General features: G+C 44.8%; 2 protein-coding genes across 2 annotated transcripts; both read left to right on the top strand.

Moving 5' to 3' along the window:
- The first annotated feature begins 35,735 nt into the window (after positions 1-35,735).
- oprl1 (opiate receptor-like 1) lies at positions 35,736-109,985 on the top strand. The gene is made up of 6 exons (XM_028410577.1): positions 35,736-36,013; positions 41,714-41,947; positions 90,179-90,266; positions 91,457-91,639; positions 92,599-92,689; positions 107,380-109,985. Exons 2-6 carry the CDS (start codon positions 41,748-41,750, stop codon positions 107,925-107,927), a joined length of 1,110 nt encoding a protein of 369 aa, XP_028266378.1. The 5' UTR covers positions 35,736-36,013; positions 41,714-41,747; the 3' UTR covers positions 107,928-109,985.
- A 13,295-nt stretch (positions 109,986-123,280) lies between these two features.
- Positions 123,281-133,840, top strand: LOC114438176 (Ig-like V-type domain-containing protein FAM187A). The gene is made up of 7 exons (XM_028409363.1): positions 123,281-123,447; positions 123,559-123,610; positions 131,451-131,597; positions 132,244-132,521; positions 132,738-133,088; positions 133,183-133,421; positions 133,617-133,840. The coding sequence occupies exons 2-7, from the start codon at positions 123,593-123,595 to the stop codon at positions 133,838-133,840; spliced, it is 1,257 nt and encodes a 418-aa protein (XP_028265164.1). The 5' UTR covers positions 123,281-123,447; positions 123,559-123,592.
- Positions 133,841-144,179: the final 10,339 nt, after the last annotated feature.

The raw sequence follows: 144,179 nt of genomic DNA, 5'->3' as shown, positions 1-144,179 counted from the left end.
CATGCTGTGTCTGCATGTCAAAAAGGTGTGATGGAAGCAGCCTGCTGTTGTTTTTTCCTCTCCTCTCTGTCCTCACACAAGGCCTCCTCCTCCTCCTGCTCCATGCTTGTCCTTTCCTCCACCCTTTCTCTCCTCCCGTCCTCCCCCTCCGCTGACCTGTGATGAATGTAAAAAATGCACTTTGAGTGCAGGTCGTGTCCCGTTCAAGGTTGTCAGATTGGATTTCTTTTCAGTCCGAACTGGACTTTCTCACATCTTCTCCCTCACTGTGTGCTTCATCTTTTCTCTGTGCATATGGCTGCAGCTAATACAATAAGACCAGAAAGAAAAGCAGCATGTTGTTAAGGTTTTCTCATTGTCATGAACGGGGACAGTGTCTGGGTCACGTACAAAAGCCGTATGTAAACAACCGTCGAACTACGACAACTTTGCCCCAAGTTTATTTTCCACAGGGCTACAAAGGAATAAACTGCTGTTTGAACTGAAAAAACGGGACACGGGACAGAAAAAAACACACAACGCATGCACACACACGGCCCTACCACGGCCTGAACGGACTCTGTATATTACGAGGCGCCACCTAGGGGTTTGGAGGACAACAAACAAGCCGGGTTAAACTGGATTGAGCGCCAGATTTGAAAATAGATCTGATTTTATCCAGTTTAAAGGCGATCTGGATTCAATGCTATTCTATCTGGATTGACTTTCTCCAGTGTGAACGGGGCCTAAGGCTGCTGGTTGGTTTTCCCTCTTAGTGGGGAACTCATCAATCACACATGGACCACTGAACCACCAGAAAGAGGTGGAGGTCTGTAAACACCAGTTTTCTGCTCTATAGATTTATGATCAATATTTCTTTCAGCAGTAAGTTCATTCACTGTATTGCTTTTTTTTTTTAGAAAACACAATTCCTAAGAGGGAAACTATGGATGTCTGTAAAACATGCAGTGGGCAGTGATTGATTAGTTTGCTCAGTTATTGGGTAAATTGATCAATTATGTTTCAAAATCCATTTTCCCCCCTTTCCAATCATTTTTGTCTTGACAGAGATGAATGTTTTTGTTAATAAATCAAAAAATGAAACAACAAAGATTAAAGATGGAGAGAGCCCGGCCAGCCCCCATCCCTCCTCTGCTCCGTCTTATCGCTCACTCACCCTGATCTTTGTCTTCCCACTTGAGACGGTGCCGGTTAGCAGTAAATTGAGTCTCCACACACACACACCGAAGGTTCCTGCTACACACTTGTAGAAACAGACAAGTCAAACAAAGCGTCTCTGAAGTGCTGCACTTTCTCCTCCGTGTTGTCTGACCCTCAGACCTCTCAGAGGAGCCACCAAACCCGCCACAGATTTGTTTATGTCGGAGGTTCTTCAGACTCCTTCAAACTCTCTCCTAAAAAAAGTGACCGTTATTATGCTCCCACGTCAGACACTAAGTGGGTCACTTTGCCTTTGGTGGCAGCTCCAGCGATAAACACACCGTCTTTGGCACCCGTCTCCAGGCAACACGCTGCTGCTAAGTGCATCGATCACAGGAAGCGGGACACATATTAGCAACCTAAGTCCTGCAACACACAATAATCTATGTAGAAACAAAACGAGAAGTCGTATTTATGTATTTTACAACACTGGTTAGATTTGAAGCCTGCAGAGATGACCTCCAGAGATCTGCCCTGAACATTTGCTAAGCTACTTAATGGTTTAATTGATGAACTGATGATGATGAAGCATCATCCTAGCTGTGTAACTTCATTAAGTATGTATCATCTTTTATTCTTTGTCAGCATTTACTCAAAAACATGATAATGAGCCTCCTTAAAATAAAGGGAGCGACGACCGACCACACAAAGACGTTTGTGTTTCTACTTGTCAAGTTATGCCTGGTTTTTTTTCTCAGCTTCTGCCCAAACTTGAAAAACTGCTCAGCTGACACTTAAGGACGCAAGGGACAACTCAAAATTCTCTTCTTTTCCTTTATTTAGAAGTCAGTTTGAAGGAATAATAGGTTGATAACCTTTAAAAATAAAGCAAAAAACCAACATTAAATATTTTTAAACCAACACAACACAACTAAAAAGCATAGCAATGTAGCTCTAATTGAACAAATAAACAATCTTCATTATTAAACATTCAAACTTAAATTTTCTATATGCATTGATCTGTTTATTAAGTCCAGTCTTTAACAGTTGTGTCTTCAGTGTCTTGCCTTAAGCTGAGAGAGTTGTTGAGGTGAGGGTCTGCTGACAGGTTTGTGTGTCTTCCTTTGTTCTCAAACATTTCCTTGTGAGTAGCAGGCCAGAAAAAAATTACTACAGGAAGTGGGGTTCGGGAAGTCCAGCAGTCAATACATTCCCCCAATAGGTTTAAATGTTATTATATTATAATTATCATTACACAGGTGTTAATAACACACAGACATATGTTCTAAGTAATGATGAAATGTTTCCTGTTGTCTCTAACTTCAGTGGACCATGGAAAATGCTGCTGCTGTTATTTAAACAGGACTTGGTGCTCGTCTTCAGAAATTCACAACAACTTCATACAGATTCCTCCTAATTAAATCTGTCAACTTCTTTCACCTCCAGTTGTGTGTAGGTGTGAGCTGAGCGTGTGCAGCAGCGATCAGGGGAATCACGTGTAGGTGTGAGCTGAGGCGGCACGTGTGTGTGTGTGTGTGTTGCTGCGATAAGCAGGAAATCAGGATGAAGATGTGTGGGTGTGATGGAGCTGAGGAAGCAGGTTCGTCAGGTTAATGCTGCCCATGTGAGCGTGCAGCTATCTGAGGGTTAATTGTGCTTCTCAGACTCCCTGCTGGGAACTTTTTCATCTGGCATTCCAAAGGAGAACTTCAGACATCTCAAAGCAGTACCTCGAATGGCCACTTGGCGTCTGGCTCCAAATGTGAGTCCCAGCAGACCTCCATACAAAGTGCCTGCTGCACGTAGCTGCATGTAGCTGCATGGCTGCAGGGCTAAAAATAAAGGATGAAGGATTTCAAGCCTAACTAATGAAGTCATTACTGAAGCACTGCGGTTTCCATGGAGAAAATAAAGGGCGCTGCAGCCCATACGCTGTAGATGTATAATGAAAATATTTATACTGTATAAGGAATGATGAATTTTTAATTGCACTCGTGATTTGAGCATGGATGAAAACAATGTGAGGCTGCTGGGAGAGAAATACAGCAGGGTAACTCATGTGCATGAATGCATGATGACGAGGCGTCTATGATACTGCACACACACACACACACACACACACACACACACTGTGAGTTAGTTCTGCTGAACTAGTAAAGACATAAAGAAATATTTTTTGATATTAAAATACTAAAAAGATATTTCTCAAACTGTGGAATCTAATTAAGCTGCTAAGGCGTGCTGATTTATCTGTGCCGTGAAGGAGAACAAATGCAACATGTGCTGCACATACTGATGTGAACCTGCATCAAATATTGATACACGACAGGAAAGCGGTCATGTCTGTGCCTCCTCTCTGTTGTGTCACACACACACCTTAATGCTGCTTAACGGGCTTTAAATGTTCACCTGTTGACAGTCAGACTCCCTGTCTGACCGCTCGTGGCTTCTCTGACTGGACTTCTGTTTCCAGGCAACGCTGAGCAGCGGTCGGTCATCTTCTCCACGTGTCTGTTAATGTTTCGCACATTTTCTAGCCTGTGAGTCTGCGGCTGTCGCTGCTCCATCACTTCCAGTGAACTGAGGCTTTCAATAAGGAGTAGAGGTTCTTTCAAAATAAAGTTTTACGGTTGTAAACATCACATTTTAGTCCAAGGTGTCATGACCCTGCTTCCTGGTTTATTTTGCCCTGTTTTGGTTATTTCTTGTTTTATTTTGAAAGTCTCGTTTTCCTGTGTGTCCTTGTTTGCTTAACTTCCTGTTGTGTTTCCCGCCCTGAGTGTGTTCACCTGTGTCCTGTTAACCTTGTGTATGTCTATGTTGTGTCCTCTGTGTCTGTAGGTTTGTCTGCGTGTGCTTCGACTTGAGACCAGGAAACTTTCAAATGACACAAAACCATGGAAACGAGGCACCACCTGGGCTGACGACACCTTCTTTTCTTTTCTGCTGTCTCTGATGGAACACCTGCACCGACCAGTGAGAGTCGCCCGCACCAAATGTTGGCTGTTGTATTGGAACAACACAAATGTGATCACAGGGCTCTTTATGAGCGCAGGTGTGTGGTCTCACAGTCTGAGCTAGAGGATTATCATGTTAGAAACTGGTCAAGCTGTCCTCATGCCTGTGGTCCTCCATGATTTGAAAGTCTGTTTAGATGATAAATGGTGCAGCGCGGCCTTAATGACGCTCTAAATTCAGCCGGTGTGCTGTGTGCGCTGCTGCAGAGAAATAAAAGGCTTCAGGTGGAGCAGCTAAAGAGCCGGATGAGTGTGGCTGAAAGTAAAGTAAATACACACATTAATCAGGCCGTGAGGAGAGCATGTGATTACCTGCCCTGCGATCATAAATCAACGCTCTGTTGCTGCACGTTTATTTTGAAGCCTCTCTGCCGGCCAAGGACCAATGAGCGGCTCAGGAATTAGAAGCTGCGTGTTTCCACCATCAGTCAAGGCGCTGCAGGAACATCCTGTTCCTGGTGTTGATATTAGCAGAATAAACAAGCAGCTCTCTGCATAAGAGCATAAAAATGACATTATAATTAAGGAGAATGACTCCAGCTGTTTGACTGCTGGCCTCTGTCATATATGGAGATGAAGTGTCTGATATAAATCCAAATAAAGAAGAGCTACCACACACTGTGACCTGGTCACTCAGCTGCAGCTGCCAACATTACGACCCGTCAGTGCTGTTATACACCAGAACCACCACCACCACCTCCACCACCTCCACCCCATCAGGCACATCCAGGAGATGTGGCTCATAGAACAGCATTTACCTATCATCACAGAGCCGTGTATTCTCTGCCTCCTTCCTCTTCCACACACAGGAGTTCATTCAGCTGCAGGCGATGCTGAATAAAATATGTATGAATATTTCCAACTGGTGCAAAATCATCTCAACCAAAAGGAAAAACAACAACACTCCATCACTTACTTAATAACTCCCTTTGTTTCATCACATCAGGCACGCAACCCCATCATGGTGGAAGCTGTTGCTGCCTCACATCCTCACAGAAATTTTAAAGTCACATGACAATGGCGGCGGTCTGCAGAGCCAGCTCCAGTTGATTTTTAACCAGAAAGATCAGCACGAGTTAAGCAAGAAAAAAGAAAAAGACGCAACACAAGGACAAAACAGGAAATGACAAAACAGACATGAGTGGATGTTACTTCAGCAGAACTGTGGAGCCTTTCAGTTAAACCACAGGGATGTGCGACGGTAACATTTGTCCACAATGTCTTGTAAAATGTGGATTTGTGATGCCTTCTGTGACCCTCCTCCTCCTCTGAGCTGCTCGTCAGCCCTCTGTATGCTCCAGGCTAGCTGTGCAGCCGTCCTCACCAGGAAAACATACTGATGTTAAAAACAGTCTTAAAAACAGAACATGTATGTCTACATTTTGTGAACCTGTTTTTTTAGAACCTAACCTAAACCAGTACATCCTAATGTGTACCCCGCGCAGGTTTACCATGCTACCTTCCACCCTACCTGCTAACACAAACATTTGTGGCTATATCGGTCCTATAATTGGGTGATGCCAGGCAATACAACTATGTAATTTAGCATATGTTAGCATAAACGTAGGCATGTGTCATGTCTATGGAGTTTTTGGACCCGTGTGAGTGATGCAGTCTATAAACAGAACCGGCTACAATGATCAGTGTAATATAAATGTTCCAGCAGGGTGCAGCTGGTCAGAAGGCTGAAGAGCTCTCACAGGAGTGTATTCTTCTCCTCCTCTTCCTCCTCTTACTCGTGCATGTGTATGTGCCAGTTAGAATGTGAGTCAGTCGATCTTTTTAGGAAACTCTATGCCCTTGGTGTTCATCTGTCTGGAAATATTTCACGCTGCAATAGCCCGCAACAGTTATTCACAGATGGGTCGTTCCCTTGCTGTCTCCACACACACACACACACACACACACACTGAGAGGCTGAATGACACACTGACACTGACGCAGACTGACACAGCTATAGCTGGCGAGGATGAGGACAGCAGAGCATGCTACATGCTGCAGGCCTTTCTGCTGAGCTCCAGTCCCTGGACGCCACTGTTGCACAGATTTTTATAGTTATTGCAGCTGGAAATTGAACATTCAATTGGCTGAAATGTGAAGCTGGTGCTGAGGGTGGTGTTGGTGGAGAAAAGGTCATTATAATTAAAAAAAATTATCTTGCTTCTCAAGCAAGTCTAAATGTGACATGAACATAATTAAACTTCTGTGTAAAGTTGAAATAAAAAAGGATCATCTAGAGGTTTCAATGTTTTGACTGACAGACAATGAATGTACAGATCATCAACAGGTTGCATGTTGTAGTGCAAAATGAGGAGCTACACCAGACAAAACAACAAAAGTAAATCACGATCAAAAAAAGACAGGAAGTAAAAGATCAATGACAAATAAGGAAAGAGAACTATCAAAATAAAAGGAAGTACAAGTAAAAACAAACTGAGGACTAAAGCAGCTCATGTCTCTACAGAGGGTCCAGCTGCTTGATAACGATTAGTAGCTTTAATTTACACCATCCGCCATTTTGATTGAACACATCCACCAAGCAACAACATCTGACCGAAGACATACGGACAACATGGATGAACCCTGAGGGTTTCTATTTCCGTGAGTCCTCTGCAGGCAGGCACCATGTCTTTAACACCCCCCAGGCAGCCATTTTTTATGTGTTAAACAGCAGCTTTGTCCCCAAGGGAGCATCAACGCACTCAGCAGCATCACAGCTGTTGTTGGTTTACTTTATGTTGTGTTTCCTGCCATTTTGGTGGTTGTTTGGTTTTGATAACAGTTCATCACAGTCAGAACTCTGGTTCTGGTGGTGGCTGTGGTGCGTTCCCTGCCACCATGTGTGACATGGTGGAGTTATACCCGTCAAACTGTGTCCCACATGGGCTGAACGTGAGGATCAGTGAGAAAGGACATCTGAAATGTCTTTATAAAGCACATGTCCTGCACATTTTACAGTGTGCAGCTCGGCGTGTGTGTGTGTCTCCTCCTCCTCCTTCTTTTTCAGGTTATTTTCCACTTTAGCAGAGGAGAGGCTAATTAACGTATTTATGTTTGTGCTCAGGAAAATAAAGCACTTAGTTCAGCTTTAGAGAGCGATGCTACAGTTTCAATGACAGTCATAGTAACTGATGCCTCTCGTCCAGTGTTCAGCCAGCGGGGCCTCATTGATCCCTGTGACAGAGAATCCTGCTCCATCATGGCTACAAGCAGAGAGCACGCAAACATGCACGTGTGCAGAATAACAGGAGTTATAATGTGTCAGACGTGGTGCATTCAGGGGTCATCGGGAAGCTTAAAGTCTAAGTCCTCCAGTCCACCTTTGGTGTTCTGAGGGATTTGAGCTTATTCACTGGAAACGCTGTCACATATAATAGAGTCTGAGTTGTTTCCATCGCCGCCTCTCCTTACACTTTTCCACCGCTGCACACTTTGTCTTGACAGGTCTCTCATTGCTTGCTTCATACTTCTTTCTCTCCCTTTGTCTCCTTTGAGGAGCAGCAGTGCCCAGACGATTTGGTTTAGTTAATAGAGGTCTGGAGGTGTAGAGGGACTTGTTAGACTAGCTTGTTAGTGAGGAGAAGTGGATGATTTCTCTGTTTACAGAGCAGTGCCGACACATTCGGATAGCTCGTTAGGTAGGCAGGGAGCGTTTCCAGCACCGCCTGGGAGGAAGTGACAGACTCTGTGCACAATAACAGCTAGAAAACCATAACACAATACATGTAACTATTTCCTCTCAGGGCTCCCTGGATTATCCTGGAGGTCACTATAACATGTTTACAGTGGATTAGATTAGATTAGATTAACCCTAACATGAGACACATAAAGAAACTGTGCTCTACTGTTCCTGTTTTGGTTCCTGGTTATTGTGGTATGTTTGTGGTTTGTTGGTTATTTCCTGCTTTATTTTGAAAGGCTGTGTTCCCCTGTGCACTCCTGTGAGTTTTGCTTCTTCTTGTTCAGCTCCTCAGTGATCGCCTGCTCTGCCCTGATTACGCTCTCTGTTGTATATTAGGATTTATATCCTGTTTGCTGCTTGTGTTACTTCCCTCCGGTGTGGGAGGGTCTCCTTTTGTTCAGGTTGGCGGGGCGTGGCTTTGGGTCGGCAGGAGGCTGGCACACCTGCACCTTGTTTCCTGCAGGCAGGCCTTTCAAGCCAGAGCATGACTGAGCTTCGACGCTGGATTGTCTCCTTTAGTGGTTACTCTCTCGCCACTGTCCCTTTGTGTATTTAACTCCTATGTTCCCCTTGGTTCTTGTCGATCCATACTGTGTCACTGAGTCCTGTCCCGTGTCCCTTCCTGTGTGACTCTGTAGCTTCCCCTGACTTCCTGGGTCGTGTCCCTCATGCTTGGTTGGTTTCCATTCTGTTCTTTTGTTTGTCATTGAACCCTTTTTATGTTCTGTTTGGACCTTTTGGACTTATTAAAGCTCACCTTTTGTTGAACCTTTACTTTTGGAGTTGGATCCTTCTTGAACAGCCACATAACAGAACCATAGAATCAGACTGAAGGCTGCTTTCAGGCTGATTGAAATGCTCGGCCTGTGTCTCCGGGGCATTTTACATAAAATAGATTGAATATGTGATGTATGGTTCGATTATGCTGGAGTGCAGATTGTGCTGGCCGACTGCATATTCTTTTCTGAGAAGTGAAAACGAGGAGTAACTGAGTGAAGCAGAGAGCTCTCCTTCCACCTGTAGCCTTGATGGAAATCAGTTGTTGAACAAATGCAGGCTGGAGATACTGTGTGTACAGACACATTTACATTTCCCAATCTAATTCACACAGCGCGCCTCATTTCTACACTGTGTGTATATAGGCTGTATGCAGCAGCCTGAGGGAAGGAGCTGACATTTAGAGACTCATCACATTTGAAATAAAAGGTAAATATATTAGAAACAATCTTCGATATTCTCCAAGGCATACATTGTTATAAACAAAAACATTTAATTTGACCTCATATACAAAAAAAGTCACAAAATTTCATTAAAATGGATGTCTGTCATTAAAATAAACAATACCTTGACAAATAATCTAAATTATTATTTTGAGTAGAAACAAAATGGTTTTAAAGAATGAATTGTCAATTCTTCCACATGTACAGGATGATGAAATTTAAGGGCCTGTATATGTACTGAAATATATAAACGTTATGTTGGAAGAAGGGTTCTATATGTGGACAGTGTCTGAAATAAGAATCACAAATTTAAACAAAAAAATTATTGATAAAAAGAGTAAATATTGTATAATATCTACAATGCAAATTTAAAGGGGGAAAACCTGTATTTTCTCTGACAAAGAAACTGTAAATATATAATTAGAAAATAGCTTTAAATAAACATTTTTTGTTAAGTTAAGTTCAAATTTAAAATTTAAATTTATCCAGAAACATAAATATATAAATTTACTTGGATATGTTGTGACGTTGAAAAATAAACAACCCATAAAATCCAGTCCAGATTTAAAAAGAAAGAAAGAAAAAATGAAACAAGCACACAGACAATAAAAAAGAAAAGAAATCAGGGTTTAATGTGTAGTACACTGTGTGAAATAAGATCGTTCAGTAAAAGCATGTTCTACACAATCAAATCATCACACACTGCTACACTCATCCAGTAAATGTGTTGAATACAGGAATAAAGACTGTGCGTGTACAGACAGTCTTTTACTGTAAATGTCTGAGTTTTGTGCAGGGTGAAGGCTGAAGTGCATTTAGCCTCCACTACAGGCTCTCAGCCATTCAGTGTTTCATGAAGAAGATCAATGTGTTTTTGGTGTATTCTGAGAACAGCAGGGACACTGAGATAACATACTATTACAGAGCAGAGACGCAGCTGTTTAGACTCTCACAGATTTCTGAGTCACAAAGGGGAGGTCAGACTCAAGGCTGCAGCCATCCACACTTCTCTGTAAGCACAGAAAGTGACTGCATAGCCTGGTTCTGTTCCGGTAACAGAAGACTCTGTCTGAGCGGCTGGTTGCAGAGAAATCGTTCCTACAGACCTGCAGAGGCACCTGAGACTACACGTTCAATACGCCGCTCCAAAAAATAAAGGGAACACTTAAAGAACACACTGTCACTCCAAGTCACTCAATGCTCCAAGTCAGTCACACTTCTGTGAAATCAGCCTGTCCAGTTAGGATCAACACTGATTGGGAATCAGTTTCAGCTGCTGTTGTGCAAATGGTACAGACAACAGGTCTCCTATAAAGGAGAGGATCTGCAGGTGCTGACCACAGACCATTTCTCTGCTCTCATCCTTTCTGCCTGATGTTTGATCACTTTTGCATTTTGTCAGGTCTCTCACCCCTAGAGGTAGCATGAGGCGGTGTCTACAACCCACAGAAGCTGCTCAGGTAGTCCAGCTCATCCAGGATGGCGCATCAATGAGAGCTGTGGCAAGAAGGTTTGCTGTGTCTGTCAGCACAGTGTCCAGAGCATGGAGACGATACCAGGAGACAGGCCAGTACACCAGGAGACGTGGAGTGGGCTGTAGAAGGACCACTACCTCCTCCTTTGTGCAAAGAGGAACAGGAGGAGCACTGCCAGAGCCCTGCAACATGACCTGCAGCAGGCCACTAATATGCATATTCCTGCTCAAACTGTCAGAAACAGACTCCATGATGTGGTATGGAATGGTAGTATGAGGGTCCGACGTCCACAAGTGGGGCTTGTTCTTATAGCACAACACCATGCAGGGTTATTGGCATTTGCCAGAGAACACCAAGATTGGCAGATTCACCATTGGCGCCCTGTGCTCCTCATGGATGAGAGCAGGTTCACACTGAGCACATGTGACTGACGTCACACCAGGATGAGATCCTCAGACCACTGTGAGACCACATACTGGTGAGGGGGGCCCTGGGTTCCTTCTGATTCATGAAAATGGTAGGCCTCATATGGCTGAAGTGTGTTAGCAGATCAAGCACACCTGGGACATCATGTCTCGGTCCATCCACCTACGCCACGTTGCGCCACAGACTTTCCAGGAGCTGACTGATGCTTTAATCCAGGTCTGGGAGGAGATCCCTCAGGAGAACATCCACCGCCTCATCAGAAGCATGCAGGGAGGTCATATAGGCACGTGGAGGCCACACACACTACTGAGCCTCATTCTGACTTGTCTTGAGGAACTTCCACTCAAGTTGGATCAGCCTCTAATGTGATTTTCCACTTTCATTTTGAGTATGGCTCCTTTGTGTTGCCATTTTTTGCTGGGTCTGACTGGATTTTGTGGCCACCTGCACACTGAAGACCTTTACCACTGGTCCTGGCTCCCATGGGTAGGTCTGTTTTTCCATATTGTGTTTGTCTGGATCTGTTAGAACTGTTAAGCCCATAAATGTTCCATCACCTAAAGGTTTCTAAAAAGTCTATGTTAGACACTCTGTCACCATGTTGACAGCCTAAAATCCTGATTAATCCAGATACAGGCAAAGAGGTGAAGCTTCAATGGAGCGAAGTGGAGCAGGAAGCTTGCAATCTGAGACATGTCTTAATATACACAGTTTCTATACCAGGCTATTAATATGTATTGATGATGTATTGATATTTACATTAGGGTCTATGGGTATTGACTCACCCCCCTCATGTAGCCTCTTGTAGTTCTTGACATTTGGTCACTGAGCAGATGACAAACTGTGTTTAGTCCCCTAGGTGCTTGATAAGAATTTAGATTAAACATTTAAACTCTCATTTGAGGTTATCATGTTCCTGACATCCTTATTTCTTATTTACCCTCATCAGTGTCTGTTTACAGCTTTCTCATTATTGCTGTCACTTTCACTCTGCGTCCCCTCCTCCGCTGCTCTCGCTTTGAAAAGCAGATAAACCTTCGAAAGCTCAGGAGAACTGTGTGATCGTATTTGTCTGCCCTCTTCTCCATATCTAGCTTATTAGTCCTGATGTAAAACAACTCATGTCGCTGCTAAGTGAGTTTGGCACAGAGATGCAGTTTCCTTTCACTGTAATGAGGAATGTAAAAGGCCAGTCTAACCTGAACCGCTGCAGGCCTTCAATTTACACTGCAGTGTTCTGAGTGCTCTTAAGAGGTCTGCGCAAACAAAGACTTTTGTCTCAGATAAGCAAGCAAATTGAAACAGCTTCAGAGTTCTCCTCAGCAACGTCTTCATAAACATGAATAAATAATGACCCTGTCCATTCGAGAATGTTTTTGGAAGGGTGAAATAAATCCACACGTATCTTTACTCATAGCAACTTCAAGCATCTTCACAGTGTTGACCTTGAAGAAAAATAGGAGGCAAATAAGTGGTAAATGTATCATAGCTGCAGATCATCCAGGGCATGGAAGCATGAGATGATGTCAAAGGATCAGACTTTGTGCTTTTTATCCACAAGGCCTCTTCAGTCTGGACTGAGTGGTGAGAAGGAGGCAGGACGTTTTATAGAGGAAGGTCATCAGTGAACAAGCGAGGCCGTTTGCAGCACCACTCAGTGACTTACAGCAAAGTTCTGACATCATTTCCCTGTCAGGAAGCCTCCCTGGCTCGTTTACAAATGGAACCAACTAAGAACTAACTAAGCTACTTGGGTAGCTAACTAAATATGCACTTGACTAGCAAGTAAGTTAATTGGTTTGTCTAACTTAACTACTTAGTCAGGTAGTTACTGTATTTGGTTAGGTTTAGTTTACTTGTTTGGCAGCTACAATACCTTCCCGGTTAGCTAATAAAGCTTGTTGGTTAGGTTCAGACATTAATAGCGCTTGGTTGAGTTTAACCATTTAAACTACCTGGTTAGCTGAGGCTGAGGAAACTTCTTGGTTAGGTGTCAAAAATGACAAGATCTTAGACTTTCACACTGGAGAAAGTCAAATCCAGCTAGAGTAGGATTGAATCCAGCCTTCAAGCTGAATATGTTCAGACCTATTTACAAATCTCACACACGTGTCCACACTCAATCCAGGGTAACCCGGCTTGTTTGTTGTCCTCCAAACAGCTAGGTGGCGTAATATACAAAGTCCGCTCAGGCCGCGGTAGGACCGTGTGTGCATGCGTCATTCGGTTTTTGTCCCGTGTCATTCATTCTTTCATTTTTTTCGGTTCAAAAATCAGTTTATTCCTTTGTAGCCCTGTAGAAAATAAACTCAGGGCGAAGCTGTTGTAGTTCGACGGTTGTTTACATACATCTTACGTGAGCAAACCAGACACTGTCCCTGTGAACCAGAAGTATCACGTTGCTAGCAGGTTTCGCTTTGTGTTCAGACCTGAGCCACATTAGAGCCAATCCGGCTAGATCCACATCCGAGAGGTGACCCTGGAAATATCGACTTCATCAGTGTCTTCCTGCTGAGGGTCTGTCTCAACTGTCTCATGTAACACCCACTTGGATGAATTCTCAGAAGGGCCCGGCGCTCCTTCCCCTCTGCTGGGATACAAAGCTAATCACCCTGTTAGCATTTCCTCGGAGGCACATCCAACCTTTGATACTTACAGCAGGACACACTTTTAATTAAAATGCAAACACACGCCCACACAAAACACACTGAAAGGGGGTCACCTTTAATTGCATGTGAGCTTTTAATTAAAGATTGATGCACACAAACACACAAACACCAGCATGCATTCATACGTTTATCAATTTGCCTTCAGTAGGTGGGATATGAGACACAAGATGTTCATTCACATTTTGCCAAATGAAACGTTTCTTCACCTGATTGCGTTTTTTTTTTTATGACCAGTCTTTTGTATGGCTGCATTCAGACACACACATTTGTGTGTCTTCTCTCTTCCTCCTCTCACTCCCCCTTTCCTCACTCTCTTCCCTCCTGCTGGTTGTCTTCCTCTCCACCCCCTCATTCTAAAAAATGGTGATTATTATTGACCTTATAGACAGGGAGTGATGTGTGTGTCTGTGTGTGCATGTGTGTGTCCACCGCCTCCTTAAATGAAATGTGTGTGTTGCGTGTTTGTGTGCAGGGGCTCGTTGTGTTGACAGGTTTGTGTACTTAATTGCAGCGGGAGTCGTGCTGCTTCCCCTGGAAACTATCAACACAACATTTAGAGCTTTTGTTTGTGAGTTTCACACTGAGCTCCTCCACACATGAACCAAACCAACCCCCAAATAGTTAGAACTGATGAAGCTGATGGAGAAGCAGCAAAACATCTTCAGGTCCAGGTGCCTTGCGTCAACCTTTTGAACACATCAACACAACAACAACAACAACAAGCCTCCGCTCTGCTGCTTCCATGCTTCCACGCTACAGTTTATGTTGATGTGTGATATAGGAATTCCATTACTTCCTAACCATTAAGGTCATATACCTGCCGACAGACTGACAGCACGGAGTCACATCTGATGTGTCGGTGTTACAATTTATAGTGTGTGCGTATGTTTTCAGAGGCAGTTAAATCTTCAGGGTCTTCAGGGTTATTCATGTATGAAGCACCCTTTATTAATGCAGCAGTATATCATGATAAACATGCATGCTATAGAATGTTTGTAGTTATTGTAAAATAACACCAGCAGGGCTCCTCCTACACATGCTGGAGTTCAGTGGTGTATCGCAGCATGTATTTATTTATGGAGGATGATGGGGAGTGAATTTTGAATGTTTCTTCATGAATATAAACATTTCTTCACTCACCTTCATGTTCCTGCAAACCTTGGCCCTCGATCAGAGGCCTGGGAGCTTGAGGGTTCTTCGCAGTATTTCAGCTGTTCCTAGGACTGCAGTCTTCTGGACAAAGATCATCATCCCTGCTGTATCCAGCTTGGAGGTCACAGCACTGAGAGATCGGATGACCACCATGTTGCTCTCTGCACAGCCTGGGTGGTGTCGAGGATCCTAGATTGGTGCTTAGGGATGGTTCCTGTGCTGCTATGATTAGTCTCTGTGTCGTAGCCTTGTCCTACCACTGGCAGGATCTTTTTGACAGCAGCCACTTCCTTTTTTACTGCTGGTGGAACCTACTGTGCAGGAGTTTTCCTTCCATGATGGAACCTGCTCTTCTTCTTCTACTCTCTGCTTCCCTCTTGAGTTTCTGTTGCTTCAGCAATCTTTTTGCGTACTGCTGGATTTGGTGATTTTGGTGAAACCCTTCATGCAGTGTGGGTGCTTCCTTGTCTTGATGTCGGTGGCCTCTTATCTCTTCCTAAGGCAAGCTTTCTGTGGCAGCAGGGTATCTGATGACCTTATTCTTTCCATTCAGCTGAGTTTTCAGAACTCAGTCTGTAGGTATGGTCAACACAGCTTGGACAAAGGAAGTAACGTCCCTCCCTCCAGGATTTCCAGGGCCTCTTCTGAGATTTTTGTGGCTTGAAATGCCTGATTTAATGTCAGCTTTTTCAAAATATTGCGATGAAAGTCGCAATGTTTTTAGATGGTTGTTGTGGGGACAAGATTTTACCTTCTTATTTATGATTCATAATAAGATTTTACATATCTATGCCTGTGCTCTTGATTGTGCATCACGTCGTGGCCAAACGACTCGTGGGAATTGGTCAAATGTGCATAAAAGTTGTGGTGATCGGTTAAGATTGCAGGGCCGTGCAGAATTCATGAGCAATGGTTGAATTTGCATTGTGATCACGACATCAGGAAATCCTGGAGGGTCTGATTATGGCATCCTGTGGATCATTCTGATCACTTCCTTTGAATTTTCACAGAAAAAGTCCTTTCAAGTGTAAAACTGACTTGGACACTCAGGGATGATAAAAATTGATTAATAAGCATTTATTCAAATTTGAAAGCTTTTAAAGTGACACATCAGGTTATCGTCACACATCAAAGGCAGCTATTGAACCTTTGATTTTCTGTCATCTTCCACCCCCACTCGTCTTCATAAAGCCTTCAACGCTGCTCGAGTGGAGCCACTGGATCAGCATCAAACTCTTGGCTAATTTCCAGAGTTACCTCTCAGTGCACTGGCAGAAAATGAAAACGCTTTCTGAGATTCATTCTCTCTGACAGAAGTCAAGGTTCTACCTTTATTCATCACTCACCAAGTGACATGCTCAGTATGCTGAAAGCAATGTGGTGATGTGCATTTCTTCCAAGTTTTCAAAGTAAGATGTGAAGGTTGTCATATTCAGGCTGCTTTAGTGTGGACTTTATTGTTGTGTAGTTACATAGAGTGCTGTCATTTCTAATATACTAAATAAATTGATTTAAAAACACAACAGAAAAATGCACAGCATGCAACCACTGGGCCTTCTGAGTGATACAGTTGTAAAAACTTAGCATGAGGCTTCACACAAGGAGCTTTTTGTTTCCCGGTCTGATGCTAAAACTTGTCCCCGTGCTTCATGGTGCTTGTCCCTGACTCGTGGGTGGTTCAGCTTTTTATGTGTTAATTTACCATGAAAAATATGAGAAAAATCATCTGATGAGTTGTACGCTGCTACTTGCTAGCTGTCAAAGTTCTGCTTGTGTTGCCTCTTGATCTGGTTGACTTGTGGTAAACAGTTAAGGGTCTTTCCTTGCCAAACAGTCTGGTCAACTTGTCACCATGGAAACCAGGAAAGTAGAAAAACCTTCAAGCAGATAGGAGAGTTTTTTGTGACTAAGGAGACGAAAGAATGTTTTAACCACATTCTAGGTCTAAGATATGAGGTCTCTGAGAAAGTGTTGTAAACTGCAGACCTCATGACCGCAAGAGGTCTGGCTCCAAAAGTGAGTCAATCCCCACACGCCTCCATGCTTACAGCCTGGTTAGCCTTCTCATTTCCTTTTATTTCAGCCATGCACAGACTAGCCTTAAAGTAATCCCTCTCTATGCCAGAAGGGGGAGACAATGGATCCACAGCTGTGATTCTTCATACACTAGCCTTGTATTATTTTGAATGGTCGTGTGATGGCTGAACAGAAAGCTAGTCCTTATGGTAGTAGAATCATCTCAGGTGTCACAACATCCTGAATACAGAGTGAGTGTCATGTTTCCGGTTTTAGCTGGTTTCATCTGCATTTGAAAAGCTCTGTTTTTTAGCCGTGGGTTCTTTGCTCAGATGTTCCTTCGGGTTCCTGTTTGATTTTGAAAGTCCTGTTTCCCTGTGTGTCTGCCTGTTTGACTTCCTTTTTGTTTTCCCTCCATGTTTGATCACCTGCCCCGCCCTGATGGTTTTCAGCTGTGTCCTGTCTGTCTCAGCTCATCCTGTCAAAGTCTTGTGTTTGCCCCCTGTGTTCAGTCCTCCGCGGTTTCTTCTAAGGTCTCTGTTTGGTTATAAGCTGCACACTTGGTTCTTTGTTTTTGATTGTTTCATTTTCTTTTTTGATGAAGGGGTTTTTTAATTAAAGCTCACCTTTCACTCAGTTCAAGGGTCTCTGTTCAGGTACAAAAAGAACTCCCCCACAACATAGAGACAGACCAGAACCTCACATCTGCCTCTACATATAATCAGCATTATATATTGGCCATCAGCTGGCCTGACATTTGATGACCCTCTTCATTCATTTAAATTTTAATCTGTGAAGTGCATTAGCCTGAAGTGTTGACAGCACGACACACTCTGCGGTCCTCACGGCGTCCTCACAGCGTCCTCACTGTTGGACCGGAGGAGCCGTTTAATAGAGAGAGAGAGCCGGATAACGTCATCAGGGTGTGCTAGATGGATTATTGCAATATTTTTCAAAGGCAGGTCCCAGATATCAAGACCACTTACTACAAGATTAAAATGGGTTATTCAGGTAATGAAGCATGGACTCCTCAGCACTCTCTGGACCCAAAATGTACCAAGGCTGGCAGAGGGTCAAATCCCACCATTCCTACCAGGCTGTTCAGACTCTGCTGCTGCTCCTCTGGTGAGACAAAGGAGAATAAGTGAGACAGCCGTTTAAAGAGTGTTTAAGAAGCTCGTTCTGGGCCTTTGTTAGGGCAAACAAACAAGATTAAAGTAGGGTGGCTGCAGTCTGAAGGTTAGAGAAACAAGCTTTTAGCCTGGGAGGCTGTCAGCTTAAATCACCGGCTGCGACTGAATGCTGATCATTGCAGTGAAGGTTGGACACCTCAAGGTTCTGCCAACTTCTTTTAACACATTATTCATGTTGTTGTGGCTTCAACAGAATCTGTTTTACAAGTGCAAAACACTTGTAAAACAAAGCACTTTTGCACTAATAGTTCCTACTTGAAATGTATTTATCCTTCACTTAATCACTGGGCTCATCGTGCAGCACTGCAGCGGCCGCGCTCTGACAGAACTGAGCTGTGAGTCTGCTACTATCCTCTGATTCCAGTGTGTGTAAAGGACATTAAAAGGTTGGCCACTCATGTGTGAATGATAATGAGGCCTGCTGAACACACACAGATAGCGAGTCCTCTACTAAACTGCAGGTAGAGTGTGAAACAGATGAGTAAACACTCAAATTCAAAAGTCATGTGCAATTAATGTAACAGTAAAGCTGGGTCACAAAGACAGCACTAGAAATGAAAGATGAATCATCTCCAGTGTCATTCATTTTAAAGTGTGTGTGTATATTAGAACACAAACCATCCATCTACTTTCCTTCCTACATAAATCAGACAGAACTCGTCTACATGAGGAGGCGCATCTTCTTTCCTTCGTTTCTGCTGGAGGTGACCGACTTATTGATTTGTGTGCTGCTACACTTTCACTACAATTTATTGTATGTACACCCTAAACTGCTCCTCAGATGGCTGTGTGAGGGTCGAGAGGTGACAATGAGGATGTCATGGTCACTTACTGGAGGTCCAAGATGCCAACCTCTAAGCGCTACATGATATAAGAGAGTGTAGATTTCTCAGATTTATATAGAAGTACCTTAAATTGTTTTGCTGGGGAACTGCCAGAAGTGCTGCCTGCACTTTAATTAATAAGCTATTTAGTGCATTTAACATAATTCATATTCACTATGCACTTGCTTAAATACGAAGTATGAGTTTCAATGTGAGTGAAGAGGAACATTACTTAAATGTAAAGAAAAACAGCAGCTGTGATATGATTGCAGTCAGTGTCTCAGGGGTAAACAGGGGTCAGATTTTTGTTTTGATCTGAGAGGATAGAGGCTGAGTACACCCTGGACCGGGCTACATATAGGCCCCGTTCACACTGAAGAAAGCCAAATCCAGCTAGAGTAGGATTGAATCAGATAGCCTTTAAGCTGGATACATTCAGACCTATTTTCAAATCTGGCTATCACACACGCATGCCCGTGCTCAATTCAGCTTAACCCGGCTTGTTTGTTGTCCTCCAAACAGCTAGGTAGCGCCTCATAATATACAGAGTCCGATCAACCCGAGGTATGGCCGCGTGTGCACATGGGTCATGCGTTTTATATTTTTTTTTTTGTCCCGTGTCGCTCGTTGTTTCTTTTTTTTTTTGGTTCAAAAAGAAGTTTATTCCTTTGTAGCCCTGTGGGAAAATAAATTCGGGGGAAAGCTGTCGTAGTTTGATGGTTGTTTACATACAGATTTTGTACTGGACACTGTCCCTAGCCGCATTTGCGTTCAGACCTGAGCCAGATGTAAACCAATCCAGCTAGATCCACCTCCAAGAGGAGGATTGAAATTAATCTGGATTAATTATCAGGATTCATGTTGTTCAACTATGGCCTGAATCCCGCTCTAGCCGGATTGATTTTCCCAGTGTGAATGGGGTCATAGAGACAGACAACCACTCACATTCACACATTCACACCTACGACACCTAAGTCTCCAATCAACCTAACAAGCACACCTTTGATAAGTGGAAGCCTGGGAAAACCCTGCAGGGAGAACGTGCTCACAGAAAAGCCTCGGCCAGCTCTGAACCAGGAACCATGTTGCTGTGAGGCAACAGTGCAATTCTTCTGCACAATGTATTACTCTGAGTCACTATAAGGGGATATGAGTCATTACAGTATTGCCTCCACGCATTGTACAAAGGTGAGGGCAATATATCTCACTTAAACCAGCTAACAAGCATCACTTCTGTCTCCGCCTGCAGATGTTTTGACCTCAGTTTTGAATCGCCTGTACATACAGTGTCTGAGCACCACCTCAATAAAAGTTAGACCCTCAGCACCTACTGAGGGTGTAATTTCCCTTTTCCACTGTCACGTCTCTCTCTGTGCATCTAATCGTCTCCACCTTAAGATGCACTGCTGTCTAAATGTTTCCAGTGGTGCCATTCTCTGGAGGATTTGTGTGAAATTGGGAGCACAGAAAAGAACAGAGTATTTAAATGAGACAATCCTCCATCCTCTGCCTGCAACCCTCACAGAAGCACGGCCAGCGGTGTCTACTCTCAGCAGTGTTATGGATATTTGAGCAGGGTTTTAATAACTCTGCTTGTCAGAATCAATTCAGATCTCATCAGGCTGAATGAAAGGTGACGGGGAGACGGAGGGAAGCAAGACCATGTTTACAGCTGTCTGGGAGCTGTCCAAAACAATCCAGCCAACTGTCCCAGCTCAGGTTTCGCCTCATTATGTCTTCTCCTCGCTCAGAGGTTTCTCTCTCTGTATGAACGCTCATGCTGCTCATTGACATTTCTGTTTTTGCCTAATTGTTTCTGGCCCAGTTTCATGTTCTGCGATGTGCCAGAGCCGGTGGACGGATCAGAGTATTTGTGTCTTGATGCTAAAAAGAAGACAGGAGGAAAACAAACATCCTGGACGTGCAGCAAATATGAACTAATTATCACCTGATTTGGACAACAGCGGAATCACTTACTGAATTAGTTACCATGGTGGATTTCAACCATTAGGGGGTCACACCTGGTGGTGTTGATGGTGGTGGTGTCCTTCTGGTGCCATTGTGAGAGTTCTCACAGCAGATCAGAGGCTAATGGGTGTCCAGGTAAAAAGGGGGAGACCCTGTCCCAGGTGTGTGCAGTGAGGAGGGGGCTGTACAGGGATGTATTGATAAAGTTGAGCCTGAAGGCAAAGATCTCAGCCTATGAGCCTGTCTACATCCCTTCACTCACTTACAGACATGAAAGGACAGAAATGCAACTCCTCTCTCTTTATGTTTTAAGATTTCCTGCTCAGTGAGAGCCAGTCGAGGTGGTTTCTGCCTCCTGGGTGCCTCCTTCTTTTAGAGGCTCCCCAGGCACAGCTGGGCAGAAACCTCAAAGCTGGCCCAGAACATGCTGGAGAGATGATATCTCAGCTGAGGGTCCCTGAGACACACGGAGTCTCCCATCATCCCATCATTTGTGTTATATTCCTTGGTTTTCTGTCGTCTTGGACCGTCTGGTTTGTTTTGCTTCAGTTTCTTGGTTCAATGTCCTGTTTTATTTTGAAAATCTAGCCTCCTTGTGTGTCTCTGTGTGTTACTTCCTTGTTTTGTATTTTTTTTTCTGTCTTTTTGTCACTTACACAAATCTCCATGCTCCTTGTGTGTGACGTGTTAGCGTTGATGCTAACAGGGTATTTTGTTCTTTTGCACAAACCGTTTCTCTGTTTGTTGCGTTCGACACATTCCAGACTACAAACTCTAATCTCCAGATTATTTCTGAGATAGTTTCGCTCTTGTTCGCTTCCTGGAGCTTCTAATAAACTTTTGTCTTGTTTCTCTAACTTGCTGGCAGTGAATCCCACTGCACAGCAGCTCCAAGGCTTTTGTCAGTCAGCAGACAGAAATGACAAGAATGCACTGCCGAGCAATATAAAGCCAGTAATCAGCCAGAGTAATCAATTGTTTTCCCCTCGAGTGTGCCACATAATTGCATTCTGATTGTGTACCTGGAGAAGTCCATTCACAGCCTGGCCTGGTCTGACAGCACTCGGCATCCTGACGACTCAACGAGGAGTTCCAAAGACCACATTGTAGGTCTTATTATATGAGACTTGTGGACAGACGGACGCCCGGCCACAGCATCGTTCACCTGAGATGTTCCCAGCAGCAACCTTCTGTCCTCTTTCTTTGTTGTTTTCCATCAGCAGACCCTCACCTGGCCTCAGCAGCATGGCCTCATCTCCAGACATATGTATTCTTTTATACATTGCTTTTCATTTCTCTGACACTCCAGGGAGCCACAAAGCACAAACCCCCCTTTCACCTCTTTCCCTTTCCTTTCACAATAATCCCATTTGAGTTGCAATAGCAATAAAAAAAACTCTTTCTATTGTCCTCTCTGTTTCCTTCAGTAGAACACTTCTGCTTTACGCTGCAGTGATAAAATGCTCTCTCTCTCTTTCTTTGACAGACGCCGTCTCCTTCCATCTTTCACTCTCATGTTTTCTAGCTGAAATTGTTTCTTTTATTCTTTGTGTTTTTACCCATAAAGCAGGACGACGGTCCTTTATCAGGCTTCCTCTTTATTATTCTCTGTTCCTGTCAACAATACAGAAAGGTGCAGCTAGCTGTTATTTTTAACAATATAGCCACAAAAAGACCTTCTTTCTAATTTTCTGAACCTTTTATTGTTCCCATCAACTGAAGTCATAACAGTAATTTTTTCCGTCTTCTGAGTGTAATACCCACAAAATGCTCCTCTGTTTCTCCTTTGACAACAATAACACACTGTATCCCTCCAACATTTATCTCCCCTCTCGGAGCCATCATCATTCCTCCTGCAGCGTTTCAGGCCGTGCAGGCGCAGCAGGTCCAGAGACTGTGCACTGAGTTCTCACTGTTTGTATAATTCAGTTTGGGAGCAGCGTTTGTTTCCAGCTCGTGTGTCCAGGTGCTGCATCCTTCTAACAAAACAGGTCCTGAAGGGAAACACACGTCACCTGAGTGCTGGCCTGATGCACCAGATGTACACAGTGGTTGTGAAATCTGTCAATTTTCCCCCTCGGCGTGTGTCTGTGTGTGTGGAATAAACAGAACAAACACCATAGAAGACCACTGTAAAATACAAACATCCATGCTACACCTGGTAGCCTAGCTAGGTCTGTTGTTAAGGGGCAGTCATAACGTATGTTAGAGCCAATTAGATTGGCCAGATCAGCTAACGACACTATGTGACAGGAAGGAAACCTTATTAACGCTGCAGTCTGCCAGCTCTTGATCGTTTGCATTTTTCATTGATTAATTCTGACATTTTTTGGACAAACCAGCAGAAATGTTCATTCATTGAATCATTGTTGCAGCTTTAGAGCATCTAATGAGGATTTTAGATGATAAAACTATAAAGAAATGATGTTTACTGACCTTGAAGGCCGTTCGACACCTGAACTCACCACACTTCATCAGACTTCACTTTCATCCCTTCAGTTCCGTCTGCTGTGCATCGTGGCCACGGCGACTCCTTATTAGAAAAACATAGAGCATATCAAATGTTTAATCACTTTACCAGGGCAGCCATGAAGCCAGCTGCAACCATGTCACCTTCTGTAAGAGTGTGTGTGTGTGTGTGTGGTGATATGGTCATTTGTCTGAATGCTGAGGCCTCCTGAACAGATTTAACATCAGAAACAGGCTGCCTCTCCAGGCTGCTTCTGACAATTAGCACGTCTTCACTCCACTCTGCTCCGCACTTCCTGTCTCCACCTCCTCATTTCGTCTATTTCAGTCAGTTCTCCTGGGGCGTGTTTACTACCCGCAGATATTCTAATCTTTACTCCATTTCTCAACCTGTCAGCCACCACCAGCAAACAAGGCCATGATTCAAAAAGACAGAGGGATTGTTTCACGCTTTTCCCACCAGGAGCTGCCAGGTGTTTCCAGAAGCTTCACGCTGTAACAGATGGTGGAGGAAAAGACCAGCGGTTAGAGAGCCATTTAGCACAGATGGTGCCGCCTGTGCATGTTATGGTTAATAAATCAAGTGTCATTAAACATATAGCTTCATATAAATATATATGAAGCTATCTGCTCCCTTTAGAGTGTCCAGCGGCATCAGGCATGGCTTTTTTAATCTATATGTTGATGGATTGTCTCAGCGGCCGCTCACAGCACGGGTTGTATGATTGGTGGCATGCTGGGGAATCACCTTATGTATGCAGACGACCTTGTGTTATGTTGTTTTAATACATAGAACCAAACAGGACACATGGCTTCATTTCCCTGTGTTCAAACTGACTAATAATAGTCTTGTGGCCTGTATAAAGAATAAATATACTTTCTAAAAACTTTATGGCATGTAGTAAAATTAACCCTGTAATCCATCTAAAGTGGGTAATTTGGACAATCACATTGTGATGAGAGGGCATGATGAGACTTCATCTGGGCTGTCCTGGGCTGTCCCACCCCCTGCAGGACGCCCTGTCAGCACTGGAGAGCAGCTTCAGTGAGAGGTGGCTCCACCCTGAAGCAGAGATCCTGAAGGTTTTCCTTCCTGCTGCTGTCAGACTGTACAATCAACACTCCTTATCTTCATTTCCAAGAGTTTAAATCGCGGCAACTGGACTCAAGGATTGTTTTTTGAAGTGGGACAATTGAGGGGGACAATTCTTGAGTCCAGTTGCCGTGATTTAATCTCTTGGAAATGACTATGACCTGGATGAATGAAAGCATCCACAGATATATCCTTATCCTAATCTTTCTTAATCCTAACCTTTATTACCATGAGCTTAAAGTTTGCATCATAACTTCTCCTCAGTTGCTGGTTCACTGACGTTTGAACTGCTAGTTTAGAGGGGTGGGGCGCTTCAGTCTGGAGGGGCGCGCTCCTGTCTGGCACCACCTACAGTTGCATGTTGTAAAGTCTACACACTTAAACATAAGACGAGCACATTTGTTGATGACTGAGGTGTAGCTGAAGACAGTGATATCCAAGAGAAACAGCAGATGTTGGTGAAGCTGCCTTAAGAGTGTTCAGCTGTGTGCTGTTCATCACCCCCCCCCCCCACTCCCTCTCTCCTTGGTTAATGCTGTTGTTTTGTCTCCCTCACTCATGAATAATTCACACACTGAACCGAACATAAGTCACTGCAGTGCAATATGTTAAAGTCCAGACTGCAGTGCTTTCTTATTCAGCAGCCCAGGGGACTAATAAATCCTTTCCTGTCATCCATGTCAGCTCTCATTGAGCTGATGAGTGCATTCCAGTAAGATCGGCTCATTGCATCGAACAGTTTGCAGACCTGGTTATTTCTCGTCAGGCCTTCTCTGCCACCTGTGCGCAGCGTGGGTCTGGAGTTTGTCACTCTGAGGAGTTCAAGAGGATGATCACAGTTCATGTGTTCCACAGCTGAATGTGTTTCTTTTTGTTTTGACTGGTGGTTTTTGAAGCAAGAGCAGAACGAGTGCAGAGGTTCTGATCCGTGTTTGTGTGTGAAATTGAACTTTGTGCCCTCCAGGAGTGCTAACAAATTAAAAAGATTCACCCTCTTCCTTGTGTGGTTCCATCCAGGACAAATTCAAAGCAATGTGTTATTTTTTGTGTAAAGGAGGGAAATGTTGGGTCAAAGGTTTACCAAAAATCTTGCCTTCATGTTCTGAAGATGGAGAGCGTCCACAGCACTGCTTACTGAAAACTATCCTCCATCAACACTTTCACCACGTTTCACTACATTCTGAGCAGTCTATGAAGCCAAAGTGGAAGTACCAAACACTGCAGTTCCTCAAGTGGCCACTAGAGGGCCAGCTCCAAGTGTGAGTCAACCCCCATAGACTTCCGAATTTACAGCAAATTCATGTTCATTCACAACATGTAGCGTGGCTTTTTTTTGGGTCTCTGTATGATTTCTGCGCTCCACCTCAGCTCCACTGTTTTGTCCATATTCAGATTAGGTTGGTTGCTAAAGACCCCCCAAAATAGATGTTGTCAGTAAGCCCCCCCTGTCGGATAATAAATCTAAAACCTGATTGACATTTATTACTCCTGCTCGGGCTGCTGCTGATGAAACACCCACAGCAATCAATGAGAGCCAGTGACTGCACGACACAGCACCACCCGACCAAACGGAACATAAAGAGAAAACCAGCTCAGATTATGGCAACAACATGACAGATTACAGCGACCATCGGCCTCATATCTGTTTATCTTGTGAAGCCACATGAGTTTCTGTGTCTGTGGACTCAGAAATCGTTACTACAAATGTCAGCTGTGTGGTCTGTCATGGTCCTGGCTTTTCTTATTGATTTAATCCTTGTTTCTTGGTATTTTCATGTTTGTGATTGTATTCCTTGTTGCTCCTGATCTTTGTATTGTTTGTGTGTTCTGGATTTGTTCATGCCCCCTGTGTTGTCCTGTATTCTGGTGTCTGTGTGATGTTTCCTTGGGTCCTGTTCTGTTCCTGTGTGTTTTACTTCCCTGCCTTTGGTGATTGCCTGCCCCGCCCTGACTGTGTTCACCTGTGTCTTGTTATCTTGTCTGTTTAAGTCCCGTGCTCCTCTTCGTCTCTGCTGGATGCTCTTGTTGGCTTTGGTGTCCTCTGGAGTTTGTAATTTCCTTGTTTGATCATTTCTGAGTTTGGATTGTCTTGGTTTAGTTTTGAGTTTTTTGGGTTTTTTTCAATAATCTCACTTTCTGCTGGACCCTCTGCCTGAGATTATTCAGATTATTGTAGTGCTAAAAGTTGATCAGAAGTGTCTTTATGTCTGGCTGCATTATAGAGGACTTTTAAAGTTGGGTTTAAAAGTCCTCTATTGTGTAGCCAGCCTCAGCTGGGAGGACTCGGGCATCCAAAGATGGGCCTGACACTGTTGTTTTCCTCCTTTCCTCCTCAGTCCTTCCCTCTCTCCTTCTCTAGCCTCCTCCCATAGCTCTGCCCTCCCTCATGTCTAGTGTAGTCTTGTGTTCCTGTCTTAGTCTCTAGTCCTGGATGTCTGTGTTTCCCCCCTGACCTCTCATGTGTTCCTTGTGTGTTTTGTAGTCCTGTGCTCCCTGTTTCTTCCTGTTAGTGTCTCTTCCTAGTTCTCCTGCCTCTCCGATTGCCTGCTCCTCCCTGATTGTGTCCACCTGTGTCTCGTCCTCCTTCCCTATTTAAGTCCTGTGTTCTCCTTTGTCGGATCTTTGTCGCCGTTTCCCCTGTGATGTCTTCTCGCCTTGCCTGTCCTCCTCAGCCTTGTTCACCTCTGCAGTCCTGAGCCCTCCTTGTCCTCGTGTCGTCTCGTCCTCCCTTGGGTTACCCTCTCCCTCTTGTTTTGCCTGCCTTGTGATTTAGTTTTTGCCTTAGTCCTCAGCACTGTTTGCAGTAGCTCGCCTTTTGTTCTCCCTCTCTTTGGATGATTTAAGTTTCCCTGTGGAATAAAGCTCTTGTTTTGAACTGTTGTCTGCGCCTGGGTCCTAAACTCACCTTCACCTCACACAACAGACACACTCACCTTCAAATCTAAGCCTAAAACCACGAGGGGTTAATCCATGCCCATCCTGCAGCCCTCTGTGTGGTTTATGTTTGGATCTGTCAGGAGATTAGAGAAGTCTTATTCTGTTTCATTCATCGTCCCAGTGAGCCTGACTGTTGAAAAAGCATCGTTTAGTTGGTTCCATTTCACACTCTTCCACCTCTCTGCTTCCATTTCTCCGTCTGACTTGCAGGATCCACCTTTTATAATCGGTGGGCGGGAAACAACAAATAACTTTTTCTGCGTGGCTCATTATCGAAATCAATGAAGCTCTACTAGAGCGTTTTAGGGTTAGGCCTTGTTTTAATGCACTAATGTGATTTCCAAGCTTAACTGTAAAGTGACTGTTTAAAGTAGTAAAGTGCTGAGCAAGGTCCAAGGCACTCACACACAGCACACAGTTAATAACACACAAGGCTGAAACAACCCATCACAATCAACCCTGTGCTGAAAGCAGGATCTTCCCTTCTACACATGATGGCATGTGGTGTCGGCCATCTTCTTTTTTTTTTTTTTAAATCACATCGAACCATTCAGGACTTTTTCCTCAGAGGAGGAGGATCCATGACCTTTATCAGTGTGACCAGCAGGAGTCAGAACAGCCTGTCTGTGCTCAGTGTCACCATGTCTAGTCCAGAGGCTCACAGACCGACCCCCCTCCTCTGAGCGTCCCTGTAGCTGTAGCAGCCTCAGCCAGAGTAATGGAGTGGAAACAGAAGCTAACCATGACGCATTTAACCCACAATGTTCTGCCTCAAAATGTGATTATTTTGAGAAAAAATTCTAAATATCTGCAGTAAAACAAATTACCAGGAGGCTGCAGCCCACAGCTTGTGGCCAAAAGTAAGTGGACACTGTATTTTACACCCTGCTGGTCTGTTTCTTTATTGTAAAGGTAAACTTTAATTTTGCATTCTGCAGCATCTGCACCTGATGACTGTTTGCTCTGATAGTTATGAACAAACCACTGGAACATTTCCTGTTTCCAGACGGACATCTGTTCATCGACTAACTGCTGCAGCTTTAGAGCAGATAATGAGGATTTAGATGATAACCTTCTGTGTCAGCACAAAAAAAACAACAGACTTAAAATTGATCTTCACTCGGCGCCTGACCTCCGTCACCCTACATCTGACTTTATGAATACTTTATGGGATGGACGGGAACTCAGAGAAACAGCGAGGCAAGCAAACAGACGTGTAGTAGCTGTGTGTCCACATACTGTTGTCCATGGATAGACGTTCTCATTACAGAGACCTGTTGTCAGCATCACAGAGCCTGTTGAGTGCAGCGGGGTGACAGCTGGAGTGATGAGGTGGTTTCCCTCCGAGCTGCCCGCCGGCTCGCTCACACTAACAGCTCCTCAGCTGGTGTAATGAGGCAGAAGCAGGTAGGAGTCAGGCGGCCTTTTCCTGCTGTTTGACCCATCAGGCCATGGACTCTGCTAGACCGCACGGGTGTGTGTGTCAAAAAAGGGCAAACATTCAGATTCAAAATCCCAAATGATGGAGTTACAGCCACAGAGACTCTGGTGTGGATGGTGCAGTACTATGGTCACATGCAGTTTCAGGAAGTGAAAGTACACTTTATTGTACAACCTGTTAATTAGCTCCGATAAAAACACCTAACCTAAAACTTTATGGAGGCTTTTACAGCACAATAATACAGTGTGTATCACTGATGACTAGAATACAGCACACTGATGCTTAGTCTGATTTCAGTGGATCACACACAGAAGAGCCCGGCCTGGTGGTAAAACAGACGCTGCAGCTTTCTACAGCAGACATGCAGACTGATGCAGAGCATCCAGGTCCTCCTTTTTTTTTTTTTAATTGACGTTGTTCACCTCACTTGAAATTCTCTGCAGGAGTCACTTGATGCTGCATCGACTCAGGTACAGGAATCCCTGATCCAATTTACCCATGCAGTGATGCAGCGTCCTGAGCCTGCAGAGCCGCTGATGAGACGCCTATAATTGGACCAAAGCATGTGAGTCAGAGCTTCAGGATGCTCTGCACAGGGACTGTGCAAGTTTACACATGGATATACTACCCATAATCCATCTGAGGGGAATAAAGTTCACAACATGAGTGATGGTAAGCATGTAAAATCCTATAAAGTGTAAGGATTTAAAAAATCCTACACTGGTGTGTGGTGCTGTCTTAAGCAATTTTCTTTCTGGGATTACTAAAGTTTAAACAAAAGAAAATTAGTAATAAATTCAATCCAATGAGTGATTTTTTTAAAAAAAAGAAGATCATATCGAGCCTTCATGTGTTTGCACAGAGAAACACAAACAGCCGCCCTCTGTGGAACCTGTTGCTGCATCTTGTGAAGTGACTTTTGTTTACATGGAAGTGCATGTTTTCAAAGAGAGAGAGAGACATCCATCACCCACAGCAGCAGGTCCGCTCTGCCTCGCTGATGTTGCCGTCTGATTTTCCTGTCTTGCTGTTAAACCATCTGTCGGGCACAGGTTAGTTCATCTACCCCCCCCCCCCCCCCACACACACACACACACACACACTCTGCACCATCCTCCTCTGTGTAAACACATTAAACACCCTGCACGTCCATCCTTCCCTCTCCCTCCCACTGAACGTTAGTGCCCCCTACATCCAGTATGAGGAAACACCAGCAGCCTCCTCCTCTCCTGCTGCTGCTTCTACTCATGTGTGAAATGACAGCAGCTTCAGAGCTTTTCAAAAACTCTTCCACATCTACTGAATGTCAGTGACGATCAGGTGTTAAAGCAGAGAATATTTCACATTTCAATTGTGCGTGCTCATTTAAGTCTCTTTTAGACAATTGGTCCTGGAATAGGCTGATATGGACTGTTGAATAAGAACCTAAGCTGGAGATGGTAATAACTGAGTGCTCGCTCAGGTTGTGAGTCAGTCGGGTGTGAAAATGTCTGAAATGTCTGGTTCTATAAAAACTTGTCAGGGACACACAGACGGGCACTAAAGAGTCATTCAGGTGTTTTAACAGACAGACAAGTGTTACTGAAGAAAAACACTGACCTCACATAGGATTCATCAAAAGACTCAATATCAAATAACATTGATAAAAAAATAAAGTAAAAGATTCACACTGATCAACGAAAGAAAGAGAATTTTGAAGTCAAGCTTTGCAAAAAAGCAGTGTCTGTGTTTCAGGTGTGACATCAGCAGGGTGTAGCTCTGTTCGTGCTTCTCTTTGTTTCACATTAACACACATGATGTATTCCTGACAAAGAGTCAGCATCATCCACAGGTTTCTGAAGAAGGTTTGGTCCCTGCTGGAGGTTTATATCAACATCACAGTCTGCTCAACTCCTGTTACCGGCAAAGGGGTGGAGCGTGGGTGGAGCTGAGGAGTCTCTTAAAGTATATCTAGGGCTGTGAACATGATGACACCTCAGCTGAGATAAGCTGCAGCCCCCTGTGGACAAAGCGGGCAGAGAAAAAGGATGGACGGTTGGCTTTGAGTCGTAACGTTCACCCCTGAAACATGTTTACAAAAATCCATTCTGGTCTCAAATGATAGTTTCCCTTCTAGTGTCAACTGTACAGGAGAGAAATTTTTTTACAACTCACTTGTTTTAATTGTATGCGGACTTAAAATTACGCATAATTATGGGCATTGCCACTTGAGTGCCAGGCAGTTGACGTATCACAGCGTGAGTTTCCTGCTTCCACGATCACGTCCTGGAACCTCCCACCGAGCCTCAAAACGGCTCTTCAGAAACAAACGGGTGATGTCAGGGAAGCTCTGTCCATAGTTTTTACTCTCAATGGAGTCGACTGACTTTTAGAGCTGCCCCCTAATGGCTGTGTGGGGAACTGCATGGTCTTCATTTCTTCAGGGATGAATTTAAATTAAAATGATGTTTTTAACAAGAACCACAGTTTAACTGTACTTTGAATAATTAACAACAAATGAGCCGTAATTAAAATAACTGCAGGTAAATATGTGCAGATGGAAAACTCTCAGTGAACAGAGAGATGTGTTTAATGGACCGAATCTACAGACAAGTAATTGCAGTTTGAATCAGCCACTGGTCAGATTTACTCTGGGGAGCGATCGCAGCCTCTTCTTCCAGTGCTGACATCATGTGTGTGGAGAATAATAATCCATTACTCATATTCAGTTTGGCAATACAGAAGATCCTGTGGGATGTGATTTGAGCTGCAGGTCAGCTGAGGTGCTGCAACAACCTGAGTGTGTTTAATGAGTCCTCTGTGATCCTCCAGCCTCAGCGTGGAGCCTTTAGACAGCACCTATAAATGAGACGACAGAGACCAGGAACATTTCCCAGCGGCTCCTCTGCTGCTTTATCTGGGCAAGATTTGTAGCTGCTTACTTCAGAACCACTCTGTTTCCACCTGAGACTGTCCTATACCTAAAAAAACTAACGTGGTCACTGATAATGGCTCTGAAATCCGCAGCTATAGCCTCTGTGAGGGTTCCATGACTCCACACAGCACCTGGTGATGAGCCTGTTTGTCCTGAAGGGCTGTTAATGCTCATTAGATCCTGCTGGGTATAGAAAGCATACAGTATGCCTCCACTGCATTCTTGCAGTTTAAACAACACAAAGACTGAGACAGTTCAAACATGTCCGCATTTCAGTTCAACTAGGAGTGAATGTGAATGAGTTTATTAGAATCAATAACAGAATTTATATGCGCTTGGCGTTTAGACCCTGACATGCTGTCATCAACAGGAGAGCAGAGGAGGTGAGGCCGATGAAAAACAGATTCATCTCAGGGGTCTAGAATGCAGAGATGAGGGGTTGGACTGGCAGAAGTCTGGGGTGGAGAAGGGTTACGAGCATGATCTGAAATGACAGCTGAGAGTAAAGGTTTTAAATTTGCCGCTGAGACATGAACGGCTGCGTGAGCAGGGAGGCAGTGACTGATTGTGTAAGGGGGGGCTCTCTATTAATCACCTGACTAGAGTGGGAGGAGGAGGAGGAGAGAGAGAGAGACTGAGATAGTGGGCCAGGAGAAGAGAAGGGAAGATGGAGGGATGTGGAAAGAAAAGCCAGTGTTCGCTTGTAATGACAGATGAGATCTTCCTGATTGAACATGTTGATGAAGATTCTCAGTCATCCAGGTCATCATACGTAGAGAAGATTGAAGCAAGGCGTCTGGACTTTCTCTGAGCTCCATTGATGATGTTTACATGTGTATGTGGGTGATCTGCTTTTTATGGGATGAGACCCTAATATTAGACACTGTTTAAATATAACTGTGCCAAATAGCAGGCTGGCCTTGAAGGGCTGGTGTCCCACACGGCCAGTGAACATCACACACTGTGTTAACATGCACACCAACAGGGCTGGCTGCACACAACAGGATCTTATCCCCAGCTTCGACTCCTCCAAAACATCATTGCAGGTGCTGCAGAGGCTTAAATGTTAGCTAGCAAAGCTAATGTTGTCACATTGGATTGCACTGAGAGAGTAAAATAAGTGAATATTGTGGAGTACTCTGAGCCAAGGCATTCTGCAGAGCCAGTGTCTGAACCTTGGTGTGCACACCTATGTTCAATGAGGAGTCCGAGAACCTGACAAGTGTTGATCAGTTCTCCAAAAGGTAAAATACACCTTCATCTATTGGAAATGGCTGGAGTAGCAGCTGAAGGCAGATGTTAGTTTTGTGGCCCAAGCATGTAAAATCCCCTGATGTATACTCCCTTGAAGTCCATGCAGGACTTCAGGCTGGTGGTGTTTCATCAGATGAAATGAAGCAGATCAAACAGGGGAACTGGTTCATGAGTTCACAGTCAAAGTGTCTGTGTGAGCCAAAAGTGTTCTGCTGCCAGAAAGAGACCCCAGCAGAGAGACCTGAGGACTCCAGGGATTACTGCTTGACTGGGCATCACACTGACACAGTTACAGCCCTAAAAGGACTAATGTAAGACAGACACACACACACACTCATTACCAACAATTTGGCTGATCAGATTAGCTCATGTCCCAAAAACAACATATGACCTCCTTGAGCGAGGGCTCCGCTAGAAATCACTGTGACAGTCTGTAAACCTCTGCTGACGTCAGCCTGGCTTCTTTTTCACATTTGGTTATTTTTCTTTTGTAAAAGTCATACAACCTTTTAAATGGGGTTTTACAGAGAGCTGTAATCTGTCTTAGGGCTGAGTAGGTGAGAGGGTCTAATGCTCAGGCCTTCCTCCTCAGTGGAGCGTTAGATAAGAAAGTCGGGCTTGTACAGCAGCAGCAGCAGCATAGAGAGACAGGTCAGCGATTGGCTGATGGAGAACAGGTGATGCAGAAAATCCATGGGAAACTACACAAAGAGAGGAAGAAAGCTGATTTTTAAAACAAAACAGGAAGCGATCCGTCTGAGCTTCACATGCCCAGCTTGTCACGTCACTGTAAAGAGACACAAATAAACACAGTACACGGTGAATACACCATCCAGTTTAAAATAGTTGCTGCTTTGTGCTTGGACATTTTCTCCACTAAGAAACCAAAATCGTCTACTGATGCACCTCATCTTGACAGACAGGTTGTTCATCCAATCACCTGCTGAGTGTTCTTTTGACAGCACCAAACATCAAGCTCATGTGGTGACTGAGCGCGTCGTGTCTTCTTTTAACAGATCAGTAACTGACAAAAGTTGTCAATGTCGATCATAAAGGCCAATCTTTAGTATGATAAGTGATGTGAATGTATTTTGTTTTGAGCACGTTAGTTGAAGGTAGAAAACTTCAAACGACTGACTCAACCAGTGTTACTGTGGTACCATCACCGGGACCAGTGGCAGTGGCGACAGCGGCCTTAAAGGTAGGGTAGGAGATTTTGAAAACTCAGTGAGAGTCAGCCAGATTTCCAAAGTAAACACACGCCCCTTTCTCTCGGAGCTCACCCCGAAGCCACACCTCCAATCACATGGACGCCATCACCTGAAGACGAGCTGCGGTCTGTGACTTCGGCCATCATGCACGTACCTCTCTGGTGCACAGAGCAGGAAGAGAGTGACAACCAGCCAATACTCCTACAGGGTCCACCCGGAAGATTGGCTGTTTTTAGTGTTTTATAGCTTCAGATGATTCATATTCTTCGTTTTAATGAGAAACTGCCGAACTAATCGGTTGCTATCGGAACTTAACAAAAAATGTGCATCAGAGTGAAATCTCCTACCCGACCTTTAATCGTGAGGAGTGTTCAACACAGATGCAACTTGGACAACGGCCTGAGCGCCTCGTTTCTTGATTGCTGCAGCACTCTCTGTGTTTTTAACAGATTTCTCTTTGTTACTGTGGTACCATCACCGGGACCGGTAACAGACACACAAGTCTGACCGTGAGTCCTGATGGTTGAGTCAGACTTGAGCCAGCTCAGGATGGCTGCCGGTAGGCAAGGGGCAGGGTACACATCCTGGACAGCTTGGGAGTCCATCACTCTACCTGACCCTGACAGACACACAGCCAGTCCACTGGCACCTATGGCTTGTTCGGAGTCCTCCGTTACCCTGACGTGCACTGATGCCATGCAGGCACTGGGAGAATGTGCAGACCCTTCTTGCACCACCGCCATGCTGCCCGTCAGCCATCGATGTTTTGATACATTTCTGTGTGACAACATGTCAGATCGGATATGAGAACATGAATGAGAACGGACACGTTGGATTCCATGTGGCTTTTTTTGCCCATACTCATGCTCTGAGCGCTCATACATCGACCTGCAGAAGAAGTGCAGTCCGACACATGACATGTTCTGTTACTGCTGACATGGGTGACATGGGTGAAAGTCTGGACGTGCACTGAGAAGACAGAGGACTTCACACCGGTGTGAGTCGGATGCCGGACACTTGTAGCTGAATCAAAACAGACAAATCTGATCGAACCAAAGCGGCATGCTTGTAATGTGAAAGCTGATTTATCATCCACCATCAGGACCATGACATCACTGGGTTTGGCCACGGTGCAGGGGGGAGGCGGGTGTAACCATGCCTCCCTAATGGGGGAGGTAATGGGATTACAGACACAGGTTGCTTTATACCCTGTGTTTAACTGCGGGTCTCTCCTTTATCATCAGTGAGGCGCTGCTGTCCTCACAGGTGATCCGCAGTAAAGAAAGACTTTTAGGATGCGCACGCACGCACAGGCGATTCAAATGCGCATACAAGATGGGTTACGAGCATAGAGATGGAGAAGAAGGGGGGGCGGGGGTGGGAAGCAAACCCACATCGATCTGTCAGGGAGAGAGAGAGAGAGGGGGGGGAGAGAGAGAGAGAGAGAGAGAGAGAGAGAGAGAGAGGAGACGGCGCAGCGCCTGGCTGCATCTTCATCCCAGCAGACCCCTCCTCTCCCTCTCTCTCTCTCTCTCTCTCTCTCTCTCTCTCTCTCTCTCTCCCTCCCTCTCTCTCTCCCCCTCTCTCTCCCTCTCTCTCTCCCCCTCTCTCTCTCTCGCTCTCTCCCCCTCTCTCTGCCGGCTGATGCTGCCTGCTGGAGGTGAAGCGGGTTTTTTTCCTCTCTCCGTTCGTCATCCCGGGAAAAAATCTCTGGACGGACAGACGGAGGTGTTTGTGTCTGGCTGCTGCTTACTTGGCGATGACAACCGGAGCAAACTCCAAATCTAAAGAAAAACACAAACCGAGTGAGAGAGCGGACACAATCCAAGACAGCGCGCCGTAACACAGCAACTTCCAGCGGCTGCGTGCTCGGGCCGGTCTGCGGGGGAGCCTTCTGGACCCGTTGCCTCTGGTAAGGCGGGACATTACGCAGCGTGCTGCAACAAAACAAAAGCAACATTTCCCTGTTTGTATCTGCACGCACACGCACACACGCACGCACACACACACACACACACACACACACGCGGGTCCCGGACCACCGCGGTGCGCACGCTGCGTGAGGGAACGCGCCTCTGCCTGCAGTTTGTCACAGTGTTTATGTTGAGCTGCCAAAACACACACACACGGCTGAGGGGTGGCGCGCGGCGCGTGCGTGGCGCACTTTAATGTAAAGTGTGGGGCCGTTTAGCGCGTGTTCGGTGCCTGCAGGTGGAAGTTTGAGTGTGTGTGTGTGTGTGTGCACCTGCTCACTGTCAGGTTGATGGTGTGTTTCCTTTGACTTGTTGGTTCTTCTTTTGCAGCCTTCTGCCTCAGTCCTGGCGCAGTTTTTAGCACCTTTAAACCAAAGTGTTTGCACAGTTAGATCAATATTTGCTCATAGAAACTTAAGTCAACTTTCTGCCTTCAGCTTCCAGCCGAGTGTGTCAAACAGACATTTAAACTGTGCACTTTGTAAACAAAGAATGGACATTGTTCAGCTCCTCCATGTGTCCGATGACTGCAGTCGTGCACAATGATCTCTCAGTGCTCATTAAAGATGAAAGCATAGCCTACTCGCTGTGTGACTTTTTCCGGTGATAAGGACTAATCCTGCAACACACAAAGTAACTTAACAAATGTGGAGACAGAGATCTAATGACAGCTCAGTCAGCTGACGGCTGGCTGGGTTTAAGCAACATGTGGTCCTCCTGAAAGCCTGCTGCTGGGAGGTTTAAGAACACAGGGCAGCTGGACCTGGCTCAGTTCTGAAGTTTATTGTCATGAGTCACGAAACAGACCTGTTGCTGCGTGCAGCTAGAAAAGCAGAGCTGCTACTGAGGCGTCAGCGAACACATCACGACTAACTTAAACAGTAGAAGTCACAACACACACGTCACACTATGGAGCTGTGTGTGTGTGTCTAAAACCTTTAAAGGTCGGGTAGGAGATTTCACTCTGATGCACTTTGTGTTAAATCAGTGTAACTTCTCTTTACAGTCCGATATCAACCGATTAGTTCGGTTAGTTTCTCATTAAAACGAAGAATATGAATCATCTGAAGCTATAAAACATAAAAACATCATCAATCCTCCGGGTGGACCCTGTAGGAGTATTGGCTGGTTGTCACTCTCTTCCTGCTCTGTGCACAGAGAGGTACGTGCATGATGGCCGAAGTCACAGACTGATTGGGAGGCGTGGTTTCAGGGTGAGCTCCGAGAGAAAGGGGCGTGTGTTTACTTCAAAATCTGGCTGACTCTCACTGAGTTTTCAAAGTCTCCTACCCTACCTTTAACAGAGCGTTTAAAGGGCCAGGTTGTTATTCTCAGCTTTAAAGGAGAGATGGTATACCTTGTAAAATAAACATGTTAACCAGCGAGTTGCAGGCTATGCCACAGCGACATGTAAACAAGCTAATATTAGCCATATGTTAGAACCAGGGCTCTAGAGTATTCGAGTTTGTTTGAAGTGAGACTGGGTGGGGGTGTCGTGCTGTCGATGTCCCTAAAATCACACATAGATCAAAGAAAAGCACTGCAGGGGTCAGTGCGTCTTCACTTTACACTAAATTCTGCTATATTAAATAAACTGTTGTAGCTATTCTGAACAATAAAAGCAATGAAGAAAAACACATAAAGCTCCACGTGGACCCCTTGAACAGTGGTGGTTGGTGGTCGTCCTGTCCCTCTCCTGTCGGTTCTCCTCCCCCTCCAGCTTCTCTACAACCTGCATTCAGAGCAGAGGCTACCTCTGCTGAAGCTCAGTCCTCCCCGGCAGCAAGAGATTCTATTTTCTGATTGGCCAATAGGTCGCCAATGCCAGACAGCTGTGGGAGCGCAGTAGCCTGCCTTCGACTCGTTTAGAGGACGGTCTATAGGAACTTCTGTGTGGTGTGTGAGCTTGTTGAAATGCTAACCAGCATGATGAGACTCTAGTCTGTGCTCCTGTGATATTCACTGTGTGGAAGAGACTCTATGAGCTTATAGCAGCCGCCAGGTTAGTGTCTTTTCATAAGACTGAAAACATTTGGACAACCACGAACAAGCTAAGGGGTTGAAAATAAGCAGAGAGCGAGTCCTCCTCCACAGTTTACCTGAGCTGTATGAACGTATTAATAACTGTTTGTATTACCCTCCGATGAGCCTGCAGGTATCAGCACAAAGGACCTGTGTGTGTCTTTATTTAGCAATATTTAAACACCTGTTTGCCTACTTTTAACAATCATTACCTCCATCTCTGAGGATTTCCCTATTCAATTAGTCTCAATACTGATCTATTCACACCATCACAGTGGTTGTAGGCTGGCTTGAAAAACCACAGACACACATGCCAACAGCTCCGTTGGAGTCCGGTGTTAGTCTTAGCTCATGTAGCTACATGTATAGTGTATGTATAGTCTACAGTACCTGCAGACTAATAACAGCTAATCAGCCGGGATAGTGGAGGTCAGGAGGTAAAAGGGATGATGGATGCATGATCATGCTGGTGCCAGATGGTCTGAGAATTCAGGGAATTGCAGCCACAGCGGTCTCAGGAGTTTACGTGAGGAGGCGCTGAAGTCAAAAACATCCAGTGAGCATGTAAAACTGTGAGGGTGACCCCACTTTATATTAGTGTGGAGATAGAAGAGGAGCGGCCTGGTAACTCTGACAACTATCCAGCACGGTAGCCAACCAGCAACATCAGGAGTGTGACAATCTGCACCAACTTTACAGCAGAAATAAATAGTTTTACATCCTGGTACTAAACCTGTCGTTTGATACGGTCTTCTGGTGTATAGACATTTATATAACTCAGTTGACAATTTTGCAGAAAGTAGGGGTGTGACATGTCACAGTCAAGATTGTTTTTCAGAAGACTAGGTCACACCATGGACACTGGCTACAGTCTACTGGCATCATACAGTCAGACCTTTGGTAGCAACCAACAGCAAAAACTAAGGTTGTGTAACACTGTGATGCGCCTATGATCATGACAACAATATTTGTGTTTGTTGTTGTGCACGTTGGTTGCGTACCATTTTTTACTTGGCTGATAAAAAAAGCAGCTTAGTTAGACACCTTTAGCTAAGCTAAGTGTGCTAACCACCCCCCTCCAGCATCCAGGCTTCTTGTGTTGCCATGGTTTCACCTGGATATATGGCAGATTGTTTTATGAGGTGTTTGGCATGCTGCCTTCACCGTGTTGTTGATGTGAGTGTACGTGATGTCGGTATCCAAGCTGAGATGGCCAATCAGAAGCCTGAAAAAGCAGCCTGGTGACTGCATTTTGCATTTGTCTATTGTGTGTGTGTGTATGATGTGACCTCCATATCGCATCATTACTAACGTCCTGTTACCAAACTGTTGTGGTCACATCCACCACTGAATCTCATGCAAACAAATGAGATGACGCCGCCGCACGTCACAGACCCACTCTCCCCTCAGTGCGTCTGTCATAATGAATGAGGCCTAAATATGTCGCACTCTCCTCCAGATGCTGCTCCTCCAGGAAACACCCCAACAGTACAGACTCAGACGAGCAGCCGTGGTGACGCTGCTCGTCCCCAGTTTGACTCTTGTTGCGAGACACCCCCCCCTCATCTGCCCAGCAGATGACAGAGACAACACATATGAATCAGAGGAGACGAATCCACTCATTAAAGTAACATCAGTGGCCGGACAGAGTGAGGAAACGCCACCATGACTCAGAGTTACTGCTGCTCGGCGTGATGTGGAGTCGTGCTCTGATACACTCTTTTATACTTTTCAGGAAATGTAATTAAAATGTACACACAGGATCGTGGCACAGCTGCCACTTTGTCCTGTGGCGTGACGTCACAGCCGTCTCATTAGTGCTCCTCTGTCTGCTCACACATGAAGTGGGACACCGCCGCCCACCCAGAGTGGCACCGCAGCCTTACATGGACACACACTTAAGGCTCTAACTTTAACATCTAATGCATCAAAGCTCAGGCAGCCAAACACACACACACACACACACACTGCAGCAGCAGCAGAGATGGAACCTGGAAAACAAAACACACTGTGTCACAAGGAAGAGTTTGTTTGTCAGGAGGGGAGAGAGAGCTGTCAACAGAGACGCTGGGAAAGTTGAGGAAGGAAGAGAGAGAGAGGGATATTAAAGCGTGGAAGGCATGTATATTATGCCTGGCAGTAACCCCGGGGAAATTTAGCAACACAGCAGCAGCAGCAGTTACTTTGCTGTTTTGATTTGATGAATATTCATGATTACGCAGAGAGAAAGAGAGGAGGAGGAGGAGGAGGGGGGCGTCGGCATCGTGGAATCATTCGGCGTATTTCCTGCTGCAGTTTGCACATATGGATGCTGCAGAGGAGGGAAGAGTTTAGCGCGATCTGAGCACAGAACCTCTTACATGGAGCATCCAAAGACGTCTGTTAGCATGTTCCTCTGTAGCTTCTAGCATCCTTCTCCAGCTCTCAGTGACCTGTGGGTGCACCGACCCAGGTCTTATGGAGCAATGCCTTCAGTTACTGCTCCACAAGAGACGGCCTCAGGTGACTCCCTTAAGGGAGAAGCTGCTGGGTCTTTCAGTGCTATGTGATTGGCATGATTAGCATGAACTGCAACTACATTCAGATGGACTACAGGTTGTTTTTATGGTACGCCATGAATGGGGTTTTTATCTACCACACATTCTCAGACTTGTGGCCTGGAATGAAGAAGGGAAACCTCTGGTTTATAGGACTAGCTTCTCCTGCTAGCCTGTCTCTGAGACAGTGTCTGCCACTGGTCGGTGTATAAAGGACAAAAATCAAAGATGGATCAATGCTAAACAGCTGGGAGGAACCGTGGTTTCTATAGCGATATGTTCTTCATACTTTTGTATTTATTTCTGGTGCTGCTCTGGGTCTGTTTTGTCTTTGTCTGGCTTCCTGTTTTATTTTGAAATGTGTCTGTTTTGCTTCCTGTTGTTTTGCCTCCTTGTTGAGGCCCCGCCCTGATTGCTCTCACCTGTGTCTTGTTACCCCTTCCTTGTGTATTTAATGCTCGTCCTCCTGCTGTGTCTCTGTCAGTGTGTTGCTGTGTGTCTGTCGTCTGCATCCATCGTTCCTGGTTGGTTCTGTTTTGCTCTTCTTTTTGGCTTTATAGTGAAAACATTGTTAAGTCTACTACACTGCCTTTGTGTTCCTCCACCCAGAACTCAATATTATCAATATAAATATAAACAGGTTTCTTCTAAAAGGACGTTTTTTAACACAAATCGTCATTTTTGTTGTGAAATAGTCACAAACATACACAGGTCGGCCATTTTCTTTCTGCCACATTTAAAAGTGTGAAATCCACTTCAGGAGGAAGGAGGGGTGGTGGTGGAGGTTTGTGCCCCCCCCCCCCCCCCTCCATGGCCTCGCCTGGTGGAGCAGGCGCCTGATGAAACGAGGCAAAAGTCCTTGTTGCAGCAGCTTGGGTCTGATTCTCTAGCAGTAACCCTCTTTCGATCCCAGGTCTGTCTCTGTCCTCTGTCCTCTGTCAATTGAAGTCCAAGAATGCACAAAAACCCTTCTTTAAAAATGAATCAATCAAATAATAAAAATTTGTAAATACTAATAAACAGGCTGCCTTTCTCCTTCCTGTGTTTTATGACATTAACTCGCTGTCCTCTGTGTTCCAGGTGTGTGTGTGTGTGTGAAGGGGTCCGGTCAGAGATGGATTACCCGGAGGACTACCTGCTGGCCGAGCTGCAGTACTACAATGACTCCTTTTTCCCGAACAACATCAGCAGCGGCTACAACGTGACGGACGCCTTGCTGCCCACCGGGGTGAAGGTCACCATCGTCGTCGTCTACATGATCGTCTGCGTTATTGGCCTGGTGGGCAACTTCCTGGTCATGTATGTCATCATAAGGTAAGAGGAACATGAGGGTTTATAAGGGGAATACAGCAGAAATCCAAAGAATACACAAACATGTCTTCCTATCGGAGGACTGTCATCAGATATGTCGACATATACTTAGAGCTCTCTCAGGGTCGATGTGCAACACTGACACATCTGAAGTTTATCACACTGTTGTTTATCAACCACAGTTCTTACTGTTTGAGGTAGAAGATTAAATTCATGTTTTCACATGCAGTATATGGCCAAAAGTATGTGGACAGCAAGCCATAATTCTGGTTCTCTGTCCAGCCCGTTAAGCATTTGTAAAGTCCAATGAAGGTCAGGCGTCAGGTGGCTGAAACAACGAATCAATAAGTGGAAGTTTGGAGCTGTTAGTCTGAAGACGAGAACAGTTTGTGGACATTTTACCACTGGTTTGATTACAGGTATTACAACAGACCAGCTAAAGAGCTGCACATGGTGTCCGCTTACTTCATATTGTGTATTAGTAAGTTTAAAAACTGTGCTTTAGAACACTAAAAGCTCACACAGAATCAGAACGGTCATTTCTGTTTCACAGTGTTTATGTGGAGTAGCTACCTCAAAAAGTCTTGTTCAGAAACACCTTCCAGTGGCCACATGCTGTGATAGTGTGTCTGTGGTGTGTCATTATAAAAGGGACAACAATCAACCTGACAGTGGGCGACATGCTGATATTATTATTATGCATTAAGGTTGGAGGTCCCTCTGAGTGTCTCTTATTAAAACACACCCTCCTGTTGTCAGGGGGTCGGTGAGTGTGACATTAAACAGGAAGAATGAATGCAGTTTGGTTGTGTGTGTCTGTTTGTCTTTGTGTCTGTCTCTGTGTGTGTCTGTGTGTGCTGCAGTGAGAACACATTCAGCAGCATCTTGAATGTTTTTCATTTATAAACAACAAGAAATATCCCAGCAGTGATGGGTTCAGGTGTTAAATCCGACTGGGTCAGAAATGACAACAGCTGCTTCCTGCGAGGGGAACCCGGCTCCTTCGGACAGTTTTCCAGAATAAGAACATACTCAACGTGATATTTCAGAGCACACGGATCACTCTCAGTGTGTGTGTGTGTGTGTGTAGACATTTCTGCAGAATGCCTTGCAGGCAGTGTCTGGTCACATACGGGTCGTGCGAGTGTGTGTGTGTGTATTTGATTGAAACAAGCGTAGGTGGACTCGTGGATGTTGTGTCAGTTAGTGTATGTGCCCGCTGGGCCGCTGCTGTTTGCTCATGTATGTGATGTAGTACTCAGACGCTGCGTGCCCTGACGTGTGTGTGGTTGTTGTTGTTGCAGTACTTCTGCTCTGCAGTATACATCCCAGTCTCGGTTTGCGTGGGTCTGATGTCATATCATGTGACACGTGATTGACAGCTCTGCCTCTGCTTTTTGCTTCATAGTTTTATAACCTGGGAGACATAAACAGCATATTGAAAATGTCAAAATTTCCCTAATCTGTCCACCAACATCATCTTCTGACTGAACTTTAGCAACAAAACAAAACAGAATTAGGCTTCAGTGCAGTGTGGCTGATCATTGCTGCTCCATCTTTGGTCTCCTGAACTTAATAAAACTTCCCTCCCAAGTGTCCACTTGAGGGTGGATCCAGCAGTGAGTCAGTCCGCATTGACCTCCATGTTAAAATGTGCAACTAAATAAACACATTTACGGCCACTGTGAGGGCTGAAGATGGTGTAGAGGTCAGGAGTGAACCATCTCACTTAAAGCCCAGATCAGCCTGATCTACTCAGTGTGCTGAGGCACTCAGCAGTGGCTGAAACACATCAGATTCCACCAAGAAGACTGAGCCGGCAGGAGGCCTGACACAAGAATGCTGCAGGGAATCTGGTGGATTTTCAAAATGAAACACCATGAATGGACTAGAACCATTATTGGAGAGAGAGGAAGGCCACTGGTGAAGCAAGGTGGACGAGGAAAGGTTCATCTCTGAGGTAGAAAGCAGAAAACACGGACAGGCAGAGAGGCCCCTCTGTGTTCCTGTGATGTCATGATTCCCATGTAATCATGTCCAAAATGATCCAAACTCCTGGGAGAAAATTCATCATGGCAAAGGAAAGGAAAGTTATTGGAACATGTTGTGAGACCAGGCCTGCAGTGGAGCTCACCCACTTTCGCCTGTATGGACTTTGAGCGGGGCCAAGATGGCGACAGCCGGGTCCTCCCACACAGAGCGTCAGGAGGTTCCATCTTTATTTACAGTCTGAGGTCAGATGATGCAGAAAGCAATACTGCAGCAGATATTAGCAGATACCATTTTTAGATAATTATCATCCTTGTTCTCATCTACAAGGAGTTCTGCAGTTAGCAACATGAGTCACACACTCATACTGGGAGTTAGTCCTCTGTCTCCATGCCTTTGGCATCCGCACCCACGCACAGTCGACCAGAAAACATCCACACATGCCTACAGACACACACACACTCACACACTCAGCGGTGTCGGTGCTCAGCTGGCTAAAGATGGCCGCCCCCGACAACCTGCCCTTATTAAGAATGCCAGAAGGCGGCGGCCTGTGTTTCTCATCGCCCTCAGGTTTGGATTGGATCGCACAAGATGGCCGACCCTGTCACTTGACATGACCTGAAGAAGAAGAACAGTGCAGGCCTCTGACCTCATTAACTGCCCGTGGCGCTTTATGTGGCTCTACTGCAAAAAAAAAAAAAAAAACACGTTTACTGAGGCTGAAAAAATGAGATTAGGCCACCTTTAAAAAAAAAAAGTTATTTTTATCCCCATTTAACAATTTGAACATTTTTGAATAGTTTCATCATTTTATCAATACATTGTTATTGATTTTGTTGACATCAATGATCTTTAAACACAGTGTGTGTGTGTGTGTGTGTGTGTGTGTGTGTGTGTGTGTGTGTGTAAACACCATAACAACCATCACCATTTTTTATTGTGCATCACTTGCTCTCTGATGAGTGCCTCAAAACACAACTTTAATTGGTGTAAAGAATGTTGCACTCAGAGCTGCATGTCAGGTACACTGCTTATTCACACAACATCAGCCGTGTGGCGCTGACACGTGGCAGTTTTCATATAAAGCCGGTTCATTAATTCCATCGGTGAAAGTGTTTTTGTTGTATCCTTTGTTTGCAGTTTGTCAAACATGGTGCACAAATAAGCAAGTAGATCAAGTAGCAGCTAGCAGCTAGAGCTGATATAAACACAGCAGCCACCCAGCAGGTGAGCTAACTGTTAGCATCCAGCGCAGGATCAGCCTCATCTGACTGGTTGTTGTTGGAGGATTTCTATATTTGAACAGTATCAATGCTCACTCTTCTTCTTCCTTTCCAATTGGAATGAAGGCTACAGTGACTCACAGCGCCATCTTGTGGTAGAAAGTGGCATTACATATAAACGACAGTTTGTTGGCAGGTTAGCATGCTGTTGATAACATTAGGTCATTTTGAGCTAATGTATGTAAACTTGATTTCTTACAAATTAAACGTCTTTATACATTTGAATACTATATTAAAATCTTAATTAACACTATAGCTTTATTTTTATTGTCACATATTGCCACCTGTCTACTATCTATTATTATTTTACAAGCACCTTTAGAGAGCATGAAGCATTAATCCCCCGGACTCTCACACAGGTCAGAGCGCTTTGAATTTAAAGACATCCAATTATCCCAAAGACTGAAAGAATGCGGCCCAATGGGACGCTGCTGACTGGGTATTAAGGTGATGGATTGTGGGTAATTACCTGGGATGGAGAGAAATCTTATCCAGGAGGGATGCAGCAGGTTGCTGTTGAGTTCCATAACAGTGTGCTGCCTGAATGAGTCACTCACCCACAGAGAGAGAGAGAGAGAGAGAGAGAGAGAGAGAGGCTGCAGGGAGGAGAGAGAGGGAGAGAGAGAGGGAGCGAGAGAGAGGGAGAGATGGAGAGAGAGAGAGGCTGCAGGGAGGAGAGAGAGGGAGAGATGGAGAGAGAGAGAGAGAGAGAGGCTGCAGGGAGGAGAGAGAGGGAGAGGGAGAGAGAGAGACCGGTACTCTCTCTCTCCGGTTACGGTTACGTGCCGGTACTTGTTGTGTGTATGTCTGTCTCTGTTTTCTGTGCAGGTTTCCAAGTGCTTCCAGTGAACCAAGTGGATCATCCACACCTGAGTCCACTTGGCCCTCGTCAGCAGAAGTATATCAACTGGAGGTGTGCACATGGCTGGGGCCAGTGTGGGCCAACTTGTGGACGCACTCACCATGCGTCTTTGCTCCATCCAGAGGGACTAGAGCATGATAATCAGCGCTGATCTTTTTAGTTTTGCTTTTGTGTTTAATTTATTATTTTGTTATTCATTTAAGTTAATAAATTGAATTAATAGTCACTGTTTCCGACTGCCGTCTCTTTCTCAGGCCTGGGTAACATTATTGTTGCTTCCCCTCATCCCCTGGACTAACTGGGGAACGTAACAAATGGGGGCTCGTCCGGGATTTCCTACTGAGGGAGAGTTCCAGCAAGGTCTCGGTGACTATGTAGCTTTGTTGTAGCCATGTAGCCTGCTGGAAGCCTTGTGGTGAGTGTGAGCTTTAACCCCATTGACTGTCTTCCCAGTTTAGAATAGGTGAGTGCCCAGCTGGTCTGCTAGCAGTCCTTCCATCGGACACTCTTTTGTTATTTTGCCTTTCTTATTTTCGGAGCTAATCCTGGGTGGGGATCCAGTTCCCTGGCGGGGGTAGGCTTTCCAGGGCCTCGGCCACTGGAGTTCAGCCTTTAAAGACGCCTCGAGCCCGGCACGCTCCAGAAGACAGTTAGGTGAGTTTGTTTGGGCAGGAACTGGGACAGTCTGTGTAGAAACTCTGTATGGTTAAGCTTGTGTATTAGCATGCGCTTTGTTTGTGTTTTCTCTGCTGTAGGCAGAGGTGTGCGAGTGTGCACTTTCGTTCGTGTGTTTGTCTGCTGGAGGCAGAGGTGTGTGTGCACACTCGGTTTTCATGTGTGTTAGCGTACGTTTCGTTGTTCTCTGCTGCGAGCAGGGGTGTGTGTTCGCGTGTGCTAAGACTTTGAGTTTCTCTGCTGTGGGCAGAGGTGTTGCCGGGCGTGATTTGTGGTGCTGCCGGCCATAGTAGTGGCTGTGGCGGTAGCGTGTGTGGCCATGTGGCCTGTGATTCCATTAGTGCAAAGGCAGAACTGGTTCTCTGGGCAGGACTTTCTGTTTCGTGTAATGGGATCACTTCGTATGTGTTAACCCTCTAGTTGGCAAACCAGGGGTTTGCTTTTATGGGAGGGGGTGTTACGTGCCGGTACTTGTTGTGTGTATGTCTGTCTCTGTTTTCTGTGCAGGTTTCCAAGTGCTTCCAGTGAACCAAGTGGATCATCCACACCTGAGTCCACTTGGCCCTCGTCAGCAGAAGTATATCAACTGGAGGTGTGCACATGGCTGGGGCCAGTGTGGGCCAACTTGTGGACGCACTCACCATGCGTCTTTGCTCCATCCAGAGGGACTAGAGCATGATAATCAGCGCTGATCTTTTTAGTTTTGCTTTTGTGTTTAATTTATTATTTTGTTATTCATTTAAGTTAATAAATTGAATTAATAGTCACTGTTTCCGACTGCCGTCTCTTTCTCAGGCCTGGGTAACATTATTGTTGCTTCCCCTCATCCCCTGGACTAACTGGGGAACGTAACAGAGGGAGAGAGAGAGAGGGAGAGATGGAGAGAGAGAGAGGCTGCAGGGAGGAGAGAGAGGGAGAGAGAGAGAGATGGAGAGAGAGAGAGGCTGCAGGGAGGAGAGAGAGGGAGAGAGAGAGAGGCTGCAGGGAGGAGAGAGGGAGAGAGAGAGAGGCTGCAGGGAGGAGAGAGAGAGAGAGAGAGAGAGAGGGAGAGAGAGAGGGAGCGAGAGAGAGGGAGAGATGGAGAGAGAGAGAGGCTGCAGGGAGGAGAGAGAGGGAGAGATGGAGAGAGAGAGAGAGAGAGAGGCTGCAGGGAGGAGAGAGAGGGAGAGGGAGAGAGAGAGAGGGAGAGAGAGAGAGGGAGAGATGGAGAGAGAGAGAGGCTGCAGGGAGGAGAGAGAGGGAGAGAGAGAGAGGCTGCAGGGAGGAGAGAGGGAGAGAGAGAGGCTGCAGGGAGGAGAGAGAGAGAGTGACACTGACTGCAAGGAGGAGAGAGAGAGGAAAAAGAACAACAGGAGCAGGACGGTCGGTCTGCTTTCAGTCCAGCAGATGTGACATTTTGGTGTGATTTTTAAGACACAGCAGCTACGTCTGAATCACTGTTTTGAAGCAGATGGGGAGGAGGTGGCATTAAACCTACACACACACACGCACACACATTTTCTCTGCTGTTGTGTTGACACAACATTTTTATTGGACACAGAAAAAGCTACAAAACTTTGGTCTGACGCCCTCAGAACCTGCATAAATCAACAATCAGATGTTACCATAGAGATGGGAAATAACGGCACATTATGGCCTCATGTTGCAAAAGTTGAGAAATAAATTCACAAACTTATAAATGTACACATTTAAAAATGATGCAGCATACCTGACACTGACTGACAAACAACTGAAATTTATGAGAAATATTACTCAACCCGACTCGGACAAACAAAAGAAACAGATCCATATATTTATGAGAAAACATACAGATGCAGCCTCGACTCTAACAAGGCTTTGGAACAGGTTGTTGTGGAAAATGTGTCAGAAAAAAACACAAGAAGAATTTACATAAAAACAGAAATATATGAGCAAAGTAAAGTAATGATGCAGCAAACACGGCTCCGGCTGCACGAGGCGCAGACAGCTGTACTTCAAAGACTTTCATTTTAGAGACGGCACAAAAACAAGCAGCTCATGAAATGTGGAGGCGCTGCCCTGATGGTAACACTCTCTGTGCGCTCCAGCATCTGTGCAGATGATCTGCTGATTTTTTTTTTTTTACTTTATGGTTTAATGAGTTTTTGCCATTTGCAAAAAGTTGTTTTCACGGACACATCCCTCTGTTCACTTTGTCATGGGCAATAACAGCATATCTTCCAGAGAAGTTTAGGGAGGAAGGAACTCTTCATTCCCTCCACAGAGAACACTTCTCCTTAATAACCATTCACCCGATGGCAGCTCGTCCTCAGAATATTCTCTTTTAATGACCAGCAAATATCCACACACGGCTCAGAGGCTGCAGGAAAATACACGATCTGCAGCATCACAGACATATCGGTGTATAACTCATCACTAAGGCTGCGTTCATGCTGCAGGTCTTAATGCTCAAATCGGATTTTTTGGTGTTTACAAAATAATATGCGACTGCTACCACTCTCCTGTGTGAACAGACTGCGGCCCTGAAGTGAGGACACAACGCGTGCTTGTGTGGCTTTGTTTACGTTAATGTCCGATCATAGCCGACATAATTACAACCAAATAATATTAAGAAGAACGCTAAGAAGGAAGAGAGCAGTAGATAATTAATTTCAGATAGTATAATTTCAGAATGACGTGAACCTTTGAATACGTCTGCGAGCGCCTTTCTGTGTCACTTTCACGGCAAGAGAGTCGACATCTCCCTCATCTGTGACCAGGCGCGTCGGAGTTGGGCTCTACTTCCTGGCAACAGGCGCTGGTTGCTAACAACACCGCTTGTCTGCCGCCTGTCGCCTTTCACTGACGCAAAAGTCGGATTGCACAAAATCGGATACATATCTGATTTAGGACCACATATGAAAGTGGCCTGGGTCAGATATTAAAAAATCGGAGTTGAGCTGTTCAGACTGTCATGACAATATCAGATACAGGTCACATTCGTACATTCGTATTTGGGTCACTTTAGCCTGCAGTCTGAACGTAACCTAACATGTGCCTTGACTGTAGGAGAAGGAGACACTGAGCCCCATATGCTTACACAGGATGTTAGCAAAGCAGCCATAGGGCTCCAGCAGTGTTTACAGAGGCGAGTTCAACCAACAGCAATCCAGTGACCTCAGCGCTCCTTCAGTTTGTAAAACCTGTCAATAAAACCAAACTGAACTTAACTTCCAGCCCAAAATGGGAACTGACTGTGCTTGAACTTCTTCTTTACTCAATTTGTGAAAAAGCGAGTGAAAACAAAACAGGTCACAGTGTTAGGGGGACTTGAACCTCAGACTTTCCTCGTGATGTCACTATTGTCTCTGAGTCCAAGTAAAATCCCAAAACGAGCACAAGTGGAGCGGAGGAGGCAGAAAGTAGCCTGGTTGTTAGAGTTTGTTTTCCAGCATCAAGTGTGACAAACACAGATGTTAGTGTGTTGAGCAGCTGTGTGCTCGTTGTGTTGTTGTCTCCAGCTTCACCTGGCAGCAGTCCCTGTTTGTTCCTGGACACCGCTCACTTTTAAGATCTGTTTTCTCGGCTCAGAGCTTTTCCCTCCAAGGACTGGAGCCATTTTGATGTCTCAGATCTAAGAGCTGATGCTGTCCTAAACTGTACAGCGTGGATCGGTCTGTTGTTATGGAAACACAACCCGCTTTTGTTTTTTTCTAACTAAAATCCCTCCAGGCTGCACTTTTTGTGTTTCCTGTGACTGCTCCGTGTGAGCACGGCTCCAGCCTGCCATGCACCATGGTTCTGTCTGTGCTGGATCCAGCAGAATGTTCCTGTCCCCCCGTGGTCCACCTGCTCTTTAAGGGGCTTGTAGCACTAAACAGATGCTGGTAGGAATCCCAGCTTGTCGCTCATGTCGTTGAGCCAAACACACATGACTGCACTGCGGTGCTCTGCAGCCCCAGGTTCAAAATCTTCTGTTATTCCCCCCCACTGTTCCCTGACAGCGCTGAGAACACGCCATGCTCGCAGCGCTGTCAGGAAAAGTGCTAATGCATGTCTAAGAAAACAAAGAGTGAGGAGACGCTGAGAGAAGAGTTTCCCGACAGACACCGGCCGTAATCAATTCTGCTTGATGCCGGTGCACCGCGCCTTTTATGGTTTGTTGTGTAAAGGAAAAGGTAAATTGGACGGACGCAGTTTGCTGACATTTAAATCATAATTTGTAGCTTTAAAAGGAAAACGTTTAAAGGAAAACTGTTGCACACAGTTTTTCAGATGTACACATTTATCACACACACAAATCAACACTGTAACAAGCTCATCATAATCAGAAAACTCTTTTGTTTACACATATTTCAATCATGAGAGACTCAGCGAGCTGAATGAGAAAGACGTATTAATGCAATAATTGTGAATGTGCATTGGCGTCCTAGACCCCGTCGTGAGGACCATGTCCGAAAGGGGCGAAAGCTCGAGCGGAGAGGCCGCTGATCAGAAGACCCCCCCCCCCGGGTCTAGACCTGGTGGTGGTGTAGAAGCAGGAGAGAGGAGGCCTTGAACCTTGGATTGGGAGGTGCTTGGGGTGGAGGAGGGTTGCCAGATTTGATCGGGAGGCAGCTGGAGAAGAGACAGAGGATTTTAAATTTTGTGCTATGCTATGATTGGGCAGGAGAGGGACGGATCGACAGCTGATTGGTGAGGGAGGGGCCATCTATTAAACACCTGACTATGTGGGAGGTCACTAGACGGAGTGCAGTGTGGTGAAAGAGAGATGGAGGATAGTGAAGAGGGAGAGGGAAGCGGATAGAGATAAGAGCTGGATGATGTGAAATAGAGTCTTCATGATTGAACTAACGCTGAGAGCTACATTACTGTCTATTTCTTACATATTAATGTATGGCAGTCGTATGTGTTGTGCTGAGGCCACTAACGATGACAGCCTAGACGTAACATTGTGTCTTCACGCCTAGCTACATGCTCGACAACTTTACCCCCTTTTTTCAAACAAACTGTTGCACTTATGATGAGCATTGTCAGCATCAGTTAGGTGTACTGGATTTTCCAGACTATAGGTTGCACCAGTCAAAAAATGGACAGGAGCCCCCCCCCGAAAGCCGACTTTGAGACCTTCAGGGGAGCTCTAAATATTGTCAGTTTTCGCTGTCGGTAATAAACACAGTGCGGTGTCTGTTCTGTTGGTGACCATGAGAGGCGGGCCTACAAGAATCACTACGTTTTTAGCATTACGTTGCCTCTTAGATTTCTCTTAACTTAAGTGTTGCGGCTGCAGGGCATTGAGAGTGAGACACAGGCATTTCAACAAGTCCTCACCAGAGAAATGATTCGCTTCACCGCACAGAAGCTCCTATAAATATCCTGTAATTGAGGAAAAGGTGACTACTGTGAGCTCATAGCTGCCTGGAATTAGTGACCTATCAACCAATCAGAAACTAGTATTCTTTGTTGCCAGGTGAGGTCTGAGGCTCAGCTGCAAGCACACGTTCCATTAATCTTTTAATATATAAGTCGCATACCCAGCCTAAGGATGAAAAAAAGTGCGACGTAGTTCGGAAAATACGGTAATTACTCAGGTATCAATAAGCCAAACAATCCTACAGTAGGAATAGCCTACAAAAGTAAGTCTACCTGTAAGCTTACACTCTTATGAATGAACCAGGTTAGCCTGCACTGCTGGTAGAACCACACTGGCCACAATACTGGCCGATAATCATCCTGTGACCTCATCGCCCTCAGCTGGATGAATGACGTGTAGGATGAATGTTTATCTTACTGTATGTTTCCTTCATCAGTAGGATCCCTGGGACAGAGCGGTGGGTCAGTGTGCAGCTCTGACCATCTGCTGAAGATTCTGGTGCCACAGAGTCTAATTAGCTCTGAGCTGCTGTGCTGAGTGGCCCAGTTATGTGAATGACTGAACAGGCTGCTGGTCTTTGAGCTGACAGGCGGCTCACTTCACTGAAATATGCTGTGGAAAAAGATTTAAGAGAACATCAGAGCAGACTTCATGGTGGATTATATGGATTATAGCTGTTGCTGTATTGTGTCAATGTTTCACTAATGATTTATCAATACATTATGAAACGTTATGCAGCATAATAGATGATGATATCCAATTAATTATGATCACTAGAAACAATCCTGTCTGATCCAAAGGAGCAATAATGTGAGTTTCATACTGTAAATACTGCAGCTAACAGCTGTGGCTCTCAGACCTCCATGTGTCGTGTTAGCTCGCGTGCTTTGAGTTGATGCTGTGGTCTTTCCGTGCTCAGTCGGCTAGTCCGTCCTGGCTCCAGTGTGACCCCTCTCTGGATTAAATTTGACTACTTGGATTAAAACTAGGACCTGTAGCTTAAGAAGGCAGATGGGAAAGTTGGCTGAGTTGTTTAGTGGTGTGTTTACATGAACTTGGTGTCGGGGCCTCAGGGGTGGAGCAGTAGATTGACTCATATTTCTGTGATCTACTGGTGATAGAAAATGACTAGTTTTGTACTAAAGAGTTGTGGTTTATATAAATAGCTCCTGTATTTCTGTATGTGGTAGTGTGTGTGTGTGGCTTAATGTCTTATTTTCTTTGTACGCTGGGTTATGATCAGAATCACACCAGAATCGAAGAGTCTGTGAGGAATGATTTTTTTTTTTCTTCTTCAGATCAGAAGAGCTTTATGAATAAATAATGAACTTTAACATCAATCGAAGAACTAAAAAAAATCAATATGGCGGTGATGTGTTCTCTTCTCCTGGTTGGGGTTCTGCAGATTTTTCTTCATAAACTGTTAAAACAACCAGAAAGATGACCCAAAAAATCAGAAATGCACATATACTTATTATTAGTAGTAGCATGTGAAGAGCGCATTTGTCGTCCTCTGTGCTGTGGTGTGTCGGTCTGCAGGTGTCTGATGTTTGGTCATTTGTGGATAACGGTCCACGGTTGAGTCGGCCAAAAGTGTCTCTCTGAACAGAGAGAGACATCAAACATTCATACTTTGGCACAAAACCATGGAGCTGACTGAATAGGTAATTACACACAGATGGTCTGTGTGTGTATGTGTGTGTGATTGTGTGTGTGTGTGTGTACCAAAAAAACAGCACATGAGCACAGTGTCGATTTTGACCTCTCATTAGTCAATGGATCAAATTACTCTCATTGTTTGTGTCAATATAAAGGTCAAAATCAACTCTTCGGGTGAGCTGTGGGCTTTTTTGTTGAGTTTTGTGTTTTAGGGGAAACAGGCAGATGAGGCACAAAGAGAGAAAGGTCAATAAACAGAGAAAGAGATGCAGAGGAAGGTGAGACATAAAGGGCAGAGCGAGCGATATGGAATGCAGGAGAGAGCGCCGAGCCTCAGTGTCACACGACCTCCTGTGTATCAGTGTCCTCCCCTTCCATCAGGCTGTGAGGCTGTGCGGGTGTGAGATGATGACACTGAAATCGTGTCATCATCTGATCATTCATTCATCACGTTTGCAACACTGCTGCAGGATTCGGACTTCATTTGTCAGAAAGATGCAGCACAACTACAAAATCATGATATCAATACAATTTCATTCGCAACTGCAGTGTTCATATGTATTGAAACAGTATTGAAAGATTGATCGGTTTTCTTTTCCTCTGTAGTATGGACGTGTAAAAGCAGAGCTTTGTGTGGCTTTGGTTCGTCTGTTTATGTAGATAGCTGATGTGTATGCTGGGTGAACAGGTTTGCTATTTGCAGCTGATCAACACATGGAAAATTTAATAAAAGGTTGATATTTCCATAAATTAAATAAGTAGAAAGCACTTTAAAAAGCCTTCTGAGTGGAATTAAAGAGCAAAGTTAGAGCTTCAGTCCATCCCTCCAACCTCCTCCTAATGGAGAATGATCATGTATTAGCAATCAGCACTGGACCAAGGACAGATCCCTGTAGCACCCCGTTTCAGACGAAGTGACTGAATATATTCATATGATTGAGCTATTCCATCTGGAGGTTAAATAATCTGTGATATCTTTAAAGGTTCGAAGGATTGTAGTCTGCAGTGTGTGTTTGACATGAGAAGAAGAGCACTCATAGAGCTGTCATATCTGCTGATTCTGGACCCTGTGGTCTCTCTGTGTGTGTGTGTGCTCTCCTGACAGTTTTAATAAATGACAGTAATTTATAAAATAAAGCAGGAATCATATTTTAATGTAATAGAATGATTTTAACACTAAGCTGTTCCCCCTCAAAGAATGCATGTGTGTATCTGCGAATGTTTCTGTCTACACCGTTCGTCCGTGTGTGTGCCGGTGTGTGTGTGTGTGTGTCGGTGTGTGTATGTGTGTGTCGGTGTGTGTGCGTGTGCCGGTGTGTGTGTGTATGTGTGTGTCGGTGTGTGTGTGTGTGCCGGTGTGTGTGTGCCACAGGGTAATGACTGTGCCTTCCTCCTTCCTAATGACCACATTGAATTATGAGGCCATTTACTCTGAACTGCAAATGAATCCCTCCCTACCGAGAGCGGAGGGTGTCTGCCTGTGTGTGTGTCGGTAATGGACACCAAATATAGCTAGTTGTCACATGACTTCTCTGTCTCTGTGAAACAGACACACACTCTCATTTGCATACATTCAGGACATGCACACTCTTCAGCTCCTCTTGTAGCGCCTCTTTGTGTCTTGCTTCCTGTTCTATTATTTATTTTCTTTTAATGCACCTCAGCATTAAAATCAACAGGTTATCATACCAGAGAATTTGAATGTAAACCCTTGCTCTGTACATTTTTAGAGGCTCTCACTGTGATCTGAGCATCTGGGCTGATCGTGTAAATAAACACAGATCACTGATTCGGATTCTCTCACCAAACAGAAAAGAAAATGAGATCCTGTATTGTAGATGACCCTCATGTGCCCCTCACAGCTGCTGCCACATCTTTTGTGTGATAGTGGGATAGACAGATACATCATCCAGAGCTGACTGGTTTGGCAAAATACCCACTCACCTGGGTGAAAATGGCTCGACACAAACGCTCCAAAGTAAAATTAAAACAGAGAACATGTTTCTGTTTACACTTCAGATCTGCTCACAAACAGCTTGTGACTATAAACTGTACATAAAGGCGGACCCTATTCTGATTCTTATCTGTTGCCATGACGACAGCATCTCAAACTCCCAGTTAATCCAAATACAGGCAAAGAAAGGTAGAGCTTTTGGTACCAGGCTGTAAACAGGTTTATTTCTGCTGTAAAGTTGGACTTTTTAACATATCGGCCATTGGGTATTGACTCACTTTTGGATCCACCCTCAAGTGGCCACATGAGGAATTACAGGAAGTTGGTACTTGCATGTTGGCTCAGTTTCTTAGCCCCCTGTTGCTGCCATTAATAACCATCAATAACCAGGCTATACCATGTTCATTTCTGCAGTAAAGCTGGGCTTTTTAACTTGGAGTTGACTCACTTTTGGATCCACCCTCAAGTGGCAACATGAGGAACTGCATTTCCACAATACTGCCACTCGCACCGATGCACTTCTTAACCAGTTCTAGTTTAGCTAAACCTGGCCTTTGTGATGTGTAGTATAAAGTTCTGCATGTGTCCTAAACATTTGAGCCTCTTATGAGTTTCTTCTAACAACAGGCAGCAACATTCTTGTCTGTTTAGTGTCTACCAGAAGTGACTAAGTGTGATGTCAGTCGAGTTCCAGCTTCCTGCCGCCGGTTGTGGTTGGAGGCTTTTTTGGACAGTGCAGTGACTTAACAGACATTTTCTGCAGTTTAGTTGTAATAAACAGGTCTCTGCAGTCTGAAGTGATGGCTGCTGAAACCCAGCCTTCACATCAGACCAGGCGTGGAACACTAACAGATCTTGATAGGCAGATTTAAGCATGTCTTTTAAGGGATTGACCCATTTCGAGTAGGTTCGGGCTCACGTCTTAGTGACCCTGCAAACCGTACAAATGAAACGACTTACTTTAGTAGCCCAAAAACTATGCACCCTCTGGTGTCCTGAGGGACAGAACCCAGGGCAAAACTGTCCAATAAACCCTCCTCTATTCTTCTCAGAATGAGGACATTATGCTTAAAAAAAAGCCCTAAAATAAAATATTGAGGCAGAGCTAAAATAGAAAAGAGACGTCATGACTCCCAGAGGATATGCTGCCCTCGGGTACATCTGGAGAAAAGAACATAGCTAAAAAATGACCTGCAGACCTTCAGCCATCTTGTTTTGCACCTTAAGGTGACCTCTTGTAGATGTTTTGAGGCAGGGACATACTGGGGGGACACATTCTGTCAGACCCCAACCTTAGCACCGTGAGATAAGCTGGAGTTTCCATGTGTCCATCCTTTTTGGATGAGTGTGAAGAAGAGCCTGAGCTCTGTAACCCTCCAGAGACAGTCGCAAGATATTTCTTTGGAAGTTTTCCTGGAGTGATGTGATGTGAAGAAATGACTTGGAGCCTGCTTTTAACTCATCGCTTTCTCCTTCTGGATACAAGAACATGATGAATGAAACTGTGGACTCTGCGGCATGCTTGTGTCACAGTGTGTCTGTGCTCTCCTGACAGTCCCAGGCAGATAATGACTTCTCCAAATACCCTTAACTGCCATTTGATGATTAAAGACTCCAAAAAGAGATTGACTTTGACACCTGACAGTTGCAAGAAAAAAAAAACGCCTAATGAGCAATAAAACTGACGGACAATCTGTCATCGTCTGGCCTTAATGTGAAAATGAAGGGTTTCCAGATCACTAATGTCAGAAAACATTCACACAGCACCTTCCAACACGACTTTAGCAGAATTAGCAGAATAAAATTCAATAGAAAGCAGCACAAGATGATATACTACTGTATATACAATATACTGTAACACGAAGTGCTTTACAAAAATAAAATAAGACCCCCAGACAGACACACACACAAAATACGCACTATGCACATACACACTTCTACTTGAGAAAATAAAGAAAATATGAACAACATAAAAACATAAAAAGATACGGACCAAGGAAACGCCGTCATTACTTCCACGAGGTTTGCAATGTGAGGAGACGGCGAGGAAATGGAAATACATCCATAAAATCAAAAGTCAACAACAAACAAACAACGCAACTTAAAATGAGCTAATAGAATACAAAAATAAAAAATACAGAAGTAAAGAAGAACAAAAAGAACATGCGAGAATCCGCTAATCTTTAAATGCTAGCAGGTATAGCCATTCTGTCCTCTGTCACACGCGATTACACACGATTTGACAGACAGCTAAACCCGATCAACAAGACGTATTGTGAGCTGTTGTTTTATCGTTGAAAAAGGTAAAGCTGCAAAAAGGAAGAAACATCCTACATCACTCTGAATAATCTCCTGTGTAATACAAGTCATACAAAACACACGGAGCTAACAAAGCTAGAATCTAAAGATAACAAAACCATTAAGCAGTTGAAATAAGCTTTGCTGTGAGGAATGAGAATACTTAATATCATACTTAATATCAAGGTAACCTGGTAATCCAACATAGGCTACATGCCGAGGATGGATGGTGGAGAGATCATAACTTGTTTTTGTCTAGGTTAGCTTATAAAAACATCACCAACACTAGGGGGAGACAACGCACTGAAACTGTTCACTGAACGTAACAATAGCTGTTAGCATGATTCATGGTGTCTTTGTGAGGAAAGTCCCAGTTATTGATGTTATCACACATGAAATGTCCCCATAAGTGGGCTTGAGTTATAAAACACATTTTAGGTAAGTCAGGTGCGAGCTTTACAGGGAAGTGACACAGAAATACAAGCACTAAGATAACACTGTGATCAGAATGGGACCATTAAAATACACACCTCCATTTTAAAGTGCTTCCTGCAGTACCGGCTCCTCCTGTAGGTGGCCCTGTGCTGTGCGGAGACCCCGCGGGGCCTGCTGAGCTTCCGAAGGTCATTTTACTGACTTTCTTGTTGTGAAATGTGATAAAGTCCTCCATTAAAGGAGACATCTGCTGGTCCTCAGTGTGGGTGCAGTTGATGAGAATTAAACTCTGACATTAATGAAGAGCCAGATGGGATGAGGGAAGAGCAGTGATGGCCTCTCTCACTCCGTCCTCTCAGTTTAACACTGATGATGTACAGAGCCAGACTTTTAGTTTACTTCATTTGTTCCTATAATATCCGAAGTCTCCGTCTTTTTTACAGAATCATTTGGACTAAACTTCATAATTCTCCCTTTGTACCTCATCCTGGCTCACCATATGTTTCTCTCCATCTCTGGCTGCTTCAGCAGTGGAATTTAATGAGATTGAGGTTATTATCTGAATCTGTATTGGACTGATTTTAACAAACCATTTCTCAGCTGTAGATTTAACTCGAGTGGTTCCGTGCAGAGAGAAAGAACTGGAGCGGGATTTCATCCAAAATAAACATCTCATCGTGCACAGAGCACAGTCTGTCAGAGCTCTGATATGAAAACGAAAAAGAAATCGATTTTATTGAAGGTTTTCTAAACTTTATACTCTGCAGGCTTGAAAAAAACAAGTAATTAAAGTAAAATCAAAATAACTCTTTGCATAATTACAAGGATTACAGATGCAGCAATGATATGAAGCACGCACCATCATCATCAACACCAGCAGAGGGGCTACATTTGGAAGAATACTGTTAAAATAAAATAAACTCACGTTGTTTATCTTCCAACCTAATCTTAGGTAGATTTGATGGCTTTATAAGAACTTATGTAAAATTGTAACACAAAGGTAAACAGTGCAGTTTTTATTACAAAAATCCTGTTGGAATACTCCCTAAAAATCCTTTGTTAAATCAAATGTGATAAACATCATCTGTGGCTGAAGAAATAACAAACTAGTTCCCTGTTGGCAGGGCTGGAGGCAGAACTTGGAAGAACTGAGGTCCAGAAAGTGAACTTGAATTCTTCTCCTTTAATTTTCTCCAGATCTACATGAACATTGTCAGAGTTATGGTCCACATAGTGAGGAAGAGCAGTCCAGTGAACACTTCACCTCCAAAGGATAATTAGCACAGTTTAATCAACATACAATCAGTTGTACAGTGTGACTTGGAATATCATTTGTGTTTTCTTCTACATGTTTTACCAAAGCTCATGCTCAAATGTGGACCTTTCTTCACCCTTTTTGGCTGCTCCGAGCACCCATACCATAACACCTTGTATAGATGTGCATCTAAAATCCTAACTTTGGCTTGCTTGACCAAGCTTTTTCAGATGACAGCAGTAAATCTTTTATATTGATAAAAGATATCGAGTGACAGGAGGATTCACTCCTTCTGTTATCCACCCAAGCAATGATATTAGTGACCAGCTGGTCTAAAGTCCTTTTATGAGCATTCCCATCCATCCATCCATCCATCCATCCATTCCATCCGAACCCGCCATCCATCCATCAATCCATCCATTCCATCCATCCATCCATCCATCCGAACCCGCCATCCATCCATCCATCCATCCATCCATCCATCCATCCATCCGAACCCGCCATCCATCCATCCATCTATCCAACCATCCTAACACGCCATCCATCCATCCATCCATCCATCCGAACCCGCCATCCATCCATCCATCCATCCATCCATCCTAACACGCCATCCATCCATCCATCCATCCATCCATCCGAACCCGCCATCCATCCATCCATCCATCCATCCGAACCTGCCATCCATCCATCTATCCATCCATCCATTCCATCCATCTATCCAACCATCCGAACCCGCCATCCATCCATCCATCCATCCATCCATCCATCCATCCATCCATCCAAACCCGCCATCCATCCATCCATCCATCCATCCATCCATCCGAACCCGCCATCCATCCATCTATCCATCCATTCGAACCTGCTTCATTCTGCAGTGCAGGGTCACGGGGGGCTGGCGCCTGTCCCAGCTATCTACGTGTGAGAGGCGGGGTGCACCCTGGACAGGTCACCAGTCACTCTCATATGTCATTTAAAAATGTTCATGCTTGTATTTTCACAGCAGTCAAGCATTTCTTAAGTCTTTTAATCAATCGTTTCTGAAGGTTCCTCTTCATCATACGGAGCTTATTATTGCACGCCTGTTGTGTGAAATGTGGAGCTGTGACATATTGCTGCGATGAGAAGAAAAACAAAGGAGGGAGATCAGATGGCGTGCAGAGGAAAATGAGAAGGAGCAGGAGCAGCCCTCCTCCTCCTTTTCTTCTCCTTCTGCACCTCATTTTCTATTTTTGTGCTTTGATCTTTCCTGTCATCCTCATTTTCCACCCCTCCATCTCTCTGTGTTTGTCTTTGTCTGTTCTTTTCTTCTGTCTTATCTTTCACTATTTTTCAAGTTAATGAGGCTGTGAACTAGAACCAAACCTCTGAAAGTGCTGAGTTTATCCTTTATGGAGCAGTTTGTGTGTAAAAGCATAATTGCAGATGAAAAGCAAACGTTACAAGTGAAGGGACGAGGTTGTCGGCTACCTGACAGGTAGCCCCATGCTGTGAGAGTTAAAAGTGACATAATGAAGGCTACCTTTGGATCATCCTTCAGTATTCAGCCAATCTCTCTGCTGGTTACTCCAAATATGGACAAAGAGCTGAGCCATGATCATGTTTATGGGAATTGACTCACTTTGGGAGCTACCCTCAAGTGGCCAGATGAGGAACTGCAGATGTTCAGGTTAAGTGTGGGATGTTTAAGATACTGTATTGTGTGTTTGACCATTATAGTTGTTCATTACTGTTAATATGTATATAGGTATGACGTTCACGCACATAAGGAGCAGCATTGTTTTGGTAGTTTATGATTGATTGTCGGGACTTGTACATCGTTTCGGTGAGTGAGCACTGTTAGCGTGCCTATCAGGACTGTGATATTTAAATAAGTCGTAATATTAGTCGTTGATTCCTGGTTTTTGTGTGTTTTATTGAAGGTTTACAACCTAATGGTTCATGTTAGCACAGTAGCAACCACGCTAAGTAGCGCGTGAACATTGTTGCATTGACTGTGTATGTGTGCAATAAACAGTGTGACAACTACGAGTTGTATCCGCCATGCTTGTTCCAACAACTCTTCCAGAGGGACTAACCAGGATCTGGACAGAAACCGTACGAGCTTTAAAACATGTGACAAAAGGTAGCGACTTCATCTTGATATGCCTGATAGAGGATGTGCTTTTGCATCTGGTTCTCAGATCCAATCTGAACCAGAACTGAAGTGTTATTAGTTTGGGACCGGGAGGATTGATGGCATCAAAGCCCACAGGAAGGAGAGAAACTGAAGAAATGTGTGCTGTGTTTTGGTTGTTTCTGTTGTTGTCATGTCTTACACTCTGTGAAGAGATGTATTCAGTACAGTAAGAAGCCATCAGTGTTTAACCTGGTGTAAAACAACATGTGGTTTGGCAGGGTCGCATCATTTCTTCACACTATCCATAGACTGGAGTCGGCTGATGTAGATTTGTCCCACACTCTCTCTCTCTCTCACACACACACACACACACACACACACAGTTTTAGTGGGGATAACAGCGTGTGCAATCATCCCTTCTCTGGACCTCTGTAAGGCATTTCCCTTAATGAGGACGTCAGATGGTGAAACAGAGCTCCACCATTTACCATCATCACGGCTAATTTCTGCTCTGCTCAGCCCGAACATGCTACAGCTCCTACCCAGGATGGCACCTTTCGCCGGCAGGCTGCTGGACGTTCTCTTGATTTCCTACGACGCAAAGGCAGGCTGATTTTTTTTTTTTTGACCAGGAAGCGCTTCATTAGCATTACAGTAGAAGGGGCAGCGTGGGGTCAGATGGTGAATACATGGAAAGAATGAATGTGGAAAAGTTGAAGTGATTTATGCAGCTTTGATGAGCACAGCTGATTGTAACTGAAACCATCAGGGAAGGGAAGGTCACATCCCATAATGGAGCGGAGCCCCATATAAATAAGAGCATCAGCCAGTTCCAAAAAGGGACTCTGTTGGTCTGAATAGAATGACGCATCGTGTAATGTTCCAAAGAACCATCTGGAAGGTTGCCCCGGGAAACTGATTGTGAGGAACAGAAGCTTTCAAAATGATTCCTGGGCCTTCAGTGTATCCCACAATGCATCTTGAAAAGTAGCGTCCATCCGATGGTCACTACTTTTAGCGATATGTACCATCATGCATTGCACAGAGCAGTGAAAAGAACGAGAACGGAAGTCTTATAAATATGGTTTAAAGGATGCAGCATGACCGGCTGTGTTTGCTTTATTTATGTTTTGCTATAAAATGTTAATTGGGCTATAACAGCACAAATTATAACTGCTAACAACAGTTTAGCCGGCAGAGATCGGCTCGTTTACTCTGCGACAGAAAATGACAAAGGTCATTGTATGCTGCCCTACACTGAACTCCCCATATGGGGAGTAGGGAGTGAGTATTAAACGTATTTTATGTTGTGATGTAACAATGCTAACACAGCCCCTAGCATATGTATGATTCCCTCCAGCCTGTCCCTCAGGGATCTGTACTTGCTCCTTTATTGTTTTCAGTTGTTTTCATGTCTTAAATGCATTTTGGAGAACACTGCCTAATAATACCAGGGGCACCAGATAAACAGCCAGCTGTAGAAATGCTGCATTAAAAGTAGTAGATTGTGTCAATTATCTCTCTAGCATGTGGCAGTGTACACAGAGGATGCTGAGCTTTTCCAATAGCTTTCATTGATGCTGCAATTCATTAAAATCCCATCAGTGGTGTTTGTTGGGCTGCACGTCATTAACAAGCAGACAAACACCCAGATAGATCAAACCGCAGTCTGCATGCAGCTTCATCCTGGAGGAAACAAAGAGAGCAGTGAAATGAGAGAAAGGAAGCCGAGTTAATAAGGTGCAAGTGTCTTAAAGAACAGCCAAGAGATGAGCTGTGAGCAGGAGGGACGGGGACAGATGAGTGGATTTGTGGCCGCTGCCATAATTGTTTGCTTGTTGGTATAAGCTTCAGTGTAGAGAGAGACGAGGCAGACGTGCAGCAGCATGTCGTCCACTGTTTGACAATGAAAGGACAGAAAGAGCTTTTCCATTAAAAGCAAGACATAAGACGAGATAAGGCAGGAACAAGACGGACGATAATTGAAAGAAGAAAGGTGTGAGTGTAAATGTGAGGAGGAGAAGGTTTATGTGACAGAAGGAGCCTTGATGAGAGAGGAGTGAAGAAAAGATCCAGAGAGAGCCGGCAGAACAAAAGAAGCAGCGGCAGACAGACTCATTAAATAACATGCATAATAGATGTTGGAGCAGAAACTAAAACATAAAAAGCTTTCTGCCATGTTGTTCTCCAGTCATAACAACAGGGACATCAAGATTAATAGTTATTAAAGCCAGAGCCAGTAAGAAATCAAGATCATAGAGCCACTCAGGTTAATAGTCAGGGACACACACACCGAGGGTATTTGAAAGTTAGCATGTTTGCAGGTGGTTTTTGCTTTTAAATGAGACTGGAACAGTGGATTTAGGTTTGTATTCTTTCCTTCAGGTCACTTGGTTCAGGTGTCGTGTTTTAGCCTTCAATGATGACAAACTTGCAACTGGAATATTTTACATGCGCAGGGACATAAGTTCAAAGGTTTGGGGTCAGTTGGAAATGTCTTTATTTTTACAGTCTAGACATCATTAATGTGGTAAATGACTGTTCTAGTTTTTAATAGAATACATACAAAGGTGTACAGAGACCCTTTCCCAGCAGCCATCACTCCTGTGTTCTGATGCTACATTGTGTTAGCTAATGTGTTAAAAAGGCTCATTGATGATTAGAAAACTCCTGTGAAATGATGTTAGCACAGCTGATGATCTGCTGATCAGAGCAGCTGTAGAACTGGCCTGGAGACCCCAGACTTTGGAACGGAAGCGTATGTTCAGAAACCTACTGCGGCATGAAAACCGTGCAGCATGTACGGAAGCAGCATCACAGTGCAGCGCTTTAATCTGTACTTCCTTTGAAAAATACCAGAATGACCCTGCAGGGCGGCCTCGATCACACAGCCCTCATCTCAGCATATAGGAGATCTGACCTCTCCCATTTCAAAGAGCTGTACAGAAAATAACAAGAACAATACGTCTTCATATGTAAAGGTCAGTATTGAGATGAGAAGGAAACACCACTGACGGTGAAGAGGTGGATGAACATGTGACAGATGTTCGTATTTAATTCAATATTTTCAGAGCTGTTGAGAATGGAAACATGTTGTTCAGATATGACTGACGTTTCAGAAAGTGTTTAGAAAAGCAGGACATGTTAAGAATATGAACAACTAGCAGAGAGGGCTGTTTATTACTGAGACAGGCTGAACACCGGTGGTGAAATAGGAAAAGATTTAAGGTAATTTTATGCTCTCAAAGTGTAAAGAGGCAAAGAAAAGAGGAGGAAAGTAGAAGCAGGAACCAGAGAGGCTGATCAAGTAGCGGAGACTGAGATGAAATTTGAGGCGGCATCAAGACAGAGAGAGACAAGGCAAGGAAGATAAAGATGTGAGAGGACGGCGGGGTGATAGATGGAGAGCAGAGCGGGACTTCTATAACCTGCGTGGATACCCTGAGGAGGCCGGAGACATGATTCACCACCTCACAGGCAACGCAACAGGACTGTGATGGAGAGGATGAGAGATGAGGAGGAGGAAGGTGAAGGGAGGCCAACAGGTGGAGCGACTCCACCGCTGAGACAGATGAAGCCTCACTGTTCAGATGCGTTAATCTAATCCGAACATAATCTACCTGTATGAATGCTGGTTTATTCCATTCATTCACAATGCAGTCTGACCTTAAGTTCCGGAGGTTAATGCACATCATGTGCAGCTCAGGCTGCTTTGCTTCTGGCTGTGAAGGTTGTAAAGCATGCATTCATGCAGGCTGGCTGTCCATATAGGGATCCATTAAAAATCAGACCTTGTTCACGTGCTGGTTGTCAATAGGACGGCAGTAGTTCATCAAAACTGTCAGAATGAAGTCGAACTTGTAATAAAATTGTGCTATTAAGGGCTGAAATGTTTACTGCTGCAGTGACATCACTGTGTCGCCTCTCAGATAATCCTGATTAGCGGCAGATAAAGGACTCACAGGTCAGCGCTCCCTCCCTCTCCTGCCCTGTGCTGTAATTAGACGGGCTTTGAATGTATCCATTGAGACATGGAGCCCCATCAAACCCTATCCAAACTAATTTCACACATGATTGCACTCGTGCCCTCAGAACAATGCTGTGTTGATAGGTGTATGATGACTTACAGGGGCCCGTGGACAGGAGAGAGTGGGGATAGTTCAGCTCGGATTGAACGGAAAGGGCCGACGTCTTGAAGGGATGGAGCGAGGAAATGAAGGGATTTATCAAACAGACGATGAAATGGTGTCAATAGTAATATTTTGTAGTGTTGCATGAATTGAAAATGTGTAATTACCTCCTCGTCTTTGCCACACGCCTCCCGCTGCTCTGAAAATACCTCGTAAAAATGTGAAATCAGCCCCCATCCTGACAACATGGCTTCTTCTCTAAGACCTTCTCCTGCAGAGCTCAGCTGGTGATGACAATTTCAGGTCTCATTTGTATAAATTTCCATTCCCTCATTCTCTATTCAACAATCTACATACTGAGCCTACAGCTCCAGAGAGGTCCTGCAGGAAATTGCATCTGACTTGGTGAAAAAAAAAAAAAAAAATCAGCCCCTGCAGTTTCAAATTAAAACATCACTTATCACATCCAGAGCGCTGCAGCTTACCTGGCGTCATCGTGAATAAATGTTTCAATAATTAATGCACCCGCCACCAAACTAACACCGAGGGGGAAAACTTTGTCTCACAGAGATGCCCTGATGTCACGCCTCGAAGTGACGGCGAGCCGAGCAGCTTTTGTCTCCTCCTGTCTTTGCCTTTTAAACGGTATAGTGAGTGAGTGAGTATAGTTGTAGCCATGGCAACGCCCTCTCCTTCACCAATGTTACAGATTCCCTCTTCTGCCTGTCCATCAAATAAACTCGAGCTGACTTTGAGTGGGGGGGGGCTCAGAAACGTAAAGGAGAATGTCACCTGATGTCTGTGCCCAACGTTTGATCCACTCCACCACCCACTGAAAGGCGCTGGGGTTAGTGACACAGGAAGCACAACCTCACACAACCATTGATCTGAACCAGTTGAATCTACATGTGTCAGTTACAAGTCTGTCAAACATGAAGCATGTGCACAAACAAGATTCTGTAACAAACTCGGAAGCCATGATTGATTCATATGTGACTGTAATCACATTGAGATGAGACGAAAACGGTGTTGTTTCAGTACATTTTTGAGGGGGCTGAGGGGGAGGTGGAGCTGTGTCCTCATTGATTCAGAAAAGTAGCGTCCTGGGCGTTCACACGGAGACATGGAAATGGCGTTTGGGAGTGAATGGGAGTGAAAAATTGAGTTAAAAAATGCAAGCGATTAAGTATTAAATCTATTTTTTAACACCTGGGAGATATGATCTATACTCATGTCAGTCAGTTGTTGATCAGTGATCAACAATGTTTACTTGAGTTCATGATTTCTGTCTTTGTGGAGGTGTTCACAGTTCCCCCTGCTTGCAGCCATGATTGGACTTCACATTTTGTCTTGTGAAAGTTAATTGTCAAGCAGGTGAGAAACTCGTCAGGCACTCTGAAATATAAAGAAAAAGTTCCAAACTTGTGTCTCCCGTTTCTCACCTCAAGATGGGAGAAAACAGGTGGAAAGAAACAAAGGCCGAGGCTTTAATGGCTGCAGATGATGTCCCGTTTCACAAAAGGTCACAGATTTGTTCTCCTGCCACCACCAGGTCTTCGTCAGGGCAGGGCCCCTCTTCTGGCTCGTGGCTGTAATGTGAGGTGGAAAAGGTTTTCTGATAATGCACAACATTTGCCAAGAGACGAGCAGTCAGCAATCAGGAGGCCGCTGCACTCGCTCCTCTCCTGGCAGAGCTGCGAGCGGCTGGCAGAGGCGATGAAAAGGCTGTCGAACGAGGAGCTGCCGGCTGACCCGCCGCACTCGGCGCTCCCGCATCCCGTGCCGGATTTATAGAGAAATCATTCATTATTTATAGGCTGCAGAGAGCCGTCGATGTGCATCACTGAGGCAGTGTATGACTCAACAAGAGAGTGTGTGTGTGTGTGTCACAGAATGGCAGGTGAGGCTTTAATGAACATTTCTCATCTCAGCCATCGCATCTGTAATGTCTTCAGATCTCAGTTCGTGACTCAAAATAATGAGGGGAGCATTCCACCCTCTTGTTCCATGAAAAAGTGTGTGTGTGTGTGTGTGTGTGTGTGTGTGTGTGTGTGTGTGTGTGTGTGTGTGTGTGTGTGTGTGTGTGTGTGTGTGTGTGTGTGTGTGTGTGTGTGTGTGTGTGTGTGTGTGTGTGAGAGAGAGAGCCACAGAAAGGCCTTCATGTGTCTGTACACAGGACCTCTCCTTTCCTTCTAATTGAATGTCAGTCAGATCTCTTGCTTCCAGCTTTTGTGTGTCCAGAACTTGAGATGCAGGTGAACATCATATAACAGCATGTGACAGACACACACACACGCCTCACAGTGTGTGAGTGTGTGCCGGGAAAAGGACACGCTGAAGCTCTTTTGGTCCACAGCTGCCTGTTAATTGGCTGCTCATCAGAAACCTGTTGGGGTGTAAATGATCCTTATTATCAGCAATACACACTCAGGTTCTTTTTTTCTAATTCATATGAAGCATTAATGTGCAGCCGGCTGGGTGATTAGTCAGTGTTAATATTCACTGAGTTTTAGTGAAAGTGCCTCTGATAGGATGGACGATTTAAGGCTCTGATGATAATTCAGATTAGAGCATCTCCTCATCTACACGAGGATGTTTCAGCTGCTTCATACAGTTGTAGAAAATACGGTGATAAGGAATGAGGAAGTCAGAAATGAGCTGTGGTACCTGTAGATAAACATGACCAAAAAAAGAGGACAGTGTTTCCATTCCTTAGAGAAACCACAGGTTAACTAATGTTCAATTGTTGTTTCCGCTGGTTGTGTTGGGTGTTGCACAATGCTAACCGCTACTGTTAATGTCCGCTGTGAAGCAAATTCAGGAGGATAATGTAACTGATTATCATGTTGATTTGTACTCACCATGTACGTTATTTTCATAATTTACTCGACTTTTGTTGTTATTTAGTGAGTAAAACGACTGTTGTGTCACTCGCGAGCTAACAAGCTAACGTTAGCATCGCACTAGCGGTTTAGCACGTCAGCTGTCTGTTAATATGAATTGTTTACTCTGTTATATCAGTATAACCTTAAAAGAATAGTGGTTAGCATGTGTTTGTCAAACTGTGGTGATATCAGGAACACAGTCGAATGTCTTTATGGGTCAATGTGGACTAATATTTAGATTTTTCTTTATACGTCCACATGTGAATGTGTCTCTGGACAGGAGACATTTGCCTTGACTTTGACTTAATGTGAAAAAAGGTCTGGTTTATTACTAACCACCATCTTTACCTCAACAACTGGATTTAATTCCTAAAATTAGAATCATAAGTAGGGCTGAATGATGCATCCAATTCAAATCCTTTAAACTCTGCAATTAGCAAATCGCAAAGGCTGTAGTCAGATAGATACTGTATTGACCCCAGAGGGGGGAATTCAGGTAATTATAACATACATTAACTGTTGCACACTTGCTCGGGGCCAGTGAAGTCTCATCAGGAGCGAGAAAAATGAGAGAGTCTGCTAAATCCTGTAGAGGTCATCAGCTCATGGACGTGGATCACATGGTTTCTTTTTATCTGCAACTCTGAACGTTTGCAGCCATAATCCCAGTGACGGTGGTAAAATATGAAGCATCCACAGCTGAAGCAGTGAGAGACGAGAGAAAGGAGAGTTTGTATCTGGGGGTAGTAGCCAAGAGAAGTCTATCAGGAGTGTTAAGATTAGATTAGTATTAGGATTAACTGAAGTACTGAAGCCTCTCTATGCCAGTGATGCCTCATATACAGCAGAAAGTATGGTCTCACCAGCTGGATTGGAGTGAGTGGATCGTCTCCTAGTTACTGATTGAAGTAATAAAAAAACTAAAATAAAATCATTTACTTTAATAGACCGTTTGTGTGCCTAATTCGCCAGGCGCACCTCTTAATGTGGAGTCCTGAGTGAGTATTGAACTGAATCAAAACATAATTGCAATATTTGTTGGAAAAATTAAAATGAGATATTTTCCCCAAATGGTTCAGTCACGGCGTGAAAGTGAATCCTATCAGTGAGTAAAATGGAAGTGAACATTTAGAATAAAAAATGTTTTAAAAAAGCAGGAATGCTCCTCGCTGCCTGCCTGTAGTCAGCGCAGGTCTGAGTCTAATGAGGCTCTGCATCGAGGACATTCCAGCCCCTCATTTTCTGGCGCTACAGCAGCGGCGTCCTCAGATTTGTTATCTTTATGAAGTAGTGCGCTTTCTGACACCGCCAAGGTTGGGAGTTTAATTTACTGGGGACAAACGCCATCAACTCTGCGTGAACTCTGGATAAAAACAGCAATGGAATGGCATGCTACACAACAACACACATTTCAAATATGTCCTCCACCGCGGAATTCTTCGGCTGAATGCAGACGAACAACCTTAATCGGGAGGATTAATCCGAGCGCAAGTGCATTCATACGCTGAGGAATGAGCTGGGTCTGGCTTTGAATCTGCAGTAAATTAAAGTGATTCAGGCAAAGGCGTCTATTCAGTGATAAGAACGGAGGACTCTCAGTTATTTTAAAGGCAGTCTACTAAAGAGTTTTATCAATAGCAGAGTGTCTTTGAGATCAGCGTTATTAATACTTTGAGTAAAATAGCAAAACCAGAGATGGTGCTTAGATGGTGACACCCTGCAAATGAACAAATGAGATGTTGTTTGTGAGATGTTTGCTCACAATCTGAGGTGATGCTGACTGAATTATGCAGAATCGTAAAACAGGAGCCTCAAGTGGCTTCTTGAGGAACTGCATGGCTGCATTTTTCAGCACAACATCGCAGATTAAACAATCAAATAGCCTGAATTTTCACTGATGCCTGAAAGAGCTCTTTGATAAACCAACACACCATCTGTTAGTGCCAACATGAAGGTGACAGAGTAATCTCAGCTGTGACTTTGACCTTATCTGTCTGTTTTTTCTAAAATCACACTCAGAGGACAAAAACTGTGATGCACAGCAGAATGTGAATGCCTTTCTTTAGCTGGTTAAAAAAAAACATCAAGAAATGCCTTAAGTGACTCAATACAGGGAGAATGTTTGCAGAGAACCTCCATTTACTACAAAGTACTTCTGCTATAGAATGAAAAATGTCACAATCCAAGCACCATCTTCACAGTGTCGCCTCTGAAATGTCTGTAGAGTGCGTCAGTAAATTCAAAGACAAAATAAGAGTGCGATCCAATGCAGAGGCCGTCTGCTGAGCTGGAAACAGGATCTGTTCTTCGGTTAAATCAAAACAATATCAAAGATTCTCAGCTGCTGTTTTCACCCCTGCACTTTTCCCGGGATGTAAAAGTCATTTTCAGCTGCTGAGTGTCTTTAAGTGTTGTAGACAAATGTAAAACTTATGGAGATGATATCAGCAGTGCGCCAGCAGTGCGCCAGCAGTGCGCCAGCAGCGCTGATTTATTAAATGCACAGACCGTACCTCATCATTTTCCACTGAAGCTAGCTGCACATCATGACAGCATTTTGATTAAGGATGCATTTATTTAGATATTATATCGATGCAGGGTTCCTGCACGGTCAGGCTGCAGAGCCTCTTCCCCTCTTTGACTAGCTTCAGCTCATTGACGCAAAAGTTTCCCAAAACTGAAAAAGTTGATTTTTTTTTCAGCCGAATCCCTGATTTGTTGAAATCTGACAGTTGAATCAGTCTTTCAAATTTAAATAAAATACATGTACATGAGATAACAAATACTTCTATCTATCTGTCATTTCCCCCTAGGGACACGTTTTTTTTTATTTGATTATCAAATAACTGAAATAAAATATTGTCCTCCAACTACATCCACAAATTTCTACACTGAAGGTGCGACAAAAATATGAAAACAGACTGGTGCAAAGGGCTGCAGTGCAAAAGTAAGAGTACGACCAGAGCTGCCTACGCTCTTCCTATTCATGTCACTGCACTGCCTGCAGTTCACCTAGAGAGCGCTCTTCCTCTGTGACTAGGAGTGAATGGAGACTTTACATTTTTAGCTTCAGTTCCACAGGACCCCATTCACTCAAGAACGCCCCCTATTGACTGAAAATTAGAGAAATTCTACAACAAAAGGACACAGGTGAACCACATGTGGGCAGGGAAGGAAATGAGGTGATCCTTTCAAAATAAAACAGATAATTCCTGGACCTCATGGTACATGGTAGAACAGGGGTCTCAAACTCAACTTACCCGGGGGGCCGCTAGGGGTAGAGTCTGGGTGAGGCTGGGCCGCATTAAAAAAAAATGTTTCAAATAGTCCAAAAAAGTACAACTGGTCCAATCGTCTCAATCTTTATTATTCACAGGTCAGAATAGGGACGCAAATTATTGATTAATTCAATCGTTGAATGACCTTATCGATCGAATTGATAAGAGGTGATTTTCCTGGGCCTGAATTTCCCTCAGTTTCACTTAGACTAAAATCTAAACATAGTTTACTAAATAAACTGCTTGTCATATTCCTTAATGAGTGATTTGCTGTACCATTGGAGATACAGTACAGACAATGACATTTATGTAGGCTACAAAAATCCATTGTGAATAGAAATTAAATAAAATATGTCCAGCTGCTTTAACATGAAAAGAAGTTGTTCACTGGCGCTTGTTTACAGTGAGGGCAGCTACTGAGAACATGTGTCCATTCAACCAGCATCCTGATTAAAAAGAAAGAAAGAAACTCCAAGTACTTCATGTGAGCTGCGTATTCACAGCGAGCACAAATGGAAATGCTGATTAACACGCGGCAGTCTCCTAGTTTGATCCATTCTGGGACTATATTCTGACGGAGCACTGCTACATGCGCACAGAGATCACGCCGCACCTGAAAACACACACCGTCAACATACCAGCATGGCTATAGGCTGCTGATAACTGTCCAACAGACAGCGCGTCGCTTGGCACAGTTTCCAATGCGCGCTCTCATTCCTCTGGTGCAGTACGCTCACGTGTGTGTGTCGGGGGGCGGAACTCCTCTGCAGTGGAGAAACGCGCGAGCATGCAGAGACAGAAACGACACGCCGAGCAGAACTGAAGCTGCCACTCCTCAAAAAAAATTCCCAAACTAAATATCAGAGAAATACTGCCGGGCCGCACTAACACTAAACTTTGATGTCAAGTGGGGGGCCACAAAATAGCAAATGGCCCGCGGGCCGCTACTTTGAGACCCCTGTGGTAGAAGATGTGATACACTAGTTTTCCCAACATATAAGTCTGAAGCTGCGATAAAACCAGAGGGCCACAAGAGAAACAAAATGAGTGGAACTGCAAGTGTGACGCTTTACAGAGACGAGAGAGGACCTAACAGTCCAGTCCTGGTACTTTCTGATTGTTCCCCCTCCTGCTCCGGGCGGCCAAGTGTCTCTCTTGTGTCTTTAAAAGACATTTGAAGAATTTCAGTATAGCCGGCAGGGATAATCTTCCACATCTCAGTCACTGAGGATCAGAACAAGCTCTGCTCCTCACGGCCATCCATGGCGATTTAAAACTGATAAAATCAAAAATGTGGCTTTGAGCAGCTGCTCTGGCCTTTTGAGTGCTGTTCTCTACAGAGGTACCGAAACGGTGGTCTGCTGGAAGAGAGAGGGTTTAGAAAAACCGTAGTTATTATTACAGCTCCAGGTCTCTTTTCATGGCCGTCTCCACAGTTCAGTTTGAGGAAATCACCACAAATCTGCAGAAGCTTTGGAAGATTTGTTGTAAGCTAACACATATGACACATATGACCCAACAGTAGTCAAATGTTCAAGCTGCATTTAATGGAAATAAATACATGTGGGTCTTCACTTCCTGACTGAACTCACAGGAGCACAGCATTGACTGTTATCATGTTTAAGTGCGGCAGTAAGGACATAGCTTGAAGTCTCAAATCTCACAAAACTAGTAGCAAGACCACTTCTGAGGGTTTTCTCTCAGTTAGACTTGATTGTTGCAGAAAACATGTTTGCTGTGGTTTCCAGTGTTTTTTTATGGCTTCCAGGTTCATTTTAGGCTGTAAGAAAACAGAGCAGGTTCTGTTCCTCCATAGTCTCACAGCTAACAGCATCAGGGGAAATTACTTTCAACCACTCCCATTCACTCACAAAAGCAGACAAAGATACCTCCCCGCTAGCTGAACACATAGGATGTAGTGTTTTAAAAAAGGAGCAGGACTGAGGAAGTCAGAATGTACACTCTGTAATTTCACCATGTAGAATTACCAGGACTTACAAAAGCCTGTGTTCCCTCTTTGGACTGTTATGATCGATCGGTTAATGCACACAGCCGATAAACCTGTGTACTCAGCGTTTCCTTGTTTGTTGTATTGTGTATTTGATATTGTTTGTGTGTTAAATTTATATAAATAAAAGCAGGTGTGTGATAATCCCCCTGCTGTCGGTGTGTGTAGCATCCCCTCGTGCTGCTCCAGCGTCTCTTCCCCTGAATTGAAATATGATTGGCTTAATAAAGTGGCCTGTTGATTTTGTGTGGTAGAAGTGGGTTAAAAAAGCTCTGTGTGTGTGTGTGTGTGTGTGTGTGTGTGTGTGTGTGTGTGTGTGTGTGTGTGTGTGTGTGTGTGTGTGTGTGTGTGTGTGTGTGTGTGTGTGTTGTGTGTGTGTGTGTGTGTGTGTGTGTGTGTGTGGGCTGGAAACTCGTTCTCCACCAATAGTCAGAGTGATCTACATTTTTAAAAACAGAAGACGGATGTCTGCCGTTGTGTAAGCCACTCAAGTGCCATCACAGCGACGCTTTAAAAAAATGCTGCTGTCCTATATTGATGTAGCTACAACCATCCCCACTCTCTGTGGTGTTTCTCAGGGTTCTTTTTTTTACTCGCTGTAACTAGGCGGACATCTGTGGCCTTAAAAGGGTTCCATTCCCATCTGAAGAGGAGATGGTTTTAATTAACTTGTCTCCATTTCCCATTTGCTGTGTGGAGTTCCCAAGGGTCGGTCCTGGGCCTGGTTCGTCTCTCTCCGCTGATGATGTGTTCTGATGATGTTTCTGAGTGTGTCATAATATCACTATGCTAATGATGGTTCAATTAACTTTATGCAAAGAAAAGACCAAAGACAACTAGTCATTGATCCTCATCATCCCCCTGTTCCTCCATCACTACAATCCTGACTCTGGATCCTTTAAACCTGTATCAGGTTTCCTGACATTTTAATGTACCTGGGATTTCTTGTTGGGTCTATTGGTCGACAATCTTCTCCTGTTTAGATGTGTTTGTTGATAATGCCACTCAGCAAGCTGTTTGCCACTCTGCGGGTCTATCCTTGTGTTTATCCTCCAGTGACTTCCCCACCCCATCACTTGCATACCTTCTATTATTGGGCAGACCTTGTGCTGTAGCTTGTGACAGTGCTTTTTTTAGTGGTGCTCAATTCATTGCGGAACAATACACCTGTACTTCTAAGGGAGACAGTTAATAGTTCAAAAAACTTGATTAAAATCTTTAAATGATGTCACAAGACACAAACAGGGCGCTGTTTGTATGTAACCAGGTAATTGTATTGTCACATTAAGCAGACCATCGTCGAGTAAAAAATAGATGTTTATGTGAACAAAGCTGCTTTTGTACTTCATCTTCTATACTATCATGGGAAGAGTGACTCCTTGAGGATCCCTGTCTCTCTGAAATCCTTGGTTCAGTATGACTCACATCACACTCTCTGTCCTGTGCTCCGTGTCAAGAGGAAAATAACACTATAGTAGCTCTCCTTTCCCCATTGATTCCTCTGACACTTGCCTGTCATCCATCTCATACGAGTCTTATTTCCAGAGCATGTTACAGAGATCTGCTTCTCAGGATGGCTGCTTGAGTCCAAGTGTTTTGTTTATTTGTGTGTGAATCTTAAAGCCATGTCCATGTTTGAGAGTGTTACTGACGAGGAAATCAGCACAACTGTTGAGACGCCAGCTGATCATTCTCACCTCCTTTAAAAGTGGCTCTGTAACAAATTAACATATCAACATGAGTTTATTACCATGAAGAGGACTCTCAGAATGTCCTCTGTGGCTCTGACGAGCTCCATCAAGTGACAGAAATATCCCTTTCAAGCAGGGACAGTCAGATACCTGCTGTGAAGTGTGGATACCAACCCTACCAGGCTTCCAGGTTCCTCCTCCTTTTTAGCATTTTCCGTCCAATAGAATTATTTATAATTCATCACCACGATACAGTTTGCATCTATTGTTGTCCAGACCCATGATGGACCCATTGATAGTTGGGCAGCTATGTGACACTCCACTGCTTAGTTTTGGTGGAGTCTAGACTCCATCTCTTTGCCTAGCTGTAGGTGATGTCTCAGAGTCTTCCTTCACTTTTACAGTCTATAGTTTTTGTAGATTATATCATATCACAGTGACCTTTGACCACTTCCTCCCCCTCAAATCCTCCACTTGAGGCTGGCTGCAAAAGTGAGTCAGTCCCAATAAAAGTCCATGTTTAAATGTTCAGGTTTAAAGCAGAAATAAATATGTTTTGATTGCTGTTAAGCTGAAATTGTTCATAATTTTAGGGCATAGTTGCTTTGACTGACAGCTACGTGTTTCTATGATCCACCACTGGGCCCATATATCTGGACTAGCAGGAGTTGGGAGCTGCCAAGATGGTGACTAAGATCCTGTTAATTTGCATTTTTCAGACATACAGTAGTGGAGCAGATTTATTTACAGAAATTCAAAGGTACAGACATATTACAGTGTGCCCTGATGGTGCTTTTAGCTGCTCGACACCAAAGCAGAGGTTCTGCCTGTGTTTGCAAAATGTCAGGATCCCAGATCCACTGTTTGACATCAGCGTACATATTTTAATAATCCCCCACTTGAGATAATTGTACCGGCTTTGGATTGCTTTCAGAGACGTTTAAAAGACCTTCAAGAATAGGGCTGATGATGCTACCCGAGGAGAGCTGCTGCAATAATACCGCACCTCGGCGGCGGCAGCTGGCAGCTGTGAATTGGATTGTGTGATTGTCATCAAGAAAGGCTTCTTTTTTTTTCAAGAGCTGCTCTTCTCTGAAGACACACAGGGATGTGAAAAGGGCTTATGGTGTAGTAGGATACGGATATCTAGGTCTTTATGAGACTGTGTCATTATTGGCACAGAGGGGGAGGTGGGATGAGAGAGAGAAACAGAAGGAAAGGCGGCGTAAACGTGGTGTTTATCCATCAGACCCGGCACAGCTGGAGGGTCCCGCTTAGAGATTAGAAATTCTGGCAGTCCAGTTTTCAGATTGAAACTTCCATCCATTAGGCAGACAGAGCAGTGTGGGCACTCGCTCTGCGCACATTTAACTGGTCCTTTGTGTTACTCTGTGTGTGTGGGGTCAGGTCTGACTCACACTGTCTGCTTTTATACTGTGGATATTGTAAATAGGTTTACATGATTTCGCAGCAGCAGCAGCAGCAGCTGTGGTGTTATTCATGTCATAAAGAAGCATTCATCACCAATGAAAAGCCCAAAAAACTCTAACATGGGTTTTATACCTCCACTAAAAACACTTAGCGAAGCTCTGAAGGCTGTGTTCTGTCGTCGTTCAGTGTTTAAGTGATCCTTTTCCCTATATTCTGTTGATACTGCAGACAGAAACAAGCAATGGCCTGACGCCCTGAGAGCAGATAAAACATGTCTGTGACCTGGTGGAAAGAGCAGCCCGAGGATTTGGCCACACAGCTCCGCAGACTCAACAGCAACCTATAAATGTGCTAAATACATGTTAAGGAGCCATCAGTGGAGACGAAATCTTTGTTGACGCAGGAGTTGTGATGCTGGATAAATATGACTTGGTTTTATAAGAATACATATTTAGAACATTCTTGCAGCTTAGCATAAAGACTGACGGCAGCACCCCTTCAGATGGAGGGGCATCCCAAACTGGCTGTAGTCACCTAATGGGCACTGAAGGATACACTACACATCTATAGATAGAAGTGAATGGAGCTTAAATATTTTATAAATATGTATTTTCCTCTATACAAACTAATACAGAATGAACTAAATGGTAGCATTAGGCTAAAGAATGGTGGTAACTTGTTCTACTACTCGGACTACAGCAAATGTGAGCAAGTTTAAAGTATGAGTGTGGTTTTGGTGCGGTCCTGCTCGTGCTGCTAACCTTGCATGGTGAAGTGGTCTGGATGGTACCTTGTACCTTGTACCTTGTGTCTTGGAGAGTAATACTAGTTTTTCTTTCATAGCCCTCACTGATTGCACTCCTTTGTTTTTCCTTCTCAGCCAATGCTTTGCAGAATCTGACGTTTTCCTTCACATGAGCCATGTCTTTGTATATTAATGCCAGTTTGATAGTTTTACCACAGTCATGTAGCCTGAGCATGGACTGAATGCGTCCTCGGCACCTTTCCCTCTGTCAGCTGCTACTCTAAGAGGCAGTAATATGCAAGTTCAACACTGCAGCTGTAAATGAGGAAGATACAGCGTTATGTGTCCCTGCTTTAAAATAGTGGTTGCTACTGTACACCGTCAGGAATATAAATTCCTGCTGTCATGTGATAGCTCATTCAAGCCGACAGAGTGCAGATCGGCAGCGTGTGAATAATTCAAAGTTATTATTAATATTTGAAACCAACAGCTCGGCGGATTAAAGAGTCATCAGATAGACTCCTTTCATCCTCTTTCCTCGGTTAATGGAGAGAAGGAGCGCAGTGAGAAAGGAAGAGTGTGTCAGAGATATGGGAAAAAGAGGAGGATAAGGCCGAAGAAGATGAAGACAGACAGGTGATGAGGCAGAAAGCACAGCATCAACTTAGATTCACACAGTCACCACAAAGTCTAACATTAAACATGACCATTAGGAAAACCGAAAACTAACTGGTCAGATTAGAAATACACACATATTCTTCAAAAGCAGGAGGTTGCTTTCTGCATCATACACATCAGAATAGTCCATATCCAGTGTGTAGTATATTTTGTGCAACAACTGTAGTTTTAATTTTATTTATTGTTTCTATTCTTCTGTACTCTTCCTGCTAGATATCTGCTGTACCCTAATCTGGCTAATCTTTTAAGCTAATGGTAGCCTTCCACATCTGCAAAAAAAGGTGTAGAAGTTAGTTGCAGAGGGGACGAATCACGCTACAAAGTGTGTCATTTTATTTTAAGGCTTAAACCTCCGTCGTCAACCTGTTTTACACTACATGTAGTAGAGCTAGTACACAATGTGCAATGACTAGAATGGAAACAGCGACATTTAACTGGGTTAACCTTTGAGCTAATGCTAGCTGTCCACATTTGAAAGCACTTATCCACTCCCATAATTTGCACACCTCTCTAACTTTAGTAATCATCTCACAAATCCATAAATCGTCCATGGAATAGTAAAATCTTTCAAACCGTAAATGTTGTTTGGCATGTCAACAGCACTTGCCGATCCATATTTGTAATCCTAAACACAGCTGACAAAGCTCAATCAATGAAGGGAAGATGAGAGCACGTTTCCTGTGGCATGTCCATTAAAACCTTAGACTACACTGATCGATTAATCACGGACAATCAATCAGTAATGCAAACAATGCATCAGTTGCAGCATTAAGATTTCCAGCCGGGTGCTGACGTGGTGTCCATTTACTTTTGGTCACATAGTGTACAGGCTATTCTAGTGTCACTGTGCACCTCAGGAACACACCATGCTGCACACATCATTATCTATTGCAAATGGGTTTGCTGAAAGGTTCAGAGGTGTAATTCCATAATTGCATTTATTCATTAGGGGATCACAGTCTGATGTAAATGAAGGCAAAGAGGACAATATGAAAGGTGAACAACATGGGAGGAAGTTTGCACTCAGACAGAATAAAAACAACAAGCTGTGAGGCATCATCTGATTATTTTGGCATAACTAATTTGACTTTACATGAAATATTGATGAAAGGATCTGAGCAGGAACAATGGCTGCTCGCTGAGAAACAGAGGATACAGTGCAGAGGGCGGGGAGGGGTGCAGGAGTGATTAGAAAGATAGTGATTCTGACAGCACGGGAGAGCTGCAGAATAATAAAACCCACATCAGTCATGTTGGAAACAGTATTACCGAGTTTGGCCGGATGATGTTATCGGTCTCAGGTGGCACAATAGCTCGCCTGAAAATGGAATTCCTGAGCTCCTTTGTTAGAGGTTTAACAATGAAATTTCATTGAAGTGCAGGAAATGATTCCAAACAGCATAACGTGAGAGAGAGAGAGAGAGAGAGAGAGAGAGAGAGAGCTGGTAATGCAGCAGACTGACTTAAAAAGAGACTCGTATCTAATTTATAAAAACAAAAAAACGATGGAAGAGATAAAAACTCTGTGTTCACTCTGGGGGCTGAGACAATGAGGGAGAAGTATGTAAAATCTGATTTTAATGCATGAACCTTGTTGTGTCTTAGTCTATGTATGAGGATTTATTTTATAATTAAGGATTTACAATCAACTGAATGTGTTGCAAAGCTGCTTAACACACTGACAGTAGTTTAGGAAACTGAGGGTTCGGTTCAAGTGGACCCAGCTGAACGACACACGGCAGGCAGCTGGTACAAAACAACAAGCAGTCTGGGCATGCACTCAGAACAGTTAGAGCATGTCAAGGCAAAAGTCCAGGGATGGCGAAAAATGAGGCACAAAGCAAGCGGGATAGAATGAAATGAGTTTTCTCCCTTTGTCTTGTCAGGTGTGAAGACATAAAATATTGATCTTTGAAAATATTGATTTTTACAAAAAATATAATTAAATTGGAATTAGTATAATCAGCATTCTTTAGATGCCACGGTTGTTAAAGATAGTGTAAAAATAAAATGTTACCTTCACATGCCTCTGCATGCCAGTTTAACATGAGCTGTGGAAAAGTGACTGCTGGTCACATTTTTTGTTTTTAAGCTGTTGGGAGGAAATAGCTAAGACCTGGTTATAGATGTTTTTACATGTGGATGATCTGAAGGTTTAAACATTCTGTTTAACGTTTAAACCACACTGTGCGTTGGTTATTAGAAGGTGATTAGAAATGAGACTGTTTAGGTTTCATTTGCTCTCATGCTTTAATGATATGTTGACACATTCAGAAGCTTAAAGCAGCTGACTTCTAACAGTCAGTCAGTCATTTTAACAACCTGAAATGCAGCTCGTATAATGTCAACAGATGGACTATGAAAATAAAGTATTCATATCGATCTTTAATACCCACGCTTTAGCTCAGTCGGCCTGTTCTGGGGAACCTCACAGTACGAACATGTGTCTGACGATTAGCGCGGAGCTGCTGTCTGTATTCTGGGTTTAGTTTAGTTCTGAGGATAATGCCTTGGTGTTTATATGAAAAAGACAGAAGTAGTCAAAAGAGAATTAGCTGAGGAATTACTGCTGGCAGCAGTGAGAGGCATAAAGCAGTAAACCCTCTTTAATGGATGGTTAAATATTTCATGCTTATTTTGGAGCTTTCTTAAGTGCAGCCAGGCAGCGAATGCTAACGGGAGGCACTCTTAGAGAGCGGCACGTCACAGATTCATTTCAGGAACGTAAGTGATATACACTCGGGGTGTGTGTGTGTGTGTTTGTGTGTAACGACTCCAATTGCAGGAAATACCCTGTTGACTTAGAGTTGGGGAGGATTCTGCATATAAAGAGACAGATTTAATCTCCATCTCTGCAGTTCAAGCAGCATCGCTCTTCAAAGGTATATTTATGTGTGAAGGTTTCCTCGGCCTTTTAGTGCAGGCTGCTGTGTGAGGGCCGTATTTGAGCGTGCATCGTGTCTTCAGGTTGGTGTGTCAGCTTGTTTCAGTCATCCTGAACAGAATCATCGTGGTGCGTTTCAGTGCTTTTGTTGCCCCTGTGAGTAAAGACACCTTGTGTAGCTCTGATTAGTTTTAAAGTGGGGAGCAAATGGAAGAAACAGGAGACAGCAGGAGAAGATACAAATAAAGATCGAAAACACTAACCGCTGCTACTTCGGCACAGGTTCAATCTTCACGTCTAGCATTCATTACACTTTGATCTGCTTTTGAAGCACAGGACAACACAACAACAACCTCACTGCAGAGGTGATGCGTCACACTTGAACTGCATTCTTCTACCAACATCAACAAAAAGCCCTTTACTAGGCAAGTTCCTTTTCTAAATGGAATAGTATTAATATGAAATAATAAAAATGCCATTTTACAGAAATAACTACTAGCAGACAACAGAGTGTTAAAAAAAAGATTAATCCCCCACAGGTGCTAAAGAAAAGGAAAATAGAAATGACTCAATTTCAAAATAAAAGAGGAGTTGATTAAACAAGTTTTACATGTTTTTGTTATTTAAATTTGAATTTCAGTGAAATCAGTTCTTTCAGTCGCTCATCACCTGCAGCTCCTGGCTGTAGCTGAGCGTAGGACCATAAATTGACCAGTAAATCTAAGAGCTTTACTTGTTGGTTGAGCTCTCTTTTCCCCACAACACACCATTGCACTGCTCTTATCATATAAACCAATTCCCCAATCTAAGTAATTAAGACTTCCTCAGGTCCCTGGCAGAAACGGTTAGGGATGTCTTTTTCATACATTCATTGCCTTTCAATTGTCATGTCAGCTACAATGGCCTCTCTCGTGTAACGCTGCCCCACTTTAAAATGAAAGCACAGGGCACATTCTTCTTCTTTTGTGTCTGTGCAAAGCGACTGATGAAAATATCTTTATCCGTGTGAAGCTACGGCGTCTCATCTGCTCTGGGCTCACCTGTTGGCTCTGTAGCCTTGCCATTCTTTTCTTTATTTGTCTCTCGTCGCTGCTGCTGCTGCTGCCAGGAGCCTTAAACTCATAATTAGAAGAATGCAATTATACTTTCACTGAATGACAGAGGATGGAGAAAAGGAGCACTGAGATGGTGTCGGGAACAATGAAGAGCAATAAAAAAGAGAAAGAGAGTTTTTGAGCCAGGGAGACTGACTGCCAGAAGACAAGAGAGGCTTACTGGGAGAGAAGACGAGATGTTCTGAAGAGAGGTTTGGCTCGGTAGACTTGGTCCCTGATGTATTAAGGGGAGGGTAGCTGAACAGCCATGAAATATTCTCTCTGAAGACTCGGGCAGCCTGCAAGCTTTCAGTATGCAGAGAGAAGGAGGTGGGAGGATGGGAGGTGAGGTATGAGTTAGGTGGTGGAGATAAAGGATGGAATAAAAAAAAGAAAGAGAAGAAGGGTCTGAGGAAGGTGAGCGATGGACTGTACGACTGAGAACTGTTTTAAAACGGTGGAGTACCGTGGATTTGAAAGGAGAGCGAGAAGGAAGGGACAACCGACAGCATCTGGTGGGCAGACCTCAAGGATCCAGTGGGAGTTTACAGATGTTCACAGATCAAGAGATCTAAGGCGGTTCTAACCTATTTTAGACTTAAAAACAAACTGTGAGCTCTACAATCCACCCTACAACAAACTGCAGCAGAGACAGGACAGGTTTGGGCTAGAAACCGAGATATGAAAGGTCATCCTGGAAGTAATATTGATAGAAATAAATAGAAACTTAGAAAGGTCTAGGTAACTTAGAAAGGACGTATGTTGACTAGACTACAGAGGCATGGATCCCTTTAACCCTTGACCCAGAGGAACACAACCACCCTGTCCTCAATGGGAACACAGCAGTTAAAGCAGCACCAAATAAAGAACACCAAATGTTCGCCAAGTAGCAACAGCTAGGTCTGAGAAACATGGAAGTCCTAGAAACTGCAGTTCCTCAAGTGACTCCAAAAGTGAGTCAGTCCAGTTAGACTTTACAGCAGAAACATGATTACTGACAAAACATCCAGGGCTGGTGTGATCAGAGGGAGAGATGAAACGCTGTACAAAGGTCTTAAGATGGAAGAATTCATCAGATTTCATTATATGTGTGTGACAGGGTCGTGCAAAGTTCAGAATTTCAAAATTTAATTCTATAATCTGACTCCACCCTACAGCAAGTGGAACTGAATGTATTCAGATTTGAACTGAATTTATTCAGTTCCACTTGCTTTGGATTTATTCCAATTCAGAGAAATTAATTCTTATCACATAACAGTGAGAATGTGCTACTGAAGCACAGACACGAACATTAAGCATACATCCCCTTAATGTTGAATAATCAGCAATGATTTGTGATGTTTTGTCATCGTTCTGCTCTGACTGTTCATGTTTTGGGTAAAAGCTGCACAGATGATTGGATTCTCTGCCTCTCTGTAACGCTGTGCCCAGACCTCTGCCTCCAAGGCTGCTTTGCTCTTTGCTTTCATGATATGCCAACATTCATGATTTGGACTTGCACAAGCAAATGAGAAACATTGTGATCAGATGATCAACATCACATGTCCCAAGTGGTGAGTAAAGTGTCATGTGTCACTGATTGATTTACAGCAAACACATGCCATGGTCATCACAATAAGAGAGATTTCAAATCTGTAATCTTACCCCGAGGTGCTGTTTGAAGTTTGAGGACCCACAGACTGGAGCAGTGCAGTAGCTGCAGATTTCTCTGTGGTTCATGCGTTGTGGGAAGTGGCTGACCGAGCACAGGTGTCCTTTTACGTGTTATCATTTTACATGTTGCTGTAATTGCAAAAATCCAAAGTACAAACCGGCCCTGGCCTTCAGCTTCCGTCACTAGAGTTTACTCTAAACAAAATGGCCTAAATGTTTGGACAACCATTTTGAAGACTTGGATGCAGCAAGGTATTCTGGGAAATGGAGTGCTGTCCTACTATTTTTCACATTTTGATATTTTCCACTCTCTTGTTGCTATTGAAGATGGTGAGCCCTGAAGATAAAAACAAAGGTCAACTGTGTACAGTCAGCATTGAAAGGTTCTTTATATTGCACTGAAAGGATCCCATTAACCGTTACACAGTGCCCACAAATCATTGTAGAAGCATAATGAAACGGGCCCTGAGTCCTTCAGCTCATGGCCTCAAACAGCCTCTGCATGCACCTGCACGGCTTTAAAACCAACAGAATACAGCCAGCTTCGTTACCAGGGAAATAAGCAGACATACAGCAATTCTTCTTTTTTTTAAGGAGATTGTAACAACACCAAGCGTCCACCAAGTCGCAGTGCCGTGGGCTGCAAAACTGTATGTGCTCACTTTAGTCAGCCTGTCCTCACAGATAAAGAAGAAGCTGAAAGAAAGCAGACATTTGCTCAAAGCTCCATAGGTTTAACCCTAAAGGCTGTGTGTGAGGATCTCATCGATCTGTACACAATACTCCGAACCGTGGTGGCAGATGTTACCTTGAGCCTGTAGCCTTAAGTAGCCTCTGCATACACCAGCTTCAGAGTGAGTTGACCTCAAAGCACCCACACAAATCTAAAACCTGAAAAAGGTTCCGGGCACTTAACCATCCATCAGCAACTCATTTCCTTTTGTCCCTCCTCCTAAACGACCCATTTCAGAAACTCCATCTGAACTCCATGTTTGTTGTTTTGATTATTAAGACTTAAATTACATTCATTAAGTATTATGGGATTCTTAGAAACTTAATTCAACTTCCTGGAACCTGCAGATGGCAGGATGGATGAGAGACATGAGAAAGAGCTGAGGGCACGGTGTGAAGAGGAGGATGCACAGACCCGAAGTCAGAGGAAGGTAATGAGAGGCATGGAGGCATAAAAGACTGAAAGACACAGATGTTGAGATGCAACGGAATAGATAAGTGCGCTGATCTAAAATAAGAGAGGAGTAAAAGAAAAAAATGGGAGAAGAGGCCGAGGAGGAGATGGAGAGAAAGGATGGAAGAAAGAAGGGGATGTGATGAAGAAGAAGAAGAAGAAAGAGCCCAAGGCCAAACTGAAGGAAGGGCAGAGCGGAGGAGGAGGAGGAGGAGGAAACATTTGACTGCAATGCGTTTCTGTAAAGTTTTATTCAGGGCAGCTGAAGTGGAGAAGCCTTCAGTTTGTTCGAATCTGAGAACACACCCAGCGCATACTCCAGCCCTAACAACCAACAAGATCTACACACTTTTCTATGAAAGCAAATCTTTACTCGTCCTATTATTCAGTGAGTTATGTTTTTACCAACAGAGTTATGACACAAAAACTAAACACTGTATTTGTGTGCATGTGACCTGAAAACATCAAACTATGAAGTACTGAAAAAATACACGTGTAGAGAGACTCACTGTTATGATCCTGTGTTTGTTCCTGGTTTTGTATTCTTATTGTTTATCCCTCTTGTCATTTATTAGTATTTTTGAGATTTGGTTCCTCTTTCTCTGCTCTTCCTCAGTCCTTCCCTCTCTCCTTCTGTTCCTCCCTCCTCCTTCTCTGCTCCTCCTCAGTCCTTCCCTCTCTCCTTCTGTTCCTCCGCCCTGATTATTAGCTCCCCCCTGATTGTGTTCACCTGTGTTTCACCCTCCTTATTTAAGCCTTGTGCTTCCCTTTGTCTTAGTCAGATCATTGTGTTTGTCACTCCCGTGCCATGAACTTCTTCTCCCCAGGTTTGTTGTATTGCTTTGTACCTTTTGTTGCTCAGTCGTAGTTTAGTTTGGTCCTTCTTGTACCCTGGACTGTATTTTTGGCTTCATTAAAGCTCACCTTTGTTTAAACACCACTTTGGTCTGCATTTGGGTCCAATTTCCTCACCGAACACAACAGAATGATCTGACCTAAAAATGGACCCAGCAGACCAATTGGTTGACCCGGTGGAGCTCTTTTTCAGTTGGAGGGTCTTAAACGATCACATGGTAAGGCTCCATGATGCCGTGAACTGGGTGGACCACATGCCATCTCCCCCCTCAGATGAAAGGGAGATTCAGCAGTGGTGTGCCCACCGAATGTCCCTGCTGCTGCGCTTAGGGGACCTCCACGGGGAGATGCAGGAGCTGCGGGTTAAGATGGAGGAGGTCCTGGTCACTGAGCCGTGGATGCTCTCAACCTACCACCCTGTGTTCCGGAAGATGGAGGAGTTCCCCCCTCCGGTGGCTCCAGCACTCCCTGCCTGGGCCGTTCGCCCAGCCCCTGCTACCCCTTCAGCTACTCCTTCCTCGCCTGTTCCTGCTTCAGCTGGCAGGTCGACGATGCCGCCCCCAGCTCATCTCTCCCTGGGTGTTCCTGCAGAGGCCGAGGGCTCCGTTCAACCCAGGGGGGCAGGTCTCCCCGCTCCTTCAGAGGGCGGACCCCAGACGACGTCGCTCCTCCCCGCTCCGTCAGAGCTCCTCCCCGCTCCTTCAGAGGGCGGACTCCAGACGACGTCGCTCCTCCCCGCTCCTTCAGAGGGCGGACTCCTGACGACGTCGCTCCTCCCCGCTCCTTCAGAGGGCGGACTCCAGACGACGTCGCTCCTCCCCGCTCCGTCAGAGCTCCTCCCCGCTCCTTCAGAGGGCGGACTCCAGACGACGTCGCTCCTCCCCGCTCCGTCAGAGCTCCTCCCCGTTCCTGCAGAGGGCGGACTCCAGACGACGTCGCTCCTCCCCGCTCCGTCAGAGCTCCTCCCCGCTCCTGCAGAGGGCGGACTCCAGACGACGTCGCTCCTCCCCGCTCCGTCAGAGCTCCTCCCCGCTCCTGCAGAGGGCGGACTCCAGACGACGTCGCTCCTCCCCGCTCCGTCAGAGCTCCTCCCCGCTCCTTCAGAGGGTGGACTCCTGGCGATGTCACTTCCTCCCGAGCCACCCGAGGGTGGTCTTCCCTGTGCTGCCCCTTGTGAACTGTCCAACGAGACATTGGATTTTTTATTTTGTGGAACAGCTGTGGCTTTGACGTTGACTCTGGGGATAGTCTATTCGGATTATGTTGGACTTTCAGCCTCAGCCTCCTGTTCGGTCCTGGGTCACAGTCCTGACCCAGTAGAACCTTCAGCCGTTGTGACCGGTCTAGTCACCGAAGTTTCCTCGTCTCTGGTTTCCTGTCCGGCCCCCGGAGGGTCCTCGTCTCTGGTTTCCTGTCCGGCCCCCGGAGGGTCCTCGTCTCTGGTTTCCTGTCGGGACCCCGGAGGGTCCTCTGCCTTGGCTTCGTCTCGGTCTTCCTGTCGGGACCCCGGAGGGTCCTCTGCCTTGGCTTCGTCTCGGTCTTCCTGTCGGGACCCCGGAGGGTCCTCTGCCTTGGCTTCGTCTTCGGCTCTGGCCTCCTGTCCGGACCCTGGAGGGTCCCCGGCCCTGGCCTCCTGTCCGAACCCTGGAGGGTTCCCGGCCTCGTCTTCGGCTCTGGCCTCCTGTCCGGACCCTGGAGGGTCCCCGGCCTCGTCCTCGCTGGTGTTCTTCCGCCCGGACCCTGGAGGGTCCGCGTCTCCATCTCTGGTGGCCTTCAGCCCGGACCCCGGAGGGCCCAGCTCCCTGTCCCTGCTGGCCTTCAGCCCGGACCCCGGAGGGTCCAGCTCCCTGTCCCTGCTGGTCTTCCGACCGGACCCCGGAGGGTTCAGCTCCCTGTCCCTGCTGGTCTTCCGACCGGACCCCGGAGGGTCCAGCTCCCTGTCCCTGCTGGCCTTCAGCCCGGACCCCGGAGGGTCCAGCTCCCTGTCCCTGCTGGCCTTCAGCCCGGACCCCGGAGGGTCCAGCTCCCTGTCCCTGCTGGCCTTCAGCCCGGACCCCGGAGGGTCCAGCTCCCTGTCCCTGCTGGCCTTCAGCCCGGACCCCGGAGGGTCCAGCTCCCTGTCCCTGCTGGCCTTCCGACCGGACCCCGGAGGGTCCAGCTCACTGTCTCTGCTGGTCTTCCGACCGGACCCTGGAGGGCCCATGACTCCGCCTCCACTGGCCTTTTGCCCTTCTCCCTGCCTCTGTTGGGCGTCTGTCAGGACCCAGAAGGCCCCAACCCCTGAGTGTTTTGGCCTCCTGGCCATTTTGACTCTGTTTTGGCCCCCTTCTTTGGCCATTTCTGTACCTCGTCGTCCTCCTGAACTTTTGCCCATTGGGTCACCCTTTGTTGAACTTTGGCTCCTTGTAATTTTGTTTTGGTCCCTCCTCCGGGCCTCCCCCCTCCCTCCCGGCTCAGCTGCGCCCTTTGGTTTTCTTTCCTGGGACGTCTGGGAGCCGTCCCTTGAGGGGGGGGTACTGTTATGATCCTGTGTTTGTTCCTGGTTTTGTATTCTTATTGTTTATCCCTCTTGTCATTTATTAGTATTTTTGAGATTTGGTTCCTCTTTCTCTGCTCTTCCTCAGTCCTTCCCTCTCTCCTTCTGTTCCTCCCTCCTCCTTCTCTGCTCCTCCTCAGTCCTTCCCTCTCTCCTTCTGTTCCTCCGCCCTGATTATTAGCTCCCCCCTGATTGTGTTCACCTGTGTTTCACCCTCCTTATTTAAGCCTTGTGCTTCCCTTTGTCTTAGTCAGATCATTGTGTTTGTCACTCCCGTGCCATGAACTTCTTCTCCCCAGGTTTGTTGTATTGCTTTGTACCTTTTGTTGCTCAGTCGTAGTTTAGTTTGGTCCTTCTTGTACCCTGGACTGTATTTTTGGCTTCATTAAAGCTCACCTTTGTTTAAACACCACTTTGGTCTGCATTTGGGTCCAATTTCCTCACCGAACACAACACTCACCCTGCAGCGATCCCTCCAGATCACTGGGCACCAAATCTGACAAAGAGAAGCACGACAACCGCACAAAGTGGCAACACAAACAGCAGGGTCGCATCAGGCTGCGTCCCCTGAGTCCCCACTGGACTGAATACTGTCTCTGTAGTGTCCAAAGTGTTGTTATTTATTGCCATAAAACCACATCCTGCTCCTCAGAGGATGAACCATTACAAGATCTTGGGTGTTTTTTCTGTATCCTTCCAGCAGTGTTGATTTCTGTTGCTTGTTTTCCAGTCTCTTTGGAAAAAGTTAGTATTTAGTACCTCCTACATTTTAAAAAATCAATCAAATATAATTATTGTTAGTAACAACTTTAAGCTTAATGTTGCAGGCCGTAAACCAACAATATATTTCATTTCAGCACACGCACGCCTTGTGTATGGCCAGGTTTGTTAAAACTTGGACGTCACATGTTCTGACTTCCGGTTGTATTTTCTGTATTAAAAAATGATTTAAAATGGATTTAAAGAAGAAATTGGCCGGTACAAGGATTCAGCCCTGCCAGGCTGGCGGTACGACTCCCACCAATGGCCACCGGTGTTAGCGGTGTCCTCGCTCCAGTGACTGCGAGGTGTTTTGGATAAAAGCATCCACACAAATCTCATTATAATGGGCAGTTTTTCAGCAGCAGTGGCACCCTGTGCATTCTAATAGTCAGATGCACCAGGGTCCACACAGAGTGTCTGTTATGCAGACTGGATTAAAACCTGTCTTGGCTGCAGGCGCTTCATTGAGGTGCTAAAGGTGCACATAAATGGAGCTGCTAGACTGTGCTGTTCCATTTGACTAAGTGTGTGTGTGTGTGTGTGTGTCCTATCTGCAGATACACCAAGATGAAGACAGCCACTAACATATACATCTTTAACCTGGCTCTGGCTGACTCCCTGTTCCTGGCCACGTTACCTTTCCAGGTATGACTTCATCAAACACCTGCAAACTTAGTAACCTAATAACACACATCTTACTTGCTGGAATTCATAGTAGGCCCTTTTGGAAGCGTTTGTAAAGTCTGATGAAGGGTGATGAAGTCAGGCGAGCTGATATTGGAATAACCTCGCCATTTAGCATTTCGCACCCATCGTATTTTAACGAACTCCTCCTAGGGGAATTGTCCGATCGAGGTCTAAATTGGTGCACTTACTCTTACCTTCTAATGCACAGGAAATAGATGTATTTGTGGCTGTATCTCCCACATACTTCATCCTATGTGTACTAAAAAGAAACTCAGGCATGCTGAGCCTGTCATTCTGAACAGATTGATATGCTAATGTGGTGAAATACTCATAGCGCCACCTACTGGCAGTATGAATTGTGTTTAGGTGGCCTTGAGTTTCTTCCACAGCTAACGTGGAAGGATCATTTTTTTAAACTTTATGAGCATCTGAATCCTCTTTATATGCTCTAAAGCTGCAACCGGCTGCAGCATTTAAAACAGACCGGCTGAAGTGGTGTCCATTTACATTTGGTCTCCTCGTGTTACTAGAAACTAGCTATGAGTTGCTGTACACACCGCAGCCACCAGTGTGAGCTATCCAGGTGGTTATTAGACAATTTCAATAGTATATACACTTTGGACACAACACTGGCTCACTGTATCATCTGCTGCTTTAAGATGGCGTTACACCAGGCTACAGGCTGGTTAGCATGTTACACACACCGGTGTGTCATGTTCCTTTGCTTGGGTTCTGCCAGTCGCCTGTATAATTAAACACACATAAGTGACTTACTTTAAAAAGTGTAGCCACTACAATGAGACCTGCCTTGTTCTACTAAGCCATCCCCAGGCTGACTATTTTTTGACACTTCCAACTACAGAATTTCATTGACAACACTGTACATTGTATTATATTGGGTGAACATATTGCCTCTTATGCAACCTTGGGTATGTGTGTTTGATGGTGATACAGGGAAGGCAAATATGCAGAGTAAATGGCATTTTATTTAATATCTGTACTGTATCATCTTCTAAAGCTCTGCAAATCCATCACAGCTGCTTACATTCACAGTTCTTTAGTCATATTTCAGAGGAATATGAGCTGATTTTTGCCTCCAGGTCTGTCTCTGTGTCTCTGTTCGTTATTTGATTTCTGAATGCTTCCAGGGCACTGATGTGTTTCTGGGCTTCTGGCCATTCGGGAAAGCCCTGTGCAAGGCGGTGGTGTCGATCGACTACTACAACATGTTCACTAGCACCTTCACCCTGACAGTGATGAGCATGGACAGGTACGTGGCCGTCTGCCACCCTGTCAAAGCGCTGGACATGAGGACTCCTCACAAGGCCAAGGTAAAAAAAAAAAACGCCTCATTTCAAAGTGAGACATTTGCCTCGTTTCCTTTTATGCTGCCTGAAAAATGACGGCTAGGGTTCACGTCAGAGTGGGATGTCACGCTCGGGTCAGATCATGAATCCTCTGAGCTCACTGCGTGTTTGTTGTCGGCCAGAAAGAACTGAAAATAAACTGCACTCAACTCACACTCTGACAAACATCAGCGGCTCAGTGAGTGTCAGGAGAGCAAGGGTCGGAAACACACAGGGCTGAATGTACCGCATGCAGCCCCCTGATACAGTGATTATTTATTAACAGTATTTAATAACCCATTTTCATATGTTCATTCAACTTGAGGAGACGCTTCCCCCAACGGCCTCTAGGGGCTGGATCTGAAAACTGAGTCAACTCCCATAGACCTCCAGATCTAGAGCAGAAATAAACATATTTACAGCCTGGTACATAAACCGATTTAGTCTCTATTGATCATGTTCCACTTTTTGTTCATGACTACTACCAACTAGCTGAAGTTTATCTAGGGGGCGCTACAACACAGTCATCTATGATTAGGAATGAATGGGGGGTCAAATAATGAATGTAATGTAGAAATGAATAGAATAGCTGTAGGACAGCAACTCATCACATGAAGCCTGCTTTAGTTATTAACATTTATGATTGGTGTGAGAGTTTGACAACATCCTTAACCATCCACCAATCTGACAAAAACTGCTTCTCTTTTGACAACTTCTCTCTTTTAGTCAGATAATGGTCTAACTGCCTGGCACACCATTTGGATGGGCTCACAAATAGGACTGCTGAGAGAGCACAATGACACATTTGTTATTATGAATATGTAACATCAAGAGAAACGTGTACTGAACAATGTGGCTTGTATCGTGAATGTATTGGAATGAATGGACGGCTACACAGCGAGTGAAGATGTCTGAAAAGGTGAATAAATGTGTCTGTTGTTCAGGTGGTGAATATCTGTGTGTGGGTGTTGGCCTCAGCCTTCGGAGTGCCGGTTATGGTCATGGGAAATGTAGAAGAGGAACAAGAGCATAACAGTAAGTCATTCACACACACACACACACACACACATTCAGTCACCGCTGTGGATTCCTTTCCTTGTGTCTGATCTCTGATAATAGACTGTGATGATAACAAACATCAGACTCTTTACAAACAGTCACTGTTACTGTACAGAGCCCAGTGCCGCTGACAGCGCCTGTGTAGATGTTATTGTCTAATTCATAGTGAAACACTGCACAGTTATGGAGCTCCACTAATCTAAGGCTTTACTCAGGCTGCACTGTACACAACCTGCTGCTGAATAAAGTGGGTGTGAGAGCGGACATGTTACTGCTGCTTCACTTCCTTAGCGGCACAGTTCACAGTGATTATGAGATGAAACATGCAGAAGCACGAGGTGTTTGAAACGAAGACAGTGTCACTGCGTTCATTCATGAATGCACTGCAGCAGAAGTGTGTTCTGCTCCTCACAACTCATGAATCATTCAGACAAGTTTAATAAATCTGTTTCGATACTTAGACCCAAAACCACATGTTTGTACTCCATCATCTCCCAGAATGCACTGGGCTTTTGGCATTAATGCAAGACAAAGCACAGATGCTAACAAAGCACTGTGACTGTGGCACCAGTAAAGAGCAGGCTGAACTCACTAAACAGAAACTACATGAACACACAGCAAAAACATCTGCAGTGAGCTGCAATCATAATCATTGGAAAATGTATTATAGGTAACATGAAAGTCTGGTCCAGCCCAGTGGGTTTGGTTGTTTGTTCCTCTTTTCATCTCCATGTGTGGCCCACAGTAAAATGTTTGTCCCTAGTCAGCTGCCTGGGTCCAGCCCAGCCCTGCTCTGCTCTGCTCTGCTCACCTTGCTGGCTGTGGGGGCCTCTTCCTCCTACTTAACCCTAATTTCTCTGCACTTTCTTCTGCTTAAATAAATCCAGCATTAAAAAATAAAAAATACAATAGGAACTTAGTCTGAGCATCGACTGTGGAAGCAAAGCAAAACATTTTGTAATGATAAAAAACTAAGTGCAGCAGACAGTGTGAAGTGACATTAAAGAGCCAGACAGGAAGTGACAATAAAAACAATAAAAGCAATAAAAGCTTGCATGCAGTCCTGTAGAAGTGCGGGAACGTGTGTTTATACATGCAGACAGCTGTCTGCATTAAAATCCATATCATTAGCTTCATCTGCTGCTCCTCAGGTAAATTCATCGCCTGCACGTCCCCTACATGCTGCATGTTCCTGACTTTGTCTGCTCTCAGGCTGCTCTCATAGATACGATCTGTATGGATGTGAAGGGAAGTTAAGTCAAAGCTGCTTCTTCGTCCTCTTCATGCTGTGAAAACATGCCACGGGTTTTTAGGTGAAGCTTAAAGCAGGTTCAACGAGCCTGAAATGAACAAAGAGGTGGAAGTCATGTCAATTCCAGAAAGACAGTTGACTTGTTACCATGGTAACAGCAGGTGGTCCTGTTCGGGAGGAGGTTTTCTTCAAGTTTCTGTCTCCTCCCCTTTACAGAGCAGAGACGGTTTCAGTCCTGACCACACACACAGTTGTTTTCTGTAAGTACAGTAACTGGTTTTTTTATGTTTTTTATAATTAATTTGAACTGTCTCTACGTGTGATTTGGCACCTACTAATTAATTTTAGATGAAATATTTCTCAATATTCTTCAATATTTCAACTGTCTCTCCTTTTTTTTTACTGTAGCCATGTTAATTATTTAGGCTCTATGTTGAAACTCACAGCATTTCCAGAGGGAAAGCTGCTGTTGCCATGGTGAACTGTAGTATCAGGGCTCCATTGATGATGCACGCTGCATGCGCTGAACATACAGTGTTTGTCAGCCTGCTCAGAGTGGACCGGGCTGATTAAGGAGCTCTACAGTGATACAAGTCCAGCCTGCTCATGAGGCTGCTCTGCTCGGATCACCCAGCATCACACTGCAGCTGGAACATGCAGACACAGGGTCTGCCGTCAGTGTTCTGTACGCAATGTGTGTGTGTGTGTTGAGGTTTGAACTCAGGCTGTGCAGGCTTCATTAAAGATGGATGAGAGCTTGATAAACCGTGGTTCTGAATGATCAAACTATGAATATATGTATTTGTTCAGACTCGAGCTGCAGCTCTCAGCCTTGCGTTATTCCCTCAGTAGCAAACAGATCTAAAAAAGCTTTCGTTACATAATCAGAGAGCCTTAGTAGCAACACTACAGCCCAACAGGTTGTGATGTATTAGTGATGCTGTGCTTAGTTTCTGTTCCGGCGTGGAAGAGCAGATGTGCTCAGAGATATTAACTTTGTAGAGTTCTCTTTTAGGCCGCTAATCAGACAGTTACAAAGTGCAAAAGTTACTTAGAGCTTTGCAAAAGTCAGATTTATATGTGTTGATTTATTTCCCTCTGCTCTGAAATCCAACCACTTTCAGAACATTTTTGTGCTCAGAAAGGTCTGAGCCAGGTTTACGGAGATGTTTACAGGTTATAGATGACGACATGAGCCCTGTCTCAGTGTCAGACAATATGAAACCAGCAGCATTAATGAACAATAAAAACAAAGAGGAATGTGTAGGAACTGAGAGCAGAGGCCATGTGCCCTCTGAATTTAAATAGAGCATTAATTAAACAGCCAAATACGTTTTTGAAGCCTCAGATGAGACAATTAGAATCGTTCATCTTCCATATCATTACTCTCCCGCTGGCTGCCCCCTCTCTGAATGCCAAATATGATCCAAACCACAGGTCCCAAACCCAAATTAGCTGCTAATATGATCCCACAGGAGGGCCCCCTCCGTGGAGGAGCAGTATCTGTGAACGTTTTGGTTTTTACTGACTTTTTCTACTCTATAATGATGTCTTTATCTTGAAGGCTCAGACTCCCCCCTGCACTTAAAAGCACAATTCCACTGTTGTCATTATTTGTTGCACTAGGAGCCTCCCCCAGAATTACTGTAACGTGTATTCATTTACTGATAGAAAAGGGAGTTCACAACTCCACTAACAACGTCAGTTAAGCTGGGGACGGCAGAGACACACACAGGTGCTTGTAACAGACGCTACAGCCAACAATCTGCAGCTAAACAGAACGTCCTAAAGTAGAGCTGAGCAGACAGTCTATCACTCAGGCAGGTAGCATAAAAATACTGCACTCTGTGTTCTTTGTCCACTTTCCTCTTGTTTGGACAGTAACATCTTGATCCTTTTGATCGCAGCCAAAAACTGCTCTCTCTCCACAAACCCCATAATAAATAAAATGCTTTCATTTTAATTGTAGAGTTTAAACTTTACAAATTATTACAAAGTCTGGGCTCAGATCATATGTTTTAGATCATACATCAGCTGCAGGCTGGATGGAGGGGTGATGTCGAGTCCTAATCTGAGTGAAGCCTGTGGAAAACTCCTTTAATGGGATTACAGCAGGACAAACACTGAAGTTTAACACCTTTGAAGTTTGAGACTTCATCACAGCTCCCGGTTCATTACAGCCTCCTGCAGCTGATAACAGCAGCTTCATTCTCACATCGCTTCATTTCTCTTATCAGTTTCTGCTGAGCAGCTGCACCTGTGTGTGTGTGTGTGTGTGTTTCCATGAATCCTCTCGCTCAGCCGTTGATGTATTCGAGCATAGGTCGTCTGCACAAATGTATAATTTAATATCATGGGCCAAAACTTTGCAGTCTAGCTGTGTATGTGTGTGTAACATGATGATGATGATGATGATGATGATGATGAGTATTTATGTGTGCTTGGGATCTGATCGTGATGGCAGCTGTAGACATCGCAGTAAAAAGTTGCCTGCAGATGGCCACGCCGTCTCCCAAAAAAGGATAAAATATTCCAAGAATTCTGCTCGGTTACCGTGGCAACAGGCACACAAAGACATTCAAATGACCTTAGATGGGCAGTGCAGGATGCTTGATGCAAACACACAGATGGATATGACTACAATATGTCATCAGAGGGTAAACAGGGTTGTTACTCAGCAGTAAGTGTTTTCACTGAAAACTGTCGTTGGGAAAAATATCCCTCTTAATTCATCGAAGCGCTGACGGATTATTGTGATGCTTCTGCTATTGTCTTGGCAGCTGGTCTCTCCGTTCCACCTGACACAGCTCTGCTGACTCCTCTCCACTCTTTGGTTGTAAATCTCACCAGTCTACCTGCTGAAACGATCAATTTTTCATGATCAACTGCATTTCTCTGCAGCTCTAAAATATGTATTCCACAAAAAAAACACTGTCTCTGCAGCTCTGGCCTCTTGTGCACTTTCCCCTGTGCAGACCTGAAGCAGAGCAGGTGTGCCAGCTGGCTCTCAGACATCAGGTCACCGATCAGCTGCCGCCGGCCTGTTGGCACTCTGCCTGTCTGTCTTTACAGCTGACATGGATTCAGCTTGATTTAGCCGCAAAGAGATTTTTTACTAGCATAACAAAAGTATCCAGTAAGTGACACCAAAAAACAAACATTTATTGTTTAATGTGATGTTAGATTTAAAACTTCACAGCCTGGTACAAAAAACTATTAAATGAAAAGTTCTCTTCTACTGTCAATTGTACAGGAGGTGATTTTTTTATAACTGCTTTTAATTATATTTAATAAAACATTGTGCATAATTATGGGTGTTGCTGCTTTGAGTGACAGGTGGTTGCTGTATCACAGCGTGAGTTTCCTGCTTCCACGATCGCCCGCCCCCTTAAACTCTGCTTGTTCTCCCCCTCTTTGTCCGTATTTGGAGTTTTGGCAGACGTGACGCTGCCAACATGGCGGCGGTCGGAGTGTCCCGGAACCTCCCACCAGAAACAAACGGGTGACATCATGGAAGCTCTGTCCATAGTTTTTACTGTCAATGGTTTAAACTTCCCAAAATGAAGTTTCTAGTTTCCCTGGCTTAAGGACCACCACCAAGCAAGCCAGAAGGCATAAAGTGGAGACTCCACACTCACATGGAAAAAGGTCCTATAGTCAGATCAGACTAAACTTGAAACTAAACTTTTGGACCTTTAAGGAAATCACTATGGTGGTGAACACCTCATCATCCTCAGAGCACCATCTGCACAGTGAAAGCACGGCGGTGGCAGCATCATGTTGTGGGGATGTTTTGGTAAATACAGGCAAATTCTGTTTCAGGCCTCTAGATATTTAAGGCTGGGCCAGAGCTTCTAGCAGGACAATGACCATAAACATGATGCTACAGTAGGAAACATGTGAATGTGTCTAACCCCGGCCCCTTAATCCTGTGGCATGACTTAACGACTGAAGGACCTGCACCAGTAAAATCTCAGGGACTACATGTGCCAAGCTCATGGAAGCATACCCCCAGCAGAATAACAGCTTTTATACGTTTTTATTGCACTTTTTTTGTTCATTCAATAAAAAAAAACAAGTTATAGGTTGTTGTGTAAATTAAATGATACAAACTCCCCCAAAAAATCCATTTTAATTCCAGCATTGAGGCAACAGAACAGGAAAAGCTGCTGTGGCTGGTAAACTGTGTCTTTGGGAAATAAAGAGCCAGTTCTGTGTGACTTTAATGCACAGTACAAAAGAAGGCTTTTAATATTTATGTTAATGCCAACTTGAACATCTTTCAGACGGCGCCCACACAGAGCGCAGTTATTACAGCAGGCCAGTTTTGCAGTTAAGTCGAGTAATATGTCGTAGCTGGCGGGGAAGCGGGAGGTCTGTTGGTTAGATATTGATCCGGCCTCAGCCTGCAGCTACAGCCTAATCCCATAATCATTTTTATTAGTCTACTCTACAGCTGAGCTACAGCTGCAGTCCTCTCCTCTCTCCTGCCGTCTTCTATCTGAGAGTTTTTGCTCATGTCTCCGTCCTTTTATCTCCTCCTACATTCATCTTTTATTCTTTCTTCTCATTTAATCTCCTCTCATTTCAGAGCTGTCTTCTTTGCATCTATTCTCATCACATTCTCATCTTTATCTCATTATCATCCAGTTTTTTTTGTTCTTTTTTTTCCCGTCTCCTTTCCGCCTGCTTCCTCCAGGCCGTACAGTACAATTGACATTCAGGCATAAACAACGTTCACTCCTCTCCTCTTCAGCTCCTCTGCTCTAAACAAACAGAGAGGGGTCAAAGCAGCTTCGCGACCCGACAGCTGCAGGGAAAGTCACGGCACGCCGCTCACAGTAATTGTGGTCAAAAGCCTTGCCCAAGGACACAGTGGCAGGAAGGAGGCTATAATCAGCAGCAACTCTGCTGGCACTAATAGATGCTCTGACTGAACTATTAACGAAAAAAACATGTAGAAAATGTGTCACAGAGAGCACACTGTACATGCATTAATGCACTGAGTGAGGCTAATGGCTAAACTTGTGTGCCAGTAAGCGTCACACAGACCTGCAGAGTCACTGCAGGTCAGCGGTGATTCTTCTCATGCAGACAGCTCTGATATCGCTTCCTCTTAGAGACCTACAGTGACCTGATGCCTCACCACTAAGAGGCTGGTAATGGTTTATTGACTTGTTAGAAAATATCTAAATAAGGTTTAAATGAATTTAAAAGTCAAAGCTCAGAAGACTGTTTGCACTAATAAGACTTTGTTAAAAACAGTAAATACCCTTATCTAATGTGCATCTGTCACAAGCGGCAACCTTCAGGGCTCAGACTTGAAGCCCATGCGGAAGTGTCAAAACTTGTAATTCACGCTGCAACAGCTGGGGGTTGGCTCCAAAAGCGAGTAATTTCCCATAGACTCCCATGTTAAAATGGCCGACTTCACAGCAGAAATTAACATGTTTACAGCCTGGTACAAAAAACCACTCTGGTCTCAGATGATAGGTTCTCTTCTAGTGTCAGTTGTAGGGGGGGTGAATTTCAATTTCATTTCCTTTCAATTGTATTCTGACTTAAAATTACGCATAATTATGGGCGTTGCCGCTTGAGTGACAGACAGTTGCCGTATCACAGCGTGAGTTTCCTGCTCCCACGATCGCCCGCCCCCCTAAACCCCGCTCGTGCTCCCCCTCTTTGTCCATATTTGAGAGTTTTGGTGACGTGACGCTGCCAACATGGCGGCGGTCATCAACGTCCTGGAACCTCCCACCGAGCCTCAGAACAGCTCTTCAGAAACAAACGGGTGACGTCACGGAAGCTCTGTCCATAGTTTTTACTGTCAATGATCTGTCATCATACAGTGCTGTAGAACTGTAGTTCTCGCTACGTCCACTGGGGGCTGTCTCCTGGTACATAGACTGTATATACAGAAGCTATCTCTTTTAGTTTTTAGTTGGCTCGATGTTCCATCCACTAACATGGAGTTGAGTAGTTAGTAACTTATACTGCAGCCAGCCATCAGGGGGCGATCCTGAGGTTCTGGCCTCACTTTGAGCTGCCATGTGTATTAAAGGTCGGGTAGGAGATTTCATTCTGATGCACTTTTGTTAGATTAGTGTAACTTCTCTTTACAATCTGATATCAACCGATTAGTTCGTCAGTTTCTCATTAAAACGAAGAATATGAATCATCTGAAGCTATAAAACATAAAAACATCAGCCAATCCTCCGGGTGGACCCTGTAGGAGTATTGGCTGGTTGTCACTCTCTTCCTGCTCTGTGCACCAGAGAGGTACGTGCATGATGGCCGAAGTCACAGACCGCAGCTCGTCTTCAGGTGATGGCGTCCATGTGATTGGAGGCGTGGCTTCAGGGTGAGCTCTGAGAGAAAGGGGCGTGTGTTTACTTTGAAATCTGGCTGACTCTCACTGAGTTTTCAGAATCTCCTACCCAACCTTTAATAAATTCTTGTTACTGTACAGGGGAAATCATTAAAATCATATTAGTGACAGATGCTTTCTGGCTTCCTGGAGTTTAGGTGCAATATGAAGGTGAGGAGGCTTCATCCATACAGTTTATGTCCCCCTTGACCATTCTCTCCACACTAGTTACTGTGAAAGTACACAGTGGTACAAGTCTGTGATCTGCTTTGGTTTGATTAAAGCTCATATTTCACTCTCGTTCAGCTGGAGGGCTCTCATGGTTGCTGTCTGAGCATCTGCATGTTTGTGCTCACTGCGTTTGTCTCAGCAGACACATTCAGCAGTTCCTCCGCTGCTCATAAATCACCACCGGTTCTATATTTACCTCCTGTTTCCTGCAGTTTCCGAGCTCCATGTTATCATTCTGTGTAAACAGAGGCTGTGAATGAGTGTTTTTTTAAGTGAAGATTAAGAACACAATAAGAACAATGCTGCAGTGAATGAAGAATAGTGAACATTACACAAGTAGTATTATCAAGAGGAGAATTTTCTTGATCCAGCGCAGCATGAGGACTGAGGGGGCAGTTTAAACCCAAGTAACAAGCGCTGATGTGTTCAGGTGGGAGGGCACGGGGATCCAATCAGTGCGAGACCACAGCCATTGGCCTCGGGCTGAAAATGAAATGGGAGCTATACGATGAGGCGGAGGAGGAGGAGGAGGGCGAAGAAAAGGAAGAAATGATTAGTGAATATGTGAAGAGAGGTGAAAGGAAAAAGAACAGGAGAGAGGAGAATGCTGCTTTCTGATTGAAAATCAAAGGAGGGAGCTGCAGCAGAGACGAGCAATAAGAAAGCAAGAAATCGAAACCCAGCTGGAGAAAGGAGAAGGGATGAAGACGTTTTATTCCGAGAGTGAAGGCAACCGAGAGTCAGGAGGACTGCAGTCCCCACAGAGGAGCACAGCGAGTGTCCGTGTGAAGACAAAACACAAAGGGGGAAGTGAAGTGAGAGGCCAGAGAGAGAGGAGCGGAGCCGAAGTTAAAGGACCTCAGAGTGAGAGAGGTTCAGGAAAAAGGAAAATAATGGAAGTGAAAGAGGGCTGTGAGAATAACAGCAAAACTAATAAGAAAAACCATCTGAGCCGGAGGAAGAGCGAACGTGGGAGGTTTGGCTCCACATGTTTAGGACCAGGAGCCTACACCAGACACTGGTCTGATGGTCGGCTGACTTCTGCACATCCTGACCACACCTTAGATTTGCTCTCATCTGTAGTCATCGCACAAAAATGTGGAAAACACCAAATCACCATACAACACTTGAGCAAAACATGTCATGGAACCATATGACACAATAAGATATATCATCACAGAAAGGATTCAAGTCATCAGAAACACTGAGCAACACACAGAAAATATTGTTTTTCCTTCAGTCAGCGTGAATGTGATCTGAAGCTCATGTCGCTTTAGAACTGAGCGATGCACAGAGTGCCTCAGTGTAACCCTGCACCTCTGGTCTGATGCTTGAACACATATTCACACTACAGGACACGGTCAGGTTAGGTGATGATATTGTAGTGAGTCATAGCTTTGACTCATACATGTTTTTCAAAGGCTGGCCTACAATCCTCACATTTTATTTTAAGATGGAGGACTAATCAATCACCTGTTACAGCTGCTGCTTCTTTGCACACGGCAGCTGAAAACATTGATTTTTTTTAAGATGGAGCTCTTAATTCTGTGTACTACCTGTTCTCATATATTCATAAAGAACATTTTTCTTATTAATTAAGATTAAAAAAATTAACAGTAATAATAAATCAACCTTATTCCACCAGGACGGACAGTTGAAGTCATTTTAGTCTGAGGTTAATCTGGGCTAATCCACTGCGTGTTCTAAAAAACAAATATAACCGTAGCTGTGCTAAAACACAGGGGAAGCAGGAGTCGTCCCGTGACATTTCAGAATGTGAGAAATTTTGTGATTGCTGCTAACAGCTATTGAGTGATTGCAGCTTGACCTTTTCCCGGTGCCGCAGCCAGCACTGACGGGAAAAACCGTAATGGAGTAGCAACAAATCAAACATCTATTCAGCCCCGTGAGGGTGCAGAGGTGTTTCTGGGATGTGCTCACAGTGTGCACACACCCACATGTGTTTATGATGTGTGGGGAAGCCTTGATGCAGCAGGCGAGGCGGCGCCATTAATGAAAACCCATCAGCATCTCTGTTTTTTATTATTTGTAATGCTTCAGCATACATCGCCATGGTAACATGCATGACCATCAATTATGTTGATTAAGATGGGAGAAATGAAGCAGCGTTATCTTGAAGTGTCTGTTAAATGGTATGATGTGATCTTTTTCTTAACCTTGCCGAGTAGTTTCTAAATTAGGGACGGACGATATCATCTGCAAAACATCAGCAGGCACCAGCCTTAAAATGAAATATCGTCCATGTGACATCAAGGTGGAGATAAAACTGACTCATATTCTCTGTGACTACAGTGACTGCACCAAAGGGGTGTATGTCTGCAGCAGTAGTAGTATAGCTGCTGTGACATCGTAGCATTGGTATTCCTTCAACACTGCTCAAGTTAATGAGCTGAATTCTCTGCAATATATGATCTGTGAATTGGGGATGTTCCGATCAGGTTTTTTTGCCCTCGAGTCCGAGTCTGAGTCATTTGATTTTGAGTATCTGCCGATACTGAGTCCCGATCCTTTCTATAAAGGCACTCATTGCGGCAAAACCCGTGTGTGTGTGTGTGTGTAGGCCTGTCACGATAACAGATTTTGCTGGGCGATTAATTGCCAAGAGAAATTATTGCGATAAGCGATAATATTGTCAAATCAATGTTTAACTAACTTAATGATAATGACATATAATGCAAGTACACCCTTTCAAAGATCAATAAACTTTAATTTCTAAAGAACATTTAACATTGGAAAGGCCCCCAATTATTATTATTATTATTGTTATTATTAATGATATTAATGTTATTATTATGAGTAGTGGTAGGCCTATTATCATGGCTTATCTGAGCATAGTCAATGGAGTTAAGTCAAACCAACTAGCACGTCATGAGCAACAGAGCCAAACAACACGCACTCTACCTGCTGCTGGGAGTGGGCTCACCTGTGCGCACATGTGTTTGTGTGCGCACGCGTTTGCGTGTGTGTGTGCGCATCAGCGAATTTTAAAAACGCCACCATGTAGACAGAAACACATAAAATAGCAGAGATGGCACCAGAGGACTGGGCAAGAGGACTAGACTGGGTGGCGCTGCAGCGAGTGCCGCCAGTGAGAAGGCAGAGAACTTCACTCGTACAAGGCGGACTCTCTCTGACAACACGTTGTATTCATAAGCATGTTTAGTCTTGTGGTGAATTGTGTGGAAGTGTTGAACCGGTGTTGAGCAGCTTCACAGCTCTCTGTGTTGCTGTAACGTCCAAGCCCTGCAGCGCTGTGACGCAGACAGCGAGCTGACCGTGGTCTGCTGAGAACATCCCGTAAACGTTACACAATGAGTTAAAAAAATAAGAACTACCTGTAGGTTTGACACATTTTAGACAGAAGCCGCGGGCCATATTAAATCTGACGGCCGGACTTTGCACACTTTATACGCTACGACGCACCGGAGTGATGCCTTTTGTCATCCAGCCTCTTTGGCAGCGAGAGAGGGAGAGAGAGAGAGAGAGCGAGAGAGGAAAACAAACCAGCGTGCAAATGTAATTTATCGCGGCCGAAAAACTTATCGAGCCCATTTAAAGTTATCGTGCAATTAATTGATTTATTGTTTATCGCGACAGGCCTGTGTGTGCGTGTGCCGCCACACTGGGAGATTTCACACACGCAGCACATCGAGGTCTCGAACCAGGACCTGTCGCTCCAAAAGCAGCTGTCATACCCCTGCACTACAGGACACAGAGCCACCCTGCACAGAAGGCGTTAACTTTGACAGCCCTAAAAAGTATATATCCGAGTCCTGATCGGGAGGTAATGTCCGATTCCGATCGAGTCTGAAATCACGTAATCAGGCCCGATTTCCGATCACGTGATCGGATCGGGACATCCCTACTGTGAATGTATCAGTACCAGAATCACCTAACCGAGTAGTTTAAATGACTAAACCCAACCCCGGAGCTTCACTAGGACAGGATAGCACTATAGGGATTTGTTTTTGGTGTGGACGTCAGACAGTAGCTGGCATTAGCTAACCTGCAGTGACAGCTTTGACAATGACTTCCAGGCTAACAGTGACAGGGAGGTCACATTTGTATGGCAGCAACCGGGGGAAAGGTTGTCTATTTTCATGCTTTGTCTCTTAAATGGCGAGACCTGGGTTACCAATGGGTCCGATCAGGTCAGGTCTTTCACCATGACCACCTGCCTGTAGCCTGCAGCCACCTGAAGCTGTGAGGTCTGAACAGCGCTGACCAGCCGGCTGCCCGTCTCTGAGGAGAGTGAGGATGAGATTACGGATGATAAACTGACGTGTCTTTGTGGTTTACTGTCAGAAATGTGAGGCCTTGAGCTGCTTAGGAAGCAGTTTACTGAAGATGAGGAAGTGGCATGGAGAAGATGAGACGAAGGCAGAAGTGAGAACTGATTGTGTTCAATGAACACCAGCACCCTGAAAGTGCTGAACCGACATCTGTCATTTCATTTAACCCCTGACCACACACACAGACAGGTTATTACCCATTCATGTACAGCTTTGTTTCCTCGTGTTTAAAACCAAACCACAGCTTCATTTGTGCGGGTTACCTCCTTCAGGGTACAAAGATGCGTCTACAGCATCTTTTATAGCTCTCTCAAATTTCACAGCCCTATCAAGCAGGTTATCACTATTCTTGTCCCCTCGCGCAGACTTTTACTGCGTTTTTGATCAATGGCTGAAGCGTGGCGGTAATGGAGCCCAGGCTGCAGCTCCCATTTTTCCTGGGGACGCTCGCACGCCATAAATCGTCTGCACTCGTGGCCCCTGTGAGATGCATCAGATAAAAGCACCAACAAATGGAATAATAGATCAACTTTTTCACTTCCAGTTCCTATTTGTTTGATCTTCCTTTATCTCAACAGTGTGTGTGTGTGTGTGTTGCTTTATCTTCCCACTCGTGCAGTTTTATTTATTGCAGAAAGTGCTATTGGCAAAGTTACTTTTGACTTTGGTTGAAGAAAAATGTGAATAAAACACTGAATGTTAATATTTCACAATAAAAGCAGGTAGAAGCTGACAAAAGCAGGAAAAGCTGGTGACTTAAATATTTGAAAAAATGGGCAATAATTTATGTTAAGTGGTGCTCTGAAGGACTTGGAAAATTAATTAAAAACAGACTTGTTAGAGCAGGATAATTATAATAATCAGAGCCGTGGAGGGCACTCAGTGAAGCTTGAACCTCTGTGATGACCAAAGAGTTCTCCAACATCCTCTACACTTAAGGCATCATTGCGTTCATTTACATTTTAAGTTTGATTGATTTCTCAGCCTGTAAACAGCGTTGGGATTTAAAAAAAAATAATCTCATCTTTAATCTGCACCCTCTTCAAGTTTATGATTAAAACATGAACACTAACTAATGGCTGAAATCCCAGCAGCAGCAGAGGACATCTTTAATGGCGATCTATCATCGTTGGGAGCATTTTGCAGTTTCTTTGACTAATTGATTGAAAAAAAAAAAAAAGAATGAGTCCAGAGTGCTTTCCGGGTTCAGTCTGAATTCAGCAGCCAACCTGTCACCGTCTACGTAAAAGGAGCCCACGGCGCTAGTGATGTCACCATAGATGCGTGGGTTGTTAGACAACAAAGGACGACATGAGGAGCCTTTCAGAAGGCGGTGCGTCATCACCATGTTCAGCTTTTGAGCACCAGCTCCTGACGCGAACGCTATAAAGATATAAATCTATATCTCTTCATTCAGTGACCTCACCTTTCACGTTTCTTTTCTTTTCTTTGGTCGTTCTTTGTGCTGCTCCTGCTCGGTTTCTGTTAATGCTTTATATATGTGTGTGTGTGTTTTTAACCTCTGACTTTATATTACAGTGGCCCTGAAGGTCAAAACACAACAGCGTTTCAGAAAACAGAAAGGGTAGAGACAACACTTCTTGTTTCTGATTGGACTTCAGAGCAAAACATGTCATGGAACCATATGACACAATAAGATATATCATCACAAAAAGGATTCAAGTCATCAGAAACACTGAGCAACGCACACAGAAAATATTGTTTTTCCTTCAGTCAGCGTGAATGTGATCTGAAGCTCATGTCGCTTTAGAACTGAGTGATGCACAGAGTGCCTCAGTGTAACCCTGCACCTCTGGTCTGATGCTTGAACACATATTCACACTACAGGACACGGTCAGGTTAGGTGATGATATTGTAGTGAGTCATAGCTTTGACTCATACATGTTTTTCAAAGGCTGGCCTACAATCCTCACATTTTGATTTTAAGATGGAGGACTAATCAATCACCTGTTACAGCTGCTGCTTCTTTGCACACGGCAGCTGAAAACATTGATTTTTTTTAAGATGGAGATCTTAATTCTGTGTACTACCTGTTCTCATATATTCATAAAGAACATTTTCTTCTTCTGAAACTCTGCCTTTGGTTTCACCGGCCTCTGCTTATCTGTCCGTGGGTCCAGACTCATTCATCTTCCTGCCTGCTCTCCTCTCTCCACCCTCTCCTCCCCTTCCTTTTATCTGCACACTGTATTATGATTAAGATGATTAAACCAGTCTCCTTCTGATAACCGACTCACCTGTCATTGTCCATTCATCCATCCATACTGCTGTGTCTCATACACTCATTGTCTGCCACAGATTCTTTGTGTTTGTCTTCTGGTCTTTCGGGCCTCCCTGCCTATTCAACAGTACAGTCTTGGTTGAGATCCAGAGATACAACTCCAGTGTGAAAGCAGGCACAACCCCATGCTAACAGCATAAACGTTCTTACATGCCATCCCCAACTTTAACTACTCTCCCTCTGTTCTTCTGTCACATACAGGTGTCGAGTGCATCATTGTGTTATCTGAACCGAGGAGTTACTGGGATCCTGTCTTTGGCACCTGTGTCTTCATCTTCTCCTTCCTCATCCCTGTGGCTATCATCAGCATCTGCTACAGTCTCATGGTCAAGCGCCTGCGCAGTGTTCGCATCCTGTCTGGCTCAAAGGAAAAAGACCGCAACCTGCGGCGCATCACCCGGATGGTCCTGGTAGTAGTGGCAGCATTTGTCGTATGTTGGACCCCCATTCAGATCATGGTCCTGGCTCAGTCTTTGGGCTTTAACCTGAGCAGCTTGTTCACATTGGTCTTGATGCACTTCTGCATCGCGCTGGGTTACGTCAACAGCAGCTTGAACCCCGTGCTCTACGCTTTCCTGGATGAAAACTTCAAGCGCTGTTTCCGTGAGTTCTGCCACCCGTCCCCGTTCGGCCTTGACACCCAGCAGTCGGGCAGAATGAGGAGCATTGCCAGGGAGGTGGCAGCGGCCTACAGCTGCAAGGGAGGTGACGGCGGGGGGCCCGGAGGAGGAACGCCTAATCCAGCATGACTAGGCGTGGAACTCCCCCTGGTGGGGGTAGACCCAGCTCAGAGGGGAGAGACCCATGGTACAGGGAACTCCAACACAGAACTGACTCAGATTACAGCGCTCTAGCGGCACGAGCCCTCCCGCCCCCCAACAAGGAGACTGGCCTGGGGCGGGGGGGAGGGAGATGAGGAAGATGGGGTGGAAAGGAAAAGAATTTAGGAATGAATGGAAACCATAGGGTATATGGGAGCAGTGAAGTCAGACATCTTGACAGCCTTGGGGGGGTAAGCTGGCGGATTGTTTAGGGCCTATGGCCCTGATTGAGTGACCTTCAGAAAAACAATTTTTGTTGAAGAACTAAGACGTTATTTTAGCTCCAAAAACAACAGCCTCATGGACAGAAGCTTGGTCTGCCCTCTGTAGTTGGTACCTAGATGCTGCATCTCTTGAAAGATGCCTGAGTTGGAGACAGCAGGAGACTGAGGTGGACATTTGGGGCCTTAGATACCAAATCTTTGAAACCACCATTCACGATTTTGGTGCTTGTACATAAATTCTCGCCGATTTGAAGCCTGGATTGTGCCATTCTTGAGACCATCGACCGTAGACATGCAAAGAAGGATAGAGTATTCCCAAAATGGAGAATAAACACTCTGACTTACAGTTTATCGTGTCTTCATCAGTCTGTGTTTTGGAACTTTCTGTCGTACATTGTGGGAAATGGTGAATAAAAAGGTCCTGCCTTCTTCACTGATCACACTATGGGGCTTTTATACGCTGCTGAGCCCTGATCATTGCAATGGACACACAAAGTGTGGTACCTGTGTAGAGAAGAAGCTGGATGTAAAGATAAACTGTCAATGAACCCAAACTGGGTCACATGAATGTTATTTCTCATAGGAACGTCATTGTCAGTGTAAACAAAGCCTGAAGGAATCCTGTCCTGGAGAGACATTTTATAGAGTTTCTGAGATCGCCTGTGCAGTGTTTCAGAGGAGGGGGGGGGGTGAATATAACATAAAATGATGGTAAACACTGACAAACTCCATGGAGGGAATGGATGGTGTGTGTATTTTTGCTGCCGTGGTCTTGTAGGACACAAAATGACTGACAGTGCCTGTTTCTGGTGAGCCCATGCCTGAAATGTAATGGTCAAGAGTTTAACATTAATTTGATAAAGGCTGTTTAAAGCACTTCAAGCATAATTATAATGCCTTATAGAGCACTCTATAACACCAAGGATAAAGCACCTAATTAGTCATAGAGAACATAGAAGGCGTCTGGACTTGTAGGGTTTTCTGAAGACGTTTCGCTGCTCATCCAAGCAGCTTCATCAGTTCTGACGCCTTGCTTCAATCTTCTCTACGAATTATGACCTGGATGACTGAGAATCTTCATCAGCACACCTAATTAGTCTAATAACAGCAAACAGTGGTGAAGAAGAAACTACACTGCGATAAACTCATGACGATCAGCAGTGTATCCTGTTAGCAGGAATGGATTTACTTGTGACTACAACTCGTAGTGTTGATTATTCCCAAAACAGAAACCAGAGCCAACATTTAGCCTTTAGGGATGTCAGGTTGTCGGGTACACTTTTCAAAAACAGGGTTGGTTTCTTTGAAGTGGGATTGTCAGTGTTGTTCCCTGTAGCTGGTCAGGAAACCCAACAGGGAGGCCAAGAAGTGTGGTCCAGGCTGGACCCACACTGTCTTCTAAGCCACCAGGAATTTAGCCTAGAAGAACACAGAAGTTGTTGGTCTTCTGTCTCAACGGACACATTCCTAAATGTTTTGACCTCGAAGAGAGGAAGTATACTCATACAACCCCCTTCCAAAGAACCGAGAGGATCCCTGTGAGGGAGGAGCTGTCATGTGATCACCAAAAACTGACGTCCATGATCAATTTTGAGTCAATGCTTAAAAGTGAGACCTCTGAAACTCACTTAAATGTGACTGATCGTGCGGGAGGACGGCGTCATCTAGGACATTAAGCTTCTCTGACAGCTATCAGTGATACATAAAATATAACCGGAGGTGTTTTAAATGGTGGTCTGTAGCTGCAGTCAGCTTTGGGGATTCCGAGGTGAAGACGATCTGGTGGGTGGGGGTGGAGGGGATGTGTTTAAGACATTGGTGAGGGGGCATTCATGTACACTGGGTGGGGACGGGCGGGGGCAGGTGTCAACAGTGGAGTCATTTTGACTCCACAGTGGCAAAGCAGGAGGATGGGGTCACAGTGCTCTGACCCCACTCCAAGGGACAAAGGGGCTCTCTCTTACTTCTTAGTGTCTTAAGGTGGAAATCAGCCCTGAAACAGAAACCTTGGAACCAGTTCTCAAGACCCTGGACAGCACGTTTCCAACAGAAAAAGGACAAATGATCATTCCTGCAGAAGAACTGTCCAGGCCCTAAGAATGTCCAGGTTACATTATTTTGTTTCAGGGTCGGTGTCCTCTTTAATTTAATCTGTGTCTCTTCATATAGTTTGGATTAGTTAAGATCAATCTATATGTTTTTCTTTGACATTTTTTAAACAGATTGTCTTTTTTTCTTTAAACCGATCACTTTGTTTGCTGCGGTTCCTTTTTGCAGCACATATAAATTTTTTCTTTGTTCATTTGAAAAGAACATTTTAATGAACTTACATTGCCTTAAATATCAAGTAAAGTCTGTTAATGAAGCTTGCTCTCTGGCTGGATAAACTGTGTTCTAGTTTTTAATGGTGCTTTGCTGTTAGTTTATACTAGTCCTGACCTGTATTCATAAACCCTCTGAGGACAGCACAGAGTGTATGTTTCCTAAAATGCACATTCAAGCATCAGTGATAGTCCAGGTCCACCTGTTAGATCCTTTACTGAGGCCGCAAAAGGAGGACAGCTGTAAATGAGACTTTGACACACATTTTGGTTGAAATTTGCTCTTTTTAGGTGACAGGAGAAACAAAGTGACAGCTGATAATACAAATAAATCCTCAATAAGCCATATCAAGCCCCGAGCTTTGTCTGGGTTTGAAGGCTGCATCCTTTGAAGGTGTCCAAACTTGTAGACCACATGGAAGCTCTGTAAACTGTCCCCAAAAGGACTGTGTGGGGGACAGGCTTGAGTTCAAATGAATCCTCTAAATTAACAGTTGTGGTAAAAGGACGCCCTGGCCTTTGTTGTTTGAAGACTGAACCCTGTGAATTGAGACATTGGTGTGACGGAACCGTGGTCTTCGCTGCAGTCCTTTAATTAGGACCCAGTTTTGGTGCGTCCTTCATTGACTGTTTCCTCCGGTTTGCTGAGATGGAGAGCCAGCCTTCGTAGACGGCATTCTTTGACGGATGCAACCCCTTAGTTGGCCCATAGATCTGGTGTTGAGTTTGGTCTTTTGTAGGCCATGTTCTCAAAGGATACAGCTCCTCATTATATCCTCCCTAATTTAGGACACAGCTATTGTACAATGGAGGACCTTTGTAGACCACATCCTTGAAGGATGTAGTCTCTCAAAGTTTTTGAGGGACAGAGGCCTGGTCTTTGTAGAATAAGTCCTTCAAAGGACCCAGAATGAAGGGATGGTTTTGGTGTAAAGTGTGACCTTCGTAGGTTGTGTCCCTTGAAGGATGCAGCTCCTAAACTGAGACACAGCTGTGTCATGATGGAGGCCTGGCCTTTGTAGACCACATACATAAAAGGACGCAGCCCCTTAATAAGACAATGACAAATTTGGAAGGCCTCAACAGAGCATGTGCAGTTAGAAATAAGAAGTGAGGTCATTTAAGGATTCAAGGCTACTTGATACCACCGCACTCCTCTCAGGCAACACAAATCTAATATCAAACCTGATCAAGTTTATTGATTTTGTGTATCATATTGTCTCCACTGTGTCTGCAGTTCCCCAGATGTTCTTTTAATTTCCTGGAATTTAATTTCTTTGGACTTTGGTATCCTTCACGATGAAGTCCGTGAGTCAGTGCTGACCTGAGGCTTTCATGAATACAGGTCCCCTTTTGTACAACCTAGCAGACTTTGTGTAGGAAACATAGCCGGAGTATCAAGGACACCGGCGTTGACATCTTTATGAAGACGTGCTATAAGCTGTGAGGCTCTTTGTGCTTAACTGTCACTGTTTAAACTGAAGACAATATTTTGTATTAATGTTTGGTGTTTTTTTTTTTTCTTTGTAGCACAAAACTACATAAAGGGGGAACAACCTGCTTAACGAAGCGGCATAATGATACCGCCTCTTATCTCTGTATAGACATTTTGTTTGAATATTACAATATTATGTAAAGTTATAGAACATGTTTGGATCATTTCATCCCACCTCGACCTACTTCTTCTGTATAAAGGAATAAAAAAATGTACGTATTGTTGCCTCCCTGCGTCTCATCGCTCGGAGGATTACCTTCATTTGTTTACATTTTGCAGACCACATGAATGTCAAATGAAAAACACGTTGAAAATCCAAATCTAGGAGAAAAAAAAAACACACGATATTGATGTTGTTATTACTAAATATAGCTATGAAAAAGAAAAAAAACTGTTGCATCAGTGTTTCTGTTGTTTTTGTTTCTTTTCTGAAGCGCAGGGGACTGTCTGGTAAATATATATATATACATATATATGTATGACTTGTGGACTGCATTATGTTCACTGCCTGAGTCGTGGATTCAAACAGCGAGCCTGAAAAAACCTTTTAACTGCCGTGGCTTCATTCACACGATGTGGTTATGATACTAAAGTCATCTTGATGTTTTACTTCTACGTGAGGGCTGACTGTTTGCAGCACACGACTCAGGCAGGAGCTTCTCGTTCCTGTTCTGCCGCCGGCAGACTGAACTACCGATGCTAGCTGGCTTGTCGTCGATGCATAAAAACGTTTTTTGCTGAAGCTTGAATTTCAAATTGTATATTTTTCTCTGCTTATGAAATGAATAAATAAATGATGTATGACTCACTGTTTTGACTTCCTGTTCATATATTTAATCATTGTAGTAACTGCACATAAATCACTTTTGGTCTGTATACATATCATATTTCAAACAGTTATATTGATAAGGCATCAAACTGTGACATTATCCAGGGCGTGTGGAACAGGTGTGTTGCTCTCTTATTTTGTGTTATTTTGATAATCTAGCGACCCTGTGTGTGTGTGTGTGGGTGGGTGTGTGTGTGCGTGCGAGTGTGTGTGTTTCCCTCCTTGTTGATCGCCTGCTCTGAGTGTCTTCACCTGTGTCTTGTTTCCTCTTGGGTATTTAAGTCTTGTTTCTTGTCGTCAGCTTTTTGCCTGAGCCCTTTGTTTCTGGTTTGTTTTCAGGTCTGTTCTTTGGGTCTTTGTTTGAATTTTTAGTGTTTTAGTGCTTTAGTGTTTTAGTGTTCTTGCTCGCCTTGTGTTTGTGTTTGTGTCATGATTTGGATTATTTCTGCTTTGGTTATTTTCTTGTTCAGTGAATTAGTTCTTAGTTTCTTTGTTATTTTGGGGTTTTCTGGTGTTCCCTGTGTGGTCTTGTCTGTGTGATGTTGCTTTGGTTGCTTTGTAAGTCCTGTCTCCCTTGTGTTTGTCCGTAGGTTTGTCACTAATGTGTTTCACCTGTGTCTTGTTCCTTTGTCTATTTAAGTCCTGTGCTCCCCTTTGTCTGCCGGATCGTCCTGTTATCCTTTGTTTCCCCCGGGTTGTACGTTTTTTGGCTTGTTCTTGGTTTAGCTTTGTGTTTTTGGATTAGGGATTTTTTGTGTTTCTTTTCAATAACACTCACATTTGTATTTGGACTGATGAAGAGTTGCATGGACTACATGTACCTGCACAGAAGCTTTGTTCGGTAGATTTGCTTAATGAGCCTGTTGACGTTTTCTCTGCAGTCTGCGTCTGTGACCCTCAGCGTCACTCCTCCGTCACTCCTCCGTCTCACCGGTCCTGGCTGTGGACTTTGATCCAAACTCTCCTGGGGTTTTTGTGGCTAACAAGTCTCCGGGCTCTGCGTGGCATTTCCTTTGCCTACTTGTCTGCCATGTTTTACCATGTGAATGAGAGTGTTGTCAGTAAATAGATGAAGGTAGAGCAGTGTATCAGGCTGTGTCATCATCACAGTGGGCTGAAAACAGACGAGGCTTTAGCTTTCTGAGTCTTTGCCACGTCTGTACTGTTGATTGACCACCAGCAGCCTCCCACGCTGACAGGTTCATTTCTATGTAATTTTTGTTGCTTTTGAAGTCGGTGTTTTATGTAAGTACACACATGGAAGGATGACTGGTGTTTACATGAAACAGCCTGCAGCACACACTCCGCGCCTGCTGCTCCTTATCTGTAATACTGACATGTTAATAATAACACCCTCGCATTAATAACATAATACAGCTGCCAATCAACTCCGAAAGGACCTGACTGTTTGAAGAAGAACGCACTTCAGTCTGAAAGACGCCTGTCCAATATCCGCACATTATTCTCCCATGAACGTGTGTCCTCTCGTGCTGAAAGACAAAGAAGTGAAGTACTAACTCACCTTCCCTCTGCTGCTGTTTTTTTGTGGGTACAGAAAAATGTTTTCCTGAAGACATAAGGTGAGGAAAAAAATCCTTCAACAACCATTTGACCTTTGCAGTTTTTTCCCCTGATTTTCTGGTTATGAATCAGATGTAGAAAAGGGTCAGACGTGTGCGTAGTGACTGGCTGTTTCTTTGTCATTTTGGTCCAGATGTGTGATGAGCCAATCAGAACAGTCGATCGTCACAGAACCGTGCAGAATGTTTTCAAAGCAGAACCTCGCTCTGTTTGGAAACTGTTGGTAAGAAAACATGACGGGTGGATGAACCATGAGCGTGTCAGTGCAGCGTCCCGCATGTCTGTCTGGACACTGACTCAGATCTAATCATCTGCCTTTTATCTTCCTCACCTCTCTGCCTCTTCCTCCTCACCTCCTCCTTTCATTACATAAAAGCTCCATCCTTCCATGGCCTGTCTCTCCGTCCATACTGACATATGACATCACCCGGAAATGTCAACCTTAGTCTTTTGCTGCACCTCTGAACCACCAGCAATGCTTCCATCTGGTTCTCATGTCGCCACCCTGGCAGACGTGGGCCTGTTGCACTCTCCCATCAAACTTTGAGCAGAGTCCGACCTCTCCTCTTCTCCTCTGCTCCATCTCGTAGTTTTACTTTCCTCTAATTGTCTTTACCTGCATTTTTTCCCAGCTCTAAGAGCTCGTGTCGTCTTTTGCCCACATGACAAACCCTTTCTGTGCACTCACGGCCCTCTTTTACCTCCCACTCTCCTTTTCATCTACCTGTACCTGTGCATGAGGAAGATGCTTTTATCCAAAGTGCCTGCTTTTTGGCTTATACATTATGAATACTGTACCTCCTCTGAAAATAGATCATACACACGCACACTACTTTCCATTTGATGGCAGCTTTTCATCCGGACATCTTAGGCGCATTTGATAGGAGAATTCTTTGTGGACACACTTGTTGATGTTCTAAATGTTAAGAAATGGAACTGATCAAAGCAGACAGACTAGGACGGCACCAGGTTCGTTGTGTTCTCAGCTTAATTAAACTACTCAACACCAACTCGGCTTTATTTATAAACCACTTGAAAGAACAACCTTGTTGGCCAAAGTTCTGCACACATAAATAAGAATATATAAAACTGATTAAAGAATTAAAACTTTAAAAAATGTCAAACAAATTGAAACACAAACAATAAAACACTGAACTGAGTTAAAAGCCAAAGAGAAAAGATGAAAATGCACCGGAGCCAATGAACGGAGGCTGAAGTCGGAGCGCTGCGCTCTGTTTTTGGCACCAGTTAAACGTCGAGCTGCAGCGGTTGGAACCAGCTGTAGGCGAGACGGCAACGTCTGGCTCAGCCCGACATAAAGTACATTGCAATAGTCTTGTCAAGCTGTGATAAAAGCATGGATTGACATCCACACCTGGATCTCTGCAATGCACTCTGTGCACTCTAAAAAATAAATGTGACACCACGCTCTAAGATCCAAGAGGAAGTATATAGAGGGAGACCAAGTGACAACGCCTGAAGCCTGTCCCAGCTCTGTACAGGCGAGAGGCGGGGTGTACACCCTGGACATGTTGCCAGTATGGGAAAACTGCAGTACCTTGAATGTCCACTTGAGGCTGACTGCAAAAGTAACTCGATCCCCCCTGGTGCCTGTTAATCCCTGTCTTATTTCAGGGGCTGAATCCCTCAAAGGACACGGCCTAACTCCTCCAGAGAGCATCTCTGACTCTGAAGCTGCTAATTGTTCCACTGTGTTCAGCAGCTGGCAGTTTATCCGAGCTTATTTCCTGCTGCAGCAGGACACGTCTGCTGCCTGTGAGAGCAGCACTGAAGGGAACCATGAGCTAACGCTCTAAAAAGAAACATCACTCTATCCAGTGAAATATTAATGTCAGTGATTAGTAGTGTTCTGGATGCAGTCCTGTAGCAAGAACCGATCACTAACCCCAGTGCGAACACATGCAGCCAATGAAAAGGGAGGAAGACCATGACAGGAAGTAGTGAGGATATCAAAACAATGATTTTTTTTGTTTTCAAACACCAGCTGAGTGTTTGGTCTCTTCTTCTTCTTCTTCTTCTCCCTTCTCTTCCTCCTTCTTCTTGAGTTTTTGGTGGTTGGCGAACAATTAACTCATTATTGCCATCAGCTGGTGTGTTTGCTGTGTTCAGTTGTCCCCGGTCTTTTAAAAATGTGTGAAGACTGGGGAAGTCATGTAGTGTCTCCTCGGCTTAAGGTCTCACACACACACACACACACTGCATTATACTTCCTCTCACACAGGTTGGACTGCTCCCCCGAGGGCAGACATGACACATTTTACAAATGTCTCTCATCCATCTGCAGGTATGATGGAAACATGGTTGACCTCTGACCTCTGCAGGGGTCATGAACCTCTTTAGTATTGATCTGAGGTGGTTTCTGTTTGTGACCTTTCACCTTCACTGCTGGCTGCTTGATGAATGAATCTGCAGTTATCAACTTCACAAAACACAAACACAGATGTTCAGAAGATGCAGTCGAACCTTTTTATTTCTAACGATGTGTCACAGAAACATGGATTCTGGCGATGGTGCCGTGTTTTAGTTTTTTCCTTCCTTCCTCTGCCTCATCCTCAGTCAGTCAGCCACACCAGCATCAGTGGATCTGCAGTGCTTCCTCCTCTTTCTACCATCGTCCGCTGTGGTGAACACATCATACATCATGCTCAGATTACAAAGACAGACGTGAAGCTGAATTGAGGCAGAAAAGTGCAGTGGGTCTGAGCTTCTCACAGGTAGCAGCGGCGGTCCCCGCGCTGAGCTCTCCACTGTGATTTATTACACTCAGGTCCACCTTATTATCCCCTCATTCTATCAGCGCTGCAGGGCGGCAGGACTTCCTTTCATATCCACGGCACCATGTGGTCTTGAGTCACAAACCCCCACGCTCACAGACTGTGGGGGTTTGTGACAAGACAACGATAAGCTGTACTTAGAAACGATGTGCACATTGTGGTGTGTCAGCAGGAGAGCCACCTCTTTCTCTGCCTCCTACAGACCGGTCTGAACGAACCGCTGAGACCAAAACATTTCTATATATGAAGGTTTCTTCTCTGTTTACTGTTCCAGGAGCACATGCTGACAGATCAATCATCAATCAATCAATCAATCAATGCTCTTCTTACAGGTGCAGCTCTGAGCTCTGCAGACCTGCAGCCTGTCACAAAGAAGAGACTGCAAACCAAAAGGGAGGAGGACAGGGCAGGAGGACAGGGCAGGAGACGATGGATGATGAATATAGATGTGTCCTCACAATACAAACACACACTCAGGTCCGCTCACATCGTCACGTGACCAGGCTCTGTTTGACAACGATAATGGAAGAACCAAGATGAGGCCATGAGGCAATTACAGCAATACAATTACTCTGTGTGTGTGTGTGTGTGTGTGTGTTCATGCAACCTTTCACACACATGCAATTTGCATCACTGTCAGACCATAAAGAGACGTCATAGACAGACAGCATAGGGGTCAATTTATCACACAGATTAAAAGTCAATAATAATAAACGTGCATCTGTAAATAAAGGCAGAATATTAATGACAGCATTCGGATATAAAGAGCGATGAGGGACAGCTGAGAATATCCTGCTCGTGCTGTGCTTGCTGCTCTGCAGTGTCATTGCCTTTTTTATTAAATATTGATTGTCCAGGGATAGCTGAGGTTCTCATGTTGCTTTATTAACACAGAGCCCTGTCACAATTTAGCAATAACACAAGGACAAAAACAAGCTTCTTTGTTTCCATATGTCTTTAGAGACTCCAAACAGCTCCCATAGAGACCTGTGTGTGACCTCACAGATGGTCCATAGTTCATATAGTCTGGTGGTCTGAACCACCTGCGGTTTGGCAAAGCACATTGCTTGAAGACTGGGAAGATGGCGGGTGACCATCATCACCTCAGTCTCGGTGGTGTCCTGTATGCCCCTCCTGACAGTGTCATTAGAAAGATTCTGAAGGTGACACAGGTCCACTGTGCACGTGAAGTCTGAAGTCTGAGGTGTGAACAGGACCGGGCAGAGCTCTGTTCCCTGTGGGGCCCTGCTGAGAGCCCCCCCCCCCCAGCTGGATGTAGTGAGGTCTCCCAGTATGTGGTACTTTAGGTGGACTTGGATGCTGCCAAATTGGGGTCAGAGTTCATCCTGACCAGTTTATGTAGACCACCACTGGTCTCTTGTCACAACTGCTGTCCATCTGATCCAGCAGCATTAAGGGGACCTGAGACATGTCTTCATTGACATGCATTGAGTCTCGTACTTGTCTCATATGTCATGATCATGATCCCTGCATCCCATCATGTCTCCTTACAGGTGCAGCTCTGCACAGAAAGACAGACAGACGGACAGACAGACAGACAGACAGACAGACAGACAGACAGACGGACAGACAGACGGACAGACAGACAGACGGACGGACGGACGGACGGACAGACAGACAGACGGACGGACAGACAGACAGACGGACAGACAGACAGACAGACAGACGGACGGACGGACGGACGGACGGACGGACGGACGGACAGACAGACAGACGGACAGACAGACAGACAGACGGACAGACGGACGGACAGACAGACAGACAGACAGACAGACAGACAGACAGACAGACAGACGGACAGACGGACAGACAGACAGCAGCAGTTTAACTGCAGACCTTATCATTATTGTCTCCTCTGTGAGAGCTGCAGAGGAGACGATGCCTGCTGACCTTTTTCAAAATGACATTTATGTTACCTGGTGATTATGGTGTGTGTATGTGTGTGTGTGTGAGTGTGTGTGTGTGTGTGTGTGTGTGTGTGTGAGTGTGTGTGTGTGTGAGCTTTTACCGTCCATAATGGACCCACATCAGCCTCTCTCCAGTAAAATATGTGTAAATAACAGATGCTGGCATCTAGAAGGCTGCAAACAAAATAACCGGTAATAATTCTAGCAGGTCTGAAATCTGCATCTTAACACAGCTGTTGGTCTACCTGACAAATACACTAACTCTCAGACAGACAGCAACTTTCTTCACTGTGCCCTAAGGAAAGCAGCAACATTTCCATCCACCTCCTCGGACAGTTAACGAGGCAGCGCTGGCTGAGCGCCAGGCTGTGCGTGCTGAGAACCTTTTTGGAGAATTCTCCATTTGTCAAGCGCAGTATAAGAGGACAGGCTCTTTAGCTACCTGTCAGGACTGTTCCCCGCCGCTCTGCTGTTACCTTTGGTCGGTGTGTTCACTGACCTTTACAGAAGTCGTGAGCTTTCAGCTGCACAAATTCACACAGGCTGGCCGGAATGTCCGACTGAGTCTCTCCTTGGGTCTGATTCACCACGCCCACCCACTCACATCACCGCTATTTCTAAATCACACACACGTTTCTGCCCACGGCCGGAGTGGGCCACTGTTTCAGCCCCTGTTTTTCCACGGAGGAGGAATTACAATAAATGAAACAGCAGCTCGCTGCAATGCCTTTTAATTGGGTATAAGTTGGAGTGTGTTGGTAGGTTAACACTTTACTTTGATCCATTTCTTCTCCTCACTGCTACAGTCTCTGGAGCACACAGAAGAGCTGCTGTCACCACTGTGTTGTTCACCTTTCTTTTCTCCAACCCCCCTGCACCTGCCTCTTCACCTCTTTTCCACACTCTCCATCACAGCGGTCTATACACAAGTACTTAAAGTGCTTCTTGACCTCCACCCCCTGTGACCTCACTGTTTATTCACACACATGTATGCTCTCTTATCATGGTTTACCCTTCTTTTCTTTTCCTGCCTCTCCCTCTCCATCTTTCTTCCCTATGTTTGAGTGTGTTTGTGTGTGATTGGATGGTTGTGTGTGGTTCTGAGAGCTAGGAGCTAGTGAATCCCTGGGTGTATCTTCCTACTCCAGGTTCATTCCATGGCGGTCCTCAGTGATTCGCTCTTTGTGATCAGTTGCCTTCCTGAGTCCATCAGCCTCCCCTTCTGCCTTCTCTGAATCCATCCTCTTGTCGCCCAGTAGCATTTGTCCTCACCTAATTCTTCTTATTTGTGTGTGTGTGTGTGGGTGTGTGTGTGTGTGTGTGTGTGGGTCAATACCACTCAGTTGAATCAAGACTCCCATCATCCGCCATCATGTCTCTGTCTTCTCTGAAGTTTCTATCTGATCTAACGGCGACAGGATCTCATAATGACCCAGCCTGCACCTTCATCACCAGCACAGATGATGGAGATAGTTCTCAATGTGCATCTGTCCTCCATTAACGGTGCAGCATCTGTGGTGGAAATGAACAGGGTTTTTATGATTGAACCATAAAACGCTCTCTCCGGTCTGACTGCTGATACACAGAGCTGTCCTCGTCCCCAACATCGCCACAGTGTTGTGCAGTTTGCGACTGGAACATCGCTCCATTAAGGACAGCTGCAGTGGTAAATGACTTCTAATCGTTGGCAGGTGATTAGAAGAACCATTAACTGTCACAAGATAATTTCAAACAACCAGACCAATGAAGACAGAAGAGGACACGCAGCTAACCGCTGAGCCGCTTCAGGAGAACAGAACAGAATGTTAGTATCGACACTTTGACGGGAACATGTGCTTTTTTACAGTGCGCTGTCACTCTGATGTCTGCCTTGTAGTGCTGTTTATTTCGGAGGTTTCCTTCTTCTTTGTGTCTCAGTTTGTCTCAGTGCTCAAGTACTGCAAAGTTTTCTATTTCGTGAGTTATGTTGTGCACAAGGTCACCGAAAGCTCCCTCTATCTGTTCACCCATCCATTCGCTATACCCGCCTAATCCTGTAGAGGGTCGTGGAGGGCTGGAGCTTATCCCAGCTGGCAGTGGGCGAGCGACGCCCAGGTCGCGGGTTCATCGCAGGGCTGAGACACCCTTCACGCTCACATGCACTGTCCCTGTGTTTAAAGTGTTTAAAATCACCAATATGAAACAGCCCTGGGTCCCAAAAACATCAACAGAACATTATCCAATAATATCAAGATTAAGTGGAATTCTTCCTAAACCTCAGTGTCCTCAGGCCCTGCAGTGGAAACATAATCTCTGAGAGCTCACAGGGCCAGCTGGGAAATGTTGAGGGTGGAAAATGAATGAGTAACACCTCCTCCTCCTCCTCCTCCTCCTCCTCCTCCAACAGCGGCCTTTGATCGAAGAGGCTCAACTGCCAACTGCTCAAGTGGAGTGGCTCTGCAGCGGACAGTGAAGGGCTGTGTTTGGACCTATAGTGCAGAGCCGTGCTGTTGAAAGTGTGTGTTTGTGTCCTCGGTTGGCACTCTGTGGACTGAAGGAGGTTAACAACAAGTCAATGTTGAACATGACACCAACAGATTGGCCCTGACTTCCACATACTTCACTTCCCTCCTCAGTTCAGCGGAATGCACTTCAAGAGGAGGGGGACATCAGAGAGGCGGCTGATGGAGCTCACAGCTCCGTTGATACCTTACCGTGTGGTCATTAGAACTTACTAGAACTACATTAGAGCCTGCAAATGAGTTTTCTCTGCAGGGTTGACTCTCCAGGATCAGGAGAGGTGTTCAGAGTACTTCAGGCACTCCTCCATATTAGGTTGCTTTACGCCAGGCGAGGGGCCACATCCCTCGAAGGGTTTATTTTTAGACCGACTGCATCACCCCGATGCAACATTTCAGATGTATCATATGGAGTTGTCCTTCTTTTCCATGGTAACAGAGGGTCCCAGCTGGATTACAAAAAAAACTAAAATTAAAAAGAGTAAATGTTTGAATGTCAGTGTGAAGGGTGCCGGTTGCTAGGTGACTGTGACATAGAGGTGACCATCCCATCTAAGAACTGTTGGTGTGACAGTGGCTGCAAAGCACAGACCACCGTGGACTCTGTCCTTCAGAGGATGCAGCCCCTCAGCTGGGAACCAGGCTGTAGGCTGCTTCAAGCTGGTTACTGGTTAGCATTATTACAACCTACACATTACAGGGGCCAGGGATGGCCGGCCGGGTGGAGGAGGAGCAGGTTGGTGGGTTGTTTGCTTCAGTTCCGTTGACTTGACCATTCCACAACATGAACCTTGTCATTCATTGTTCCATTAATGTGGGACTACCACGACCATGCTTCACAGGTAGGATTAGCTTCTTTAGCTGGAATTCAGTGTTTCTATTTCTCCAAACTTTTCAGTTAATCATTCTGTTTCTGGTCCCATCTGTCTGCAGCCGTCTGGTTTTGTACTTATGATCTTTAGCAGACTGAGGCCCTTATCTGCTGACCTCCTGCACTCTTACACATCTTTTTTAGAGTGACTTTACTGGGGATTGCAACAATGTCTGTGGATTTGTGGAGTCCAGACTCTTTAGAGAGAATTTTGTAACCCTGATGAGCAGCAACAAGTGTTCTCTGATGTCTGTAATGCACATATACTTTGCATACTTTCCACTCACAGATATGTAATATTGGATCATTTTCCTAAATACATAAAAATAATAACATACATTTTTTGTGTAAAAAATCAGCTGATGTTTTGGGTTATATTTATGCAGAAATATGGAACTTTCTACAGACGTACTGTAAAGAAGTAGGTGTAACCCAGGTTAACAGGTTCTTATTAGTAGTCCAGTTCATTTAGTTATTAAATAAATAAATAAATGGGTTTGATTGAAATAACCTTACAAGAGAGAAAAACAGCAAATAAAAAATATTTAAATCTAAAATATGTCAACAAAGAAACAAGAAAAACATGAATGAATATAAGTTGTTAAGTTGTTGTATCTTTAAAAACGGGTTTTTTTGCTGTAGGTGTGACGAATGTGCCTTTCTCAATCAACAGGAACATGAGGCGTTCACGTGATGCAAGGTGACCAATCAGGTGCTGTTAATGGCTGCCAACGTCAACGTCACAGTTAGCTGCGCGCTAACTCCGTTTGCTGCCGATTCTGTTGGGTTTTTTGTGCTACAGAGCCAGATTTCTCAACTTCTTTGTCGCTGTAATCATCGGCGAGGGGAGCGAAGTTTTTTTGCTGTGGATTGATTGGTGGACCGTGTATCCCGCAAAGGAAACGAGTAAGTAAATAGTGCTTAGTAGTCGCTATGGCGCTAGCTAGCTTGGGCTAGTAGCTACACGAGCTTTGCTAAACACCAAGTTGAAAGTCCCGTGTCCCTGTTTCTTCACAGGCTGGACCTGGATGGATGAGAGTCGTGGGTGTACATGATGTTTGAGCCTCTGGTGAGTACAGCTAGCTTTTTAAGTGGAGGTAAAATGTGCATTTGCTAATGATAATATGGATTAAAGAGGCGTTCGCTTCATATGTTGTGTTATATTGTTCATAATCATGTTCCCTCTCTGTTTTATTTTTATTTGAGAGTGATGGTAAAAAGGAAAATGGCAGCTGAGCAGTTCTAGTATAAAAATGAATGGTCCAGACAATTTATCATCAGTTCAGTTGATGACAGTGAGAATAGTTATAGTGATCATTGAGGGGTCATGTTTTAATGTACCAGGATGTGTCCTTATCTATATGTAAAGACATATTTTGTTATGAGAATATTATGGTAACCCTCTTTTGGCCTTTGCTGGCCGGGTCTTTGTTGTTGTGTGTGTCTCTGGTTTTGAGATCTGTATGAATACTCCTTCTCCTGCTGCTGGGATCCTCCCTGTTCTGTAATGGTAGTTGGACCTCAGTGGTCATGGCGAGCCATCCAAACCAGAAATTGTGATCCGTTGAATGATTTTGAGACCTATTTTGTGAACTGTGGATTAATGCTTCATGTGTTCATAGGTGCTCTGTGTTTTAATATAATGCTCATAAGCGTCTGCCCTCTGGCTCTGTGAGTTTTACTCTTCCACCTAATGCAAATTGCTGATACCCCTTCCTCCTATAGCGGGCTTAGACTTCTGATTTACTGGTCCACAATATAATTAATACACAGTAGAAATATATCTGTATCACCCAGTCTCTACCACCGACAGTTAGAGCTGAGGGGGGTTACATAGTTCATGGGAAATGTTGTGTCTTTGTTGAAACAAAGTTATGGAGGCAATGGGAGCAAATGGTTGGCCCTATCCAGTGATACAGCAGATATCAAATAACACCAGAGGGAATACAGTGGAAAAAAAATGTAATACTGATCCATGCAGAATGATCTCTGGGATATCTGCTGCATGCAGATCAGGTGTCCCATCCACCCAATCCCTGCACCACAATTTAAATTTAGCAAAGTTCTCCATTAGTCGATCTGAGGCTGCTTGACTGAATGCTGCTGTTTGAGCTCTCTGGGTTCGCCTTCAGACTGTCTTTATTGAATCCTAAAGTATGCTGGTGAGTAATGACTTAAAAAAAAAAAAAAGAGGGAGGACAGATCAATAAATAAAGCCTGCTGCTCCTTGCTAAGCCCGGTTCTTGCACAGCAAACCTGCTCATGAATAAAATATGCACAGGTCTGAGTAGGAGGCAGCTGCAGACGGCTTTCTGTCTCATTGTCTTAAATGGATTTTCTGCTTTTAACTGCTGTTGGCTTTGGTCCATTCTGTGAAAAGCATGTCTTAGGATTCGAAAACTCATACACGTTCATGGGTGTTGGCTAAAATGCTTAAACCTCCTGTGACAAATCTGCAGTTCCTCTAATGGCCACATGAGTGACTCCAAATAAGTCAATTTCCACAGACCTCCAGACCTCAGCTCACCATCCTGCTCCTTGCTTCGGATTACTCGTGAGCTAGATCATTTCTATATGGAGAAAACCTAAGAAAGTTAGAACGTTTCATTATCACCTTCAGCATCGGCGTCTGCTGCATTCAAGGTCACCACAGCATCTGAACTCTGCCACGGTGACATGAGAAACAAATGATGAAAATGAGGCCTTTTATACACTGAACTGACATTTGACTTAATTGGGAGGAGGAGACGTGCAGGAAGGTGCAGGGATAATGAGATTAAACTTTAGCAGTTGTGTTAAATGTCAGTTATACAAAGTGTATTCTGTATGTTTACTGGTGGAAAAAGCTGTGTGTGTGTGTGTGTGTGTGACTCACAGGGAGGTGAGAGGAAGATAAATATAGGAAGTGAAATGTATTTGATGCTCCAATGAATGCTGTGATTTCATGGATGAGCTGACAGGAGGAGTAAAAAGTTTCAGAAAAGAATGTGTCAGAGGCTGAAAGCTGATGCTTTTTTCTAATGCTAACCCTGCACAGAACATGAATGTGTACATTGAATGTTAAATGTTCCGGGTGAAACATCAAAAGCAATTTTAAAGAAAGTGATTTCAGGCCAGACAGCGTGCGGGTCATTCCAAGGTGCCTCGACTCACAGAGGAGCTCATACCTTTCATTACCTCCGACTCTCTGAGGTCTGCAGCCACCACTTAACTCTGCATGAGTTTCCCTCTTATATATATATGTGTGTGTTATATGAGGTGGCTGCGGTACAGTGAGCCATCATCAGCTTTAACACGCTTTATTGATTTTTCTGGGTAATTGTTTTGGTTGCTTTTGCAGAAACTAGAAACTCTTCTTTTGATGTATAAAATACCATCATGCCATCAGTTATATTCTGTCCATCATGCTGATGAATTCCTGAATTTATTCCAGGGAGGAACGTCCTTACAACCTGTCTTTGTTCCTTACAAACAAAGTAACCACCAGTGCTGCTGCACTTCACTTCACATGGATAGATCAAATGGCTTTCTGGATATTACTATACATGACTATGACTGTGACCACTGATCAGGTCTAAAGAAAACTTGTCCAATGTGTTATCCTAGAGTGGGGAAAAAAATCGAACAATAACATGACAGACAGACATCAAGGACGAATTCTCCATGACAGACAGACAAATGGAGCCGAGCACCCATGATCACAAAGTCTCTGTCTGGAAGATGATGAGCAGAGAGTGGCCTGAGTGAGACATCTGCTGATTCCAGGCATTTAATGGAGCTTTTTGTGACAGCACGAGGGGGTGGTAATGACAGGAGGATACATGTTGGAGGGCTGAGAATCGATGCTATTATTTAGAGTCGATAAGTGGAGGAGGAGGAGGCGGCAGAGGAGGAAGACGTGGAGGCAGGGACGGGTGTTTGGACAGATACCTGTGCTGGATGGATGTGATGTTTAGGTGGAGCAGAGGATTAAATGAACGGATGTTGGGGAAAGAGGTCTTGATCTTTGTATCAAGAATCTGTTTAGAGATTTTGCCATCAGTGCCGGTCGCGAGGGGCCGGTACATAATTATCTTTGTGTGTTTCTATGTTTGTGGGGCATGAGGCGAGCATTTATTAAAGTGTTTTGGCTCTTACATGTCTGGAAACCATCAGGGGAACATTAGATGTTATATGCAGTAATCATCCCGATGTTATTGCCCTCAGTTATTGCTAGCAGCCACTTGTTTTTTTATTTTGAGTTTTTCTTTTTATGATCTATTGAAAGAAACTGTGTATAGTCAATTAGCTCTTGATGGATCTTTGCTTCCCTGACGATGCTGGTTGCTATGGACAAAACAACTGTGCTTTTCCAGAGAAAGAGAAAGGTAGCTGAACTTTACAAAGGACTATAAAAATAAATCTGATGAGCTGAAATAGGCCGTCAGTACAGTTCACAATCTATTAAGGCTTGTCTTGATGTCAAGGCACAGGCAGCGAGGTTATGTAAACTTATGAATGCTGAGGGTTTTTGTGCATTTCTCCGAGGGTTGACACAAAAACAAGTACTCCTCTAGGTCTTCTTCTGTCTCCAGCTGCAGGTGTGTTTCAGTTGATGATGTAAAACATGTTAAATCCTCACAACCCCCGCTTTGCTGCACCCCATCCACTGCAGCTCACCACCACGAGTCACCACCAACATTAAAGCACAGCATGGAAACTCATTTCATTTGCCTCGGGACAAAATAAAAACCTTTGTGTGGAGTTAGTTGGAGTGAGGTGTGCTTCACACACTTAATTCTTTTCCCCACTAACACCACCACAGGCACGCGGCTGCTGTAATATTACCGAGCCGGGATAAATGAACGCAATGAAGCAGCTCCCCGCTGAGCTGCGGGTCTCTGTGTCGTCACAGCCTCCAGCGCTATGAGTGAACACAACGCGTCTGCTACACAAACAAGACTCGGATGATGTAAGCTGGCAGCTTTGGCTGAAGGCATGTGCTGAAAGATGATGATGATGGCGTGTGTGTGCATGTGTGTGTGTCTGTGTGTGTAAACTCTGGCTTCAGTGGTTCAGGGTGGACTTTTGAGAAAGGTGTGAGGGCAGTGGGGTGACTAACTGTGTGCCCAGAGGGGTAAACACTTCAGATGACACCTCGCTGTGTTCCATCAACCAAGTGAAACATACAGTGGTGCTCCAGAGTTCGTGAGCCTTGTAGCACTGTGTGTATTGCAGACATTTTCCCTAGAGACGTAGAGAACCAGAAAAACGAGTGTACTTGTGTAATGGTCCTAACAAAAGCAGACTTCCTGAGGACTGACTCCACCTTTAAACACTTAATACAACCACAGGGTTCCTGGGTCACTGCCAGGGGGGCTGAAGGGGTCCGGTTTGGGGACCACAGGATCACATCCCTGCTTTTTCAGAATCAGAATCAGAATCATGTTTATTGCCATGTAAGTGAAGGGGGTTCACATTACTAGGAATTTGCCTTAGTGATTGGTGCATACAAAGAACATATAACAATTAACATGCAATAAGATAAAAACTAAGATAAAATTAAGTAAATAAACTAAAGTAAGGCTAAATTTACATGACAGACATGGCGTAACAGACATACAATGAACAGAACATAAAATACTGTGCAGATGAAATGGTAAACATAGACCCTTATATGATCGAATGGAACAGTGTAATAATGTAATAATGTAACAGGTACCACATGGATCGGTGAGGTGGTACTCGTGTGCAAGTAGTGCAAGATGGAGTAAACAGTGCAAATAGTCGTCATTGTGCAGTGACTATACTAAAGTGACCTTCTGAAGACAGTGCAGAGCAGTGCATTAATTACAGTTTAACAGTCCAACAGCAGAGGGGAAGAAGCTGTTCTTGTGGCGTGAGGTTCTGGTCCGAATGGACCGTAACCTCCTGCCTGAGGGGAGTGGCTCAAAGAGTCCGTGTCCAGGGTGAGAAGGGTCAGCTGTGATCCGACCTGCACGCCTCAGAGTCCTGGAGACGTACAGGTCCTCGATAGATGGCAGGCTGCAGCCGATCACCTTCTCAGCAGAGCGCACAACACGCTGCAGTCTGTGCTTGTCCCTGGCCGTGGCCCCAGCGTACCACACTGTGATGGAGGAGGTGAGGATGGACTCAATGATGGCCGTGTAGAACTGAACCATCATCCTGGCTGGCACCTTGAGTTTCCTCAGCTGCCGCAGGAAGTACATCCTCTGCTGGGCCTTTTTGATGAGGGAGCTGATGGTGAGCTCCCACTTGAGGTCCTGGGTGATGGTGGTACCCAGGAAGCGGAAAGAGTCCACTGTGGAGATGGGGGTGTCTGTCAGGGTGAGGGGGGGTGATGGAGCTGGCACTTTCCGAAAGTCTACCGTCATCTCCACTGTCTTCTGGGCATTCAGCTCCAGGTTGTTGTCAGCAGACCAGGACACCAGACGGTCCACCTCCATCCTGTAGGCAGACTCATCCCCGTCTGAGATGAGTCCAATGAGGGTGGTGTCGTCAGCAAACTTAATCAGCTTGACAGACTGGTGGCTGGAGGTGCAGCAGTTGGTGTACAGGGAGAAGAGCAGAGGGGAAAGTACACAGCCTTGGGGGGTACCGGTGCTGATGGTCCTTGTTTCCGAGACATTCGTCCCCAGCCTCACATGCTGTCTCCTGTCTGTCAGGAAGTCAGTGATCCACCGGCAGATGGAGTCTGGAACATGCAGCAGGGACAGCTTGTCTTGGAGGAGAGCTGGGCGGATTGTGTTGAAAGCAGAGCTGAAGTCCACAAACAGGATCCTAGCATAGGTTCCCGGGGAGTCCAGATGCTGCAGGATGTAGTGAAGAGCCAGGTTGACAGGTCGTCCACAGATCTGTTGGCTCTGTAGGCGAACTGCAGGGGGTCCAGGAGGGGGGCTGTGATGGTCTTGAGGTGGGACAGTACCAGGCGCTCAAAGGACTTCATGACTACAGACGTCAGTGCCACAGGTCTGTAGTCATTAAGACCAGTGATCCTTGGTTTCTTGGGAACTGGAACAATGGTGGAGGATTTGAAGCAGGCTGGCACATGGCATGACTCCAGAGAGGTGTTAAAGATGTCTGTGAGCACTGGAGTCAGCTCATCTGCACAGTGTCTTAGGGAGGAGGGGGACACACCATCAGGTCCAGGAGCCTTGCGGGGGTTCAGTCTCCTGAACAGCCTGTTAACATCCTCCTCCAGGATTGAGAGGGCAGCTGAGGGGGAGGAGGAGGGGGGCAAGGAGGACTCTGATGGGGTATCTTTGATGTGGATGTCCGTGTTGATGGGGTGTGGAGAGGTGTGTGGAGAGGTGTCAGGGCTGGCCGCGAGTGCACGCTGAGCCTCGTGCACGTCCGCACCGGGCGAGATGTAAACAGCGGCCAGAATGAATGAAGCAAACTCACGTGGAGAGTAAAATGGCTTACAGTGAATGAATAAGTATTCCAGAGCAGGAGAGCAGTGCTGGGAGATCACAGTCACATCAGTACACCAACCACTGTTGATATAGAAACAGACACCTCCACCTTTGGTTTTACCGGAGAGTTCCCTGTGGCGATCCGCTCGGAGGAGTTGGAATCCCTCCAGCTGCAGCGCGCAGTCCGGTATCTGTTCACAAAGCCAGGTCTCCGTGAAGCACAACACACAAGATGAAGAAAGGTCCCTGTTCCTTCCCATCAACAGTGTCAGCTCGTCCATTTTGTTGCTAAGTGAGCGGACGTTAGAGAGAAAAATCCCAGGTAACGGTGTGCGCGTCCCACGTCTCCGGAGGCGCACCAGCTCTCTTCCCTCTGCGCTGGCGTCTCACCTTTTTAACTAAAACGTGTAGTAAATCGGCAGCAGATGCTAAAAAAACTGGTGATAAGTCCACAGGTATGGTAAATCTGATGTTCATGAGCTCTTCTCTGGTGTAAGAGCATGCAGACACACAGTTTGTGCATAAAAACAAACAAAACAGAGCGCACCAAAACACCAGGGCGTCCGTACCCGGCGCCATCTTGGTTGTCTTTTTTTTTTTTTTTTTTTTCCAGATGATATGGTCCTGCTGGCTTTATCAAGACCCCTGGGCTCCCGGTGAGGTATTCTAAGCATGTCCAGGAGGCCCTGGGAACAAACCCAGGACATGGTGGAGGAAATTAGTTTTGGTTGTCCTGGGAACGCCTCAGTATCCTCCCAGAGGAAATAAAGGATAGAACGAGGTCTGAGGCTGCTCCCCCAGCAGCCTGAATCTTGTCCCCTCTGTGAGGCATGGTGGTGGTAGTACCTTCATGGTTTGGGCTTGTTTTGCTGCCTTTGGGCCAGGACATCTTGCCATCAGTGATGAGACAATGAATGCTTGTGAATTTTAAAGGAAAATGTCAGACTGTGTGTGAGCTGGATCTCTGAGGCGAGCAGTTCATGTGGGGAAGTTTTATTTTGATGAGTGATAATTGATTTGCATGGTGTTGAAGTTATGTTTGATGTGTGTAAATATGGCTTATATGTGCTTGTAGTAGAGTTTCTCCTGTTTAATTTGATATGCAATATGATTATTCTTTTACATGGTTAGTACAGTGTTATATGGCTTTTACTTTTGGTTGCATGCAAAAGCCCCCCATACAACCGTGGGGTTGAAAGGGTTAAAATGTACGTACAGGTTCCCGTGTAAACACATCCAGGCGGTTTACACAGTGCAGTGTCTGCCACAGTGTTCATGTTTTCATCTGAAAGTGAAACACTTTGCGTTGACAACAGTAGAACTTTTCCTCGGTGACCACAACTGATGCATCTTTTGAAAGTATCCCTGCCTGCAGACAACCAGTGCTGTTCTCTGCAGAGACGGTTGAAATGTTATAACTCATAACCTCTCCTCATGCCTTTTCCAACCTTCCTCCGGCTCCTCCTCTTCCTCCTCCTCTTCCTCCTCCTCCAGTCTCCTCATGTTTGGAGCTACGAGGCTCGTGAGGATAAACAGGATGTGTTTGCTAGCAGAGCCTGTCCTGCTTTTCTGACCTTCAGCAACGCTGCCTACCTGTCAGGAGTCACCGTGGAGCTGCCCTGCCACTGCAAACCACAACAGGTAGGAAAGGAAATGATCACTGAGTTCCTGCTTACTTTTTCAAAGTTTAGCTAATGTTCACTGTTTTGTTTTCTCTTTTTAAAGCTTGTAGCATTAAAAACTCTTCATTTAACAATGAATAGCTTCATGCTAACAGTTCCAAAATAGCCGTGTCCTAGTTCAGGGGCTGCATCCTGCACAGGACGTGGTTGGTATGGTCTGGTCTGTGACTTTAATGAACTGGCCCTGTTGCCTAGCAACCAGTACTTCATTATGCAGTTCAGTTTGTGGAAGATGTGTTGTGTTGAATGAAATGAATCCACCTGTTGTGTACCACTGTGTAGTGTTATGTTGGGCCCCGATCGATCCACCTGATGCTTCATCCTTTGTTAACCGGGAAAAGAAGGACACATTGGGATCAGTCCTGTAACTAGGACAGTAACCATGACTGTAAGTCTGCAAATGGGTCTTTCAAAGGATGCAGCTAAAGAGTAGGATTGGTTTGGATTGGTAATAGTTGTTGTTCAGACCACATAAAAGGCCGTACTTGACCAATCAGAGTCGCGTATTAAAGACAGCAATCCAATAAAGAACATTATCATTGAACGATTGAGGTAATTCTGGTCTGTGATAAGACAGGACCCTTTTTGTCCTCTGTGTGTCTCAGGTCCGGTCCGTTGTCTGGTTCTTTCGGAAACATCAGGCCAGCTCCGAGGAGACCAGAGCCTTGACTGATTTCCATGGCAACAAGCTGCTGGACACCAAGCAGGTCCCCCACAGCGGGGACCTGCGGAGTCGGTTCACCATCCGGCTCTTCAGCCTGCTAATCTTCAGAGCGGGGCCCCATGACTCAGGCATCTACATCTGCGGTTCCGCCAGCAGAGACTTCTTCTACGGTTATGACCTGGACATCCAGGAGGCCCACACGCTCAGCTTCACTCCGAGGTGATGGGAGAGACAGGAAGTCAATTAATATGCAGTCCAACTGAGAGTATTGACATCCAGATTCAGATCTGTCTGCAGATCATTGATGTGTTAGTCTGACATCATCAGCATGTCACTGTAATGGCTAAAATAATCTTACATGTCAATAGAGGAGCTGTCTGATGAAGACAAAACTGATTGTCCATGTCTTTTATGATGCGTGTTTGCTGCTCCAAGGTTACCTTCTGAAGCTCTGAGGGAGAAAAGACGTGAGGACGCAGGCTCTTCTCTGCCACTGTACAGAGTCTTCACCAGCTTCCAGCCCTGGTCAGTGTGTGATCGCTGTGATGTCCCGGGGGAGCAGGTCCGAGTGGGGCTCTGCTACGTCCACTCACGCTACCTGCATGTTCGCTACAGACGGGCCAATCAGACGGTGGCCTCGTGCGGATCAGGGGCGGTGCCCAGAGCTTTCAATCTCCAGAGCCAAAACAAGATCGGGGCTAAGATGGATGTCAGAAGTTGTCATGTGACTTGTTCACCTCAGCCGCCTCCCTCCTCACAAATGGTGGCTCTGGTGGCGTTTCTCAGGTATGGGTGAGGTACACACACACACACACAGCGCTGCTCATCAGGCCAGGCATTCACAAACATCTGTGCAAACATCTGTGTGTCTGTGCTGCAGGTCTGCCTACAGACACGAAGATGTTCCAGTCTTCTTCCTGAACCACCCAGCGGAGCGCGTCCTGACCCTGGGGTGCCCCGGCGCGCGTCCTACCATGGCTGTGGCCTGGGACAGAGAATCCGAACCCCTCTACCGATCTGAGCACTCAGCAGGTGGTGATGTCGGCGCCCCACCCCCGAGGCTGCAGATAGATATGGGGCACCACCTGGTGTTTAATCCAGCAGAAATCAAAGACTCGGGTAATGATGCTGATGTGCCCATAACAATGGTTTCTGAAGGGCTGAGAGTTGAAGTGGTGGGTCTGGGTCTGCGTTCAGTGGGAGGAGCCTAGGTAACATGAAGGACTATAGGGATTCACTCACTTGTACAGCCACCCCCAAGTGGCCACTGGTGAAACTGCAGTTTTACATATTTGATTTGCATGTCGTCTTCAGGTGTCTACTACTGCTGGCTCCAAGGCCGCCGAGCCGCCAAGATACAGCTGCTGGTCTACGCCAACCTGGGGGGGCAGTCTGTGCTCTCACATCCTGAATTCCCGGTCGCCGTGCAGACTGTGCTGATGTGGTACGGCATAATGACGGCCGTATTTTGCCTGCTGCTGTTAGGCAGAGCTGTGGTGACGCACCTCATGAGTGCTGAAGAACCCCACGAGGATTAAAACCAACAAAATAAATATGTAAGAAGACTTTCACGTGTGTCCTTTTCCTCAAACACGATGTCATTTTGGTAACACACGCACACCAAGAGGAGGATACGGTTGTTTTATTTATTTTTTTTGTAAGTTCCACTGTGACAGCTTCAGACAACCATGACGGACAATTTGGATGAAGAGACAGAGAGAGAAGAAACACAGAAAGCTACATTTCCATGTGTCCAACACTTGGCTGAACATCTTAAAAGCAAGCGACAGGATTCTTATTAGCTCCAACAAACTGATGCCAACAGGCTGCGAGAGCTGCCGCGCTACACAGGAAACCCTCTGTACACACAGTCTCCTCTGAGCCCCCACACAAGGACAATACATGCAAGTAAAGTAAAAGTAAAGTAAAAACACAAATGGATTGTGGGAATGCAGAAAGAAATTACACAAATATATCACAAAAATCTTTTCTAAATACATAAAAAAGCAAAATAAAAGGGCACTGTAAATAAACAGGAGAATTATTAAAGAGGTAAATGAACCAAAATCCAATTATGTCCCATTTTATGGATTTAATTAATGAGGACATGTTGTTTTCTTAAGATCAGTTCGTCGCTGTGGGTGATGTTGGTTTGTTACAGTTCACTGAGTAAACAGCGGTGTAATGTGAGGGATGATGTGCTGTATTATTCATTTAGCCGAAAGAATTATTTTATTAGCATTTTTATGTGATTGTCTTTGTTGTCTTTGGATTTTTGTAATATTATTAAATGTACTTATCAGAAGAAATAATAATTGTAATTAATAATGGTAATATTGAATTGATACTTAAAACAAAAACCTACATGAGTAAATCATGATATAAATAATATTGTGAACATTTGTTTCCCCTCTCCTCATGTCATTCCAGGCTCCTTCACAGGCAGCAGGCTTAATGTGTTTGTAAGGACTCGTCACACCTGCAGGCTTGTAGCTCCTGCAGGTGTTGGAGTGCCACTTGAAAGCCTCCTCACGGCTGACGATGAGAAGAGGCAGAGAGAGACGAGTGGAATCAGAGAGATTTCGGAGCTGCTGCTGATCGGCGGAGGGGACATCAGATGTGCCTTCATTAAAGAGTTCTCTCCATCCTGAGAGGCAGAGTGACACACACACACACACACACAGCTGTGGTCTCTTCAGTTCGAACACATGCTAAAACCACTCACGTATAATTTACTTAGATTTTTTTAGAGCCTGAATTTGGTGTGAAGGTAACATTTGGCATTTTGCACATGCTGCATTTCCTCTAATAAAAATAACTCAATCAACATAACGTGCTGTCAGCCTGCTCTTGAGCAAAAGCTTAAAATAAATCCCTCAAATTAAACAGGAAGTTGTGTTATTTTCCAAACTTTACACCTCAGGACACGTCACTGTTGTATTTTGGTACACGCCTGACAGATGGCCGTGATGTGTATGTATGAATATCCTGCACCTCTGTGGTGATCGATGTGTGTAGTTAGCATCCTGCCCTGACCACAATGATATTCTAATATTCAGGATAAGTCATAGCACCACCTAGTGGCAGTAGAAAAGTGCTTCGTGTTCTGTCCACAGGATGTTCAGCCACGTCTGATTTAGCCCCTGAAGTAGAAGTAAAAGGTCTCTCAGAGCCACGCCCTAAACCCTAAACCCAACAGGAGGTCTGCCATTTTGGATTTTTACCACATGGGAACCCGAACGACCTCCACCAATCCATCAAATCACCTCTTAAAAACTCTGTAGATGAAAAGTGGTAGAGAGCTTCTGGATCTGTCTGATGTCTGCTGTGTCTCGGTGGACCTGTCATTAACCCTTGTTTAGTTGGGCTTGTTTTCTTTTTAACCGCCAACCTGGGTGTTGGTTCTGGTTCCTGTTTTATTTCCAGTTTCCTTGTGTATCTTTGTCTGTTTAACTTCCTCTTGTTTTCCCTCCTTTGTGCTTACCCGCCCCGCCCTGATCATGTTCACCTGTGTCTGGTTAACCGTTGTGCTCCCTTTGTCTTCGTCAGTATGTTGTTGCGGTGTCTTAGACCTGTGTCTGGTCCTGCCTGTCCTCCTGTGTTGTTCCCTTTTTGCCTGTGGTTAGTTTTTGGATTAACCTTCTTGTTGGACTTTAGGCCTTTTACTTTAGTTTGCATTCGGGTTCAGTATAAACTCATAACATGATGTTTACACAGAGGGAGTACAGGGAAGGAGACGGAGGGTGCGAGGGTCTGATCATCTCCACTTACAGCTTTCATTTGTCTCTTTGGACTTTTTTAAACGGACCCTCAGAAGTCTTGCTGGACCGTGTCTTTGCTTCTGGTTTTCACGGTTCATCTTTAGTGTTCTCAGACATAGTTCAGATAACCGGGTCTATCCTCTCAGAAGCCTTGAACACATCTTACAGCACACATTCCTCATCTCTGCCTGCACGCTCAGACGAGGAGGCTTCAGGTCACATTTCTCCCGACCTTCCTTCACACACGCTGATTTCTCTTTGTAATCGCCCGGTTGTACGGTGGTCCGTCCTCACACTCGCTGTTCTCCTCTGTCTGATAAGCTGCTCGCTCTGCAGAGCTGCTTCACATACTGTACACCTCGCCCACGGATATTCTGTCATTTTTATAGAGCTGTAAGTGCAGCAGCTATTTTCAGTTGAGCTAAAGTCAAAGAGTGCAGTTTGGTGTCAAGTTCTATTAAAAAATATCATCCTGGAACAGATGTTATGAACAGAGAAATTATTTATGGAGACCCAAGCAGTGTTTGGTGCAGCATGTAAACCTGTTTATTTCTGCTGCAGCTTCTGTGTGGCTGCTGCTGGATATTCTTGCAGCTTTTCACCCTGACTAAACTTTATTTAACAGTGAAATAAAGTGTTACTAACTGTTGTTACTTAGCCACTTCCTGTTTCATGTTGCACCTTGGCAGCCACGTCTCCGTCAGTCTCCCCCTGGGGAGCTGTGGTTACCACTGGTAGCTTACCACTGCCACTGTGTGAATGTGGTGTGAAAGAATAATGCATCTCAATGTAAGCGCTTTGAGTGCCTGCCCAACAGAGCAGAAAAGCGCAATATAAGACCAATGCATTATTATTATTATTAAGGTCAGCAAGGTCAAGCTGTTTAAAAGCTTTTGTTAGCTTTTCATCTTCGAGCTCTTAAAAGTTTCTGGACAACATTTGAATTAAAAACTTCCTTTAGGAGGTTTTTGTACAAGTACAATATGTGTAAAAAAAGGCTCAAATGGCAGCAACATCTGACACTTAATTCAAAATGGCCGACTTCCCTTCCTTCTTCTCTTTGCTGTGCATCTCCAAAATCCTAAAGATTCTAGGGGAGGTGCTGTTGAGCCACATTTTGATGGAGTGGCATATCTGGTGAGGATGATAAGGATGAGGGTAATGATGTGAGGAACAGTTCAGGACAGTAAACTTGCAGCAGGGTGTAACAGCTTGTGCTACAGAACAGTGTTACACTACAATAAGGTGCATTTGTGACACATTCTAGAAATCTTCATGTGTCCCGTGGTCTCGTCACAGCCCGGGCAGCAGCGCTCTGCGTGTCTGGCTAATGATGCTAATAACATCTGGGGATTTACATGGAGTTCTGTAGCCAGGTAGCTGTTGTGCAGGTGGACACAAAGAAGCTGAAGGCTTGTTTTATTGCACATAACATTCTTGCCTGCCCTTGAGCAAACAGAGGAGAACACGCATGCTCCATCTGTGCAATAAAAAAAAAGTGCTGCTGGTTTGTGTTTGTGGTGAGGAAGAAGAGGCCGTCCTCTTCCTCAGCAGCCCAGCCCAGAGCTGCTGCTGCTGCTCCTTCACTGTTGTTTGTAGCTGGTAGAAAGTGGCAAAGGAGTGGATGTTGGACCACACACCACCATCATTAATCAACTTGTTAGCGCATGCAGGCCAGCGGTGTAGCAGGCGCACGGTCTGCTGGAAGATAAATGAACACAGACTACTTTCTTAACCTTGTTTTGCCTCAGGAAGTCAGACTGAAATATTTAAACCTTCCTGCAGCAGCAACACCTGCTGCTGCTCCACCAGATCAGTGAGGAATAGCTCCAGTTATTTCTTATTTTCTGCCATCTTGTTGATTGAAGTCATTCAGAACATTGCCGCACTCTGCGTACCTCTCAGTCAGCAGGCAGTGCTTCCATTTAAACCTCAGGGAACAATTACAGATCGCTCCCTGTGGAGAGTTTGGACGGAAGCGGGAACATTTCATTCTGTGTGTGCTTTTAACATCAACATTTATATTCATCTAGTACTGGGTGTAAAAACCTGTCCTCACACTTTGAGCAGCTAAACCACTTAGTTTGGCAATTTCAACCCCACTGCTGTGTTTTCTACATAAATATGACCCAAAACATCACAGAAAGTCCTGAAAGTCGACAAAGAGACCAAATCAAACAGATCAGACAAAATTACATGTTTGCAAGTTTAGAAGAACATTTTTATCACATTTTGCGACAGACAAATGCGACAAAATATGCACATACTGTAAGGAACCACCCCGCACTTTGACGGGAGTGGCCACCGGGCGATTCTTGGGACTAGTGACTATTTGAACACTCTTCATACTGACTCTCTTTGCCAGATCATCTTGTGGATTCTCTTTTGCGTTCCAGCGGTTTTTTGGATTACTCACCCGTGTACGATTAACTCCTGTTGGGTTTCTGGTTTCTGCTTTTCCCTTGTCGGTACCTTTGCCTTGGTGGACGGACTTCCTGTTTTTTTGGACCTTGGTGTGGATTCGGTGGACTTCTTGGCTTGGACTGGTATGGACCTGGTTTGTGAGTAGCTTTCTGCCTCTGTGGACTGCCCTACTGTTGTGGAACTTTGCCTGGACTGGTTGTGTTGCTCGTGGACTGTCTCACTGTTGCCGAATCCTTGCTTGGACTACTCTTCTGCTTTGGTTAAGCCTTCCTGTACTGTTGCCTGTTTTGGACTGATTACTAGTGTACCGACTTAACCCGTTGCCGAGTCTACTGTGTGAACCGCTCTGTGCTCATGCATACGGGGCCCAATCCTCCGTGCTAGCCTGACACATATTGACAATACTTTAACAGCAGTCGTAGCTGGATTCGCCCTGTAGCCCTTGAAACAGTTTAGTTTTTGAAGGCTGTGGGTCTTACCGGCTCACACTGCAACAAAGACGAGGTTTCATTAAACACTGGGATGTTGGAGGGTGACGGCAGAGAGGGATGAAACAGGACTTCATAGCTGGTTCTTTTAAAGCGAAACAACTGATGTGATAATCAAAGAATGTATGAGTCAGCGGGCTGATCCCCCCGTAGAGCAGATATCCTCAAGGGTGTGTGGAGGAAACACACTTTAAAGAGAGCAGAATGAGCAGCATCTCCACAGCGTGCCGGGCGGCCTGCTTTCCCTCGCTGCTATTTTAAGATTCATTTTCTCTTTAGCTGTTCTACAAAGGCTGAGGTGTATGTGCTTTGTCATGTAAATACTGGCAGCACTGTCTTTGAGATCTGATCAAACATCTCAGAATGTGCAGCTTTCTTAAATCTGATCACAGGTTTATCTCTCATCGTGTCCTTATTGAAACAGTCTGTTACAGAACGATTTCACCTTAAAAGTCTGGTGACGTTGGACGTTTGTGTGCTAGCTCTTGTAGAATCATTTAGACCCCGTTCACACTGGAAAAAGTCAGTCCAGCTAGAGTAGGCTTGAATCCAGATCGCCTTTAAGCTGGATAAGTTCAGACCTATTTTCAAATCTGGCTATCACTCACGCATGTCCGTGCTCAATCCAGCCTAACCCGGCTTCTTTGTTGTCCTCCAAACCACTAGGTGGCGCCTCATAATATACAGAGTCAGTTCAGGCCGTGGTAGGACCGTGTGTGGACATGCAGACCTGAGTCAGATGAAAGCCAATCCCGCTAGATCCACCTCCGAGACGTGGATTGAGATCAGGATATATCCAGATATGACTTGAGTCCCGCTCTAGTTGGATTGATTTCCCCAGTGTAAACGGGTAGTTCCTAACCACAGCTGCTCCTGCTCAGCTCTGCTTAAACATCCATGCAGGCAGATGGTGGCAGGACTTTATTTTGATGGGCACACCAAGCAGCCAATCACAATCACACTGTGAAACAAGGAAGAAGGGCGTAGACCGGATACACATGAAGGCAAACACACAATGAGAACAATGAGACAAACACACCATTCACACTTGTTAAATCAAGCCCAAATAGAAACTTTGGATATATGGAGCACATACAGTCCTCCAATATGTCTGAAGCTCCGGCTCTGTCTCTGCATCGACCCTCTGCGGCTGCTTTTCCCTGCAGAGAGAACGCCGTGGTGTTATAGCTGCACAGAGCTTCCTGGGCTTCCTGGGCGTCCTTGTATGAGCTCATTTATTTTACATCATATAGGATTCTGAGCAGTTGTTTGAGACCGTCGCTCCGGTGTTAAGCAACTTATTTTCACATCATTAAATGCTTTCAGTTAAGCACTGGGCTCCCTGTTCAGCACTCAGAAACCTGTTACAGTCCACAGACAATGAAGTGTGCATCATTAGCCTGTAAAGCTAAAGCACACGCGTTTAAGTAGAATTGAAGTGTTTTCTTTTTTTACTTCCTGTCTTTTTGATGTCTGGCTCCGCCCCCAGACCTGTGTCACCTGTGTGTTGTTGTTTAATCAGCTCTCTGCGTGTTTACAGCGCAGCAGCACGGAGGTCTTGTTGTTAGACTGTTATCTTTCAGTTTGCTCTGCCAGAGTTTGGCTTCAGACTTCATTTCATTTTGCTTCCAACAGCAACAGAAAACGGGCAGAAAGCAGCTCCAATGTTTACTCCAGGTTTTGATCTCATTTTATCATTTCTTTCTTTTTCTTTTTTTTACCCGCTGACTGCTGTTTCTTTCCTGGAGCAGATCGAGTGGGTGGGTAGTCGCTTGTCGCTTGGCCTGAGGGTAGACTAGATGCTACACTGACTCACTGAGCTGTGGGTAGTAAAAGAACACACACAATTCAGCAAACATCTCACAATACCTGTTTTTTTTTCAGAATGTCACTTCATACACTTCCTCTCATGCTTTAGAATATAAAAGTTGGCTTACGTGACTTAACTCCCTCTGGTACAGAGGCTTGGTGTTCAGGCTGCTGCCTGACAGCTGACCTGTTGTGTAAAACCCTCGGAGACGAGCACGTGTAATATGGAGCTGAATCAATACGTTTGCCTGTCTGTGTCTAATAAACCCGGTGAGACCGTGAAGGTCCTGAACTCACCATCACCACCGGAATCAGAATGAATGCGCCGTCCTCCAATGACCTTCAAGCTTATCTGAAGAAGCTTTTCATTAGAGAGGCTTCGCCCTTCCTGCTTCATTAATATGATTGTCAACACCTTTAATTTCCTGTCATTCAGGCCGTCTCTCCGTTTAACCTCTCATCTGTGCTCGCTTCCTTCCTCCGTTTTGTCTCGTCGCTGTGTTCTCTCATCCGTTTCGGTCATTTGTTTCATTTGTTTATTAATTTTTCTGCTGCTTTTGCATAAATATTGAATCATCTTATTGTACTGGTTTCATATATGAGTATTGATCTGATTCAATCTACTTCTTAATCCAGTTTTCATATGAAGGATTTGTGTCATTATCTGTCAAAATGGCGATCAATCATTATGTTATGGCAGGGATGTCAAAGTCAGATACACAGAGGGCCAAAAAAACAAATTGGCTATAAGCCGAGGGCCGGACTGATTCAGTGTTTATCAAAACATATTGAAATGATTGCACGTAGCCTATTGAACCAAGACCTAACACAGTGTATTATTTAATGATTAAATGAATAATTGGGAAAACATTTTTCAGCAGGCACACAGACAAGAACAAACTGCCTTCAAAGAAAAATCACGTCCTGTACATTCTTCTTCTGTAGCCTTTGTTCTGTGTCCATATTCTTGTCTTTGTGTGTTTCTTAGACGTTTCATGGTGCCTTCTTAAATTGTATTCTTTCATTACAGCCAAACTTTCTCCACACAGAAGACACACAGGTTTGCCATTTACCTCAGTGAACATGTACTCTGCCTCCCACCGAGCTTGAAACCCCCTGTTCTCAGCATCCACCTTCCATTCAGCCATTTTTTGGGCAGGAGGTAGCTGAAAGTTGACGTCTGCTCTGACTGCTAATGAATGATGACGCCGAAGTCCGCTTGCTGCGCTGCAGTGAGTTCGCGGGTTACTGTTGCATTGTGGGAAATGTAGTATTGGTGCGTGCAAAACACAAGCGGGCGGCTCCGGCCTGCGGGCCGGTTCTAATACTAATCAAATATCATCCCGGGGGCCATAGATAATTCATTCGCGGTCCTTGACTTTGACATATGTGTGTTATGAGATGTAAACTTTTCTGAGCAGCTCTGTGTAAACGTGTGTGTTTTGATACACTTCACGTACATTGAAGCACTTCTGATCGCTAATTTAAAAGGACGCATGAGACCTTAAACACCTGCGTGTGCTGAATCAATAATGCATCTGTAAATTGGACCTAAATCTAATTCATCGGCGAGTGTTTGGATGTAGCTGTGCAGCTGTGTTTAAACGGCAGCTCAGGAATGGTCAGTAAATGAGATCAGTTTAATGCAGAGCAGTGTGACGGGCTGTCTGTGAATTCATCAGACAAGTTACAGAGATTTCATCACAGCACAGCAGTTCTGAGAGATGAGAAATGATAACTGTGTTTTTTTAATTAGAAAAAAAATAAAGTTATCACAATTCTGCATAATAAAGATGCATAAATTCAAACTTGGCTTCAGTTACAGCTCCTGACTCAGTGATGCGGGTTTTCTCTCCAAAGCGGGATAATTAATTTAAGGTCGTGGAGTCTCACACACTTTTCAATGATTCATTCTATTTGCATATTATTCTCTGTAATTTAGTGTCTTTTCTGTGGCAGCGCCTTCCCCGCCTGCTGAACACTCTGCTGTGCTCTGCACAATAAAACAAAAGGGAAGCTCTGCAGCAGTTCTTAAAGGAGATAAATGACTCGTCCCCTTCCCCTCGGTTACATCTGTTACACTGAGCTAAAACAGCACATTAGCATGGGAGGACGGAGCCTTTTTGCCGCTCCTCCTGCAGGATTATTTGTCTTTTCCTGCAGGTTTGGGACTCGTCTCTGTGCTGCATCACGTTGTTTCTCTGTCACCGTATTTTCTCTGCACATCACTTCCTCACTGTCACTTTATTTCCATCTCTGTCTGCACTTATTTTCCACATCTCTCCGTCCTCTCCTGCCTGCAGCTGATTCATTCTTCTTACCCAGCTCCAAGTCCGGTTTTATGAAAAACCATCCATCAAACAGGCCTCTGCTGATTGGCCCTCCGTTCTTTTTTTTTTTTTATTACTGTCGTCGTCACCCTTGGGCATTGTCTTTGTGATAGTTAGCCGATCCCTGTGGTATTTATTTCCATCTGACAATTTGCATCTAAATTAAACATGCTGGTGAGAATTGAACAGCAGGCAGCCATTGATTATGTTATTTTAATGAAAATGCTGAATTTGCAGAGCTTAGAGGAAGATTTACATTTGTCAATGTTTGATTTTTTTTTTTTTTTATTCCGATCGGATTTACCCAGATCTGAACACCGATCGATCGATCGATCTATCGGACAGATTCCCATGAGATTTGTAGTTGGTTTTGAATGATCCTCCAGTTAATAATAAACTCCAGTTTATTTTTGTTCATCCCCGACATTCCCTCCATTTGAATTCAGCCGACGTAACCTTAACTTACGACATGATGAATGTTGGTAGAAGGCCGCGTCGTCCATTTAAAATATTCCGTCTTTTTTTGATTTAACCTGAATTTAAAGCCGTAGCTACATTTTAAATCATGTACAGTGACTGTTACTGCCGTGGTACGAGACATTATTCACACAACAGGAGACAGAGCTGGTCACAATGTTGAGTGGGAGCGGCTCATATCTCAGGAACCTGAAATGAGCTGTTGAACAGCGGAACATTTAAACATGGAGGTCGTTTGGTTTTGCAGTGAGCCTCAAGTGGACAATTGAGGAACTGCAGGTTTGTCTCAGCTTGACTGTGACGCAAGCAGAAATATGAGTAATCAGAATACAAAACTAGAGGTGTGCTAATCAGGGCTGATCACTGATTCAGAGATTATTAATGACTGTGGTCCCAAATCAAAGCTAGAATGTAACATGCTGGTCTGTTCCAGGCACACTGCATGTGTTCTATCTTACTGACTGACTTCCATTCATGTTTTCTCTTTTCTTCTGACTTTCTCAGACTGTACCATCCTGAGTGTTGATATCCTACATATCATTTGTATAAGTAGTCTATTTTATTATGTATACAGCTTGTCTTATCTTA

The sequence above is a fragment of the Parambassis ranga genome, chromosome 7, assembly GCF_900634625.1.
Source record: "Parambassis ranga chromosome 7, fParRan2.1, whole genome shotgun sequence".
In the NCBI taxonomy this organism is placed as follows: Eukaryota; Metazoa; Chordata; class Actinopteri; family Ambassidae; genus Parambassis; species Parambassis ranga.
Note: the sequence above shows the minus strand (reverse complement) of the source record. Positions and strands in the feature narration are given on the sequence as shown.

What these genes read in the sequence shown, in the direction of transcription:
- oprl1 (XM_028410577.1), top strand. Translation starts at nt 41,748, where the DNA reads ATGGATTACCCGGAGGACTACCTGCTGGCCGAGCTGCAGTACTACAAT. An exon ending in GGACTCCTCACAAGGCCAAG is followed by an intron (nt 91,640 to 92,598) that starts GTAAAAAAAAAA and finishes TCTGTTGTTCAG; the next exon opens with GTGGTGAATATCTGTGTGTG. An exon ending in AGAGGAACAAGAGCATAACA is followed by an intron (nt 92,690 to 107,379) that starts GTAAGTCATTCA and finishes TGTCACATACAG; the next exon opens with GTGTCGAGTGCATCATTGTG.
- LOC114438176 (XM_028409363.1), top strand. An exon ending in GCTCTGGTGGCGTTTCTCAG is followed by an intron (nt 133,089 to 133,182) that starts GTATGGGTGAGG and finishes TCTGTGCTGCAG; the next exon opens with GTCTGCCTACAGACACGAAG. An exon ending in AGCAGAAATCAAAGACTCGG is followed by an intron (nt 133,422 to 133,616) that starts GTAATGATGCTG and finishes TGTCGTCTTCAG; the next exon opens with GTGTCTACTACTGCTGGCTC.